Source organism: Daucus carota, chromosome 8 (genome assembly GCF_001625215.2).
Source record: "Daucus carota subsp. sativus chromosome 8, DH1 v3.0, whole genome shotgun sequence".
Classification (NCBI taxonomy): Eukaryota; Viridiplantae; Streptophyta; class Magnoliopsida; order Apiales; family Apiaceae; genus Daucus; species Daucus carota.
In genome coordinates, this window is record NC_030388.2 from 14,899,669 (window position 1) to 15,043,847 (window position 144,179).

The window sequence follows — 144,179 nt, forward strand, 5'->3', positions numbered from 1 at the left end:
ACAGAGAGACAAAGAAGGACACCGTATAAATGCAAAATATAAGCAAGGTTTTCACCACAATGGTAAATTTACAATTTTTATCCAAAGATTGTATTATTGCAATGAATATGTTAAAAGAGGTATATTTGATATATATCCTATATGTATAACCCAAGATGGATGTTGATTGAAATTATGCTAAGTCCTAAGAACCTTGCGCCTCCACTGTTATAGAGTGTCGCTTATGGCGCAAGGTGCCTCGTGTTAGTGAAAAATGTCTAAGGCACAACACCTTGCGTCTTCAGTGCATCACTGTAAAGGCGCAAGGTGGATCCACAAAGAGAAAATTTGAAGTCATGCTCACAGTATCTCCAGTTAAGCGCAGGGTCTAAAAAAGCGCAAGGTCCCCCTTGCAATAAGGTTTGACCAAGATGTGCAAGGTGCTCCGTAAGCGCAAAGTAAATTTCTCAGTCAAATCTTTTGACCTAGCCCAAGGTGAGCTTAATTGGCGCAATGGCAGAACCAGAGGGGCTAGGGGATGCTAGAGCCCCATGAACTCGAAAAAACAGTCTATACCGTTGGATTATTGATGGCGATATAATTTGTTTTAGCCTCCGCTGAATCAAAAATATTATACAGAGGGGCCTGCTTAATTTCCAAATTCCAAGATATGATATTTTGATTGATTCTTGGATAAATTGCTATTCTTTAATCTTTTTGTATCTTCTGTGATTTTGTATAAAGAGATTGGTAATTGGGGGTTCCAGATTTCTCAAGAATTAGAGTTTGAACTTTTAACATTGGTTCATTATTCCGGAAGAAAAAGAATGATGTATTGCTGTTACATTTGTTTTTGTAAATTGTGATGTTCACTTACTTGTTTTCAAAAAACTTATGCACATAAGTACATTACTCTTCTGATATATTAAAATGTGCATGTATCCTCTTCTAGCCGTTTGTATAATCTTAAGAAATTCTCATGCACTCTAGATAAAAAGCATCAATCTAAAATGTTCCTGAACACGATTCATCTTCGACCTGGATAACCAGGGATCGCGTTCGAGTTCGCTGATTTTGGCGATCCACCTTTAACTTAAGCGATATAAGAAAGGAAGATAACTTGACACTATGGTGATTGAAATTGTTTTTAAAAACGTACTTTACTAAAAGAAATAAGAAAATAAAGGAGTTGGGAAGACGATACAAATGAAAGAAAATAAATATTTTAATCATGAAAATCATAAGTAAACTATATATCGTTTAGTAAAAAATCACTAAAAGGGATCAAAATATCCAACCGCGAACCGGATTCTCGGGTCATCGTACCCGATTCACAAGAACTAGCATTTTATGTACATGATCCCGTACGTCATACCCGAACGACCCGTGAGCCCCCCCTAAAATTTATTCCTCGTTCCGCCACTGAATTGGCGCAATGAAATTTTGATCAACGTAGGGTTTCATGCAAGGGATGGAATGCAATCCTCATCATTAAATATCATTATTGACATTTATAACCATTTGATCATCTGATAATATGGTTTAATTGGTGAAGTTCAGATATTGATCATTTGAGTTGAATATTCACCCTGCTCACTTGCTTACTAATGAGAGAGTTGTCTGCTGTTTCGGTTCTTGTATAGCAGATTTAGAATCGGCTAATTAATATTTTAGTTACATGAAAAAGAAGTACATATATAGAGCACCTCTGATCTCCATTTGAATGTTAGTTCTCATATTTACAAAAAAATCGAAGAATAGCTTGCTAAATTGATCATGCAACTGTACTATAGCTCCATCAAAATAGCTTGCTGTCAAACTCTTCACAAAACTGTCTTTTATCAGATCCACCTCTTATCCTAAATTGATGAACAGTAGTTTCGGTCATAAAACTATACATTTCAAGCGTACAGATGAAATATGTGGAGTTTTTCCGATACAATAGTCCAAAACACTATACATTATAATGTTAGGGCTCCCCAGTTTTTGTCATAATACAATTCTAAGTAAATCATACATTATTCATACACAATATACAAGAAAAGAACTTTTGATTTAATTCCAAGAATTTACAAAGAAGGATGTATATCATCTTTATGTTAACGTTAGCTCCTACATATACAAAAACTAAAGCATAAAACAACACTCTTGATCACAAAATGGACTAGAGTTGCATCAAAACAGCTTGCTTCCAAACTCTTCATCAAACTGTCCTTTATCAGCTCGGTCTCTTAACCCTGATAGACTCCTTCCCAATTGCAAAGCCACTTTCATTTCAAGAATTTCTCCGTTTTCTCTCCTCTCCACGTCCTTCTCCTCCAAATTTGATGTTATGTACTCCTCCATTTCTTTAAATACGCCTGCATTACTCCTATACAATTCAAACACCATTCCCACTTGTCCACCGTGTTCTAATGTGTTTGCAACGCTAGCCATTCCTCCAGCCACAATGCCAAGAACGGATCCCACTGCACCAACAGTAGGACTTGAAGAGTTCCCCACAAGAACACTACCAACAGCAGCTAACCCTGTTAGTAAAGGACCCGAAACAGCCAACACTTTGTTTATTTTTAAAGCTTTCTTGCCCAGCCTAATGTAGTCGGCCTTATCATGTTTCCCCAGAACTCCAACTATTTCCTTCATTTCCTTTTCTAGCCTTTCACTCCATCCGTTTTTATACATACCATTTCCAAGTCCCTTTGGTTGTTTTCGCCTTTGCTGTGGCCACCACACTGCAGGTTCCACTGCACTTGGGAATTTTTCAAGCATTTTTCCAAGTAATGGAAGCGGGAAGGCTTTGTCAATAGCCAATACTTTCTCCATTGCTTCTCTAACATCTCGAGTGGTTGGATTACCGATGGCTATCGTTGTTTGAATCTGGCTGTGGAGTTGCTTACACAATCTTGTCGCGTTTCTTTGTTCCTCAGCCAATTGAGATGGTTGGATCTTGTTCATCATAACTAGCATACCTGCGGCTGCCATGAAAAGTAAAGTGGAAGTCATTTTCAAAGATAGTAAAGCTGTTCCATCTGCTGAACTTGTAGCTGCTATGCCAACCATAGTCGTGGCTGCAAGTGTAATCGTGTTGATGGATGTTAACAATAAGCTGTTCCAGTTGTTTCTCTGCTCACAAATGTTCTTATGCATCTCAATTCTGTCGGCTACAGAGTCCATGATCGCGTAAAGCTTAGCCATCACAACCGGATCAGAGGAAGTTTCTTCATAAGAACTCAGAGGAGAAGTATCTCCGGGATGAGTTTGCGTATAATTATTAGTAGCTCTTCTAAAGTCCAACTCCTCTACATTGCTCCCTCTTTGTTGAAACTTTGGAAGAGACAAAGAGCTTAAAGCATTGTTGGGAATATTTAAGGAAGCTCTTGTTGTTATGCTTCTCTGGCAATTGGTTTTAGTTGAGAAAGAAGAACAAGAAGAGGAAAACAACAAAGTTGTGGCTTGAAGACTTGCCATCAGAACCAAAAAACTACTTGCAGTTGTAGGAACTTGTCTTATTCTTACACAAATTTTTAGTTGATAAAAAGAATGTTTAAAAATCAAAGTATTGAAGGATAATTTGGGATCAAAGTTATAAGAATGTGTGTGTTCTTGAGTTTGGTTTGAGAGTAATAAAGGGGCAGCATATATATAGATAGTACAGATAGGAAAAAGTCAAATATTCAAAGTTGGACAATCCACATTATCTGTATATGGCAAGTTCTTGGGTGTTGCTTGCCACAGTCTTGTTCTGAGTCCTGACTTTACATTCAACACACATAACTTACAATGTTAGAATATATTTTTGGCACTGTCAACTCCCAATAAATTTCAATTATAAAGTGTTCCATGTCATTCATTTGGAGAAATGTGTAATTTATTATTTATAAGTTAGAATTTTTTATTGAGTTAAAATTATTTTTAATTTATGTATTGGAATGAATTTATCTTTATTTAAAATTTATTAAGTGTAATACTAATAATATATAAATTAAAATAGTTATTTACATTTTTATAAAATAAAATTTTAGAAATCAAAATAATTAAATGGGATATTATTGGTTTTTTCACATGTATCATCACATTTTTTACTACATCTATCTCTCTGATAATGGATTGAGATATATTTAAGCTAAGCTTCATACCCAAATTTTGATTATTCATTTGTATCTCACTTATTACTTTGGTTTGTAAGATTTAAAAGCCTATTCCATCATTTGTTTACAAAGATTTCAAGTATACAATTTGCTTTACAATTGAAATGGGTTATTAGAAGTGAAAAATATTATGGTATAATAGGAAAAAATATTTCTAATTTAATTAAATAAAATAGATATTATCAATTTATCGTCTATTAATTTATAATTAAAAAGTTTTCTTATGGATTTGGTTACAAGTAAACTCATTCTCGTGTAGAGAAACCCAACCAAACATCAACGTTATGTTCTTAGTTTTCAATGATTGTTTATAAAAGAAATTGGTCAATGAAAGGATTAATTTTTATGAAAAGTTGAAAATGTCAATCTACTTTATTAAAAGCCAAGATTAATTATATTATGAACAAGATTTAAATTAGAGTATTAATTATATATACATATAATCATGGCGCATGAAACATATGTTATTCTTTTATAAAACTAGTTGGAAAGCCGCGCGTTGCGGCGGGTTATAAAAATTATGTTAATGATTAAATTTTAAAATTTATACAATTAAATAAATTTGTGACAACTAGGGCTGTTTAACGAACCGAGCTGTTCGCGAACAAGCTCGAGCTCGGTAAGAGCTCGTTCGGCTCGGCTCGTTAAGTTAACGAGCTCGAGCTCGAACACAAAAAATTGTTCGTTAAGAAAAACGAGCTCGAGCCGAGCTTTTAGTATGTTCGGCTCGAGCTCGGCTCAAGTTCGGCTCGAACTCGTTCGGCTCGAGCTCGGCTCGTTAAAGCTCGAAAAAAAAGCAATATTTTCATAATAATTTCGTAATATATATATGTTATTGAACGCCGAATTCAACATATAATATATCAAATCGATCATGAGAATATCAACTATAATATGGTACCATCAAAACATACTAAAAATTTTATTTGGCTTGCTATTTTAAGAGTAAAGTAGCGGTTTGGCCTTATTTTTCTCTGGCTCGGCTCGGCTCGACTCGACTCGACTCGGCTCGTATTTGTTCGTGAACAAGCTCGTGTTCGGCTCGTTAGTTATCGAGCGCGAGCTCGAACACACTTTTTTGTTCGATAAGAAAGCTCGGCTCGGCTCGGTTCGATATGAAAAAATTTAAAGCTCGGCTCGACTCGGTCAAAACTCGGCTCGGCTCGGTTCGTGAACAGCCCTAGCGACAACCTATAAAAATTATATTAATAATTCAAAATTAATATTTATAGAATAAAATAATTTTATATTATAAACATCTCGGTGCAATACCAATATTAATATATAAAATTGCAAAATTGAACTATAATTCATGAGTGAAAAAATGAAAATAAAAATCTACATGTAATTAACGATTCAAAGCATGACAAATATTAATTTTGGTTTTGTTTAACATAGGTGCGTAAAAGTCTAAAAGATATTGAGATACAACTCTGAAATCATCCCTAAGTTTAATAGGGATAAACATTATGTTCTAGTTGTACGGACATTAATCATCTCAGACGTATGAACTCCCATCCATGCATGGGTGTATCAGTGATTCCTTCCTTTTTTTTGATTGATTGACCGCAGAAACATCAACTTATATCCATGAGATCTTGGTTTATAACTACCCTTGCAACAACCTTTATTTATGCTATATAAACAGCCTTCACTTAAAAAGTGCTTGAACTGAGCAACAGATATTGTGAAGTTGTTGCATGAAATTCTTTTCCTATATACAAAGTAAACCATATAAAAATTAACAATAACAAACATATCCGATGAACAAAACAAATATTTTAAAAAATTAAAGAACAAACATATATTCCTAACAGTTAATCTATTAACCTTTTCATCCATCAATATCATGTCAAGACTATATGGTTTTCTCGTGTTTGGGTTTGTCGACTACCAAATCCGACAAACTCTTACCCCAAATCATCTCTATCATCATTCAAAACATCTAGGGTGTAACTCATTATTGTATTAGATAGAGAAGACAAATAAGCTCAAGAAAAATTGCGTATTATAAATTTTATGAAGTCTAGCCTTAATTTATAGGGGTTGATTTCAGAAAAGACCGGCTTATTAAAAATACTTTCTGTTTTTGATATACACCTTTTCTAAAAATATGATGATAATTTCAGATTCTGATTTGATTTTGATATTTAGAAAAAGGTACTTCTGAAACTTTCTTCTAATATATTCGAAACTAAAAAAGACAATTTTTATTTTTGATATTTTTTCATCCAAAAATTCCAGAAAATTAGAAAAATTGAACAGAGCTCTCTGAGAGGCGCCACCTAAACGCCCCATGCTTCTCCTTTATATTGATATATTGATGATGTAAGATTATAAATTTATATGTCAACCTCATGAAGAATGAATTTTTTTTATACTAATAATTTTTTCTCATTCCAAATACGTAGCGTATAGAGATTTTATGATGGTTATCTGTTCATTATATATAAATCTCGGAGAAATTTAAACATATAGAAACTCTTATTTATATAATTATAATAATATTATTATAAAATTATAATGAGTTTAACAAATATATAGGAGGTACATCATATATATATATATATATATATATATATATATATATATATATATATATATATATATATATATATATATATATATATATATATATATATATATATATATAGTCAAGTTCTATGAAGTACAAAAAATATTGGAGTATTGGAGTACAAGATTCTAGTCATCCAAAATCTTCATTTTTTGTGTTTTACAATATTTGTAAACATCCGACAACCTGCAGATTATGTTCTACACCATAAACATTGTAATCAAAAGATAGAACAATTACTTTTATAAATCGTAGGACATTATGTTCTGCAATATAACTTATAAGCAAGCAGAACACCAATCTTAATGCTTCTTAAAGTTGAAAGATATTAATGATTAATTGATAATTATGTTTAATATTACTTATAAATGATAAATTATATATAAATTTGGATAATCAGAGATATTATTTATCATTAAACTAAAAAATTATAATTTGTATATATGTACTCCATAGAACTTAACTCATATATATATATATATGTTTCACAAAAAGTACGAATTTAAGTTTTCTCTAAAATAAATGTTTCGAAGTTAATTTTACTTCGATGAAAAGTATGAGTAGTAATATTTATATTTTAAAAAAAATCGTATATTGTATTGAAATTATTATTTTATGTATTTAATGGGTTTATAGAAAATTAAAATATATTTGTTCTTTGTATTTAGTGAAATATCTACTTAATTTGTAATAATAATCAAAAGTGGTCGAATACATTTATTATTATATCAAAATTATTTTATTTTTAGATATTGCTTAATAAGAAATTTGTATTAAATGGGCCGGTTCATATTGAATATACAAATATACTTGTACATCTTTCTATAATCAGCTAGAAGTTTGACCGGAACTCCATGATTTTTATATGGACAACTGGCTATATGATATGGAGAAAAACAATTGAAGAGTGTTGTAACACATACGTACATGCTTTTTATTTGTATGAAATAATTTTTTAATTCAATTGATAAAGGTTTTTTATTAGTATTTCTGGCGTTGAATTTCGCTAGCGAGAATGTCAAATCCTGACTACAGCTCCATTTGGTTTTTTATATTACAGGAGATTTAATTATACCATAATTAGATCGCATACCTTGTAAATTTGGCAAAATAATTTACAATATGCTTGAATAACAAAGATCATGTTGAATGTGTCAAATTATTGTTTCTAACAAGTTGGTTGCTCACATGAAATGTATCGACCAAATTAGTTTGACTTTAAACGGATGATATATATTTTAGAATGCCGCATAGCAATGGCAACTAATGATTTAGACGTGATGACAACTGAGGAATGAATAACATCTATAATTCTGAACGGTTAATAAATGTGATCATCAACTTGTCCTCCATGTTAGCAAGCTTATCACATTAATTTCTTAATCTCTTTAAGCCTAGTGGACGACAGCACACTTGAATGGCTTTGTGCTATCCACCTCTCGCTCTCGCCCACCACCAAATATATTACGCCTCATCGTCATACTTGCCCTCTAATAAACTTCAAACACATTACATAATATGTGTGTTACATAATTGTACTAAATACCGGAGTATATATACAAAAATTAATTAGTCGATTGACTTGTAGTTCAATATATATCATAGAATTAAGATTAACTATATAAAAATTTGATTTGTAAATTGATATAATAATATATAAACGATAGACGGCATATTTCATATATCAAATAGATAGAACTAATTTTACAAATGAGTATTTGTTCTAAAAAATACTCGGAATGAGCCAAAATCGCTCATTCTGGGGATGAGTTAGGATCAAACCCAGCAACTGGGACGAGAGAGGATATGTTAACCACTTGAGTTATCCAACAGTGTCAAATAAATTGAACTCTTAGATCTGATATTTTAAAATATTTAATACTCTGACATTTAAAATACTTTAAAAGTTTTAGAATTTGAATAGTTAATTTCTCGTATTAAAATTGATTATTAACTTAAATAGATGAAAAATCTACTCCCTCCGTCCCTTTTTAGTTGTCACATTTGGTTTTGTGTCGGTAAAATTGACTAAAGTTTGACTGAAATTTATTAATATTTTATCAGTTGACAAAATAAAAAAAAATGTCATCGGGAATAACTTTTAATCTACTTTAAAATGTAATTTTCAGATTTTTAAAATAATGAAAGAGTGATTTATAATCTTTGGTCAAAACTTAGGCCCTGTTTGGAAGTTAGAGGTTTGAGGTAAAATTAGAGGTTTAAGGTGACTTAGAGGTTAATTTGACCACTATAATCCGTTAATATAAGTGTTTGGTAGTTAGCGGATTGAAATAGAAGTTTGGACCCAAAAAACTAATTTCGAAAAAGCTACTTTGAGGAGTTTTTTGGGTTAGAGGTTTTGGTTTGTGTTAAAAACAGCTAATCAATCAGCTATTTACCAAATAGTTTTATGAGAAACAGCTAATTAGCGACGAGAAACATGTATAACACATATTAAAAATACAAGTGGGGTCAAATTACTTATGCTCTTAAATTTTACTTCATGCCTGTTTAGAAGACTATCCAAAAAGGGCAATTGGCCGACGGCTAAACAAAAATAGAGCCAAATCTTCTTTTTTCCTCGTTACAGATATTGGCACTTGAATTATTTAGAAATATCGAGATCAGATGTTATAAGAAAATATTTTTTTAGAGATAGATTTATTTTTTAGAGATATGGTGATGGAATATAAATTTTCTAATTATTGCAGGCAATTGCGGAGGCAACTAAGGATGTCACCGATGGTGAGAGTTCGGAGAATGACATTGATGGGGATGATGATGGTGATGGCGATGAGGAAGATTGAAATGAAGCTACCTAGTTAGATACATTATTGGTAGGGATGTTGATTTTGTTAAAACATTGCTTTTGGCTTTTGATTGTTCAGTTATTGCGTATATGATTGTTGGCTTTTGGCTGATTGTTCAGCTGTAACATTTATGTCGTACTAAATTTTATAACTGTTCTTGTTTAAATATATGAATGCTTGTTGGCTTTTAAATTATGTCGTACTGAATTTTGATGGATATGATTCTTGATTTTGGTTTTGAAATTGGATATTGTATGTGCATTGTTGGTTTGGTAAAATAACAGGGATATGGTATAATTTACAATGTAAATACTGCATTTTTTTGAAATTTTATCTCCAGAAAACCGACCAAATTTGCTCATTTTCTGACCAAGAATGGTAAAAAAAACCTAGAAAACCGACCAGATGTATACATTTCTGACCAAATTCATATCCTGAAACCAAGAAAAACGACCAACTCATTTCTGACCAACTCATTTTCGACCAGATGTATGTAATTTGGGTGGTCGATTTTAGCCCAGAAGCTCCCCCAATGGACCCTGAAAGCCATTTCCCACCAACTCAATTCCGACCACTGGGTGGTCGGTTTTAGCCCAGAAGCTCATCCAATGGACCCTGAAAAGGAATTTCCGACCGAATCATTTTCGACCACAATGTGGTCGTTTTTACAACTGGGCCCCACAGCTGAGCCCTGAACTTCTTTACCGACCAACACATTTCCGACCATCATTGGTCGGTTTTGAGACAATCCACGTGTATGACACGTCAACGGTGGGCCAGATTTATCTGATACAATCCACGTGTATATGGACATGGCAACACATTTCCGACCGATAGAATCGGTCGGTTTTATAACTCATTTCGGACCGATACGTCATTTCCGACTCGGTTTAAAGGGACCGACATGGTCGGTCGGTCGGTGGTCGGAAATGACCTCAAAACCGACCGATTTTGCTTATTTCCGACCGATTTTGGCGGTCGGAAATGCCCGTTTTTCTTGTAGTGTAATTCAATCCGCTAGTCAAAACATCTATTTCAATCCGCTAGTCAAAATATTCAATTCAATCCGCTAACAGTTAACTGTTAACAGCTAATTCCCAACTAGGGCATTAGTTAATTTGACCAGCAAAAATACAAATATGAGAACTAAAAAGAGACAAGGAATATTAACTATGAAAGTCAACTCAGACATGGCACTCAAGTATTAAATTCCCCGACTTAAAGGCAACCATGCCTAACAGATATTATTAGGATAGCATATATTATAAATGATTAACGTTTATCAAACATAATAATAAATAAGAAACTAAATAACACAAATAATTAATATGGAAATTTCTCAAAAAAGGGTAAAACAATAAATCTATTAAATATGAATGTATCACAAAAATAGAGTCGCTCACTCACTCAACACTCTTCAATAAAACTCTTTAATCTCTTTAATACAGCGGTAATACATTTTAAAAGCTCTGAATTTGTTTTATCAGAAATTAGAATTATCTAATGCTTATAATTAGTAAAATATGAGGAAAGGTTCCATAAAAAATTGCTAAAGTCTTAATTAATATTCAAAATACCATAACCTTTTGATCTACAGGGAACTAAATATATCCTAGCCTTGTAATCCGCCAAGGCCAGTTCAATTATATGTAGCTGTTCGGGTGATCTTAAAAAAGTGATCTCTTGCATAAAATAAAGAAGCGGATTAAAAATTAGAAGTAAATAAGCTAATAAAGTGTTTGGAAGAGAAGCTAGCATTCTCAGCTTCTTAAAAATAGTTCTACTATACACAAACGGATCAAGAAAAACAAAAGTCAGAATGTAGAAGCCGCTTCCGCTAAACAAACCGACCCTATATCCTGCTTGGAATTTTTTCAGTGTCATTATCACAAGTTTGTTAAAATTAGTTTTTTGATCCTCCAGGCCATCAAATTGTTGTTTACTCGTTACAATATTACCAAATTATTTATAACAATTTTATTGTTAATGTGATAACAGGAAAATTATCGTCGTTTATTTGATGAGCGCTATCCTGAGGACCGCGAGCGTCCTATTTTTGATCAGGAGTTGTGGGAGACGGCTTCTGTTGTGAAGAAGAATTATGTCAAAGGTCAAGGACAACGACGATACCCATCAATTAATGGCTCACTCAATGGCTCAGGTGGCAGTCAATCTTCACAGTCATCAAGTCATCTGTTTACTCATATTGCGGCTGACTGTGTGAGAACCATATGCCAAAATCAAGAACTTCTTCTTACACTAGGCGGGCATCTGGGAGCTATAGATGCCTCTTAGATCCCGAGGCATTAGCTCGTGCAGTGGAGACGGCAGCTGCATCACGTCGTCGGGATGATACTGAGGTATATTGTTTTGTAAAGCTAACTTATTTTTTGTCAAAGTAAATTATTTTTCGTAATATATACCTTGCATATGTAAATTTTTCATATTCATCTGTTAATCATAGGGGTCACATCATGATGATCAGGAAGACGAGTCTGGCGGAATTTAGTGTATTATGGTTGTATTTATTTCTAAACAGTAATTGCGTACTTCAACAAAATTGGAACATATAATGGATTTTTTTTTATTTTTCTTGGATGATGTAATAAACTTTTATATTTGAATAATTATTCAAGTTGATGATAAGAGTTTGAGAAAAATTATATGTATTGTACTATGTGAGGACAAAGGAAATGTTTGTATTCTTGTGAATGTTGTATGTTAGGATATTTTTAAAAATATTCTGAAAAATATTATCAGCGACCGAACGCAGTGGTTGAAAATAGTCGGCATTTGAATAAACATTAACTACCATATCTCGTTGCTAATACAAGGCACAAGGTTCAGTGAATGCATTTGGTCGCTAATATCGGTCGCATATATATCAAGCAAATCTGGTAACGAGTAGTGGCGTTGAATTAGCAACTATATTCGGTCGCTAAAATCCATCGCAAATATAGCGACAAAATCTGCTAACCAATATTATCAGTCGTTGAATTAGCGACAGCGATCAGTCGCGAATGTGGTCGCAGACACATGGACAACCGGCCTGACTTGGCTCGACTAGCGGTCGCAGTTTGCTATCGGTCATCGGACGGTCGCCAAACTCTTCATCAATCTCTCCCTTATATCACCTCCATCTCTTTATCCTAAATTGATGAACAGTAGTTTCGGTGATCCGTCTTCATAAAGCATGCATACAGATGAAATATTTGGAGTTCTTCCCATACAAAATATTAATACATATAATGTCAGGACTCCAGACTCCCCAGTTCTTTTTAGAATACAATTCTAAGTAAATCATATATTATTCATATATACACAATATAGAAGAAATCAAATTTTATTTGATTCCAAGAATTTACAAAGAAGGATGTATATCTTTAATCTCCATGTTAATGTTAGCTCCTACATGTACAAAGAACTAAAGAATAAACTACACTCTTGATCACAAAATGAACTAGAGTTGCATCAAAAGAGCTTGCTTCCAAACTCTTCATCAAACTGTCCTTTATCAGCTCGGTCTCTTAACCCTGATAGACTCCTTCCCAATTGCAAGGCCACTTTCATTTCCAGAACTTCTCCGTTTTCTCTCCTCTCCACATCCTTCTCCTCCAAATTTGATGTTATGTACTCCTCCATTTCTTTAAATATACCTGCATTACTCCTATACAATTCAAACACCATTCCCACTTGTCCACCGTGTTCCAATGTGTTTGCAACGCTAGCCATTCCTCCAGCCACAATGCCAAGAACAGATCCCACTGCGCCAACAGTAGGACTTGATGAGTTCCCCACAAGAACACTACCAACAGCAGCTAACCCTGTTAGTAAAGGACCCGAAACAGCCAACACTTTGTTTAGTTTTAAAGCTTTTTGGCCCAGCCTAATATAATCAGCCTTATCATGTTTCCCAAGAACTCCAACTATTTCCTTCATTTCCTTTTCTAGCCTTTCACTCCATCCGTTTTTATACATTCCATTTCCAAGTCCCTTTGCTTGTTTTCGCCTTTGTTGAGGCCACCACACTGCAGGTTCAACTGCACTTGGGAATTTCTCAAGCATTTTTCCTAGTAATGGAAGTGGGAAGGCTTTGTCAATAGCCAATACTTTCTCCATTGCTTCTGTTACATCTCGAGTCGTTGGATTACCAATGGCTATTGTCGTTTTAATCTGGCTGTGGAGTTGCTTACACAATCTTGTCGCGTTTCTTTGTTCCTCAGCTAATTGAGATGGTTGGATCTTGTTCATCATAACTAGCATTCCTGCGGCTGCCATGAATAGTAAAGTTGAAGACATTTTCAAAGATAGTAAAGCCGTTCCATCTGCTGAACTTGTCGCTGCTAGGCCAACCATAGTCGTGGCTGCAAGTGTAATCGTGTTGATTGATGTTAACAGTAAGCTGTTCCAGTTGTTTCTCTGCTCACAAATGTTCTTATGCATCTCAATTCTGTCCGCTACAGAGTCCATTATCGCGTAAAGCTTAGCCATCACAACCGGATCAGTGGAAGTTTCTTCGTAAGAACTCAGAGGAGAAGTGTCTCCAGGATGAGTTTGTGTATAATTATTAGTAGCTCTTCTAAAGTCCAACTCCTCTACATTACTCCCTCTTTGTTGAAACTTTGGAAGAGACAAAGAGCTTAATGCATTGTTGGGAATATTTAAGGAAGCCCTTGTTGTTATGCTTCTCTGGCAATTGGTTTTAGTTGAGAAAGAAGAACAAGAAGAGGCAAACAACAAAGTGGTGGCTTGAAGACTTGCCATCAAAACCGAAATACTACTTGCAGTTGTAGGAACTTATCTTGTTCTTACACAAATTTTCAGTTGATAAAAAGAATGTTTAAAAATCAAAGTATTGAAGGATAATTTTGGATCAAAGTTATAAGAATGTGTGTGTTCTTGAGTTTGATTTGAGAGTAATAAAGAGGCAGCATATATATATATAGATAGTACACAGATAGGAAAAAGTCAAATATTCAAAGTTGGACAATCCACATTATCTGTATATGGCAAGTTCTTTGTTGTTGCTTGCCACAGTCTTGTTCTGAGTCCTGACTTCACATTCAACACACATAACTTACAATGTTAGAATATATTTTTGGCACTGTTAACTCCCAATAAATTTCAATTATAAAGTGTTCCATGTGATTCGTTTGGAGAAATGTGTAATTTATTATTTTTAAGTTAGAAGTTATTTAAAATTATTTTTAATTTATGTATTGGAATGAATTTATCCATATTTAAAATTTATTAAGTGTAATACTAATAATATAAAAATTGAAATAGTTATTTACATTTCTATAAAATAAAATTTTAGAAATCAAAATAATTAAATGGGATATTCACCATAGTACACTGGTGAAATTGATTTTTTCACATGTATCATCACATTTTTTACTACTTCTATCTCTGATAATGGATTGAGATATATTTAAGCTTCATATCTAAATTTTGATCATTCATTTGTATCTCACTTATTCTGACTCTAGTTTGTAAGATTTAAAAGCCTATTTCATGATTTGTTTACAAAGATTTCAAATATATAATTTGCTTTACAATTGAAATGGGTTATTAGAAGTGAAAAATATGATGGTATAATAAGAAAAAATATTCCTAATTTAATTTAATAAAATGGATATTATCAATTTAACGGTTTTTAATTTATAATTAATAAGTTTGCTTATAGATTTGGTTACAGGTAAACTCATTCTCGTGCAGAGAAACCCAACCAAACATCAACGTTATGTTTTTAGTTTTCAATGATTGTTAATAAAAGAAATTGGTCAATGAAAGGATTAATTGTTTATGGAAAGTTGAAAATGTCAATCTATTTTATTATTTTAAGCCAAGATTAATTATATTATACATATAATCATGCCGCATGAAACATATGTTATTCTTTTATAAAATTTAAGATTATAAATTTATATGTCAACCTCATGACGAATGACTTTTTTTCATACTAATAATTTTCTCTCATTCCAAATACATACCGTATAGAGATTTTATGATAGTTATTTGTTCATTATATATAAATCTAGGAGAAACTTAAACATATAGAAACTCTTATTTATATAATTATAATAATATTACTCTAAAATTATAATGTGTTTAACAAATATATAGGACGTACATCATATATGTAAATACACCTAGAGGGGGGGGTGAATAGGTGTAAATGGCTAATTATACCAATTTTAAACTTTACCGAATATTTCAGCTTACTGTTTTCAGATCAAGTGTGATTATAGCAGGCTATTATGGAAAACAGTAAAGTGCAGAAATGTAAATCAGACACAAGCAATTTTAGCCAGGTTCGACCCCTATGTCTAATGGTCTACGTCCTGGTCCCTTACCAACTTGGTAAGAGAATATATTATTACTGAAAATCCAACAATTACAGAATAATAATATATCTCCCCTTTACCCAGTCACCTAAAGCAGCTTGCTGAAACCTTGAGCAGACAGAAAACAGCTCGACACTTTAGTCCCCTGTGCACCTGTTCTTGAACCTCTGAATTCCTTGAGCTTCCCTCCTTGAATTCACCTTGTTCCTCGAACCTTAGCACCTCAGACCTTGTGAAGACTAATTCTATCTAACTCCCCCTTTGTTCTATACTTAGAACCCCGCTAGCTTTAGTGACTAATCAAATACAACTTTGAATAACAATGAGAGATTACAACTCAAACTATATTCTCTAATAAGATATGAATCAAACACACGATATAAGCTCAGAAGAGAATTTCAGAATGTTTTCAAGATGGTGAGTTGTTAACTATACTTGAAAACAGCAAGCCGTATATATACTGAAATCTATAACGGCTATATTGAAACAAACCTCCATGAACGTTGCACAAGTGAACGTTGCAGGTTGTTAGTTCAATATTATACTCCATAGAAATAGAAGACTGAGTTTTAGAAAGACGTTTGAAGCAACAGTCCCTATTAAAATGGGATAAGGAAGTGTTTGAAAAAAGATAAGTTAAAAGCATAACCACTTCCTTGAATTTAGGAAACGTTTTCATTTAAATAATCTGAGCTTATAATATGTATATTTAACTCATATTCATATTAGAAAACGTACACCTTAAGTCCTATAAATTGTAGAAGTCAACAGCTGCAATCTTTGAAGTGTTCTGCTTCTGGTAGGACTCTATCATAGCTCGCTATTATAAAACAGCTCGCTATAATTCTGTTATAGTAAAATTCCTGCAACACAAGGTTAGAAATACAAAGCAGCAGGCTATAACAATATGTCAAGCTAAAATAGCTTGCTATCTATCTGTTACTTATAAATCCTGCAGGGTTAGATTGTCAATACAATATAGCAGGCTGTAACAGAGCAAATACATTATGTTAAGCTGAAATGAAAGTAGCTTGCTAAAGTGTGTCATCATCAAAACTTGGGATTTACAATCTCCCCCTTTTTGATGATTACACTTATTTCAGGAGACTCTCCCCCTGAATTTTATAATACCTGAACTCCCCCTGAATTTTATAATTCCTGCAATCTTGTTAGTCCAACAACAAAAATACATTCCACTAAATAACATTTACTTACTCCTGAAATATTCTCCCCCTTAATCAGCATAAAGGGTAAGCTACATACCGGTAGCAGCTTGCTGTTTTAAACAGTGCACATGCCCAATTCTCTTCGAATGATTAGAAATCTTTCTTCAGGAAGAGGCTTGGTGAATATATCAGCAAGTTGATATTCTGTAGGGACATAAACAAGATTAATTTTACCTTTAGCCACATTGTCTCGCAAGAAATGATGTCGAACGTCGATATGCTTTGTGCGAGAGTGAAGAACCGGATTCTCTGATATGTTTATTGTGCTAGTGTTGTCACAATAAATTGGAACTTTGTCACATTTGATTCCAAAATCCTTGAGAGTTTGCATCATCCAAAGTACTTGAGAACAACAGCTCCCCGCAGCTAGATATTCACCTTCAGTTGTAGAGAGAGCTACGGATGTTTGCTTCTTGCTTTGCCAACACACCAAGCTAGAACCAAGAAAATTACAAACACCACTAGTGCTTTTCCTATCCGTTTGAGAACCGGCATAGTCTGCATCACTATACCCCACAAGATCAAAAGTATTTGAAATAGGATAGAAAAGTCCAAGATTAATAGTACCACTTAAGTATCGAAAGATCCTCTTAATAGCATTTAAGTGGGACTCCTTTGGGTTAGCTTGAAACCGTGCACAAACACATACACTATACATGATATCAGGTCTAGAGGCTGTTAGATATAATAGAGATCCAATCATACCTCGATATCGTGTTATATCAACACTTTTACCTGATTCATCTGAAAACAGCTTGCTGGTTTGAGACATTGGAGTGGGTTTTGACTTGACATTTTCAATTCCAAATCTCTTCAGCAACTCTTTCACATATTTTCCTTGGTGCACATAGATACCATCAGAAGTTTGCTTGATTTGAAGACCCAAGAAATAGTTGAGCTCACCCATCATGCTCATGTCAAATTCACTATGCATACACTTTGAAAACCACTCACAAAGTTCATTATTAGTAGACCCAAAGATAATATCATCAACATAAACTTGGACTACTAAGATTTCACCATTAAGAGATTTTGTAAATAGAGTAGGATCAATCTTGCCTCGTACAAAACCATTCTTAATTAAGAACTTACTGAGCCTCTTGTACCATGATCTAGGAGCTTGTTTCAATCCATAAAGAGCTTTCTTCAACTTGTAGACGTAGTCTGGATATTGTTCATGTTCAAAACCAGGCGACTGTTTTACATAAACTTCCTCTTCCAGCAGGCCGTTTAGGAAAGCACTCTTCACATCCATCTGAAACAGCTTGATCTTTTTGTAGCATGCATAAGCCAAGAGCATTCTGATTGATTCCAAGCGAGCAACCGGAGCATATGTTTGATCAAAATCGATTCCTTCTTGCTGGTTGTATCCTTGAGCCACAAGCCTTGCTTTGTTGCGAGTGATAGTACCTTCTTCATCAAGCTTGTTCTTGAATACCCATCTAGTACCAACAACTGATGCATTCTCTGGACGCTTTACCAATTCCCAAACATCACATCTTTCGAATTGGTTGAGTTCTTCTTGCATAGCCATGATCCAGTTTTCATCTTTGAGAGCTTCTTGAACAGATTTTGGTTCTTCTTGAGCTAGAAAAGCAGCATAGGCACAAAAGTTTGCTTTTCCTTTTCTTGTCTTGATTCCTTCTGATATGTCACCAATCACCAACTCGGGAGAATGATTCTTCACTGTCCTTGTAGCTTTGGGCAGAGTTTTTTGAGATATTTCTTCATGAGATGTTCGAACCCGCTTTGTAGGAGGTACATCATCATCATAAGATCCATCAAGCTTCATTTGAGATAGAATGTTGGAGAGATTCCTGACTGCAGAGGAGAGTCCAGCTTGCTGAGATTCTTTTCCACCTTGCTGAGATGAAGATCCAGCTTGTTGTGATGTCATTCCAGTAGGCTGAGATGATGTTCCAGCTTGCTGTGATGGAGTGACAGTCTGTGAAGATGGAGTTTCAGCTTGCTTAGATTCTGGAGTAGCAGCTTCCTCTGACTTCTTCTCATCAGATTGAGGTGAAGCATTTGGATCAATACCTGCATCATCTTCCTCATCTCTTGGCAGATCATTGTTAGGTTCTTTGAAGACAATATCAATAGATTCTTCAACAGTATGTTTATCTAAATTATAATATCTATATGCACGACTAGTTGAAGAATAACCAAGAAAGATAGCTTCAAAAGATTTAGCATCAAATTTACCAACTCTATCAATCTTTTTAAGAACAAAACATTTAGAACCAAAAACTTTAAAGTACCCGATATTAGGAGTCTTATTTCTCAGCAACTCATATGGAGTCTTGTTCAAGATAGGCCTGATGATCACCCTGTTCAGAACATAGCAGGCTGTATTGACTGCTTCTGCCCAGAAACTTCTTGGCAGCTTGCTTTCTTGCAATAACGTCCTTGTTGTTTCCTGAAGTGACCTGTTTTTGCGCTCTACGACTCCATTTTGTTGAGGTGTCCTTGGAGCTGAGAATTGGTGAGTGATTCCTCTTTCTTCACAGTATGTAATAAAGTCCTTTTGGAATTCACCTCCATGATCACTCCTTATACCTATAAGCTTGGTTTTCAACTTATTCTCAAGAAGTTTGATTAGAATTTCAAATTCTTCAAATGCACAATCTTTAGTACGAAGAAATAAAGTCCATGAATATCGAGAATAATCATCAACAACAACCAAACAATATTGCTTACCTCCAATGCTTTTATAAGCTTCAGGACCAAACAAGTCTAAGTGTAAGAGTTCTAGAGGTTGAGAAGTTGATACCATATTCTTAGCCTTATGAGTGCTTCGGATTTGCTTGCCTAGCTGACATGCTGAACACACCTCGGTCTTGGCATACTTTAATTTGGGCAGACCTCTCACTAGCTCCTTGCTTGACAACTTCTTAAGCAAGTCCATGTGAGCATGACCCAATCTTCTATGCCAAATGGTTGGATCAGCATCCACAGCAGCTAAACAGCAGGCTGTTTTCTGCAACTCAAAATCTAAGATATATATTTCCTTTCCTTCTAGCAACTAGAGGAATCTGGTTAGTACCAACAGTAATAACACATTTATCCTTAGAGAATTCAACTTTATGACCATCATCATGCAATTGACTTACACTAAGCAAATTATATTTTAAGCCTTTAACAAATCTAACATTAGAAATAGAGGCAGTGTCATTACCTACTGTACCTTTACCTAGAATAGGGAGAGTCTTACTATCACCAATAGTTACTCCTCCTCCTCTTTTCAACTTAAGACTCATAAACTGAGTTTTGTCTCCACACATATGCCTTGTACAGCCACTATCAATGATCCATTGTGTAGACTTGATCTTAGCAGCAAGACACATCTGCAAAACAAAGAAAACAAAACTCAACACTTTGGTACCCAAGTTGGTTTGGGTCCACTTTGGTTAGAAGCACGAACAAATATATCATTTAAATCAGTTTTCTTGATCCACTTTTGGACCACAGTAGGATATGTATGCTGCTTAGTTCTGTAGCTTCTGTTTGGACCATTCTGGTAAGCTGTCTTCTTGTTCCAGTAGGCTGTTTTGTCTTTTGATCTGTTCTGGAAGTACTGTCTTTGAGGATGTTGCTGGGTTCTGTAGCCTCTGTTGTAGCTTCTGTTGTAGCTTCTGTTGTAGCTTCTGTTTTGACCATTGAAATTCTGGTAAGCTACTTTCCTGTTCCAGTAGGCTGTTTTGTCTTCTGGTCTGTTATGGAAATATTGTCTTTGAGGCCTGACTCTGCAATACTGAGCTAGATGTCCTTGTCCTCCACAGTTTGCACATTTCTTCCAGGGCATAGCATATTTGTATGGTTTGCCACGCCTTCCTTCATACTTGAGAGCATTTCCTTTCTTGTTGAAGTTGTGACCAACACCTTCTTTATCTAGTGGAACCTTGATGCTCTTCATCATGTATTTTAGACCTTCTTCTCCTTGAACAAAAGTTCCCATTCCTTTTCTGAGCTTCAATACTTCTGTTTCGAGAATTTTGATCTTTTCAGCTTGCTGATTTGTTGTAGCAGTGGGCACTGAAGTAGTTTCAGCAGGCTGAGATGTACTGGGAGCAGGCTGAGATGTATGCAGCTTTGTGGATTCTTTTAGTTTAAATGTCTCTAGGCATGCATCTCTGGCTTCTACTTCTTGTTTCAGCTGGGAGATCTCTTCCTTCTGAACTTCATTTCGTCTCATCAAAACTTTATGAAACCCTTCAGCTTGATCTAGCTTTTCTTGAAGTTCCTTCAGTCTGGCTTGGGTAGGCTCTTTGGAGTCAAAGAATTTATCTATCTTCTGCATAAGCTCTTGAACCATATTCTTAAGATAGTTATTCTTTTCAATCAGCTTGCTGTTTTCTGCCTTGAGGGAATTATATTCCTCATTTGGAATATGATCTTGCTCCTGCATGGTTAGTTGTTCTAGCACAAGATTATCATTGGAAATATCAAATTTGAACGAACTAACCTCACTGTTGTCATCCTCGGAGTCAGTTTCGACAAGACCATCATCGGTGAGTCCTCGAACATTGTCATCCTCCATGCCAACAAGTGCAAGGTTGATCATTTCCTCACCAGAGCCATCACTAGAAGCAGAATCTTCTTCATCATCACTCCAGGTCAGAAGTGCTTTAGATTTCTTCTTCTTGTCTCTGGAAACAGCAGGCTGTTTTGACTTGAGCTTGTAGCAGTCCTTCTTGAAGTGACCAGGCTTTCCACATTCAAAGCAGTTCTGATCCTTTGGTTCCTTGGAGGGCCTTCTGCTACTTGAGTACTTAGCCTTATCCTTGCCTTTCTCCCTTTTCAGCTGACTATGTTTGTTAATCATCCTTTGAATCTTCTTGGAAAGGAGTGCAAGATCTTCGTCTGATTCCTCATCTGATTCTGGCTTGCTCTTTTCAACAGTAAGAGCCAAGTTCTTCATTTTCTCAACTGGAGCATCATGCTTCTTGGAATGCATCTTTCTCTCAAATTGTTCCAATTCAGCAAAAAGAGCTAGATGATCCATTGTATCAATATTGTGAGCAGCTTCCAAGGCAGGTACTTTGGATTGAAAGTCGAATGGAACAGAAGCAAGAATGTTCATGTTGAGTTCTGATTGAGGAATTATCTTTCCAAGTCTCCCTAGATTATTGACAATGAGTTGAAACCTAGCTTGAGCCTCTTTGATTGTTTCTCCCTTTTGCAACCCGAAAGCACCAAGTTCCTTCATTAGTTGTCCCAATTTTACTTTCCTTAGACCCTTTGATCCTTCATGATAAGCTTCCAAAGCATCCCATATCTCCTTTGCAGATTTGAGAGATGACACCTTGTCATATTCAGCTTGATTAAGACCATTGATGAGTGTACTTCTAGCCTTTCCATTAGCAGCCATCTTTGTTAGCTCGTCGGTAGTAAGTTCATCAACATCTTTGACCTTGCCATCTTTATCTAGGAACTGATAGGGACCTCTTTCAACAACTCTTTGCATGAGAGGGTCTCTGGAGAGATGAGCTTCCATTTGTCCTTTCCACCAGTTGTAGTTGTCCGAACCAGTGAGGAGAGGAGCTCTAAAGTCTGATTTTCCCTGAAATTGGTCAGCCATAGGATCTATACTATTCCTGTTACAGAAATGTTAGTAAACACAGCTCTGATACCACGTGTAAATACACCTAGAGGGGGGGTGAATAGGTGTAAATGGCTAATTATACCAATTTTAAACTTTACCGAATATTTCAGCTTACTGTTTTCAGATCAAGTGTGATTATAGCAGGCTATTATGGAAAACAGTAAAGTGCAGAAATGTAAATCAGACACAAGCAATTTTAGCCAGGTTCGACCCCTATGTCTAATGGTCTACGTCCTGGTCCCTTACCAACTTGGTAAGAGAATATATTATTACTGAAAATCCAACAATTACAGAATAATAATATATCTCCCCTTTACCCAGTCACCTAAAGCAGCTTGCTGAAACCTTGAGCAGACAGAAAACAGCTCGACACTTTAGTCCCCTGTGCACCTGTTCTTGAACCTCTGAATTCCTTGAGCTTCCCTCCTTGAATTCACCTTGTTCCTCGAACCTTAGCACCTCAGACCTTGTGAAGACTAATTCTATCTAACTCCCCCTTTGTTCTATACTTAGAACCCCGCTAGCTTTAGTGACTAATCAAATACAACTTTGAATAACAATGAGAGATTACAACTCAAACTATATTCTCTAATAAGATATGAATCAAACACACGATATAAGCTCAGAAGAGAATTTCAGAATGTTTTCAAGATGGTGAGTTGTTAACTATACTTGAAAACAGCAAGCCGTATATATACTGAAATCTATAACGGCTATATTGAAACAAACCTCCATGAACGTTGCACAAGTGAACGTTGCAGGTTGTTAGTTCAATATTATACTCCATAGAAATAGAAGACTGAGTTTTAGAAAGACGTTTGAAGCAACAGTCCCTATTAAAATGGGATAAGGAAGTGTTTGAAAAAAGATAAGTTAAAAGCATAACCACTTCCTTGAATTTAGGAAACGTTTTCATTTAAATAATCTGAGCTTATAATATGTATATTTAACTCATATTCATATTAGAAAACGTACACCTTAAGTCCTATAAATTGTAGAAGTCAACAGCTGCAATCTTTGAAGTGTTCTGCTTCTGGTAGGACTCTATCATAGCTCGCTATTATAAAACAGCTCGCTATAATTCTGTTATAGTAAAATTCCTGCAACACAAGGTTAGAAATACAAAGCAGCAGGCTATAACAATATGTCAAGCTAAAATAGCTTGCTATCTATCTGTTACTTATAAATCCTGCAGGGTTAGATTGTCAATACAATATAGCAGGCTGTAACAGAGCAAATACATTATGTTAAGCTGAAATGAAAGTAGCTTGCTAAAGTGTGTCATCATCAAAACTTGGGATTTACAATATATGTGTGTGTGTTTCACAAAAAGTATGAATTTAAATTTTCTCTAAAATAAATGTTTCGAAATTAATTTTATTTCGATGAAAAGTATGAGTAGTAATATTTTATATTTTAAAAAGAATCGTGTATTGTATTGAAATTATTATTTTATGTATTTAATGGGTTTATAGAAAATTAAAATATATTTGTTCTTTGTATTTAGTGAAATATCTACTTTATAATAATAATCAAAAGTGGTCGAATAAATTTATTATGAAATCAAAATTATTATATTTTTAGATATTGCTTAATAAGAAATTTGTATTAAATGGGCCGGTTCATATTGAATATACAATTATACTTGTACATCTTTCTATAATCAGTTCCAGAAAGGGGACTTCGACAAGGGGACCCTCTTTCTCCGCTACTTTTCAACTTAGTTGGAGAAGTATTGCACTGCATGTTGTGTAAAGCGGAGGAAGTCGGTATTTTTCAAGGAGTAAAGTTGGGAGAAATAGGGGGGACGGTGTCTCATCTCCAATATGCTGATGACACTGTAATTTTTGTCAAAGACGATAGTGAATCTATTAGGGGGATTAAGCGAGTACTTCTTGGTTTTGAAATGCTGACAGGTCTCAGAATAAATTTTGCAAAAAGTACATTGTATGGTTTTAACAGCACGGCGGAGGAACTGACAGGATGGTCGGAGATTATAGGGTGTAAACTAGGTACTGATTCCTTTACCTACCTTGGGTTGGAACTGGCGAAATCTCCGAATAGAGTTCAGTTTTGGGATCCGCTGGTTTCTAAAGTTAAGAAAAAATTAGCTGCTTGGAAGGGAAGAAGTATATCAATGGCCGGTCGTATAATTCTGCTACAGGCTGCGCTAGATAGCCTTCCCATATATTGGTTCAACATGTTCTTAATCCCTAGGGCTGTGGAAGAACAGCTGGAAAAGATAAGGAGGAGATTCTTCTGGGGTATAAAGGAGGTAAATGGCCAGGATAGAGATAATTTGCATCTCATTGCATGGGAAAAAATCTGTCAACCTAGATACTCTGGTGGACTTGGTCTTATGAAGGTCAGGGAAAGAAACATTGCTATGCTCGGAAAATGGTGGTGGAGATGCATTAATGAAAGAACTAGGTTTTGGAATGTGACTTTACAGGGCAAATATGGTAGTGTACTTGGAATTGATCCTAGTGGTATCACTTTGGATGGGTCTTCAAGCTACACCTTAGCTAGTCTTTTAAAAATAGTCAGGAATGGATGGGACGGTGGCAAGCTTAAAAATGGTTTTATATGGAAAGTCAGAGATGGAAGAAACATCAGATTCTGGGAAGACATTTGGTATGGTCAGAAAGCATTGCAATATGAATTTCCAAGGCTATATCATTTGTCAATGATGAAGACAGCCTCTATTAGACTATTTTGGGAAATTTGGCAGAATTGCAGAGGAATACCAAGCACAATTTGGAGCAGAAGTCTGAGAGGTTGGGAGGAAGAAAATGTGGAAATTCTAAATCAGGTATTGTCGAGTGTTGTTTTCAGTGAAGGACATGACATTCTATATTGGAGCTGGTCGGGTAAAAGCTTTTCTACAAAGGATTGTTATGTAGCTCTTACCAATGTTGAATTATCGAGTCCTTCCTGTGTTTCTTTCTGGAAGTTAAAAATTCCGCCTAAAATTCATTTTTTCCTATGGAAGATAATTCACTCTGTGCTTCCAACGAAGGTTTTTTTGGCGAGAAGATTGCACAACTTACAACTGTCACCCTTTTGTAACTGGTGCACGGTGAAGGAAGAAACAGTAGAGCACTTGTTCTTTGAGTGTGAGCTAGCAGTCTGGTGTTGGACTGAGATATGTAAGTCTTGGAGTTTAAGCAGGACACGACTGAATGGCACTGAATTTTCATTAGATAAACTGCTAGGATTGGTTTCAGAACCTGAAGTTAATGAAGCATGGCAAATGGTAGTCTCTGCCACCTTGTGGACAATCTGGTTGTTCAGAAATGCGCATGTTTTTAATAAGGTTAAGACTAGCAAAGAAGGAGTGTTGTATGTGCTACGAGCCAGAATCACTAAATGGTTGGAAATCTCTGGAATGATATATGGTAAATATGGGAATCTGTTCTGGGTGAATCCATGGGGTGCAGTCAGGGTGATTTTTAAACATAAATATGATGAATTTTGGGAAGGCATTAAAAGAAGGTATGACTGGGTTGTAATGGTGGACGGGGCATTTCATAAAAGCAGCAATACGGATACAAAAGCGGGCATTGGAGGGATGATTAAGTCACGTAATGGTAATCTTGATTATATTTTTTCTGGCCCGGCTTATGTGAAGAATGCTCTAGTTGCTGAATTAGAGGCTTGCATTCATGTTCTTCGAGTTTTGAATGAAAATTTGAAGGAAAATTTGAAGGAAGAAGAAAGTATTGTAATCTGTTCGGACTCCATGGAAACAGTTAAATATATGAATAAACTCAGATGCGGTCATGACGAGAATGGTTTAGTCCCTTCATGCATTATCAACTTTCTGGTAAGAGTGGATTTTAAATATATCAATAGAAGATTTAATTTAGAGGCTGATGGGCTTGCAAAGGAGGGGTTAAATAGATTTAGGCTAGTTGAGGGGTGGATATGAGGCCCACTATTTTGGATTGATGGAAGGGCCTTAGAAGTCTCAGTCAACAAAATAAATAGGTTTGCGGGTTTCAAATTTGGCCGTTGCTGGTATGTGAGTTTCTATGAACTCTGGCATTCCCAAGCTGAGCTTTTTTCCCTCATTGGCCTTCCAGCTGCAAATCTATTGGCATGCTTTTCTTGGGAATACATTTTTGTTATTTGGCAGATGATTTCAAGGGTCAGTTGTTGAATATAAGTTCTTACCATCTACCTACTATCTCATCTGCCATCACTCCATTTCACTCTCTTCCTTTCTCCCCTTTCTATCTTTCAAAACTTCAACCTCATGGCCTCTAGCTGGGTTCCTCCTAGACGTAACTTTGTCAAGGTTAATGTGCGAGCCTCCACTATAGCAGATCCACTTCCAAACGGAAATATCAACGGGGTGGGCATTCTGGCAAGGAACAACAGGATGGAATACCTTTGGGGGCTCATGGGTCCAATGAAAGATATAGGGTTTTTGGAGCTGCAACTCTGGGCTATTCATAAGGCTATGGTGACGGCCTATGAAAAGCGAATTCCCAGGGTGATAATAGAAACCGACAATGTGCATGCGTATGATATTCTTTTGGAAGAAGATGATGACATGATTGAAGAGGAAGGTCTGGAGGAGGTTGTGAGGCAGATTAACAACCTAAGTCGTACGTACAATGGGACTAGGCAAGAGGACGGAACTAAATGGGACTGTGAATTGGTTCTGGTGAACGCAGCAAAAAACAGGGCAGCACTATGCATGGCGCAGTATGGAATGACAAACTTTGAGTCTCTGGTGGAAGTCCCTCGTCCTTTTGAAGAACTTCAAGAGCAGCTGAACATGGATATTGGACTTGGGCCAAGAGCTGATTTCTTAGAAGTGCAGCCAAATTTCGGTCGGGGTGAGATTGTGGCGGGTCGAGTTGGAGGAAATCGTGTGGTGATCGACTTAACTGGCGAAGCAGGTAGGGGTAGGGGAAGGAGGCAGTAAGGCAGGTGGTTTACGGCTGTTGCTCATTTCCCGTCCAGTTTTTCGGTTCATGGTGTTCAGCTTTAAAGGTTTCCTGCTGCGTGGCTTTGGTGGTCGTCTGGGTTTTCTGTCTCTTTTAGGTTATATGTTCTGGTTTAAGATTGTTTGTTAGTAGTATGGATTGGTATTGCTAAGCTCGGCTATTTTGATGTTCAGCCAGCTTTGGTGCTTTATTTATTATCTTCTGGTTTATCAAAAAAAAAAGCTAGAAGTTTGACCGGAACTCCATGATTTTTATATGGACAACTGGCTATATGATACGGAGAAAAACAGTTGAAGAGAGTGTAACACATACGTGCATGCTTTTTATTTGTATGAAATAATTTTTTAATTCAATTGATAAAGATTTTTTATTAGTAATTCTGGCCTTGAATTTTGCTAGCGAGAATGTCAAATCCTGACTACAGCTCCATTTGGTTTTTTATATTACAGGAGATTTAATTATACCATAATTAGATCGCATACCTTGTAAATTTGGCAAAATAATTTACAATATGCTTGAATTTCAAAGATTATGTTGAATGTGTCAAATTATTGTTTCTAACAAGTTGGTTGCTCACATGAAATGTATCGACCAAATTAGTTAGACTTTAAACGGATGATGGTTTAGAATGCCGCATAGCAATGGCAACTAATGATTTAGACGTGATGGCAACTAAAGAATGAATAACAATTTCTGAACGGTTAATAAATGTGACATGAGAATACATTTCCCCAACTTGTACTCCAGTTAGCAAGCTCATCACATTAATTTCTTAATCTCTTTAAGCCTAGTGGACGACAGCACACTTGAATGGCTTTGTGCTATCCACCTCTCGCTCTCGCCCCCCACCAAATATATTAGGCCTCATCGTCATACGATTTTTAATACATGTGTTATACGATTGTAATATCGAGTATATAAAAATTTAAGGCCCTCTTTCATAAATATCCAAGTCTAAATGATTTTTTGCAAAATTACTGTCACTTTTCAAACAAATTCTAAAATACTATATTTCAAAATATATTTGCAAAAATACGGAGATTACATATGCAACCATATCTACAACTGCTAGCAACCATTTATGCAACCACAAATGCAAATTTGAAAAAATCTTTTGAAAATTACATTTAGTTGCATAATAAGTCGCAACTAGCTAATTGCAAATGACTAAAAATAAATGCCCCTGCAGGACTGATAACAATAACACAAAAACAATCACAAAAGTAAAATTAACAAGCATTGCAACAAAAAAACCAACTAGAACAACAAACTAGAAATCAACGCAAAAACAACCAACTAGCACACTTTCTCATCTCCCTCTTCACACTTACCTCCCTCCTATATCCGTATCCGTTCTTTCCGTCACTCCCGAGTATCGGCCTCATCTTCCTTCGCTACCCACCATCATCATTAGAATCCACTTTCACTTCCCTCTGTCCAGCCCGACTCTTCCTCGAGGGTGTGGAGAGAGAAGACGAGATAGAGGGAGAAGAAGAAGAGAGCGAGGATAGAGAAGAAGAGAACGATAAAAAGGGCGAGAGGATAGTGATAAGGGAGAGGAGAGGACAATTGACCTTGATGATGAGATGAGAAGATGAAGATGGCAATCCGCGAGAACAAACCTGTATCTATGCAAATGTTTTAATTGAAATTGTGAAGGAAACGTATTTTTGCAACGATTCGAGGCATGTAGTAATTTTGAAAATAAGATGGGAAAAAGGGGCATTTTTGCCAAATTTCCAAAATGTAATCGATTGACTTATAGTGCATGTTTGACAACCAGCCACTTCACTTCTTTTCGTAAAGAAGTAACTTCTACTTTTCTTGACCTGTTTGTGTAAAAAAGCAGAAGCACTTTTAAAAGGTTGTGAATGCTAGCTTTTATCACAGAGTTTCCACTTCATTTCTAAACACTTTGGTAACGGGTTAATGCTCTATTTCGTCACTGTACTAGACCAAAACTTTCAGTTGGCCTACCGAGTCAAAAAAAATTTCATTTACATAATAAAGTATTTAAAATCTTTCAATCACGAGATTAAGCACAAAAAACATTTCAGCGCCGTTAAGTATGTGTTTAACTTTAACGGGTTCCGTTAACTTTAACGGAATTGCATGTTTTCTCTGCTGCATTGCATGTTCTAACCCAGGAGAAAAACCAAGCAGTCCACTTGCTCAATAGATCCGGTAGCAGACCTCACGAAGAGTTGCCATGTGTATATATATACGTGTTTATGTATGTACTGGACTGATTAGATTTTGTTGATGGTTTGGATGGAAAGAAAACAGAGTCGGGAGGGGGCTGTGGCGGCTATTTCGCTGCCGACGACGGTAAAAAGAAAGAGAGAAGGAGAGGCTGTGTGAGAAGAAAGGGGGGACAATGGGTGGTGGGCTCGCAAGGGGAGGAAATTGAGTGGGAAACTGGCGATGTCAGTAGGCCAACTGAAAGTTTTGATCGAGTACAATGATGAAATAGAATATTAACCCGTTAAAAACTTAACGGAGACTGACGGAATGGCCTATTTGAAAGTTTTTAATGGTACAATTAGTTGATTGAAAACTTTTTTGACTCGGTAGGCCAACTGAAAGTTTTGGTCCAGTTAAGTGACGAAATAGAGCATTAACCCTTTGGTAACTTATAGGTTTACTTCTCACTTCTAATCCACTTCTTTATTTTAAGTAAGAAGAACTTATTTTAAATTTACCCAAACAGCCACATGGTGCAATATATATATATATATATATATATATATATATATATATATATATATATATATTATAGAACGGCCACATGGTGCAATATATATATTATAGAATGAAAATTAACTATATAAGAATTTGTTTATTTGATCTGTAAACTGATATAATAATATATAAATGATAAATGTCATATATGAAATAAATAGAATTGTTTTTTTTTTTTTTGACAAATATGACTTATAGCCTCAATATATAGCATCTGTGTCCACAGTGGATAAACTAGCTCTTAACCACTTGATGAGTTATTCAACCTGCTCAAATAGATATAACTCTTAGATCTGATATTATAAAATATATAACAGTGCCCTAACATTTAAAATACTTTGAAAGTTTTAGAATTTGAATAGTCAATTCTCGTATTAAAATTAATTATTAACTTAAATAAATAAAAAATATATTAACTATGAAAGTCCACTCAGATTTAGCATATGTTAAAAAGTTACTTATTAGGTCAGTATAACTTAAATCTCCCCGAGTTAACGGCAACCATACCTAACAGATATTGTTAGGATAGATGATTAAAGTTTATCGAACACAATAAATGAGAAAATAAATAATATAAATAATTGATATGAAAATTTTCCATAAATGGTAAAATAATAAATTTATCAAATATGAATGTATCACAAAATTGAAGTCGCTCCCTCACTCAACACTCTTCAATACAAACACCTCAACCTCATGATCATAAAGGTTTTCTCTTCGCTATCTCTTACATAACTCTTTAAATTTTGCAATATATAAAACTAGTACAAATAAATATATTTACAAGCAACACTAATATTCTAATTTTAATTTCAATACCTATATATGATAATTACCATATTTTACTATCTTGGATAGAATCCTTCTACAATTAACATTTTCATCAAAATAAAATTGTCTCAATTATAATAAATAAATAAGATAACTTCTCAAATTAGGTTTTTTCTTTAAGTACTTATTTACTAATTGAGAAGGACCCCAAAAAATCCTCCCTCGACTCAAAAATCCTATAATTTCAAGTAAACCTGAGAATCTTATCTTTTTCTCATCTTCGTTGCTCCAATACCATCTAAAGAATCGAGTTTCTGCTTGTTCATCATCCCGTGTAAAATCAAGCTTTTTCATTTATACGTCTTAGAACTTCGTCCTCGTCCAACAAATCTATACTCTCTTGATGCTAACTCGCTCAAAGATATGCATGTGGTAAATTGAGAATTTTCTTCCTCGTATAATCATAGAGTTTAAGAGAAATAATTCAAATTCTTTGAACCTTCATCTTCTCATCATTCCTTATAATCATATTACCAAAATTTTCATCCGTGCACAAAGTCTCAAACATCAGTCGATCTATATATATGTGCATAGGAGTAGGAGTAGCAAAATCACCACCCATTCTAATTTATATGTTAATGTTTGAGTAACAATATTCGTACTCATCATTAAAAACTCTCTATCCTCCATCACATATGTAGAGTGCACATCATCAACTTTGTTCTTTCTCTTCATTTCTTTAAAAGATCTCAAATTCTTTTAAAGTTTTAATGTATTATAATATTGTAGTTGTTACCTCACTCAATACTCTTGATCAATACAATAGTTCAACTTGATCAAAAAAGCGTTCTCTTATTTATATCACACACAACTCTATAATTTTTGCAATACATAAAACTCTTATAAATAACTATATCTATAAGCATCACAAATATTCTAATTCTAATTTATTTCAAATTTAATTTATGATAATTGTCATCTTTTTTTATCTTGAATAAAACCTCCAAAATATTATTTAATATTAATATAAAAATATATTAAATATCACAAATAAAGTAACTTCTCAAATCAGAATTTCTAACTTGTTTACTCCTTGTGTCCCATTTCAACTGATATTTGACTTTTTGACACATATCATGAGGTGTAAAAAAATATTATCTACACTCAATAAAAAAAATTCAATTTTTATATCAAATAAAAATTTAGACTCTAAATTTTTATTTGATATAAATTTTATAAAGAATAATTATGTGTAGATGTAATTTTTTAACATCACAAAATACGTGTAAAAAAAATAAAAATCAATTAAAACGGGACAGGAGTAATAATTTAGAATCACCCTCGTAATAACAGGTCTGTATAACTTAAATTTTCCCGACTAGCGCTCCAATCTACATGGCTTTGAGGTCATAGAGGTTAGTATAGCTTACATTTCACCCACTTGCACGCCAGCAAGGCAGCAAGCTCATCAACATCGATTTCTTTCTAATTTCTATTAGCCCGGCAGATAGTACACTTGAATGGTTTTTTGCTATCCACCTCTCGCCTCTCTCTCACTACCACCAAATATACTACACCTCATCGTCATTCTTATACGGTACATCAACTAAAAATCATTTGGTTAGGGCAAACCCAGCAGTGATCCAAAGATCCAAATTTGGGGCAGATTATCCCAAATTCTTCTCGTAAATTTGGATCAGTGAATAGTACTGATCCAAATTTGGATCACCACTGTTCACTGATCCAAATTTGGATCACCTACTTTATTATAAGATAATGATTTTGTTATTTCTATATCTTTCGTTTATTGGACTTAAAATTAATTTGTGATTATTAATATTAATTAATAATAGTTTATAATTAATATTAATAAAATTAATTAATTTCAGCTTCATTTCCTTGATTTTGAGATCCTTGAGTTTCATCTTCATTTCCTTGATTTTGAAATACTTTGATTGATGTTAAAAAATAACTAAATTAATTAATTAAATATAATATAAGTAGTTATTAATGATTAAAAATCAAATTTAATATAAAATTTATGTAATATAATATACAAAAAGTAGTTTGGATCAGAATTTGGATCACGCTGCTGGAGTTGGTTAGAAATTTGGATCAGAATTTGGATCAGTTGGTGATCCAAATTTGGATTTTTGGATCACAACTGCTGGAGATGGCCTTATATATACAACTTTTTTGCTAAATTCCTAAGCGTTAATCAAGAGTAAAATAAGTACCATAATAATATATTTTCATCTCTAACCATCCTATAAAAAAATATTATGAAGAAAATAAAATGTTATTAATTTCAATAAAACATTTTTATTTATCAAAAATTAAACCAACTTGTGATGTTAGCTCTTTTCTTTTTTTTGCTATAGACCTTATTGAACATCATCACTAATCATATTAAGATTATGGGGCCGTTTGGCTGAGTTTAAAAGAATTGACTTATGACTTAAAGTAAAGAAGTGGATTATAAGTGGAAATTTAATTTAAACTTATAAGTTATTAAAAGTGTTTGGATACCGTAACTTATAAGTTAAGTATTTCAATTAGAAGAAGCTACGATCTAAAAAAAAACGCTAGATTTCCTCACTTTTTTTTGGGCTTCTTAAGCCTCAATATATAAGTACTTCTTTTGATGTGCCAAACGGTCTCAATTTATCAGAATCTCACTTTTATATAGAAAAAGTCCAGAAGTCAGCTAGCCAAACACCCGCTATATATTGTACTTATAATAATTTAAATTAATAAAAATATGTTATTTAAATATATATATATATATATATATATATATATATATATATATATATATATATATATATATATATATATATAGCCAACCATTATAAACAATACTATTGAAACATAAATCTTTGCGATGTTGAACAAATTTTACATAATCAATATTTTGCATCTTTTTAACCAACCATTTTAGCGAATACTCGATTGGAGTAAAATTTACATAATCAATGTGTTGCATCTTTTTAACCAACCGTTTTAGTGAACACCATTAAAAATGCTCCCATGATAATTGATAATTACATAGTTTAACGAGAGATGTGTGGGATTCCTCCCGATTTCTTACAGATCTGTAAATGTTCGACAAATATAATCATTCATAAGAAGTTGGCTATAATTATAAGGGGTGGGTGTGGTTGGAGTGTCAATTTTGAAAAGATTGGCTATAATTTTTATTTATGGTATGTCAACTAAGCTTTTAGCTAAGGGCTCTTCATAGTTGGAGATGCTCTAGCTCCGACAATTATTTGAGAAACATCTAAAAGAGTTATCGAAAGATCAACATTTAAACCATGACAGCATCTCGCTCAATCAATATCCTTATATAGAGGAGAAGCGAAAGGGCGTGTAGGTGGCGCCTCTCAAATATCTTCATTCTATTTTTTTAATTTTCTGAAATTTTTGGATGAAAATTATAAAAAAAAAACTACTTTTTTTAGTTTTTTTATAACGTAGGAACCCGCAGCTGCTACCCTTCGGGTGCGCACTGGGTAAACCCACGAGCTCACGTAATAGCCTGCAAAGTACGTGAACCAAGGTAAACCGCACTTACGCGACAGGGTCTGATCGAGAAGAGATAATCACAAATTCTCGATATATTGGAAGCAAGTTTTAGAACTACTTTTTTCAAAATCTGGAATTTATCAAAAATAAAATCTACCAACCTTCTTTAGTATCAAAATTATTGGAAGCAAATCTCAAATTATGATTTTAATTTCAAAAATATCAAAAATAAAAATTATCTTATGTAGTTTCGAATATATATTGAAACAAAGTTTCAAAACTACCTTTTTCAATATAACAAAAATAAAAACTACCTACCTTAATAAATATCAAATCACAATTTGAAATTTCTTTTCAATTATTTTCATACCGAAAAAGGCTTACTTTTCTTCCGAGACTATGACCATAATTTTGGAAAAGGTATATATCAAAAATAAAAAAATATTTATTTTTGATAAACCGGTCTTTTTTCAAATCAACCCCTATAAATTGAGTTCAGACATCATAAAATTTAACATAAACAGATTTTTATGCCTATTTATCTTTTCCGTCCAATACAATAATGAGTTACAATATGCTAGCTGCTTTGAATGGCGATAGAGATGATTGACTGATAAGAGTAAGAGTTTGTCGGACGTGGGAGTCGAGAAATCCAAACACGGGAGAAGAATATAGTCTTGACATAATATTGATGGATGAAAAGGTCATTAAATTAACTATTAGTGATATATGTTTGTTGGTTATTCTCTTATAATATTTATTTTGTTCATTGGAGATGTCTGTTATTGACTTATTGTTAATTTTTATATGATTTACTTTGTATATAAGAAAATATTATTCATGCAACACTTCTACAATATCTGTTTGTTCGGTTCAAGCACCTTTAAGTGAACGCTGTTTAACAGTATTAAAAAAATAAAGGAAGAATATACATTCATGTATTTTTTTTTTCCCATACTAAATATAATTTATATATGTGTGTATCTATATATATATATATACACACACACTTACGAGATCTTAAACTCCATGTTTATATATAATATTATTTTTTATTTCTATTTATATAGATGATGTTGTTTGCTTGACATACGTGGGTGGTAACAAAATTGTTAGTGGCGGGTGAAAAGAATAGAGATCTAAAAATCGTGATTGATTAGTAAGTTATTGAAAAGTTGCTTTAAATCGTTAATTACATGTAGAAATTTATTTTCATTTTTCACTCATGAATTATAGTCCAATTTTGCAATTTTATATATTAATATTGATATTGCATGCATCGAGATGTTTATAATATAAAATATATTTTATTCTACAGATATTAATTTTGAATCATTAATATAATTTTTATAGGCCGCCGCAACGCGCAGCTTCTCAATTATATACATATATATATATATATATATATATATATATATATATATATATATATATATATATATATATATATATGGTCGAGTTTGCGTTAATCAACGGTGGTTATATATATATATATATATATATGAGCGGTTTGGCGGAGCTTTTTTTAAGTGTTTTTGGCCCTTTTTTAGTATTTTTAAGTTATTTTCACTTTTTACATATTGTTTGGCAAAAGAAGCAGAAGTGCTTCTTTATTCTGTAGTTTGTAAATTTTAATATATAATAAATTTCATTTATTAATAATAAATTTTGTATTTTAATGATTTGAAATTTTTTAAATCATATTCTCGAGGTGAGGCAGAGTCGAACCCGGGGCACCCGGGACAACAGAAGATTGGGCTATCCAATTGTGCTCATAAGTAGAGTTATCTTGACACTTTTGATAACTTACAAATCAAGCTCTTTTAGCACTCATGATCATTTTCTAAATTTTCAATACAATCCTCAGCATTTTATTTCACAATTGACTTCACCTTGAGGAGAGTTGTCTGAGTTTTCAGTTCAGTATAATCAACACTGACTAGTATTTTAGTTGCATGAACAAGAAGTATATACATGTAATCTCCATGCCAATGTTAATTCTAATATTCACCAAAAACTGAAAGAATAACTTTACGTGCGTATGGTTATGGTTGATCGTGCAACTGTACTATAGCTCCATCAATAGAGCTTGCTGCAAAACTCTTGATCAATCTGTCCTTTATCACCTCCATCTCTTAATCCAAAATTGATGAACACTAGTTTCCGTCTTCATAAAACATGCATACAGATGAAATGTTTGGAGTTTTTCCCCTACAATATAGTCCAAAATATTATACATATAATGTCAGGACTCCAAGTTTTTTGTTTGAATACAATTCTAAGTAATTCATACACAATATACAAGAAATCAAATTTTGATTTAATTCCAAGAATTTACAAAGAAGGGAGTATATCTTTAATCTCCATGTTAATGTTAGCTCCTACATGTACAAAGAACAAAAGAATAAACTACACTCTTGATCACAAAATGAACTAGAGTTGCATCAAAAGAGTTTGCTTCCAAACTCTTCATCGAACTGTCCTTTATCAGCTCGGTCTCTTAACCCTGATAGACTCCTTCCCAATTGCAAGGCCACTTTCATTTCCAGAACTTCTCCGTTTTCTCTCCTCTCTACGTCCTTCTCCTCCAAATTTGATGTTATGTACTCCTCCATTTCTTTAAATATGCCTGCATTACTCCTATACAATTCAAACACCATTCCCACTTGTCCACCGTGTTCCAAAGTGTTTGCAACGCTAGCCATTCCTCCAGCCACAATGCCAAGAACAGATCCCACTGCGCCAACAGTAGGATTTGAAGAGTTGCCCACAAGAACACTACCAACAGCAGCTAACCCTGTTAGTAAAGGACCCGAAACAGCCAACACTTTGTTTAGTTTTAAAGCTTTTTTGCCCAGCCTAATATAATCGGCCTTATCATGTTTCCCCAGAACTCCTACTATTTCCTTCAGTTCCTTTTCTAGCCTTTCACTCCATCCGTTTTTATACATTCCATTTCCAAGTCCCTTTGCTTGTTTTCGCCTTTGTTGAGGCCACCACACTGCAGGTTCAACTGCACTTGGGAATTTCTCAAGCATTTTTCCTAGTAATGGAAGTGGGAAGGCTTTGTCAATAGCCAATACTTTCTCCATTGCTTCTGTTACATCTCGAGTCGTTGGATTACCAATGGCTATTGTCGTTTTAATCTGGCTGTGGAGTTGCTTACACAATCTTGTCGCGTTTCTTTGTTCCTCAGCCAATTGAGATGGTTGGATCTTGTTCATCATAACTAGCATTCCTGCAGCTGCCATGAATAATAAAGTGGAAGACATTTTCAAAGATAGTAAAGCCGTTCCATCTGCTGAACTTGTAGCTGCTATGCCAACCATAGTCGTGGCTGCAAGTGTAATCGTGTTGATCGATGTTAACAGTAAGCTGTTCCAGTTGTTTCTCTGCTCACAAATGTTCTTATGCATCTCAATTCTGTCAGCTACAGAGTCCATTATCGCATAAAGCTTAGCGATCACAACCGGATCAGAAGAAGTTTCTTCATAAGAACTCAAAGGAGAAGTGTCTCCGGGATGAGTTTGTGTGTAATTATTAGTACCTCTTCTAAAGTCGATCTCCTCCACATTAATACCTCTTTGTTGAAACTTTGGAAGAGACAAAGAGCTTAATGCGTGTTTCGGAATATTTATAGAAGCTCTTGTTGTCATGCTTCTCTGGCCATTGGTTTTCGTTGACAAAGAAGAACAAGAAGTGGAACACAATAAAGTTGTGGCTTGAAGGCTTGCCATGATGTTATGAACAAAAAAGAAAACTTTTTTTCTTGAATTTCTTTGAAGTTTATAGAAAGTTTTAGGGAAGTTTTATATGTTATTCACAGAAGTTGTTGCTAAGAAGAACTTTATGAAGAAAAGAATTGAATTGAAGAAGAGTTTTGGATGAGAGTTAGTAGAATGTTTTGTTATGATGGATTATGTGGTAGTAGGTTATAAATAGAAAAAGAAATTGTCAACTATTCAACTTTGCAAGTTTGAACAGTTCTATTATGTGATAAATGACAAGCTTCTTGGTAGTTGCATGTCTCTGTGTTAACTTGAATTGACTTTCAACGCGATAATGGAAATGGGTGACGAAGTAAAATTTTGAAGCGAACAATTCCAACTACTAACAAAGTAACAATGACTTGTAAATATAAAAATGCATACTTTCTGGCTTTTCTGCAATCCTAGCAATTGTCATCTTATCTATGCACTTCAATGATACAAGAATAGAATTGAAGGAAGTTTGAGGTGTTATTAAGTACTACATGTGCTATAATGTAATTGTAGTTTGAGGTGATAATAAATAGTATATGTTTTCTTTACAAATAAAAAGCTACAAAAATTGAATTATAGAATACATCATCACATATTAATATTATAATATATAATATATATACAGATAGGTGATAGAAATGTTATTATTTATACTATCGATTTAATATAAAATAATTCAAGACAAATAGGGAATGAGTACAAACAAAATAATTTTTCCCTAACAAACTGAAAAATATAAAATATGAATATATGACTTAAAATTTATCAAAATCACATATTAATATTAGAAAAATATTTATATATAGATAATAATGTGCCTACTGCGTCATGAGATTGAGGAAGACTGAGGGAGTATTATTGTGTAAGAAAAATCTTTAAATTTTAAATAAACTTTGAAGCTTTAAAATCCATAACTTCATTCAAAGTTTCCAAAATTTTGACAGGATCTACTTTGGCAGGAAAACATGACTATGAAAATTATTGTCGATGTACTGAGTAACTGAGATGATAATTGGTAGCATGATCATGTTTTCCTGCAACTAGTACTCGTATTATTGAACTAAACATTTACAGAAAATCAGTGAAATCAAGGGAAAATGCACTTTAGGAATTTGTAAAACAAGCTTTAATCAATAGAGTGAAACAATTTATCTTATAAGTTACACATACCTTATACATCCCAAAAAAAAAAACAAATCATAGCACCATACCTTGAATCAGAGATCTACCATTATTCAGCTTATAAATCAAGCTTACACATGTGTAACGAAATTTTCACTCTATATGCTAATTGAGCTATGGCGTCAAGAAACGCATACAACTCAATTCGCCACTTAAATAGTACATAAGACTAGCTTGAAGGTTGTCTGTTACATTATCTCCCACCCATCTGCTCAAAGCTGCTTGATTGCTGGAGTTGATGTCACAGCCTTCGCAGCTCGTACACTCAAGAAGATGCCCCTTCAAGATTTTTTGAAAGAAAAGAATGGAAAACAATCGTCAACTTCTTTACTAGAACATACAAAATTGTAAAACCCGAGAAAAATATGTCATTAGCAGAAAGAAATTGTGGTGGATACATACCAGCAACATGCGACGGCACTTTGAACAATGACACGAAACTGCAGTGGGACATGCTGGTGATTGATCCACCCTACTACCGGCCAAAACTGCATTTAACATACAGGATATTTAGTTTACAAGTTTATATGAAGTAAAGAAGATATAATACAACTCAGACAGTTACCGTCCATGCAGCATACTGGACTGTTGGATATTCTTTCTTGATTTTAGTTTTTACTTGGTTCCAGGGCCTTCCTGCAGGGCATGTATAAAATTAGACAATAACAATTACATCAACGAGATAGTTGGAGTTACCAGATTAGTCTATCTCCAATTTTCTAATGTAGATTTGGCACTAAATTCATTGATCTTTGTCAAGATGCGATAGGCACTGGGGTGACATAGCAGATAACCATACCCTAAACTGATTTTGTTTTGGAATCAAGAAATTATAAGCTGAAAAACATTTATGCTCACTTACCCTCAATGATTGATCCGTAGTATATCATAAAAAGCAAATTGTTCCAAGGAGAAGAAGTTAACTGTTCCACCAAGACCTGAAATTATCACTTAGATCACATCAGCTAAAGGATGTTATTACAGTCTGAATTGCAGTCTGAATTATTCATGTCTGTCACAGAATTATAATTAAATTTTACAGCAAACAGAAAATAAGTTAAAGTTTAATCCATGAGGTAATAAACCAAAACTGGTTTTTTATGAGGGAACTGAACAAGTGAGACCCCGTTAGTTGCCAAAATAAAAAATAAGAACAAGAGTTCAGACTTGACATTGATTACACAAAATATCTTAGAAAAACTTAAAACATTAAATACACTGATTCAGTTAAAAAAAAAATTAATAACTTACCTTTTTACCAACTGTTGAGGGGTCTTTCTTCCCCTTGAAAAGTTTGTCCAACAAAAGATGAAAATAGTGGCCAAATGGTCCAAGATAGAGAAGACCAAAGAGCTGCATTAAACTGTGTAAGTATTGGAAAATAACAATTCACAGATTTATTAAATAATCAACATATGAAATTAGGATTAAAAAACTGATCACAAAATTAGCTTTATTAGATCCAAATCCAATTTTTTTCAACTTGGTACCTTAGCTACATGGAGTACAAGGAGATAACTATAAAAAGGAGGGAAGACAAAAGATGGCAGGTCATTGTTGCATTAGTAAGGTAGTGGATGATTGCCAGACAAGATCACTAGATCAAACAGACAACGGTAGAATTTTACCACCTTTTCCTCTTCATTACTGCTATTTTTTTATTCATTTGGTTCTCTGCCCAATTTATGCATCTTGACAGATGTAGACAATTCCTACTTACATAGAATTCTAGGTAAGGATTTAGAAAGTTCAGATGACCTTTTCACTATAATTAGTATTCCCTCTGTCCCTTTTTAGTTGTCACATTTCTACTTTTGTTGGTCAAGTTGACTAACTTTTGACCAAAGATTATAATTCACCTTTAAATTATTTAAAAAACCGAAAAGTACATCTTAAAGTAGATTAAAAGTTATTTCCGGTGACATATTTTTTTTATTTTTTCAATTGATAAAATATTAATAAATTTCAGTCAAACTTTGGTCAATTTGACCGGCACAAAACCAAAGGTGACAACTAAAAAGGGATGGAGGGAGTACATGATACTGGCGCTTACTAGTATAATATAACTTGGAAAGAAACAGGTAACCATCTTGTACTACCCTTTTTCTTTAAACAGATAACCATCTTTTATTGCATGGCAAGGAGGGAAAAGAAATGCAGTGTGTTTAAATTGCTATATTTGTCATTACAGTTGATTAGCATCATAAAAGCAGCTGCAGCACTAAAGTAATCATTGGTAATCTATAACAAGGCAAACGAAAAGGTCTTATATAACTCCTACCAAAAAGGACACTTTATATACACTGTAACACAGGGTAAAAATATACGGGCAAGTCTTTGACAGCATCTCTAAAATAAGTGAAAACAAAAAGATTATTCCATAATAATATGCATTCATACTGAAATATTGTAGAGTAAAAGAATTCACGCGCAGTAAAGATGGGATTTCTAACATTATACAGCACAAGCTATCAGCTCCACCCATCCGAGATACGGACGAGCTTTTAAAACATCCTTTGTTTAGTACACTGTTGAGTGTTGTAAATAATGTTTTGTATAAGAAATGTAACACAAAGCTTTTACTACCAGGTTTTGGAATATGCATGACATATTGAGGCATTTAGAAGGCAAAAACAATTTCAAATGTCATTCTTTTGGTGGAATGCTGCAATTTGAAATATCTTTGCAACACTACCAAATGTTAAAATCACATTAACTAGAGTACAGCGAGTCTGCAAAGAAGTGAAGAAAAAAGGACAAAAATAATGGAAATGGACTTAATTGGTGAAGTATTATGGTTGTGGTTTTTCATCGACACTAATTTCAGGGGACTTGCAACAAAGGGGAGAAAAAATATTTTTAGTAAAATCTAATATTCTCAATCTTCAAACCTTTTTAAAATCCACTCCATCATATTATACCCAACACAGCAGTCATCTTATTGCATGGATTCAAGCCAGTATTAAAGATCATAAATTTACATTGAAAACCAAACTATAACATTGCTGTAGTCAATGACTAGTCTCAGCAAACAAAATATATAAACTGAAAGCATATTAAAACTTTAAAAAGTTTGTTTATTTATGCATAGTTTAAGTGTATACTAGGTCAACGGACTACATCAAGTTTACAATCAGCTGTAAATAGTGAGCAAGTCAACCCCTGTCCCCTGAACACTAAAATTTGAAAATATCATAATAACATAACCAATTTAATTTAACTGGATCATACTGGCCCTGGGATAAAACATCAAACCGAGTGTGAGCCGAAACCAATTTTTGTCTGTACAAGCTTAAATCAGAACCCGAGACCCGAATATGACACCACAACAGATGAAACTGAAGTTCACCCGCAAACACTTATTCATCATAATTCAACTCCTTTGCAATCATAGATACATATTCATTTTGATCAATCTAATCAAGTTTCGATGAACACCATGATTGACATAAAGAAAGAAAAAGCTATACCACTTTCAAGGCAAGGCGTCTCAGCTGAAGCTTCTTTATCCCAGTAATCTTCTGTGAAGTTATATCACTAATTGCCGACAACACTCCAGCAGTAATTGCCTACAAAAACAAAAATCCTTCAGAAAACTAAAACCATACACATACAAACACAATCAGACCCATTTCACAGAGATCACTAACATTTACAAAACCCCAATTAAAATCAACATAAAATAATCACAACCCAATTTTAAATATCTAAAACAACAGCAAAAAATACAAACCTTGGTTCTCAAAGGGTGCTTTTGAAGCTGTAGAAGATACTGCTTGAGTCCATTTTTAGCTACTGACCCCATTTTTGATTTCTTGTAATTTCTGTCAAGAAATCAACAAACCCCCCCAAATTGAGTATTGGAACGACTGTTGTGTGTTTTTGGTAGTACATGTGATAGTTTTTGTATGTATTTAAGAGCGGTTCATTATTGACTTTCGTTAGAGTTGGTGAGATTGTAAATAATCATATTTTACTATTGTCTCCCTCCCCCTTGATGCGTGTGAAAAATTAAAATAAAAATTATATTATTAAAAAATATATTTAGTCGGTTAATATGCAACTTTCAGATTTTAAAAATAATGAATAGATGATTTGTAATATTTAGTTAAAGACTAATTTGACTTCTAAAAAACCAAAATAAACATATAAAAGAGGACGGAGAAAGTACAACTTATAAAAAGATCAATTTTTTCATAGTGTGTTATAGGCACATGACAAATTCTAAAATATATGAGTAAAACTGATTTTGATTTATTGTTATTTTTTATTAATAATGATCAATTTCTGCATATATAACAACAATCAAAACAATTTAAATGAGTCAAATATATAAAATTTAGTGTATAACATTCTCGCCCAAACTCAACAATAGTCATGTTCCACATACAATCATTAGCCATGGAACTTTATAATCCTTATCGCATTTCTATTATTAGTTAAGGTTTTGCGGTAGAACTGTGCATAAAAAAATATCTTAATATATTATATTTTGAAATTATTTTTGAACACACACTTGCAAAAAATATAAAATATAAAATTTTGAAAATTTATATAAAATATAAAATTCTGCAAGAGAACGTTACAAGATTCTGCAGCAGCAGAACGGCAGGTGTAATTTTATTTTGGGGTTAATTATCAATTAAGTCACTTATTACACTAGAAAATATCAAGTGGATCACTCGGAAATTTTTGGTCTCATTTGAATCACTCAAGTCATAAAAAAAATATCAAATAGATAACTCTAATATCTTTTCGAGAAGTAAATTTTATTTTTCATCGAGTTCCACACATTTTTCTTGGCTGCTAGTACAATCAAATGAAAGGTTATGAATTTTAGTATTTATGATAATATATTCAGATTTTAAGAAATTTATTTAGTATTTATTTGATATAAATCAAACAAAATAATTGTAAAATCAAAAATAAATAGTAAATAAATTTCTTAAAATCTGAATATATTATTATAAATACTAGAATTCATAACATTTCATTTGATTATAATAACAGCCAAGAAAAATGTATTGAACTCAATGAAAAATAAAGTTTATTTCTCGAAAAGATATTAGAGTTATCTATTTGATATTTTTTATGACTTTAGTGATTCAAATGACACCAAAAATTTCCGAGTGATCCACTTGATATTTTTTAGTGTAATAAGTGATCTAATTGATAATTAACCCTTTTATTTTGAGCATCGCTTATTTGTTAAGCGCGTTTCACCCCAACAAACCCAAAGAAGATCGGTATACAATTGATGGGCCCAGTAATTTAGTTGGGGATCTGATATTAAACTTTGGTAGGCGGATCAATTGATTATTGGACTTTTTCGGTCTCTCCTCTATTCGGACTCTGTAGGCCTTTTCCCGTGGGAACATAACTGTTTGGTAGTTTGACTTTTTTTTTTTTTTTTGACGGAGTTTGGTAGTTTGACTTAAGTTAAAATATTATGGGGCCGTTTGGGTGAGTTTAAAATAAGCGCTTCTTGCTTAAAATAAATAAGTGGAGTAGAAGTTAGAAGCATGATAAGACTTATAAGTGATTAAAGTGTTTGGGAAATAAGTAGAAGCCCTGAAACAAAAGCTAGCATTCCTAGCTTTTTATAAGTGCTTCTTGACTTATTACACAAACGGTACGAATAAGTGCTCTTAACTTATAATCCAGAAGCTGGACTTATAAGTGCCAGCCAAACACCTACTATATTAGAATTCCAAGTTGGATCGCAGGAAATTGTTATAAATTGCAGAAGTCAATGGACCAATTGGAATGGTTAAAATATATGAAAATGTAAATATTTAAAATGACAATAGCACTGACTATTAGAAATCATAGTTTTGTATTTTAAATCTATTATCTTAAAATTATTTTCATATCGTTCACAACAAAAATAAGTTTTCAATGAAGTCAAACTACTTTTTCTATCTTTTCTTTAGAACCTAAATGTTTTAATCTTAATAGTAATTATCTTAGAGATGTTCCAATACAAAGTAAAATCTTCGATTATTAGTTTATTGACCAGAATTGCAAAAATGATAATCGTATAAAATAATATGTACACGTATGACAGATTATTTAAAACTGTCTTGAGAAGATATATATAATGGTCATGTTCCTCTTGGAACCATTAGCCTAAAAACATTCAGAACCTTCTAGTATTAACAAGGGTTATGCAGTCACTACACTTGCAAAAAGTGTCGTGTTTATATATTTTATTTTAAAATTATTTTTGAACACACATAACAATGTAAAAAAATATGTATTTAGATTTAGATCATGAAAATCTATTTAAAATTTGAGTCTTCTGACAAAGTCTGCAAGGATACCAGACTCTGCATGTTAAAAGTGTTTGTAAAGATTCAAAATTAAAAGGTGATTATGCGGAAGGGAAGATGTGCTAGAAGATGAAAAGATTGGTACTAATAAAATTATCAGCTAATGAAAAATGAGGTAGTTCGTGACTTCATGGAAATGAATAGCATTGTTGTTTTAGTTAATAGGTAACTAAGTATATAAACTATCTATCATCATTGTTATTCATGCGTGTTACAAATGGTTTTTGAGTATTACGTGAAGCTTTGTATTGACTTATAGATAGGGTTTATACAGAGTCTGTGACTGCTGTTGGAATTATGACTTAAAATTGTAATTGAAATATTAATTAGTTGATTTTGTTTTAATGTTGATTGATAATAGAATAATTTGTTATTGATTAGGCTATATAAGTGGCACTAATCACGCCTATTTGTTTGATGTAAACTCTATATAAGGAGTATTATGACGAATAGAAGAATAAGCTTCCATGTCTCTCCTATAAACTTCCACCTAATATATTATAACTCTCTCCCTCTTGTATCTTAAAAAACCAACAAATGGTATCAGAGCTTCAATGATTTTAAGGGATCTGTCAATGTGAGTTCATGACTTCCGCCATGAGAAGTTCAAGTTGGTGGTAGACTGAATCTGAGTCATAAACGTTTGTGGTGAGAAGTACACCACGTTTGTGAGAAGAAGTGCTTCACGGTTGTGGAGAGAAGTGCTCCATGCTTGGTGATGATGAGATGTACATCGTCATCTTTAAATTCTGAATAAATTTTACAATTTCGAATCAAGAGAGAGTGTTGGAATTATGATTCAAAATTGTAACTGAAATATTAATTAGTTGATTTTGTTTTAATGTTGATTGATAATAGAAATATTTGTAATTGATTAGGCTATATAAGTGGCACTAATCACACCTATTTGTTTGATGTAAACTCTCTATAAGGAGTATTATGATGAATAGAAGAATAAACTTTCATGTCTCTCCTATAAACTTCCACCTAATATATTATATCTCTCTTCCTCTTGTATCTTAAAAAACCAACAACTGCAAAGTATTTCAAGCGCATCTGCTAAGGTTTTTTATAGGCGTTGGTAGAGAAAGTTTGTAACCCTTGATCTATAATACAAACACTTATTTTCATGTGTTGTTTGGTTTATTGATACTTGAATATTTGTTTGATAAAATGGATGAAGATACATAGTTTATTGTATATGTACTCAAACCTCCCCCATCTACAAGTATTTGGTGCTCAACATCCTCATTTCTCGAGACATATAATTTGACCATAAAAAGTTATTCTCGAGATTTATTATAACTTGATTAGTTTATTTATTATGAATTTTGAGATTTTCAATAGAATCTCATTTTTTAATTTTTTTAATAAAATAGTTATCTCCAAAAGTAAAAAAAAATTCAGATTTAAACAAAATATAAATTATACTATTTTAAATAATTTTGAAATAATAAATCTTATTTTGTAAATTACTAAATTAATTATTTATATAAATTTACAATTTTGAAAATCTATTGTAACTATCAAAATATTGATGATTTAGTCAATTTAAATTTTGACCAAAATAATATCACGAGTATAATCTTAAAATCTAGAAAAACAGTTAAATGTCAATAAAACATTAAATTTGGAAATTTGTAGGGATAAACTGGTAAACTAGTAACGCACATGAAATGTCACGTAACTTATATGATACTTTTGTAATTCTAAAATGAAATGAAATGCAGGTTATTAATAATATATTTGTAAATCAATTAAATTATGTACATACACATACATGATCGTTACAAATTTGGTTATTAAAGTTATTATGATTTAAAATTATTTTATGATATCTTGGGAGATATGATAAGATCAAAGAAATCGTTGTAATCATTAATTAATATTTAATACTTATTGTATCTTCTCATATTAAATGTTATCTTGTGATATCTTAATAAATATCTAGTGGATTTTGTAAAATTTAATAAGTCTTTACGATGTTTATATATATATAGCGATGTTGTCTATTCTCATATGTCTCCATCTCTCCCCCTGGCTCCCTCCGTCCCTCCATCCCTCCGTACTACATATACAAACACATATATATTTTAAAATATGCTAGATGTATATGATTTATCTGAACACTTTTTTTTTAATCTTGTATGTGTTGGTCTAATTTAGCTACTAAAGGGTGACAACCTTCTATTTGTGGTGTATCTTAAAGAAGAGAACACCATCATGATACTCTGCATATATTATTTGCACCAATGAGAAATAAAATCTCCATGTACTTACAAGGTATTTTCATAAAAAAAAATATGATTGTTCATCAATTATTTTCTTAAGATGAAACAAAATTTGAAGATGCATGATTTTAATATAGTTTATTCTTTTTTATTGTATTTGGTATATTTTGTCACTAAGAAATAGCTTATGTTGTTGTAATAAATTATGTACTAGTTCTTTTTCAATAAATCAACTGATTTTTTAATCAAAAAAAAATAATTTAATTCACAAATATATCGAAACTAAATGAACTTTATGAATAAATAATCATTTTTTCAAGCTAATTATGTAAATCAAAAATAATTTGAAAAATTATGAATTTAAGTTGTGTATTGTATCATTCAGTTTCATCTTCTAAAATTTAATTGATAAATGATTTCATTTGATTTTAATTTTTTTAATGAATATGTAAAAATTTCTTCGGTATTTGGTGTAAAATAATACATAGAGATTGTCACAAGTAAAGTTCTCTTCTTTTCAGATACATCAAGGCGGTTGTCATTCTTTTGCAGCTAATTACGACCTTGTTTGGTACTCAATAAACTCATTTAATTTATTGGTAAAAAGAGGATGATGATCCCCATCATTGTAACTAACTGGATATTCATATATCTTGATAGTATGAGGCTAGGTGTCTCTAAACCTTCCTAGATACATTATTTTTCAGGGTCTAAAAATTGGTAAAATAAATGTTGTTGTTTCATTGTCTCTTAAAGTCTTGTATACATTTTCAATCAAAATCTTGCAAGAAGTCACCGCATTGATTTAATTATTTTGACTCAAAAGTTCTAACATGTGGATGATGTCAGCATCAGATTTATGCATATCATTAAATGTTATGACTTCGAAGCATCATTAGTTAAGAGTTCAAGTCCGTTTATGCATATTATTAGATGTTAGAAACTCGAAGCATCATTGAAAGGCATATGTTCAGCCTATTTGTATTTAAAGAGGTACAACTCAACTCAGATAAGAAAGCTCAGTAAATAGCAAGTCATCGGAATCCGTACGAAGAACGTCAAATGATTTATGGGAATTATATGTCAGATAAATTCCAGGATGCTGCTGCACACCACTGAAAGAAGTTCATTAATATGTTCAAGCCTCAGTGCACAAATAATCTTTTGTAGCACGTCCAGGAGTTCAGAAGATATAAAGTTTCTATACTTTATTTTATCAGAAGATTCCATTTAATGAAGAGATACTTACAAGACGAAGACTCGACGAACAAATCAAATTCTTAATGTTTATTTGACAAAGAATATTTGATTTAACTAGATACAGATGAACCAGACAGTGCATCTGTGTATCAGTTATTCAAATTGAATATTTGAAGTCAAGCAGAGTTGGTGGTTCGTTCGCTCGACTGATCAAGACGGAGTTTTTAATGTTTAAAGAAGACGGGAAGCAGTTCTGCTGATGAATGGGTGATTAAATATTTAATAAGATTATTATTTCACTTCTCAAATAATTAAATTAATTATGTAATTTATTTGTTAAATTAATTCACTCTCGAATTAATTTAATTTATGAATTTATATGATTAAATTAATTAAGTGGATAATTTTCTATTTAAATATAATGTACAAATCACATTCAATCATCCACTCAAGCTCAGCAAGACAATCTAGATTGTCTTACCGAATTTCCAACTGCCAAGACAATCTGAAATTGTCTGACCGAAGCTAAGCCTGCAAGACAATCCTTGATTGTCTGACCGAATGGTACTCAGCAAGACAATCCTGGATTGTCTGCCCGAGTTTGCTCTGCCAAGACAATTAGATTGTCTGACCGACTGGATACTTGCAAGACAATCTAAATTGTCTGGCCGAATGCATTCTGCCAAGACAATCAAAGATTGTCTGACCGAATGAAGATCAGCAAGACAATCCTTGATTGTCTGACCGAGTGTAAATTGTCTGACCGAGCTCTGAATTGTCTTGCGAGCCTTGAAATTGTCTTTCTGCAGTGTCTTGTGCTTGCAAGGCAATCTAAAATTGTCTTGCCCTTGCTACTTTGTCTTTGCAACTTTCAATTGTCTTGTCTTTCAATTGTCTTACAAGTACAAATGCTTTGCCTATAAATATGGCATTGCATCCTTCATTTTCAAGTGTTCATTCACTTTGTAATCAAAGCATTTGTAAAGCTTTCAAGTTGTTCGTAACTTGCTTGATCGTTATATCCACAGTTTTCTGTGCTTTGATAACCCGGTTGTTTTAATCACTAAATCTAGAATATACCCTGTCGAATTTATTCTACGAACTTTAGTGGACATTAAAACTGAACCATTTTAATTATATAACGACGTCAAACATTGTTATATTAATTAATTATAATCTGATTAACAAATCATATTCAATCAGATTCACTTCCGCGACGATTTGGTACTGATTGTATTCAACCCCCCCCTTCTACAATCATATCTGGACCTAACAATTGGCATCAGAGCGAGGTTGGTACCATTTTTCCGTATCAGATCCTATACACACTCTGTAACGTCCAAATATTTTTTATTCGAATTAATTTTATTCCAAAAATTAATTTTGATCTAAAATATTTTTCTTTCAAAAATCCAAATCTCTCCAAACACTATTCACTTTAAATTCCTAAAAAAATGAGTACGCAAAAGATCAGTAGCATTAAAATCCCACCGTTCAGCCAGGAACACTTTGGCCTATGGAAAAGGCACATGTTTCTATTCCTCCGCACTGCGAACAGAAAATACATCGGGATTTTGGACAAAGGTGTTACTACTCCGATGAAGGTCATATTAGCACACGAAGAGGATGGTGTGTTGATACCTCATCAGGTCATTCCGAAAGAACTTTCTGAGTACACTGATGAAGAGAGTGATCAGATGAACTTAGATGATGCTCTTCAACTAATCTTGGTTGAATCTCTAAATCCAGTAATGTACAATGCTGTTGTTAATTGTACAAACGCCAAGCAAATCTGGGATACATTAGAGATTATCAATGAAGGCTCAGAGGAAGTTAGGGAAAACAAGAAAGAGATACTGATGGCTCAGTATGAACAGTTTGGTTCTCATCCCGGTGAAGGGATTTCAGAAGTATTTATCAGACTTAATAACTTGATAAATAATTTAAATCTGAATGGGAAATTCTACGACAAGAAAGAGGTCAACATGAAGTTTCTCTTAACCCTTCCTGAACATCTGGAACACAGAATCACTGCCATCAGGGAAAGCAGAGACCTGAATGAGATTTCTCTGGAAAGACTCTACGGAGTTTTGAAAACTTATGAACTGGAGCAAGTTCAGAGTAAACAGAGATATGGCTGGGGTAAAACACAGAACCATTCGAGAGCTCTAGTTGTTGAGTCACCTGTACTGGAAGAAAAGAAGAAGGATGTTGTTGTTCCTTCTGAGACTACTCAGGAATTTGTTGTACCTGAGATGGGTCAGACTGCTTCTACCAGTGGTGACGAAGAGTTCTATACAATGGAAGAGCTTGAACAGTTAGAAGATCAATCTCTATCACTGTTTGCCAAGAAGTTTGGAAACATGAGATTCCGGAAGAACCCTTCCTATAAATACAAACCTACTGTTAGTAAGTTTCAGAAGGGAGGCTATTCATCTTCTACAAGCAAAGGAGGATACAAGACTGGGATGGTGGACAGAAGCAAGTTTAAATGCTTCAATTGTGGTGAACCTGGACACTTTGCAACTGAATGCAAACAGCCCAAGGTTCAAGGAAAAAGAAAAGATTCGTATGATGAGCTGAAGCAGAAGTATGATGCACTGGTTAGAAAGCATCATGGTACTTCTGGAAGTCAAGGTTTCAAAAGCAAGTCTTATCTGGCAGAAGGCAAAAGCTGGGATGATACAGATAGTGATGAAGAGGAGCAGCTAGGGAATGTGGCTTTCATGGCTAACACTGGATCATCCTCACCTCCTCCTGCTGGAAGCTTTCAGGTAGATCCTACATGCCCTAAACTTTTTATGCAATTAGGACTTGAAAGAGATGATGCTATTAAAAGGATGAAAGCTGCTAATCTTAAAATTGATACTTTAGTCTTAGAAATTCATGATTATAAAATGAATGAGATGAAAGTATTAAAACCTAAAATAGAACAATTGACTATGGACTTAGGATTACAATGTGCTAAAGTCAAAGTTCTAGAGAAAGGTGAGATTGCTTTAAGACTTCAGCTAGACGAAGAGAAAGTGAAATGTAAAGCCTTTAAGGATGCCTCCTTGATAGTCAAAGAACTTAATGATAAACAAGAGATCAAGAGAACTGTTGGAATAGGCTTTGACTATAACAAATCTGTAGGTAAGGCTAGTAACATTACTCCTTTTAGGAAGAGTGCTGAAGAGAGAGGGATTCCTTTTGTTTTGAAAGATTCCCTTAAACCTTTGTTTAAAACCTCAGTAGCTGAACCTCTTTTGGAGACTCCTGTTGTCATTAGATATGAACTAAAACAGGAGGACCTTAAAATGAAAGAGAGTAATGAGATGAGAGATGAGATTCTGACAAACCTGAAACCAATTAAAGTGAAAGGCAATGTTAGGTTGCCTAAAGCTGGTTTAGGTGTCAACTCTGAAAGAACTAAATTCAACAAGCCCAATAATTTTGTTAATAGTAAGAACAAGAATAATAGGTGTCATTCTACTGAGAACTTTAAATCTGATAACAAGGTTAGAGTAGAATCTATTGATGTTCCTACTACTATGACTGATACTTCTGATGTTCCTGCTTTTGTTGCATGTCATAAATCTTGTAGTGTTGATAATTGTATGATTTGTGCTTTCAATTTGATGTCTGCTTATTTTAAAAATTTGCATGCTAAAAATGAAAACACATCACCTAGACAACACACAAACAACAAGCATGTTAGATCAAAGACTGCTAGTCCTTCTCACAAGAGAAAGGAGACTTATGTTCCAAAGCCTAAAACCAAGGTTTATAAGGCTGTTGTTAAGGAAGTAAGTTCAGTCAAATCTGAACCAAGTATCAGTCCAAGGGGCTCTGTTGTGTTACCTAATAGAAATCAGTTCTTTAAGACTGCCGGACCCAATCAAGTGTGGGTCCTAAAGACTGTCTAATCAAGTTGTCTTTTGCAGGGTGCCAGTGGAGTTGTTCGTGTTACCTGGGTGCTTGACAGTGGAGCGTCAATGCACATGACTGGCAATAAATCCCTGCTGGAGGACATAAGAGAAGGAGCTGGCCCTACAGTCAGTTTTGCTGATAATAGCAAAGGTCGTACTGTGGGATATGGCAAGTACAAAATTGGAAGGATCATCATAGAAGATATTGCAATAGTTGAAGGACTTCAACATAATCTCCTGAGTGTCAGTCAATTCTGTGACAAAGGTTATTATGTTCATTTTGAAAAAGAGATATGTATCATTAAACATATCAAGGATAAGCGTCCTTCACTATGTGGCATAAGGAAAGGCAATATATTCGTAGCTGATTTGTCTTCAGGACCAGGAAACGAAGTTCACTGTTTCTACGCCAAAGCGTCAGCTGAAGATAGTTGGTTATGGCATAAGAAGCTCTCACATCTCAACTTCAAAACCATGAACTCTCTAGTCAAGAGAGATCTAGTGAGAGGTTTGCCTTCCCTGGAATTCTCAACTGATGATCTTTGTGAAGCTTGTCAGAAAGGAAAAGCGAAGAGAGCATCTCACAAAGGCAAAACCATCAATACCATTACAGATCCACTTCATTTGTTGCATATGGATCTGTTTGGCCCCGTGAATGTTGCATCTATTGATGGAGGAAGATATGCCTTAGTCATTGTGGATGACTTCTCTAAATTTACTTGGGTTTACTTCCTGGCTTCTAAGGATGAAACTCCCCTGACAGTAATTGATCATATCAAGTTGGTTGAGTTGGAAAAAGGTGTTCCTGTAAAAGCTGTAAGATCAGACAATGGAACTGAGTTCAAAAATCAAACTCTAATCAACTTTTACTCTGAAAAGGGAATTAGAAGGCAGTATTCAGCACCAAGGACTCCTCAGCAGAATGGAGTCGTCGAAAGAAAGAATCGTACACTGATCGAAGCTGCAAGGACTATGATTGCTGAAGCAAAGCTTCCTCTGTACTTTTGGGCTGAAGCTGTGTCTACTGCCTGCTATACCCAAAATAGAACTTTGATCAACAAGGATCATATGAAAACTCCATTTCATCTGTATAACAACAAGAAACCTTATGTCAAACATCTTCATGTCTTTGGAGCCAAGTGTTATGTTCTCAAGGATGGTGAAGAGAACTTGAACAAGTTTGAGCCAAAGGCTTCTGAAGCAATTTTTGTTGGTTATACAAATAATGCTTATAGAGTTTTTATAATTGATACTCTGTCAGTGAAAGTTAGTGTCAATGTTACATTTGATGACACTAAACTTCCAAGTATACAATCTGCTGATCCATCTGAATCTCTGAAGTTTGACAACTATCCAGATTCTGATTCAGATGATGATGTTCCACCTGAGGTTGCAACAGGAGATGACAACAATGATGATGATCCAGGCAATGGTGGAGGAAATGGCAATAATGCTGGAGATTCCACTGATGCCAGTGGTGGATCATCAAGTCAACCTGGCAACAACTCAGGGGGAGCTGATGGATCAATTAGTCACACATTTCAGCTTAATGATAATACTGCTGAATCATCAAGGACACAACTTCCAAGGGAAAGGATTTGGAGCAGAGATCATCCCTTTGATTTGATTATTGGTGATCCTGATGTTGGTGTAAGGACTAGAAGTGCTACGACAAATGAATGTCTATTCTCTGGGTTTCTATCTCAACTAGAACCAAAGAAAATAGAAGAAGCACTTGCTGATCCTGATTGGGTTCTTGCCATGCAAGAAGAACTCAATCAATTTGAGAGACAAGAAGTCTGGGCCCTGGTTCCAAGACCAAAAGGAAAATCTACCATTGGAGCTAGATGGGTCTTCCGTAACAAGTTAGATGGTGATGGCATTGTTGTGAGAAACAAAGCCAGACTGGTTGCAAAAGGTTATTCTCAGGAAGAAGGAATTGATTACGATGAAACCTATGCTCCAGTTGCTCGTCTTGAAGCCATCAGAATATTTCTTGCATTTGCTGCACACTCCAACTTCAAAGTATATCAAATGGATGTGAAAAGTGCATTTCTGAATGGAAAGCTAGAAGAAGAAGTATATCTGGAACAGCCCCCTGGCTTTGAAAATCCAGAGTTTGCTGATTTTGTATACTTTCTATTCAAAGCTGTCTATGGACTCAAGCAGTCACCAAGAACATGGTATGACACTCTCTCTGAATTTTTAATAGAAAACAACTTTACTAGAGGTGTCATAGACAAAACTCTCTTTTACAAATTGCATGATAAGGATATGATATTTGTACAAATATATGTTGATGATATTATATTTGGTTCTACTAACGATAACTTGTGCAAGAGATTTGCTAAGTTAATGCAGAGTAATTATGAAATGAGTATGATGGGTGAGCTGTCCTACTTCCTTGGTCTTCAAGTAAGCCAAAAGGAAGATGGAATATTCATTTGCCAATCCAAGTATGTCAGAGATCTTCTTCGAAAGTTCAATCTAGAAGACTCTTCACCGGCAAAGACACCCATGGCCACTGCCACAAAGCTTGACCAGGATAAATCTGGTAAGAAAGTTGATATCACAAGCTATCGAGGTATGATTGGCTCTCTACTTTATCTTACTGCAAGTAGACCAGATATCATGTTTGCAACATGTTTGTGTGCTAGGTTCCAAGCTGATCCTAAGGAATCACATCTTATAGCCGTCAAAAGAATCTTTAGATATCTTAAGGGTACACCTGGCTTAGGTATTTGGTACCCTAAGAATACTGGTTTTGACTTAACCGGCTATACAGATTCTGATTATGCAGGATGCAGGATTGATAGGAAAAGTACGTCTGGAAGCTGTCAATTTCTAGGACGTCGGTTGGTTTCCTGGTATAGCAAGAAGCAGCACTCAGTGTCTACCTCTACTGCTGAGGCTGAGTATATAGCTGCTGGTAGCTGCTGTGCTCAGATCTTGTGGATCAAGAACCAACTGAATGATTATGGTGTTGTAGTAAACAAAATTCCCATATTTTGTGATAATACAAGTGCCATAGCCATTTCCAACAATCCGGTTCAACATTCAAGAACCAAGCACATTGATATCAGGTATCATTTCATAAGAGAACATGTCATGAATGGTACAGTGGTGTTACATTTTGTACCCACGACTGAGCAAATTGCTGACATCTTCACTAAGCCACTGGATGAATCCACTTTCTCTAAGCTGGTGTGTGAGTTAGGGATGTTAAATATGACATAGTTCTCTTGTATATATTTTTCATATGCATTATATGTTTTTATATATTTTTGTGAATTTTCTGTATAATTATATCTATTTTATTAGATTTTATATGATTTTCTGTATGTTATCTGATAATATTCTTAGTAATTATGCATGTTTGTATATTAGTCTGTAATTTTCTAAGTGCTCATACACTCCCCTGTAATATTCCCCAAGCATTTAGATAATTATTTGTAATTATTTTGTATTTTTCAAAATTAATTAAGCATAAATATTTGATTCTAAGTTAATTCATCTTTTTGAATTAAAGTTAAAGTCATAAGTATTTATAGTTAATTAAAGTTGAAATTTACAAAATATTTGTGTAATTTATAGTATTGTTTTTATTATAGATTTTTGATTTTAATTGCAAAAAGTTTTATCTTTTAAATAAATCAAAATCATATTATTTTTATTATTATTATTTGTTTTTCAGTTAGACAATTACATTGTCTACTGATTGGCTCGGCAAGACAATTAAATTGTCTTGCTGAACCGGTTTTTCCGTATTAGTTTCAAACCACTCGGCAAGACAATTAGATTGTCTTACCGAGCATGCATTGTAACCTCCTCTTGTTTCAGTAAGACAATTGACTTTGTCTTACTGACATCTGGTTTGTCTGCCTGGTATCAAATCTCGGCAAGACAATTCAAAATTGTCTTACCGAGACTTTAATACTCTTGCAAGACAATTCCCGATTGTCTTTTCTTTTAAACCCACTTCAAACCCACAAGACAATTTCAGTTTGTCTTGCCTCTGCACTTCATCTTCTTCACTGCATATATACATACACGATCGCAAATATAACTCTCGGTTGCTCTGGTTTTTCAAGTTTTGTCTTTAAAAACTTGCTTTGATCTCGTTTTCAAGCTTCGTGCTTGCTCTGGTTACTCGATTTCACTCAAATACAAGTGAAACTCTGCACGATTTTCTTTATAATCGTGCCTTTGAACTCGTGTTTTTGCTGGATTTCACGACGGCTTTGAATCACCAGTTCGACCATCTCCGATTTGTGTGGATTAATTGGATTTCTGGGTTCCTGAATCAATTAGGGTTCTTGCTTGGAGTATTGGGGTTTTAAAGTTAAGGCCGCGTTTGGGTATTTTGAATTGTTTGGGACTTAAGGCCGTGTTTGGAATTCTAGTCTGTGGAGTTTAATTGATTAGTGCCATTTAAGTTAATTAACTTTTAATTCGATTTCTCTCTAATATTTCGAATTATTAATTAATTATTTAAGTTTAATTAATAGTTGAAATTTGCGAGACATTTGAGAATTCACATTTAATTTGAAAAATTCTCGCTTAATTCATTTTTTAATTATTAAAAATGGCCGGAGAGTTTGTGGTTGCTGAGACTAACTACTGTGCCAGCCTCAACCCTGATGATTGCTCTGATAGATTCCGGACTTGGGTTAGATTTCTTTCACGACAGAGTTTAGTCAGTACGGCAATGACTGCAGATATTCCGATCAAGCTGCAACCTCTGTTTGACTTCTACTCAAATGCTGTCAACTCTACAACCCTGGAGAATTACAAGATAATAGGGGATTTACCTAACCGGAAGAGGATTGTAATCACTGTCGATGATGTAAACCGGATCTTAGGACTTCCAAGGGACAATTTTGAGCCAGATCCCTCAGAGGATGAATTGAGACAGTTCTTTCAAGATATTCACTATCAGGGTCAGATTTTTCTCCCGAAGATGTCAAAGGGAAATCTAAAAGCTGAGTGGGATGTGTTCTTTGACACCCTTGCCAAGGTGTTTGCTCCCACAAATAGGAAGAATTTTGGAAATATATCTTCAATGCTGCAGATCTTTGGATTCAGCATAGCTTACAACCGACGAATCAATTTTGGGAAGATATTGCTGAGGGAGATTATCAGGAAGATGGGGTCTGTTTCACAGAGATCAATTCAGAAGAATGACAAAGTTGAATGTTTCTACCCCAGATTCCTGATGTTGTTTATGGATGATAAGATGAATGCTGATGATAGGCACATGTACATCGATTCTCCTGTTGTTCCCATTCAGAGGACATGTGCCAAGATCCAAACTAGGCTGGTCAACAAGAAAAAGCATGATAATGTACCACTAGTAGTGACTCCATTCATGCTCGAACAATTCAGTGTTCCTTTTCAGCCTGTACAAGTTCCAGAACCACTACAACAGCAACAATATCAACCACAACAACAGCAACAAGCTCAACAACAAGAACAGCCGCAACCACAATCACCTCCTCAAAACTTTCAACCACTTCAACTCCTCCAAGACTACCAATCATCCAGCCAATCCTCACATTATTCTCCCTACAACCCTCCTTACAATTCACCACAACAATCACCTCACCAATCATCATACAATTCTCCTCACCAATCTCAACAACAATCCCCTCCACAATACAACTTCTTCCCAGACCAACAAGCCTCCATTCTTCCCTCTCAATCTGAACCAACACCTTCACATACACATACCATACCTCAACCTCAATCAACCTCTCAGCCACCGCCTGCTGATTCTGCTATCAATCCTGCCCTACAGGACTTCAGGGCTGATTTACAGGTAGCTCAGGTACTTTCTAATCTAACTGATACCTTTAATATTGATATTGCAGATTTTGATTGTGATATTGGATTTGATTTCCAGCCTCCCAGCATTGAACCTGAAAACACCCAGGTTCATATCCAAGCTGATGTTTCCATTTCAACAACTGATTCTTCGTCAAACACATCAACCGACACTACTCATACACCAGTTGTTAGAAAGGTAGCCCGGAAACGGAGTGGGAGTGCACTTTTACGAGATCCCGCAGCTCTGTCTCATAAGAAGCAAAGGGTGGCAGAACCGGAGACAACTGCAGCCACATCCATTTCCTCCCAAAAGGATTTGGACACTGACATGGTAAATATACAGTCTCTAGATTCATTCTCTCTACAGAATGCATTTATTGAAATTGGCCGTCCGACCGCGGTATCCTGTAAAGAGTCAAGCACACAACTAGCACTCACGCTAGTTGAACCTTTGTCTTTTAATTCTTCACTTAGAGAGAGCACAGATATTCAAAAATTATCATATGAAAAACTCTCTGATCACTCTTTCTTTTTGGATCAGGCTATACTTGGCAACCTGCAAGTACATCTGCCCTCACAGGCATCTGAAGGACAATTTGTTCCTTCACAACCTATAGTTCCATCTCAGGGAACTATGGTTGTCTATACAGGTACTGGTGACGGTGTGAAAACTACGAGTGAAATCAGGCAAACACCGAGCGAAACACATGCACGAGAGGATAGTGACAAATCTTTGAGTGTTCGTGAGGTGAGTGCACACACCAACACAGATCTGTTACAGGAACAAATGGCTGCTCTCAGGGCTGAAATAGAAAGGTTGAATGCTGAGAACGCAAGATTCAGAAGTGGAGAGTTGGTGACTCTACAAGAAAAGGTTGTTGATCCCTCATTCTCTTCCCTCAAACAGGAATTAGATGCTCATATCAAGGGTATTCACTCTAGGATGGACACGTTTGATAAGTCTCAGGAGCTCTGTCTGACGAAGCTTGACAACTTGGAGCGAACTATGGCTCAAGTTGTTCAACACTTAAAGATCAATCCGTCAACATCTCAGTCTACTCCAGAGGATCCCTCAACTAAGGGGGAGAAGGATAAGGATGACAAAGATAAGGATGACAGCAATGCTGGTGGTGGTGGCAATGGTGGAGATACTGATAGGAGTGATAAGGGTGAAGAAGGAGCAAGTGAAAAGGATTCTTCTGCAGCTGGCAAATCTAAAGGCAAAATGCCTGAAACTGAGAACATCTTCACTAATCAGGATTATGATAACATTCCTGAAGATGTTGATGATGATGATGCATTTGATTCTGCTTACTTTGAAGCTGAGGAAGAAGGTCGTTTCGAGGAAGGCTTTCTTTTCAATGAAGATCAGTCTGTAGATCCTGAGCACATGGAAAAGGTCAAGATGTTCAAAGCTCAACATGAAGCTAGCAAAGCAAAGCTTCAGGAATTGCAGAAACTGGTAGATGAAAAGAGGACAACTGATGAGTTGGTCAAGCTGGAGAAACAGAAATTGTGGGATGCTAAGTGCAAGGAAAAGAGAGAGGATATCTCCAGGAAAGTTGGTGAAAGCTGGGATATTGCAAGGCAAATCCTCTCTGGACCTCAAAGGGAACCTTTCAATGATGGTAAATTCAAATCCTTCATTTATGACCTGAGAGAGGCTAACCCTAATGAAGATATGTTTATGCGTGCTCTTGCTCTTGAGTTAGAATATATAACTATTGGTGTCAAGAATCTTCTCAATGAATGGGAGATCATTATTTCTACTCAGAGAAACGGAACATTCAGGGTTTCAATTGATCTATTCAAGTTTCTATCTCTAACTGAAATCTGGGTGATTCGTAACAAGATTAGACGCAGCTCGAATTTGAATGAACTCCTACGTGACAGACTTATGGATTGTGCTATTCATAACAGTCCACAAGTTGTCAGAAAGCCTTACTGTGTCAAGTTCATTCACGAGAGAAAATTTGGAACCTTCTACCTGGACCACCAACATCTTATTAAGTATGATGTAAGTCAATTGGTTCTTGTATCTACTATTCTACGTACCAAGGGCTTCGCTACTAAGGCCAAAGCTGATGCTGATACTGAGATTGTGAACTACTGCACAAGAAGAAATATTCAGCAATACTTCAGGAAGATGAAGTATATCAACCAATCTCAGCCAGCAGATTTCATCGAAGACCCTGTGGATATTGAGGTTCAATATTATCTCTCTTTGGCTCGTGAAAGGAAGAAGCGTGGAGAATCCACTGCAGCTGAAGAGCCTACTCAGAATGAGCCTTCTACTCCAATTATTCACTGTTCAGATGCTGAAGAAGGAGAAGTCACTCGTTCTGAGTGAATAGATTGATTAGGATATTTTGTTAGATATGTTCAAGGAACATCCTTTTGTAATCTATTATGAATATGGTTTAATGTTCAATGCAAGCCATAAACTTTTGCTATTTACATTCCATTGTTTAAATCTTTGTCTTATCTGTTAGTTGAGTTATCCTCTAGGAAATTTGCATGTTATGTTAACAAACAAATAGGGGGAGATTGAAAGGCATATGTTCAGCCTATTTGTATTTAAAGAGGTACAACTCAACTCAGATAAGAAAGCTCACTAAATAGCAAGTCATCGGAATCCGTACGAAGAACGTCAAATGATTTATGGGAATTATATGTCAGATAAATTCCAGGATGCTGCTGCACACCACTGAAAGAAGTTCATTAATATGTTCAAGCCTCAGTGCACAAATAATCTTTTGTAGCACGTCCAGGAGTTCAGAAGATATAAAGTTTCTATACTTTATTTTATCAGAAGATTCCATTTAATGAAGAGATACTTACAAGACGAAGACTCGACGAACAAATCAAATTCTTAATGTTTATTTGACAAAGAATATTTGATTTAACTAGATACAGATGAACCAGACAGTGCATCTGTGTATCAGTTATTCAAATTGAATATTTGAAGTCAAGCAGAGTTGGTGGTTCGTTCGCTCGACTGATCAAGACGGAGTTTTTAATGTTTAAAGAAGACGGGAAGCAGTTCTGCTGATGAATGGGTGATTAAATATTTAATAAGATTATTATTTCACTTCTCAAATAATTAAATTAATTATGTAATTTATTTGTTAAATTAATTCACTCTCGAATTAATTTAATTTATGAATTTATATGATTAAATTAATTAAGTGGATAATTTTCTATTTAAATATAATGTACAAATCACATTCAATCATCCACTCAAGCTCAGCAAGACAATCTAGATTGTCTTACCGAATTTCCAACTGCCAAGACAATCTGAAATTGTCTGACCGAAGCTAAGCCTGCAAGACAATCCTTGATTGTCTGACCGAATGGTACTCAGCAAGACAATCCTGGATTGTCTGCCCGAGTTTGCTCTGCCAAGACAATTAGATTGTCTGACCGACTGGATACTTGCAAGACAATCTAAATTGTCTGGCCGAATGCATTCTGCCAAGACAATCAAAGATTGTTTGACCGAATGAAGATCAGCAAGACAATCCTTGATTGTCTGACCGAGTGTAAATTGTCTGACCGAGCTCTGAATTGTCTTGCGAGCCTTGAAATTGTCTTTCTGCAGTGTCTTGTGCTTGCAAGGCAATCTAAAATTGTCTTGCCCTTGCTACTTTGTCTTTGCAACTTTCAATTGTCTTGTCTTTCAATTGTCTTACAAGTACAAATGCTTTGCCTATAAATATGGCATTGCATCCTTCATTTTCAAGTGTTCATTCACTTTGTAATCAAAGCATTTGTAAAGCTTTCAAGTTGTTCGTAACTTGCTTGATCGTTATATCCACAGTTTTCTGTGCTTTGATAACCCGGTTGTTTTAATCACTAAATCTAGAATATACCCTGTCGAATTTATTCTACGAACTTTAGTGGACATTAAAACTGAACCATTTTAATTATATAACGACGTCAAACATTGTTATATTAATTAATTATAATCTGATTAACAAATCATATTCAATCAGATTCACTTCCGCGACGATTTGGTACTGATTGTATTCAACCCCCCCCTTCTACAATCATATCTGGACCTAACAATCATCGGTAAAGAGTTCGAGTTCATCAAAATTTGGTGATAAAAAGCCCTAATTTATTGGGAGACTGTTTGAATAAGGTTTGTTGGTCTCTACAAGTCAGGGATTTGCAACTATCAATACGAAGAGAGATAGAAATTGTACATAAATGATTTACTTCTACCTTGTGTAACACATTATGCAAATGTGTAATATATGAACACATATTATATTTTACAAGATTGTAAGTTTTACACAAGTATCAAATATGAGTAATTATTTGAGTATTCGTAATTTTTTAATTATCTTCTGTGAATTTGAATACGAATATACAAATATGAGTAATTTGATATTCGCGATGAAGCCGAATTATAATTTAATATTAATATTTGAACTTAAATCGAATTTGAATTAATTTATATAATTTTAATTCCAATTAGAACGAATCCGAACAATCAATATACTTATATAAAGTAGAAGCGAGGGGCGTCTAGGTGACGCCTCTCACATCGCTCCGTTTTATTTTTCTAATTTTCTGAAATTTTTGGGTGAAAAATACCAAAAATTTGAACTACTTTTTTTAGTTTCGGATATATTAGAAGCAAGTTTCAGAATCTGATTTTGTTTCAGATTATTTATAGAGCTTGAAAGTTTTGATTTGATTTTGTTTCTATATAATCTGATTTTGTTTCAGATTATTTATGGAATATAGTAGCTTGAAAGTTTTAATTTGATTATGTTTCTATATAAAGGAGGAGCGAGGGGGTTTTGGATGAAAAATACCAAAAATTAGGACTACTTTTTTTAGTTTCGGATATATTAGAAGTAAGTTTCAGAATCTGATTTTGTTTCAGATTATTTATGAAATATAGTAACTTGAAAGTTTTAATTTGATTTTGTTTCTATATAATCTGATTTTGTTTCAGATTATTTATGGAATATAGTAGCTTGAAAGTTTTAATTTTATTTTGTTTCTATATAAAGGAGGAGCGAGGGGCGTGTAGATGGCGCCTCTCACATCACTCCGTTTTATTTTTCTAATTTTCTGAAATTTTCAGATGAAAAATATCAAAAATTAGAACTGCTTTTTTTAGTTTCGGATATATTAGAAGCAAGTTTCAGAATCTGATTTTGTTTCAGATTATTTATGGAATATAGCAGCTTGAAAATTTTAATCTGATTTTGTTTCAGATTATTTAATTATGGGAAAGAGTAGCACACAAGTCTCTCTGCAAATACCTCTATAGGTTTTAGGGTTTTGGATCATCTTAACACAACCTTCTCTCAGAGTATCACAACCCTAGCTCTCTCTGGTGATAGTTCTATTGCTCGATTTCTAACTCGGTGTTGTCGTTCTTCTGGTGAAGGCTGTTTATACAGTATTAAAAAAAAAAATGTTGTTGTAAGCAAAGGTAGTTATAGACTGCTATGTGGGAGTCGACAAATCCAAACATTGGAGAAGAATATAGTCTTGACATGATATTGATGGATGATATCAATAAATTAACTATTAGTGATGTATGTTTGTTGGTTATTCTTTTATAAAATTTGTTTTGTTCATCGGACATGTTTGTTGTTGGTAATTTTTATATGATTTACTTTGCACACAAGAAAATATTATTCATGTATTATCTGTTTGCTCCGTTCAAACAACTTTTAAGTGAAGACTGTTCATACAGTATTAAAAAATAAAGATTGTTGCAAGTAAGGGTAGTTATGGACCGCTATCGCACGAATTTAAGTTAGATGTTTTTGTGCACAATCAATCCCAAAAAATTGGAGGAAGGTGACAATGTAAGAACATGATTACTTTTCAAAAAAAAACACAAATAAAATTAAGATTTGTCATGCTTTAAATTGTTAATTACGTGTAGAAATTTATTTTCAACATGAATTATAGTCTAATTTTGCAATTTTATATATTAGTATTGGCATTACATCTAGATTTTTATAATATAAAATTTAATTTATCCTACAAATATTAATTTTTAATCATTAATATATTTTTTATATACAGCCACAAAATTATTACATTCTACAAATATTAATATTAGATCGTTAATATAATTTTTATAGGCCGCCACAACGCGCGGCTTCTTAACTAGTTAATTATAAATTCGAGCCGAATCCAATTTTATTGTTATCCGTTTCACGCTTTTTCACCGTATTTGCTCTAGGGAGGGAGTAACGACATAGTGATTGTGAAAACCGAAATACGAAAGCTCAGTGAATGGAATTGGAAAGTCCGAAGAGGCGGAGTTAAGCTGAGAGCCAGAAGTTTATCAACTAATCAATTTCATTCGACGAAGAAGCTCCTCTGTCCATACATATATTCGTGGCTCCCTTTCTTCTCTCTCTACTTTCTACACATCACCACTCTATGTATATCATTTCACATTTCTACAATTGAATTATCTTCATATATTTCTATGTGCAGTTGATGACATCACTTTACACTTTAAGGTTTGTTTTGCCTTCTTTTCTGTAATTAATTCATTTCACTATTCATTGTTAAAAGTAGTAATTATGAGGATTAGTGATTTGGATAGTGTTGAATTATAGCCCTGTTTTATTGTATTTTGATTACTCATATAGGTGTGTGCACACTGCAGCTCAGTTGAAAATTAACACTAGAATGATAACAAAAAACATCGAGATGATCAGTGTTTCATAATCAAAACTAGTGATGATTGTTTAGCGTTTTTATCATAGTTTGATCATATGTGTAGGTTTGTAGTACAGATGACTGTCTCTGGACATATATCTATACGGGTACTGGTCCCTGGCAATCGATTGATGGTCAGGGACCTTGTTAAGTAACAAGTGGTTTTTTTGGCCATCGGATGAATATCCGGCGGCTAAGATTATAACATATTTTTTAAACATGTCCAGCGTTTTTTAACCACTGGAAGGGGTCATTTTCCCCGTTCAGCGGTTAAAAAATGCTGGACGTATTAAAATTTTGTTACAGTCCTGGTCGCCGGATATCCATCCAACGGCCAGAAATCAGTATGTTATTTCCGAGTGCCAGGGATCAGGACCCTATCTATATTCATCAGTAAAATCAGTAAAATTGTATTGTTTGTTAAATATGCTTTTTATGATAATTAGGTACAAGTTTTACGAAAGAACTGCTTTGTTATGGATTATTTTAAGAATTAGATGTGTCTTTTGGCTAAATGTATGCTACCCTTTGAAGGTAATTATATCATGGTTACACCATGTTGACAGTTCACTATTCTGGAGCTATCTGTAAGAGCCAAACATACTTGGACAATAGCACACTGCCCGAACCTTTTCATTGCAAGATTGCAAATGTTAATCTTCCGAATCATACTATAGTATCTTTGGTCAATATAAAAAGTTCTTGTACTGCTGGATTGCACACATCTTCGCTTTTTCCAAATGGATGCACTCAGCTTAAGGTGCATCATGTACCACAACATACAACTTCGAAACGGTGGCTGGTAAATGTTAGCTTCGGACTGAGCAACATATTTCATTCACTTGCCTGACAGACTCTCCTAATATAGCTCTTTTAATATTGGAATATTATAGTGTCAGTTACAAGATACGGCTTCATCAGATGATGAATATCGCTCTTCACGCAATATAGCAATCAGCTTGTTTAAGAGATACAAAAATGTCATTGACCGCGGTGGAGGTGACAACTTAAAGGTATAAATAATATTTTCAGTTTCAGCTACCTACATCTGCCAAATAATATTCAATAATGCTTACTAGGATTTCATTGGCGCTGGGGTAAATGCTTATGCATTGGGATGCACTGATGAAGGACTTAGAAAAGAACTTACAGATATGAAGGAATCTGGTTTTCAAATTGAAGCAATGCAAACTTACGGTGGAAGCACCAGTTTAAAGTCCAAGATATGCTATGAAGAGGTGAGTGCAATCTACTTTTATGAAAATTACGAGCTAGTGAATAAGCTAATACTGCATAATTTATCTCTCTTGAGTATGCCTATAAGTAAATCCCATCTAGCCACATCTGAGTTCTGACATTTTGAAGTATTATGTTGCAAGTATACCGTGTCTTGGGCTTGTTATTCAAACCCCATAGTTACCATTTCCATTATCTTTTGATATATCACCCCATAGTTACTATTTCCATTATCTTTAATCAGAGCAATCTTATGCAAGTATAAAGACAATCATATGACAGCAATGATATGAATTCCAATGTAATAATGTCAATTGAGTGTTGTATCATTTTAATTTGCAAAAAAGAACAATAAACAGAAGGCTGGAGGAATTCACTTAAAGGTAGGTCTTGTGGCACTGGATATTGCCTTAAAGATCTTCACTACTTGATGTGTTTACTTAAGGTGTAAGTTGAAGTGAATGCGCAGAACCTTTACGTTATTAATGACAACGTTGAAGCTTCTAGTGTCTCTTTGTTTGTCTAGACAAGTTAATGTTGTCATTGAGATTCTTAATTAGGATTCAAATGGAGAAGAGCTTTTCCTTGATGCATTTGTTATGTGGGGAACATAAATTTGTACCTGATTTCTTATCAGAGAAAACTGTTCTCATTTGTTGCCTTAATCTGGCAGAGATCATAGAACTTATTGTAAATACTATTTGCCTTATGTATTGCTTGGGTTATAAAAAAACCAAGGTACCATCTATTGGACACAGAGTTGTACCACTGTCAGAGGAGGCACGCTCAAGTGATTTCCTGTTATACCATTAAGCATCTGACTTACTGTTTGATGTGGTTGTCTGGGGAAAGTAAAGGATATTTTTGTTATCAAAATCCTAGTAAATGAATTTGACTTTTGTTTGGTAAGATCCTCAGAGGTACGACGTAACATCTGGTCTCCAGTAATCTCTAGACTGTTTATGTGATCTTTGATCAAGAAGTATTTTGTTTCAACTATATCTAGAAATAATCATTTTTCTGTATTTTTCATTCGATTCTCTATGCATAATTTAGTTTCATCCTAATATTTTTGAACTGTTACAATTGATATTTAAAGACAGGGTTGATATATAACAGAAAAGAACACCACGAAAAGAACAGTAGAACGCAATGATTTATAAGTGATTTTCATCTTATCAGAAAGTGAAAGTTAACACTGGGAGTGGTTGTGAAAGATCAGTAGGTCTAATAGCTCTGGAGATTAGACCTATAAAGTATCCCCCAAATGTCTCAAGGACTACATATGTGGATCTTATTGATGAAATATAAATTTATTTTTAAGCGATCAAAACCAATAATCGTTTATGGACCCAAATTTAAATTGCATAAACCTAAAAAGCCGATGCTCCTTCTCGTATGATTTTAATCTATTTAGTGAATACTAAAACAGATGTAAGGTTATACAATATTATAGAGTACTTAAATATAACTATGCTATTAATGAACGAATTATTGTAGTATCTAATGCTTATGAATGCAACTGGACTTGTCTGAAAAGTTGAACTTTAAAATCTTCAGAAGATTCTTAACTAAAGAGAAATGTGGGAAGATATTTTACTAGGCCACTGTAGTTTTTGAAAGGACTTAAAGGGCAGAGGTAAAGGTCAATTACAGAAACTTAAATACACACGCACTCTTTTCCTGCTGAGTTTGAACCCTCAACTTCTTATTACCATGGGTTATCCTTTAGGCTAAGCATTGCAGATTCCCCAAAATCCATTAGAAGGAGAAAGTGCAGAGAACGTTGCACTGGATCCTTTAAATTTATTGCGGAAATTCATAGGACTGTCTCTATATATAATTCAGTGCCACTGTCTATATACAGAAAGTTGGGGATTGGAATATCCAAGCAGAGCTTATGTTCCACTTAATGTGGCTAGTCATATCACGAAGAAGTTTCTTCTTGTGGCAATACCTGTGCATTAGCTCAGCAATCTATATTCTTAACCAAAACTTGTACATTCCCACTTAACTATTTCTTCCGCTTAAAGGACATTTTCTAACATTTTAGTGAGTAAATAATGTTGGAGTCAGTGAGCAATGATTCATTGTATACAGTATACATTGGCATAAAATATTCTGAATTTGTAACTTATTCAAAACACTGATACATGATTAAATGCGCCTTAGTTGATAAGTTTACCTGGTTATATAATTATGTTAACAGTGGTAGTTGAGTATTGAGTTAACAAGCTAGGTGCCAGCTGTAATTAGGAACTCTAGAATTCATCACTCATGATTAGGGAAGTGATTTATGTATGTGTAATTGCATATTCTTCCCCTTACATGTATCCAAAATCACAATATAGAAGCATTTTTATGAAGTTTAGATCTCAACTAAAAATTTGTAAGGCAATCATGTTTTCTGTTTGGTATATTTTTCTATTCATTAACTTATTACGGAAAATATGGATATGAAAAAAATATAATTTTTGTTGCCATTCCTAGAAAGAGCTCATTAAAGGGACGGTGCATAACTAATCTTTGAAAATTTTAGTTGCTGTCATCCTTCTCTTAAATTTTGTTAAAACTGTTTGCTTATACCTTTCTGGTTTCTAGTTTGCAAGTATTGACATAACTCACATGCACAGTAGTTTCTCTTTCTCATGAAATGTAAATAAATATATGTAACATTATGAATGTTTAAAAATTTATTAAACATGCTTCATATGTAATAATATTGTGGCATCCTGTGTTCTCTTGTAAGTGCAGATTTCTGAGTGTATCATGTGGCTGAGTATAATTTTCATCACCATCTTGTGCACACCCCAACCAACCATTGTGCGCTGGTCTTCAACATCTCCAGTATCTGATGAAATGAAGAATCAGTGGAAAGGCTTTTGTGCCATCATAGCTAATGCATATTATGTGCGAGGAATGGCATGGTTAGCTTCTGTCATTACCCTTTTAGAGTATCTTATGGTTGTAGTATTGGCATTGTGGTTACTATAATTTTTGAAAAGTCACGGTGATGCAACTATAGTTTACTCATTATCCACATTAAGAAGTTTTGACGACTGAAATATTCTTGGAATGCAATCGTTGTTTGCGAATTTTGAGGGAAGAGAGATGAAAAAGCTCTATCGCCCTTTCAGCCCTTTTTAAGAATCGCACCTAGTATATAATGTTTCCAATATCCAACAAAACATGTTTCCAATTTCAAAGGAAACATTAACTTACGTATACAGATTATACCAACCAAGCGATACTATCACTGAATCTCTAAATATATGTGAGTTTAAAATCCCAAAATTTCTATTAATATGGAAAAAATATCTATCTCTAGGTTCATGTTTGGTTGTATCACATTTCATATCCGTACATCATTATCTTATGTGTGTTTGCATCCAATTTGGACCGTGGTCTTGGCCATTGACAAGTGAACCCCGAAGTTATTCTTATTATATTAGGGTCAAAGTATGATATTGAACTAATTTTTGTTATGAAATTCAACTAAGCACAGTCCAACATTACAACACACATGACATGAATACACACATACACACATATATATGAGTTGTGTTCTATAGAGTACCCTTGTATTGAGTACTAATGGAAGACCCATATGCCTGCAACATGTTCTGCTTATATTTGTTTATGTTTCGTAATATTTTAGATGCAAAACATATTCCATGATATATATTTGTTCAATTAATACTATATTTAAAATATTTTATATGCTGAACATTTTGCTAGACATATGAGTCTCTCATTAGCCCTCTATAGAGTCAATTACTGAACTTTTGCTCTGTATGTCTGAGTTTCGTATTTGTGCTTTAATGGTTTAACTATAGGCACGTCTCTGATGCTGGGTTTTGTTGCCTTCGAAACTAAATTGAGGTGCCCTAGCACGATTTACTATTAAGGAAAATATTGTGTGTCAAATCTTCGAAATATCCCAAAATTTTATAAATTACAGTAATAAATAAGCAATATGTAAAGATAGTCAGACAGATATGTTAATCGGAAGATACAAATATATCAAGCTCTGATGGCTTCGTTACTTCTGCTTTTATCTCCATATTTTTTTATTTTTTTTTATAATTTTTTATACATATGACAATCGGTGATTATCGATTTTTTTTTTACTATTGAAGGCTTCCTGTGAAGACTCTTCAATTAGAGCAATTGGCAGTATCTGGTTGTGCTGAGGAGCCTTCAGTAGTTGCCAGCCGAATGAGATTAGTGTTCAGTACACTGGAGGTTCGTACTATACTACTATTAATTTCTTTTGACAATTTCTGGGTTTTGGTTGTGTTTGATCACACGTATTATCTGGGGACTCTTTGTATTTTCTCTCATTTAGTCATCCGATCCTTTATAATGATCTCATGGACTATTATTCGCAGTTTTCGCATTTCAAAAAAATATTGGGAGGACTGTTTGAGCTTCCTATATTATTATACTTGTTAATTTCTCGTTGAAAGTACCAAAATTGATAAAAAAAATTCCCTACTGTCGGATGAAGTGTGGTTAAATAAAAGTAGATCACAATGGTCTCCAAGTTGTAGCTCATATTTGGCACTAATTGTGCAGAGCTCGTGAGTCTAGCGAGCCCAACAACTTTTATATTATCATTATTTATATGTTAACAATATTCGAATTTATATATATATATATATATAACATATTTAATTGAGTTGAGCTTGACTTAAGCTTTTGAGTAATTTGAGAACTTTTGTCAAGTTGAGTTGTGAGCTTGAAAATTCACAGTTGGGTCGAAACTCAAGCGTGAACTTCTTTGTCGAATTTGAGCTCTAGCCTCACAGTTTTCAACTCCGCTCATGTTAGTTAGAAATCCAACACTCTCTAGAAACGTTATATATGTGCATATAAATAAAATTTAATCTTGCAAAATATTTTATTCTACTTGATAAGTTGCACTGCTTGAACGTGGCATCTGATCCCTGGTATTGTACAGGTTGTAAGCCCACAATGGCCAAGAGTATAGGAAAATAGTGAAGCAGAGGAAGATTATGCAATATTTGTTTACCGAGAGATCAATTCAAACTTCTGGTAAACAATAGTTTCAAGTTAAGAGCTTGTTCAGCTTGTCCTAGAGTCTGCTGGAGATGCTCTGATGCATATTTGCTATAAAAACTATTAAAAAATTGTTTTATATAAACACAGATGTTTTTCATTTCTAGTCTGTATTTGCAATATCATACGCTGTTAAGGAAGGGTAATTTTTTTAATTTTTTTGCAAAAACTTTTGAGATCGATCACCTTCCATCACCCACTCTATTGAATAATTGTGTGTAGAATTTCACATAAATAAATATTCTATCCAAAGAACTACTGCGACAACCCGAGTTAAATTCCGAGTCTTTTCTGAAAATCGGGTCAAGTCCCGATATCCGAATCCAAAAATAAACCCAAATATACTGGCCCAATTGCAACAACTTGGGTAATCCACAAGCCCACCATAGGCTTCAAAAGATCATGATTTATTGGTGCAATTAGTAGTAATATTTAGCCATTGTGGGATAATACCGGCTGGCTTCGTGTCCCCACCTCCAGACTCTTGCCATTGTGGTATAATACCACCAGCCTTCGTGCCCCACCTCCGGCAACTTGACAAATCAAGTTTTCGAGAGCCTGCTCTGATACCATATGAAACAACCCGGGTCAAATCCCGAGTCTTTTCTGAAAATCGGGTCAAGTCCTGAAATCCGAATCTGAAAATAAGCCCAAATATACTGGCCCAACTGCAACAACTTGGGTAATCCACAAGCCCACCACAGGCCCCAAAAAGATCATGATTTATTGGTGCAATTAGTAGTAATACTTATACTTATAAACTGAATTAAAGTCTTCACACTCCTCGATGGGGGACTGGGGTGTTACAACTACCTATATTGTACTTGATTCTGGCTGAATGAAATGAAATTCGAATTATGAAATAACTAAAAATTTAAAATTTCATACTTTCTTTTATTCTACTTATAACAATCTATCCAAGCCTATCATTGTAAAAAAGAATTGTTCCCCAGCAAACTTATAACAGTTTTATTGTCCGTTGATGTACCTGAGGCTTCTGAGCATCCTCATTTTACGACTTGGGTTGAGAAAAAAGGTACTCCTTCCATCCCAGCTATTTGTATACAAATGGTTGAGACACGGAGACCAAGAAATTGTGTAAGAAATGAGTAAAGTTATATGAAAAATGAGTATAGTGGTAGGACCCATTTATATTTAATAATAGATTTGAGATAGTGAAGGAAATTAATGAGTGTAATAGTGTTTATATCATTATAGAATGGAGATAGTGGAATAAAATAGTTGGTGTAATGATATTTTATATTATAAAAGTTTACTACTTTTGGTATGTATACAATTGATGGGACGTCCCAAAAAAGAAACTGTATACAATTTATTGGGACGGAGAGAGAGTAACTAATTGCCGTTCTCTGGTCGTAATTATAGTGCAAACATTCTTCAAAAATGTGAAGATTAGAAAGCTACCTGAGCTATTCATCTCCAACAATATTCCTATACCATTCCTTGATAATTTATTATTACAATTACTACTTTCTATCACCATAAGTACAACAATGTGTAAAGAGCGACGGAGACGATATGTTCCTTGGTAACAAGGAATTAAGTGTCCTGGTGATTTAAGGGACTGTGTTAGGACACTATTTTTACACGCATTCCTTCGAATTCAAGTTACGAGCATGAATAGCTAATCTATTTGTAAGAACAACAAAAGCATTTTAAATATATAAATGAAACTTAAAAAGAAAATATTTAAAAGAGCTCAAAATTTTGCATTTGTTTCCAGTACACTAGTACGACACTTGGAAGGGGAAGAAACTGCAAGGACACGGTCAAAACTGAGATGTGATATCATCTGCAGATGTTCATCACAAACTTTGAGAAGTTAGTAGTGCAGCATTATCTTTGAGTGTCTTCCTTGCACGCCAATGGACAGCAGCAGCAGCTTCTGAAGTCCCCATCTGCAAGAATAAAAGTTATATTTGTGAACACGTATCTATTTGTTCTAAATTTCACACAGACAATGAACAGAACTCTGCAATATATCCCTACAATATAACAGTGAAACGAGAGCCTTTTTAATAGTGTGGACTAAAGTGGATTTTTCTGAGTGATCACATAATATTATAAGCACATACACCGCAATCACACAATGTGTATGAAGTGTAAACTTACTTTAGTCTCCATATTATGATAATCTTGCCACAAGCTCACATCTTGATCATAGGTTGCTAGTGCGGTCTCAAATAACCTCTGGACTTCTACCAGACTGGGTTTACTACTTGCAGATGCAAGGTTCTGTTCCAGCTCTATGCAACTTCGATATAATGCAAGACCTGGATGAGGTAAAGCAAGATATCTGTGTGTGGAAAAAAACACAAGCTCATTAAGGTTACATGCTACAAAACCTAACTTTAAAAAAAGCCCGGTACCGAATCTAGTGCTTTAAGTGGAGATAAATGATAGTGATTTGATAATTTGTCAAAAGGAGCCTGTGCAAGTGAAAATGGTCATAACTGACAGTTGAATGAGCAAAGGTCACTTTCTTTGATTTGTGAGCTAAAAAAATTTATAAAAAAATTATTAATAAACTTCTTGAAAGAAGAAATAACTAACAGAAAAAGACAGAAGATGCCCAGCCAAAAATCTTCAAAACAATTCGATCAGAAAGACTAGATTAAAAAAAAAAATACCTAAAAAAATGAACTCTGTCATATTTAAGGCGGGAAGTTTGAAATGTGATCAAGTAGAAAGAAGTCATTGTTTCAAAAAAAAAAAAAAAGTAGAAAGAAGTCATGCCGTCAAGAGATACTTCTTGTTTAATAATCAGTCATGAAGTCAGATATGAAGCTACACTTACAAGTGACAATAATACATCACAAAGCCAAAATATTCAAAGCTTGAAAACATACCGCTTATAGATCTCTCTGGCACTCTGAATTCCATCTTTTTGAAGACATATATTAACAATTGAAGAAGAAAGGCAAAAGCCATCATCGCTACCACCATATTTAGCCAATAAACCAAGGGATATCTCCACCAGCTTGTCAAAATAACGTCTTTGATTTGCAAAGAATTTGAGAGCCTACAAGAGAGATAAAATCAATGAACCTACAACTTCACTTACCCCATTATCTATGAAATAAAGCATGAAGCTGAAGGAAATAAGAATAATGTCTGAGAAAAAATTGTAGGGATAAAGTTAACGAACCTATCGGTAATTATGAATAGATAATAAAAGCTATTCCAAGGAGATGAAATAAGGGTGTCAGCAATAAACAATTGACATATATCTGTTAAGGGTCCTTGGTTGTTTTAAAAATTCTAAGCACGAGATAAGGAGACATCAATCATCATATAAGGAATAAAGTGGTTCAACAGCTTAACATAAATCCATATTTGTTTATTCCCAACAGGAAAGCAAAGATGAGCTAAGGGATACATTATCAACATACCATAAGCCACAAGCTCTGAGCTTTTGAAACTGATATTCTCATTAGAATACTTTTGAAGAGTTCGAAGACAACTGAAAGATCAGTTTTGCTCAGAGATGGAGACTTTTCTGTTATGCATCTAATTTCCATTGATAGCCGCAAATTCCATAAATGCACTGCATCCAAGAATTTTCCACTGCAGAGCCTTACTGCCAGTTTCCTAGCTTCATCAGATTTTCCCAGTTCCATTAAAAAAGATACATACTGGCAAGCAAGATCTTCCGTAAGACAACCCATCCTCTCAGCTTTTTCATATACCATTAAGATGTGTGAGATGGAATCTACACCATTAGCCAAAGTAAAGCTACGCATTTTTCCATTTTGTTGACCAATCGCATCAACCAAAAATTTTGTATAATGTATAAACATCATATGCGAAGGCACAATTTCTACAGCTTCCTCATAAATCTGGATGTCATTAAACATAAAGTCATTCGGAGGGACTACAGGTGCCCAAGAAGTATAATCATGAAAACACTGAAGTAAATAAAGCAACCGCAAAAATAAGATTAAGAAATAAATTCACTGAAAACTATAATACGTAAAGCCTGATTGTGTTCCTGCTACAAACACTGGGCAACAATGTAATCCAGAAGTTTGTAATATTGACCACAGCTGATTAAATATTAGCATCCAGAACCTCTATATGAAACTACAAGATCCTTTCCCGTACTCATTCCGAATTTAAACAAACATATCAACTTTTAAATCTTTATTTATCCCAAAAAACAAAGATGCACTTTAATCTAATTGATGGTCTAGACTTTACATTTTTATGAAACCCTCTTATAGCATGCATATTGCAAAAATTTGTCACATTGGTGAGTAGGGTATATGTTAATACACATGCAAACTAGTTAGAAGTGTGGTTTTCATACTAATTGAAGATACCAAACCTGAATTGCTTTCTCCAACTTATGTAAGCTAATATCTTCACTCATTCCATGGGTTTTTAGAAGTTGACCTGCTTCACTTCTCGCAAGCCAGTCCCAATACTCGGATTCTTTCAAAAAATCTCTTTTCATGTCATTAAGTATCTTCTTCTTCATTTCTTCTGAATGTGCTAACTCTGTCGCTTCAAGTATCTCCAACATTCGAGTTCTCAAACTAAAATCTGAAGGGAGGGCTTTCACTGCATTGCTGTAAACGGTTTGAAGAATGCTCAGACCTTGCTCCCCAAACAGATCAGATTTTTTCTCAACCTCGCCATTTGTAATATTTGATGCCTCATCCTTTTCCTTATGGTCATTAAGAGCCATAAACAACTCTTTATTTTCATCTCGCCACTGCTCATCTGCAGGATCAAGATGCTCTCGAGACAGTGTTCCCTCGTCTTCCCCAAGAGCAACTTTTCGAGCTTTCAACTTATTAAGATAAGTCAGCTCCATACGAATATACTCTACCCATAGATCAACTGAAGTTGGGCACGCTCTTAATCCAGCATGCATTAGAGCACGAGCAGCTGCTACATTCAAGTTGGTGTCAAATTCCCAAGCAGCAGCATATATCCAAACCCCTGGTACTTTGGGATGAAACCTAACTACCTGAGCAAGGGCCTGCATGATAAAGCAGTTCATTACACGGTTAAAAGCTAAAGTCACCATCGTAAAGCTAGCTTCTATTAGATTACACATGAATTTAACAAGTCTTCATCAAAGAAGATATAATCCACCAAAATTAACAATCACAAGAAACATATCATGACAACATCATCACAAAGCACCGTCTTTACTTACCACACACAAACCTTGAAATAACAATTGCATTTTACAAAATCTAATTATCCGACAGACAAACATATAACATATCAGACATACTCCCACCGCAAGCCAAACTCGAAAAAAACCACACATTGTACCTTTTTCAAATGCCCATTCTTTTTTATCCTACAAAACTCGAGAAACTGAAACCAAATCTCCAAATCACCCTTAAACCTATTCGTAACCAGCTTATAAATCTCGATAATTCTCGATACCCCCGAATAGTCAGAAACCGATTTCTTCATCCTCTGATTGCCATTTTTCTTGAGCTCTCTCGACACCGCCTTGCGTCGTAAGAACCTAAGCTTATCCAAATTCTTCTCATACTCAATGTAATTCAGGTAGTCTTGTTTGAGTGGGCTGGGGCGCTTGAGTCTGTACTCGAACTTGCGGCGCTGTTTGACGATCTCGGAGATTTCGGACTTGGTGAAGAGGTTGCGGCGCTCGAGGTCGTCGAGCTCTCGGACCATGCGCTCTAGCTTGTATTGGACTACGTCCGCCATTTTCGGAGATTTCACACAGTTAGGGTTTAGTGTGTGGGGGATATGAAGAAGAAGAGAGGTTTTAGGTTTAAGCGATTGGGGTTTTGGTTTGTTGGGCTTTGAATTTAAACCGGACCTAATTGGAGCTCGTGTAATTTAAACAAACAATGTATAATATTATTTCTCTCAAAATATTGTTAAGATTAACAATATTTGTATTTGTGGTCGATAGCTCAAACGGAGTTTTTGGAAAAGATGGTGAACACAGAGCAAGGATCTATACATGTACCATCGTCAATTTCAACATCGCTTATTTGTCTCATCTTGGGTATGAAGACAGGCATGTTAATTTTTTCTATGTTTGTTCGACTCGATCATTCTTGTAGATGCCGTATGGCCATTATTTATTGAATTATCTCCTTTTTTTCAAAAAAAAAAAAAAAAAAACAATATTTGTATTAGTACTTACCTAGAAATGTTTTCCAAATGATTTCATTTTTTTAGTATTTAAAATTTCAAACTTCACATACTCGTTATCCATACGTATCGAAATCTTCTTATAATATGCTTTGAATGAAAACTTAAACATTTAATATTAAATTTGTATCAATATTTTAATTTAATCAATATTTTAGTTTATACATCTTATATTTAAATAAAAAGAATACAAACTATAATTTATTAATGTATGCCGTGTATAACAAATTCATTTAATTTATCATAGCAATCTTTCTCATTATAAAATATTGTTTTTCTTTTTTTTTTTTTTTTTTTTTTTTTTTTGTCACAATAAACGGTTGTATTAAACCAAGAAAAATTACAATCCGGATGGACAGAGTTTCCTTCATTCAAGAAGGTATATCATCTAACCGAAAGTATGTAAATACTCCGGACGCTTAGATAACATAACCTTTCAAGTCCGAAGAGAAAACCCACAAAAAAAGGGCCTCGTTAAAACCCCTCAAGAGCAAAATCCTGTGGGAAAAAAACTCAAGGGGGAAAAAGAGTACCCTACAAAAAATACATCGATTACAAAATAGACTAAAAATGAAGTCTTCTTTATTCCTTTCTATCTTTGTTTGTAGCTCAACTGTCTTGTCCACCAAAATTCGCGTCTTCTCGGAAGACGCCTTAATAGATAAATTCTTAAATGCTTTTTCAAACATCCTGAAAATAAGACAAAACAGAATGAACGAATGTGAGCAAATTTAAAATTAAAATAAAAGACATAAACGAGCCAACATTATGGCACTTAAATGCCTCTTATGGGCCAATAATGCCCCAATAATGGTCGCCATAAATGGTCGCCATAAACGGTACTAAAACCTTAATTAAGAATAATTAGTATCCTTAATTAAGGCACAATTATCGCCAAAAATAGCTCTTCTTCTCCACCCTTTCTGGACCTATCCATCACCACCATGGATATGGCCTTGTGAGGCAAGAAGTTCCTACATCCATAAAATTAGCAATACCAGAACAACACAATATATAAAATGGATGAATATCAAAATATAAAAAAACGACGACAAATAAAATTAAATCAAATAACTCGAATTCAACAAACTTGGGATCAATCCTAGATTCAATCGAATTAATAATGTAACAAACCACTTAGGGTTATTGGAACCCCTCACCTGAGCCATGGTCGGGTCTCACATGAACTTACCCAGCTACAGAACCCAATTAAGCCATAACTATCTAGGGTTTGATCATCCTTTAAGATCCGTCCCTTGTAAATCAGCCGCTGCTGCACAGCTGGAACATCGCAATTCTCCGCGACGATTTGTTTGAACTGCGACACAGTGGATCCCACACTCGCTCGGACACTAAACTTGGAGCCGTTGGAACAGCGGACGTTGATGGAGACGGCGTCGTCAGCTGCGGCGGCGCCGAGGGGAAGCGACTTATTGGTGTTGTCGGGGCGTTGATCGTTGTAAGATTGAGTAACCATTGTTGCAGGAACAGAGATACTGGGGGTGCGTTATAAAACAACGCAGAGGAATCAAATATTGTTTTTCTTTAAATAAGCATTATCTAAATATGACATATTATTTTAGATAAAAAAAATATGATGAGTTTCAAATTTTTATCAGGAAAATAGGTTTCTATTCTAAAAGTCGGTTATTAATGACCGATTAATCTTTGCTATGTAACTCGTCCAACTAATTAAACTGTACCGAAATTTTCAGAATTTTGTCTGCTTGCGGTTGTAGCCAGTGAAGCTATAGTCAAGGAGGCCAACCAAATGGACAACCACAAAATGTGATACACAGTGTCCACTCAGACAAGGAATCAACAGTCCAGGGGTTAGCAATCACCACCCTCTCAACTGTATTTTCTCACTACATATGACAAGTGTTCACAAGAAATCCCAGTAGCTTCACTGCTAATTTTTACTTTAATAGCATTGAAGCTTTGGTTTAGTGACCCCTGGATTATGGCCAACATGGCAACATGGTATACCGCATAAGTCTCACGCATGATACTCGAATTCCTGATGATCTCCTTTGTAAAATGTTAAGGGACAAACTAGTCTAAGAAGGTCTTTCAGCAAATAAAAAGATGTCACCAATAATCTTTGCATGAACAGATGCCATTGGTAAAGTGGTGGAATCGGCTTCCATCTCTCAGGACTATTTCCCTCCCAACAAGTTTGGAAACATACTTGCCAAACTCATGGCAATCACCGCAAACTCTTAAATTTTTGTTAATTTGTATTGGACTACCATTACCAATACTAATCAGCCCAAATGCTATAGCGAGTTTCTCACTATGGCTTGAAATCCTCCTCACTTTTCTCTCCTCATCTTCATCATGGAGAACCCAACGAAGATCAGGAACATACCCAATTTCCTTCACCGAAGCCAACAAGGAATTCAGTTTCAAATATATCTTGTCAGATTGAGGATGCGACTTGTCTCCGGCTGTAAAATAGTGTAGTTTGCTTCTAACTGCTATCCAGCTTTTTCCCGGAGGCTTTGTTAGGCCTTTTTCTTCCAGCAGGCTTCTCAACTTGTTCACCTCAGACCAAAGGCCTGCTGCAGCATAAATATTGGATAACAATATATAGTTTCCTGCATTTGTCGGTTCCAGCTCCAAAAGTTTGGTAGAGATTGTTTTAGCTAGTTTTGTATCAGTATAGACTCGACAGCCACTGAGCAGTGCTCTCCAGACAGACGCGTCTGGTGAAATAGGCATCGTATCAATGAACTTCTTGGCTTCAGTTAAAGACCCTCCACGACAAAGAAGATCTACTACACAAGCATAGTGGACAACTTCTGGTGTAATATAGTATTCCTGAACCATGGAGTCGTAAAGCTGCAATCCCTGCTCAATCAAACCAGAGTGACTACAGGCAGACAAAGTCGATACAAATGTTATGCTGTTTGGTTTACAGCCATCTTGTAGCATTTTTGAGAAGGCGAGCAAAGCATTGGGGCCACGTCCATGCATACCGTAACCAGCAATCATTGCATTCCATGAGACAACATTTTTTCTTGGTAAACTTTCAAATATTTTTTCAGCAGAATGCATATCACCACATCTGGCATACATAGTTATGAATGCATTGGCAAGAGATAAATCGTATTCAAATGAGAATTGTCTTCTCAATGCATAAGCATGTAATCTTTGGCCTAGAGGAAGATTGGCTAATTTGGTGCAACCTGAGAGTAAATTTATGATTGTAACTGAATTGGGATCAACTTTTGACATCATACTATCGAAAAGAAACAGAGCCTTTTGTGCTTGATCGGTTTTTATGTAACAACCAATCATAGAATTCCATGATACAATATCATTATCTTGAAACCTCTCAAACAAATTTGTAGCTGTTGCTTCATCATTGCAGTTCATATACATCTCAGTGAGTGCCGTGTTCAGTAAGGGGTCTACTTCAGCACGGTGTTTTATTGCATAACCATGTATCGACTTGCCCAAACTCAGAGACATTTCATCTTTACAAGAAGCTAAAATAGAAATTATTGTGTGAGTATTAGGGCTGACCTCTGATTCTAGCATTTTCCCAAAAATCTCCCATGCTTGACCCTTTAAGCCGTTTCTAGTCAATGCACTGATCAAAGTGTGCCACGATACCACATCTCCTGCATCTGTCAGTTCCTGAAAGACCTTCAATGCATCATCGATACAATTAAAGTCTGCATACATACTTAACAATGCATTCCCAATATGCATGTTCCTCTGGATTCCATTCTTAATGGCCGAAGCTTGTAAGCATTTACCATCTCTTAAACCAGTAGGCAACTCAACACATAAACGCAAGCCAGAAACAATCGTTCTGACATCACCTGTAAAACCTGTCAATTGCATTTTGTTGAACAAAGCCAGTGTTTCCACAACTGAGCCCTCCTTAAGATATACAGAAAGCATTGAGTTCCATAACGCAACATCTTTTGTCGATGCAGATTCAAATAGATCACAAGAAGATCTTAACATTCCATTATTTCCATACATATTTATCAAAGCATTGATGATGTACATATCTTTGCTAATTCCAGACTTTATAATAAGCTGATGAATTTGACGTCCCAAATGAAGAGAGCCATATTCTGTACATGCCTGTAGAACAATTAGCATTGTGACAGCATCACTCTCAAATCCAGCCATGACCATTTTAACGAAGAGTTGAAGAGCTTTCAAGTAATCCTCAACCTCAAAATAAGCAGTAATCATAGCATTCCAGCTTACAGTGTTCTTTGAAGGCATTAAAGCAAAAACACGAGTTGCACTTGTCACATCGAATTTCAAATAGAATCCTATCAATGCAGTAGCAACATGGTGATTAAAATCAGACAAACCATTCCTTAAACAGTACCCATGAACCTCCTTCCCAGTTCCTAAATCCAAGAGCTCTCCACACGCCAAAAGCAATGCCACGACAGTAACTGAATTACACCTAAACCCTTGATTTTGCATCCGAGTAAACAAGAGCATCGCCTCCTCATACTCACAACACCTCACACAACCAGAAATCATAGCATTCCAGGCAACCACATCAATTTCATTCATTTCAGCAAAAACAAGACTAGCATCATCAGGAAACCCACACTTGCAATAAAAATCAACAAGAGCTGTCCCAACCCGAACATCATCAATCAAATCTGTATTCACAATCTGTGCATGTAACAATTTCCCTTTTTCGACAGCTCCAAGTCTAGCACAAGCCTTGAGAACTAGAGGCAGAGTGGTGTGATCTGGCAAAATGCCAATGCTTTCCATTTGTGTATAAGTAGCAAGTATAGCACTGTCATTCTTTAATCTAGTATGCTGTTTTATTAATGAATTCCAGTGTTTCGAGTCATGTCCTGCTGCAGCTGAGACTCTACTGGCCAATAAAAGAGGCTGCTGATATAGGCTACTTGACACTACAGAGATTTCCATATTGAAAGACGAATTAAACATATCCAGTGCATCCCACTCGTCGTAAAAGATGATTCTTTAGTCTATAATACAATAGGCCAACATTCAAGAACAAATTGCAGAGCCTGGAATTAAAACTAGCAAGTCAAAAAACCAAAGATACTAACTTTTAAGCAGCAGGCAGATTGAAGTGATCAGTGGTGCTGTAGCTGAGAACTCAAACTTAACCACTCTTTTTCAAGATAATATCGCCTTCTCCACACAAAATAGTCTAGGTAGCACTTTAGACTATTGCAAAGATAAAAGTCCATATGAGAACCATAATTTTTTTTTCAATATAAGAAATTAATTAATTTTTTCTAAAGTTTTATAATTACAATATTAATTTATCTTTGCATACTTGTCTGAGATTTGAGAAGAGTTATAGATCCAGAAATTGTACTAATTTATATATTAAATTTTATCCGAAAAAATTAGAAACGGGACGGGAGGAATATAAAGAATTGGTCTGACAAATTTATTTGAATTTTTCGCTGGGTATTCCAGCCACACTGCCACAGGGAGGCAAGTGAAATTCAGCCAGCTTTAAAACAATTTGTATAAAAGAAATTTGAAAAAATCCCAGTGTAAAATTTATGGATGCCCTGCAATCTCATCCATTGAACTTGATATATAACAGGATCTGACAAAGTCATGAGCCAGTTTGGCCACCAGCCCCACATGCATTTGTTAGTGCAATATGTACTCCAATACAATAGTCAGACAGACGCATTATAATCTGAAAGGTAGCTGGTCCTAAACATACTACTGATAGTAGCATACGTCCAGCAGAAAAAAAAACGCTAAATGTGAAAAATCCTAAAAACAGGTAATTTTCTGTTGGATGATACTATAACAGTACATCAAAAAAATTTAGGATTTGGCGTCCAGTGCTTTTCTCTGCCGCTGAACACATCCTACTAACATACGTATACCAGGGATCCGAACCTAATCTGAAAATGATATAAAGTGTGGGATAAGCTTGATGCTTCATATATCTTTCCAATACTTGGTGGTTGGATTCAAACGTATTTAAATTCATTCCATAGTTGATACAGTTTAGCAAAGTCCAAATTTTACAAGCAGAAGCTGAGATGACTATTACCCCATATATCAGATAAAAAAAGGTGCAAAATACTGTGCATAAGTAATTCATAAGGTGAAAGAAAAACAGAAGGAATATGTTATTAAACAGAATTGGTAATCTATAGGTAATGTGTTCAACTTGTATATGCAAGTTGTAAAGAATGAAACGAGAAACAACAATAGCCTGCAGCATCTGTAATGTCATTTCTTTGTAGTGGAAAGTGGAACTAGTTGTTCCAAAGCATTAGATTTCCGAACATGTTACAAATTGTTCTATATAGCCGGGAAAAAAACAATAGTGAAACTTTATATTAGCGAAAGAAATAGGATGAACTTGACTTATATGTGTCATAGTTCTTGTTTAGGAAGATCTGGTCACCCTCTCGTGACAGAACTCCTCAAAATGGGCGAGTGTGACGCCCTCTTGCACGACCACAAAGAAGAGCATTCTTAGGGATTGGATACTCGTCTCGCCATGAATGAGCAGGGGAGTATACCCTCAAATAGAACTGCTGTCCTAAGTACTGTCTTGCCCAGTTTTCGGATCTTATGTTCCACATTCCTACATTGTCCAAAGCCATGTAGATTGCAGTCCATGACTTTGGATAAACCTGTTATACATAAAAACAATTATAAAAAAATTAGCAAAAGAAAAATCACATTTTTAAAGATCATTTCTTGATTTTCATTTCACTTGCAAGAAAAAGATTTGGGAATTAAAAAATGTTAGTGGTTCGGACGAACCTGTGTTGTGCTTCGAGCAACTGTATCTCTTAGATTGTATCGTGATCTACTACCTGGCGTCCATTGTCCACCATCCATCCTTTTGATTTCAAAAAGAGCACAGATTAGATGATGAAGACAAGTACAAAAAGGTTCTTTGAAAATTTAATTAGGTAAACTATATTTTACTTACCCGACAACAAAGAAAGCATGACCATCGATATGATATGACTGCACTGTGTCCTCCCAATTTTGAAACACGATTTCAACAAAAGATCGAAAATCAGCAGCCATGACAGAGGTTGTAAGATAAGCACCTCCGTAGCTTGGCCTGTCAGGCATGCTACCAAGGTTATAAACTCCTCCAATGTTAAAGTAGTCTGCTAGTTTTAGTGGCGTGTCTCCAGGAACAAATGAGACACTGTTGATTGCATATCTTTGCTTGCCATTAATCCATGGAGCAGAATTCACAAGCATAATTGTTCGTGTAGTTTTAATTAGTCCGTAGTGGTACGACCCTTGTGGATTTGGCCTCGGTCCACTTGCAGTTAAATTCCAACTGTAATCAAACATTAAAATTTTAACACAAACCTACTACAATCAAAAAGATACTGTACCATGCTACACATAATAAAACTATGCATTTACCGAATTGATCTGGCCTGAGCCAGGGACGAATAGACCTGGCTGGTAGGTCCCCTTGGAGGAGGCCCCCAAACCTGGGTCCGAGAGTTACTATAGTGAAGAATTGCTGTGGTGGTGCGTACTGGAGATGCAAGGCGTGAAGAAACAACTATGTAGTAGTCCTTTGGTGCCTGATTTGCTGTAACCAAGACAGAATAGGATTGTCCTAAATGGACATCTAGGGAACCATAGGAGTTTTGAAGTGTATGTGATCCTTCTGTTTCGACTAGTTTCATAGTATGTCCCTGAATTCTAAAGTTGATTGATGTTGTGAGTCCAACATTTGATATCCTAAATCTATATGTTTTTCCTGTAAAGATATACAAACATAAATTAGTTAAATTGCAGTGAAAATCATCAGGATCAGTAAGAACATCATCTAGACTGCATATAACTATATTATCTGTAACCGCACCTTGATCAACTGCAAATGTGTATCCATTCCAGCCTTGACCATTAATAAGAATACCATCCGGAGCAGGGAGAGCATGACCGGCATCTAAGATCATTTTCAGTTGCTATAGAAGAAAACAAAATATATTCTAGTTATATATTATAATTAATAAACACATACCGCAATGGAATTAGTTAATGTTTGGTTGATATAATATACCCTATGGCTTCGTTTGTACCAATCTCCAGCTAGCACAGTGTGGTCACCAGCAGGTTGAGCGAAAGGTACAGGAATCCGGTAGCGACTGAAGATTTTGATGGCACCAAAACCTCCAGAAGCTTTATGCATTGCAAGTGAAGGGAAGTAAAAAAAACTCCCAATCTGATCTTTAGCTTGGAGCATATATGTAAAGTTACGTCGTGGGGGGATTGGGCAGTTGGTTCCGGGAACACCATCTTGCCATGAGTTCCTTCTGTGCTGCAAGCCATTCCTGCAGAGAAATGATAATTATACTTAAAATTTGGCCACTGCTTAAAGCTTAGTAGGGCAAGCTGATTTAAAGATCTCTATTCAGTCAGAATAATCCACTAATTAACAACACTATATAGTAGTAAATTTGAGTTTTTAACCATGGAAAGTACAATGTTTTAAATGCAATCGACAGCCACTTAAATGAAATATGGTACTATATATCATCAAAATATGGGACATGATGGAACAGAAGGTTTTTAATTTATTGTGACAAAAGTAAATAAGAAACAAAACAAAAATTGAAGTCAATAAAACATGGTCATTAATTACAAATTTCTACTTCATTCTAAGATTCATAACAATGTCAGAGATCTAGCATGTGTTAGATGAGATCCCAAACTTCTGGACCAGCATATAATTACTGCATTTGTTTATACATGCCACTGCTCAATAATTCATCAAGAACTAGGTGTATGTGCACCAGTGTAGCCAGATTCCAGCAAAATAATAAACAATTTCAAAAATTTAAAATATTATCAAACACATAATTTCAAGTTGCACAAGTTGACTTACATGTGAAAACCTACAAACTTAAAATAGTTTTGTCAATTGTATAAAACTTTACATAGACCTGGATCCCATAACAAGATGGATACACTACAAAGGGAAACAAAGTGGAATCTTTATACTTTTCTGTATAATTCTGTTTTTCACTTTAAAACTACTTTAAAACTTTTATCAGTTAGCAATGATTTTTATTCCCAAATGTTTGGTTACTTACCAAGATTGGAGCAAAGATAATGTTAACTATAGTAATTCACATGACTAAACATTTATTATCGAGTTCGGGTCAGAATTAGAGCCAAACAAGTCAAGTTGAAGTCGAGGCAAATTCTACAATAACTCAAGTAGACCAAGAATCTTACAGGGCATAGTTGTCACTATGAAAAATCTTGGAAGAAGGAATCTAGATCTGGAGAATGCATTGTATAATAACCAAGAAATAGAAAAACAAGAATTTACGCAATCTACATTATATATTCATGAAAGACTGTAAAACATCAGGGTACAATTTGAAGCTTACCAAGAAAGTAGAAATGGTTCGCCTAGAGCATTATAAACACTAATAATTAAGTTGTCATTAGTAACAGCATTAATCTGTGGCCCTGGAAACTGCCCATTTATCATAATCACCTGCAATAAATCCCATCAATAAAAACATAAGAACACACAAACATCTGAACTAGTATCCAGCAGTAAAACCAAGAAACAAGAAAAAGAAAAAAGAACATGTTTTTAGCCTCGACTGTCTCGAAATCCTGGTTCCGTCACTATTTCGAACAACGGAAAGCAAGAAAGAAAGAAAAGAACCTGTTGTTTGACACCAAGTGGATAAACGAAGCCATAATGGATCCTCCATGAGTAAAACCTGTAAGGGTCTTCAGCATTCACAGCACATTGTTGAAGAACAACAAAGAAAAGTAGAACCAAGCAAGAAACTACACTTTTTACATCTCTCATTTTCTCTCTGCAAACCCTTTGTTTTGTTTTATGTTCAACACTTGCTCTGTCTCTCAAAGTGTATTATTACATGAATGTATGAATGTAAAATGTAGGGGGAAAAGAGAGAAGGAGAGAGATTTATATGGGCTCGTGAATTATTTTGTCAGTGGAACTAGAAGACAGGAGAGTTGTGTTCTGTATCCAGCGAGATAGACATATTATATAGAAATTAATTATGTACACATTCGAATACAGTATTTGTGAGGCAGTCACCGCGTAAAATTAAGAGCCAAATTATTTTCGAGTTGAGAAAAAAATTACAGGCTTGGCCCTATCACGTGCACATGAAACATTGCAGCTTACAGAGTAGATCCGAATAGTGTATATAGATCAATATGCCATTAACACGACAGTATATTCTTGTGCAATCATTTTTATATTTTACAACTAGAGAAATTAGTACTACGGTTTATGGTAAATATATTGGCATTTGAATACTATCTGACACTTATACGAGGAGTCTGGCGGAGCCAGCCACAAATGATATTGGGGTAAAATTTTTTAGTAAAACATTACTTCTTCCGTCTCATATAATAGATCCGTTTTGAAAAAATTATGAATATTAAGATTTTTTTTTGAAACAAAAGTATTAATCTAATAATAAAAAGCCATATAGCATCTACACGAATGATCGAGTCGAACAAACAGTAAATTGCAATCGGTTGTTCTCATAAAGAGACAGTTAAACAATATTTTGAAGAAAATGTATATACGAATACAAGTACCCGCTTCATGCATCCTCGTTGAATTACTGGTACCGAGAGAGCTATCATTTAAGCTATCGACCAAAACGGCGACTCCATAAAAACTTTCATCATCAAATCAAGACCCCGTTTACAATTAAGAAGCGAAAAACAAAACTCTCACCATGAAGAGAAAACAACCTTAGATCTGATGCAGAACCACGGAAACAAGAGAAATCGGACTGAAAATTCACCCGCTAGAAACAGAGAAGAAAGACAACGAAATCTCTGATGGTTTTGGATCTAATAATTCTCTCGAGAATAGATCCGGAGCAGAACCACAAAAACAAGAGAAATCAGACTGAAACTCATCACCCGCTTGGAAGAGAGACAACGAAATCTCCGATGGTTTTAGATCTAAGTTTCTCGAAAAGATGTATCATTCAAAAACTGGAAGAAAAACAAAGCAATTAAGTGATTCGGGGTTTTCCATCGGTGAAAATCGATGGAAGCCCTATGACAAAAGAGAGGCTAGAGAGAATTAGGGTTAAGAGAGAGGCTGTGTTTATCAGAATACGAATATTAAGATTTTAAAACATTACTCTTAAATTTGTATATAAATAAGAAATGAACAAATAATGTAGGAAAAATTTGTTTTTTAAAAAAGACATGTATGTAGAGGAAGCATAATCAATTATAATTTATAACCAAAGTAGATGAACGAATGAAAAGATTAATATCCTTACTAATCAAAACAAATACCCTTTTAACAAAATCAATCAACCAAATTTTATACATACATACATGTCATATATAAATATATCAAAGTATTAAAAAGTCTAGTTGGGGTTCGGTGACCCCCACCAGCCTCAATCTCCCTCCACCCCCTCGAAGTAAACTCAATTATGATGTAAATTTTACTTTATAGTTATATTATACAATCAAAAGTAAATATTCGACTGTAATCGTGATATATATACCTTATTTAGAATAATATTATATTTTTATTCTAAATTTAGAATATAATATAAAACACCCTATCGTCACCATATTATCAAAAAAATAAAAAAGGAACAAAAATGTTAAAAAGAGATTGAGATGAATTAAAGAGGAAAATACTTTTATATAATTACAAAAATAACGTTGTTAGGTAAATATAGAACGATATTGTGTTACGTTAGGTAAATATTTTGACCTTGTACTAATGCAGTTATCGAGATTCATGGAGACCGTTATAATCTGAGTACAACTTGTTGAACTTATTTAATGAGTCATAATCCATAATAATATTTTATTGTGTGTTTTATCTCCAGATTGTCTCACATTGATGTAGTTTTATTCTAATTTTCGCCCCAACAGATGTGAGATAAATCCAAATAATCTCGGCGTGTCACTTATTTGGTGATAAATATTATCACATGTCATATATTTTGTATCTGTATATCTAAGGAGAAAAGAAACTTGATTAAAATAAGATTGTAAGAGGAAGTCTATATGCTGAATATCTGTTGTTATTATAATATAGTATCAAAAAGTATTTATTAATGCTAAAATAAAAATGACATGGAGGAAGCTAGTTTTATAAGAATTTTATAACATTTATCATGTTCAATATATTTTTGACATTGAGTGATGTATAATATTACAAATGAATAAGTAGTACTCTCTGTATAAAGTTATTGATGATTTGGCAAGGTTGGATGTGTTTATTCTGGGTTTCAAATATAAAACTCGAGAATGAATTTATGTATGGTTGTATCCAATTGTGAAACTCTTTGCGGTTGAGGTTTAGATATTGGTATCAAATACTCCCTCTGTCCCATTGTCCCATTTTAACTGATGTTTGACTTTCTAACACGTATATTGAGGTGTGAAAAAATAATATCTATACTCAATAAAAAAATTCAATTCTTATATCAAATAAAAGTTTAGATTATAAATTTTTATTTGATATAAATTTTATAAAGAATAATTATGTCTAGATGTGATTTTTTTAGCATCTTAAAATACGTGTAAAAAAGTCAAAAGCAGTTAAAATGGGACGGAGGGAGTATTGTTATTTCAGTGTTTGAATTATAAAATTATTACTATGATCGGTGCTTGATTCTATTATGATACTTCGCATTTTAGTTCTTTCTGAGTTCATTATTTCTCCATTTTTCTCTATCTTTGACAAACCTTACAATTCTGGAAAGGTCTCGAATCCTCTACAAGTTCCATGTTATACGTTTTCATTTGGGTTAGTATTTATAGAGTAATTGCTGATTTTGAGGACTGGTCAAGCATAAATCATGGTTGGAAGATATCATTTACTATAATTTTTGAGTTATTTTTTCAGGATAAATTATATGTAAGTTTATAAGAATTTGAGTAACATATTTTATATTACCTACGATATATCCATAATTTGATAGATTTAGTAAGACCTCCATCATGAGTGGAGTGAATCTCGTGCTTGGCACCAGGGACGTATCTACACTAGGGGCGGTGGGGGTACTTGCTCCTAGTGCCATGCATAGATCTTATTAATTAGCACTACAATATTTTCAGCAATTAAGGATTGCCCCCATGGTTTTAGTGTTGCTAAGTTAATGCATTGGTCAGGGTTCGACCCCCTTCACAAGCTCGTAAACAGTGTGTCGCTAGAATGATGGGGCATGTATAGTTATGACTAGTGTTTTGTTTTGGTCATTTGGATAGCATTTGCTTTATGTTATGAAAGTTCATGTAAATTTTGATTTTGATGACTACAGAGTTCTAAATGACTGATCGAAAATGTAGCACATCTTGAAAGTGTAAAGTTCTCTCTTATGTTCATAAGTAAGTTACATTTTCGATTATATTATTTGTGATTACTAATAAGTTTAATTAAGTATTAATTATAAGTTTAAGAGCATGTGTAAGAATAAAATTATAAGTTATTAGTCATGTTTTCATTATAGTAAGTATGATTATTATGTTTAAGTGTTAAGAATATTTGTAAGAGTGTGAGTTAGTGTTGCGTTTTTTGGCATTTCATTTAATATGTCTTATCATTCTTCATTTTTGTTAGATATTTGATGATATCAAACTAAATGCTTTGATGAGTTTGCGAGAAAATCAAATGATACGTCCCTCAACTATTCCGATTTTATGCGATAGGTCCCCCTGAACAAAAGATTCCGCAAATCAGGTCCTTTAACTTTCAAATTTTTTGGATCAGGTCTTTTCGTTAAAAAGATTTTGACGACGTCAAAATCTTGCTTACGTGACGGTTAACATTCGAACCTCGTTAGCTGATGTATAAATTGAATTAAACAAAACAAAGACATACTAGCTCATTTATAAATAACCTCTCCCAAATTTGAATACTCATACGTCCTCTTTTACATGTTAATTTTGATTTTCAAAAAGTCAAATTGACCAATTTTCAACTAAATATTACAAATTATCTATTCTTTATTTTTTTAAACTGAAAGTTGCATATTAAAATAGACTAAATATGATTTTCGAATATATAATTTTTATTATTTTTTCAATTATAGTGTACATTTAAATTCCGATCAAAATATAATCAATTTCATTTGTCAAAATTCAGAATGAACATGTAAAAGGGGCCGATGGGTAGTTTATTGCAGAATTTTCTCTTCCCGTTACAAAAACAGTTGGATTGCATTGGATGTTGCCGTGTTAACAATAATATATATTTCCATTTATTAGTCTTGTAAATTTAGAATATAAATCCAGCCAAACCGCCTCGTAATTTATTTGTCTTGGGTGGGTCGGAATCGGAACCGCATAAATTTATTTTTATAGTACTTCTTTCATGAAGTTTCAACTTTCAAGTAGTAATTTAGCAACAAAAAAAAACTTTCAAGTAGTAATAAACTGGTATCCTTTTCTCTGCATGCACGTTCTAAGATTTAAATATAGTACACAATAGTTTTTTATTGGGTTAATTACTTTTCTGCTTTTCTTGACCCGTTTGTGTAAAGAAGCAGAAGCACTTTTAAGAAGCTGAGAATTCTAACTTGAATTCTCTTCTCTCTCACAGTTTCTGCTTCTTCTCCAAACACTTTATTCACTTATTTACTTCTCACTTCTGCTTCACTTTTCTAGTTTAAGGAAGAAGTCACTTCTTTTAAGTTTGCCCAAACGGCCTCGTAATCTAACTAGTTGGAAGCACAAAAACTCAAAAATAGGTAGATCACAACAAAGTTTTAGAAAAACTCCAGGTAGGCTACCATTTTAAAAGGTCAACTGTACATGTGTTGTAATAAAAACATTAGTTATGTTAGTAACTGGGTGTTATTCCACAGCACAGATAGACTACTCCTCTTAACAAGGTCAACTTCATCAATGTGTATGTATATATGAGGTTTGAACCGCCCAGGTTATGATTATATGAAAGCTCAAGTAACATAACTATTGCCTGCGGTTTGCACGTTAATAGCTTTCATGTTTCAACTGCTCCAATATTCTTTTCCCCTCTAACATTATTAACTTCACATGTAGCCACACCATGTGTTATCCCACCTGTCTTCAACTATGACCATAAGATTAATCGAGACATTTTCGGTCTGAACAACAATTAATTGGCGATTAATCCCCGACTTTCAGAATACTGATCATAAAATAGATATAAGCACATCAATGTGTGAAGATTAACATAACAGGTAACTGAAGACCTTAATTGTTTTCGTAATGATTGCGCAAACAATTGCTCATATAGACAACAAAGATTCACCAAAGTCGCGTAATTTCTTATCTGTTTGTCTGTCATCGGCATAAACATGATACTCCCTCCGTTCCAAAATGTTAGTCTTGTTTGTCATTTTCACACATATTAAGATATTTTGAATGTGTATGTTTTTCTTTTTATTTTTAGTGCTATTTAATGATTGTGACCTTGAAAGCTAGCTAACTGCATTTAATAAGATTAAAAACTGCATGAGACTTTCACCAGATAGGTGTATCCACTACATCTAGTCAATTTTGGAAAGATAAATTCAAAGTTAAGTCTTGAAAAAATGTATTGAAAAAAGAGTAGGACACATATTATGAAATATTTTTTTTTAGCAAACAAGACTAACATTTTGGAACGGAGGGAGTATTTCAGAATCCAAAAGACAATAGTAGATGAAACAGCCTGAGATTGTTTCTTTTTTAACTTGATAAAACCTATTTGGAGCTAATTGTTAAAAGCAAGCCATAATGGTCACTAGGCAAGACAGGAAGAATGATATTTTTCACCTCTTTTTTGACCTTCTTTTCTTTGCTATAGGATAAGCCTGGTATTGCTTCCATCCCAATCATTTCGATTCCATCTATCTTGTAATCATGCAAAGAGCACAAAAACCGATCCAATCGCTTTTGCAGTGTCCGGTTACCAGACAGCATCTTGTTGGTCTTTGTGTCATATGTATATCCTAGCTCTCCTGGTCTATGCTCTGTCCAAGCATCAATCCAGCCATCAGGCAGAGGAACTTGACCGTCCAATTTGTCATCCCAGTTCATGTCACCACAAAATATCACATTTTTGTTTTTGTTAAGTGAATCGATAGCCTCCCTAGCCTGACTAACCCGTTCTTTGCTATACATCTGATCCCATTTAGGTGGCGCCGGACATGGGCTTTCAAGGTGACTTGTGGCTATAATCAACGGCTTATCTTTCTCAGCTACAACTTCTGCAACACAGAGCTCTCTTCCCATAATAGAGTTTTGAAAGGGTTTGCAGCTGAATAATTTAACTGGCACTTTGCTTAGCTGAAAAAATTTGATAAATACGTTACTGATAATTAATAAAGTGCTTATTAAATCACCCAAATTTCAATTAGATGAAACAATACCGAAATGGTACATGTAGAACATACAAAACTGCAATTTTTTCCCTAGACGATAAAAGATGAGCACTAACAGTACTGAACTCCATAAACACATTAACCACAAGTACAATGATTGTAACAGTAATAATTAACTGTCACCAATTATCTACCGCCGCGCCTTGTCAACATAAGTGCATGACAGATAATGGCAAAGCTTGTCTGAATGACTTCAACACAGTTGTAGAAAAAAAATGTCAGAGCTAATACAACGACTAGATGTAACTTAATAAAAAATAACCTGCATGCAGAAGTATGGTCTTGTGAATGCCATTTCACTAGAAATTGAGCATTTATATAACTTCCACCAGCTTGACCTCTGAAAGATGTCATATATATTTGGAGTTACCTCCTGCATATCAAGTTGCCATAATTAGAATCATGCTAAAATACGGACAAATATATTTACATGAAATCATTTTTTGAGGCTCGAGGAAGACAAAGAAGTGACCTGCAAACAGATAAGCTCTGGTGAGTGCATTTGGATCAGGTCTCCCAGGGATTTCATTCTCTTATGCATCTCTAGGTCCTCTCGGAACCAAACATTATAGCTCAATATCTTCAATGTTTTCAGATCTTCGTTCGTGGAAGTCTCATCTGAAATACATAGTAAGCTTATGCATTTTCAGATAGAAATATCACTGTGAATACCGGGAGCCATTTGAAAGTGATAGTAATATTACTAAGCTGAAACATGATAAACTACCTACTATACTGAAACTTATACAATATATTTCTCTGGCTTCCTTATATTAATATCATAAGGTGGATGACTGGATGGTACCGTGTAGTCAGACCAAGAGATTTCTTTAGAGAATTCAAAGTAACTGACCGTATTAAAAACTTACAAACCAAAGATATAGTAATTCCATGAATTTGAACCTGTATCCATATATCTATTTTGTATTAAATTCAAATTAACAGCGGAGTAGTATTTGTCACCTCACCTTGTGAACCCATTATACAGAATCATGTCTATGAACATGTAACTTCCAAAATAATTTTCTTTACACAATGGATCATCATTACTAATTACTAATTACTAATAATCTAAACAACTAAAGATGACTAAAGAAGTATCTATTTCCTAGATATCCTAGATTTTAAAAAAGATCTAGTCCCCTCCAAGGCTCCAACAAGTCTAACATAGTAGGTTAAGTCAGTATATGGTTGGGAGGATTCTTAAGGTGAATAGGATAAATATACTATCTTCTGGATGCCCAGATTTCACAATGTAAGCACATATTTAGGAATGTGAAAGTCTTATGATAATTTTCAGATTCTCAATACTAAACACGGGTACATGAAAACCTTGTAGTAACTGAAACAACCATGCTAAGAAAAGATCTATACATTTCTCTTTCCTGAAACAGGGAAGCAAATGTTAAGCATACTGCTGGACTACGAACTATTTCTTAAGGACTGGAAGTATGTGTAACTAATTCGAGTTGGTCAAGGTCAAAAGAGTTACGAACTACGATATCATGCTAAGTATGTGTAAGTGTGCAACCTTGAATTATTAGAATGATGCCTATTGCAGGTATAAACTGTATATCAGTACATGCAAATACTAACAAAATACATATATGCGAGAAAATTTGACAATCTAGACCAAGCCCAAAACACCAAGTTTTTGTCAGTAAGTATCACCATATTGGCTATAATTTGTGCACTTGGTTCCACCTGACACTAAAAGACATCAAATATAACAACAAAGAGTGCAAATGATACAATCAAACACTACTATTAGCATTAACCCTGCAAATCTTAGATGCCACTTGGTTCATGATGTTAGCTGCTTTAATAGAATAATATGTGAAACTCACTCTCATCAACACAGCAAGTCAATCCTGATACCCCCCCCCCCCCCCCCCACACACACACACACACTAATGATTACCATTTCCCATTCCAATTCTCATTTCATAAATTTCCATGCTAATTGATGAAATATAAAGCAAAAAAAGAAAAAGCAATATAAAATATGTCAGGAATTAAAAAAGACCCAAATCAATGTCTTTCTTGGCAAGCTGTACACCGTTAAATCCATGATCATCATCCAAACCCTTAACTAAAATTTCTCCAAATTTCTTTCTACTGCCCACATTAGCTTCCATTGTCATCGTCAGAGGCTCTAGTCCCATAAATAACACAAACATGAGTCAAGAAGAGTTGAGATGCGTAAAATATTAGCAAGACCATGTGGGTTTCAATGGTGAAAAATGGGAATTGTTTTGTTGGGTTAAGCAGATTTGACAAATGGGTTATTTTGACATGTAACGTAAACGAATTTCTCGTCACAAAGTATCAGCACATTTACTATAATTTAGGCACTTGGCTGCTGCACTTGACAATACAAGGGTTTTATATCATAACCAAACATTATAGCTCAAAATCTTCAATGTTTTCAAGAATTTCGTTCGTGCAAGTTTCATCTGGAATACATAGAATTTCTATCGTAAGGTTTTTTAAGTTCATAGAGTTAGAGTGTAACATATCACGTTAGAATTTGAAAATTGGGCTTTTGAATAATTAAAGAAAAAGGCCACTGATCCACTAGGAGCCATTCAGAAGTGAAAAAAAATTTATGTGGTAAACTACTTAGTATACCGAAACTTTCAGGATATGTCCCTCTGGTTTCCTTATGTTTATATCAGAAATTGGAATGTGGATGGCATCATTGCTTAGTAATTTCAGTGGAATGCAAACGGACCAAGAGATTTATTCAGAGAATTCAAAAGAAACTGATCATATAAAGTACTTACAAACCTAAGTGTTAGAAATACCATGTACAAACTTTCATCTATTTTTCTGTTATGTCATCATCACCTATAAATTAAACAACTAAAGAAGAATAAGAGAGTATCTACTTCTAGAAGTTATAGAAAGAGCCTGTACTCCTACAACTGCAACATTGTATTCTGGAGAATTCCCACGGTAAATAGGATAAATTTTACAATTTTCTGAAGAACAATATTTCACAATCTAAGCATATTATAAGGGATCCAAAAGTTTAATGATATCTGCCGGATGCTCAATACTATAAACAAAAGAGATGAAAACCTTGTTGTAACCGGAACAAACAACTAATTTCCTGGTACAGGGCAACAATTTCTCTTCTCTGAGATTAAAAAAGGGAATCAAATTTCAAACTACGAACTATTCCTAGGACCTGAAAGAATGAGGCTTATAGCATAATAATGCTAAGTTATAAACTCTATCAAAATCATGGATTCTTAAAATGAGGCTTATTGCCTATATAATCAGTAATTACTTAGTACAAATACAATGAGCATGCAACTTGAAATTCTCAACTGAGCCGAACACGATGGAAGTAAATGTTAATCCTAATCATAAACTAAGTTCTTTTCACAAAGTATCACCACATTGACTATCAATTAGGCAGTTGGCTCCACCTGAAACTACCATACATGCCCTCAATCTCATCTATAACACAAATCAATCTCATCTATAACACAAACGCTTAACTGACAACTAAAACATTACACAATTTCATAAATTCACATGTTAATTGATCAAAAAAGCACCCAAAAACAAAAACCAAAATAAAAAGAATACGTCAAGAATCGAAAGTTACCCAAATGAACAACATCCAGTTTAGCAAGCTTTGTGGCGTTTGATCCACCATCATCACCCAAACCCTTATCCAAAAGATCTTCAAATGTCCTCTTACTACCCGCAGAAGCTTCCGCCAGAAGAGAATCCAAGGCTCTGGCCCCACAAATCTCACAAACATCGACGCCAGGAGAGTTGAGAAAGGTACATAATTTGCAAGACCATTTGGGTTGTGATTGTGATTGTGATCGTGAAGAATGGGAATCTGGGTTTTGTGGGGTTAAGCAGATTTGACAAATGGGTGGTTGTGAGATTGGGTTGATGAAAGTGCACTTTGAGCAACTCCAAGAATTTGAAGAATACATTGGTATGAACGGGGGAGTGTAAGGGTTTTGAATTTGATTTAGTGTTACCAGGTAATTTTATTTATGCAGAACAAGGCCGTTAGTTTAGGCGATTTGAAATATACTTTGGCAATATTTCAAACTGGGTTCTGGTACAAATTTGATGCATTCAACACATGAATTTGAATTCAAATTTTTTTAACATATTCTGTTGAACATCGATTAAAATTGTGTTGAAAATGTAAAAAGTTTAAAAAAATTTTATTTGTTTCTGTCCCTATTTCAAACTTGTCACTTATAATAAAATCAGAAATTGGCAAATTTAAATTAGTTACTATTTAAATATATCACAAAAAATTAGTAATTTTCAAATTTATCACAAAAAAATCTCAAATTTATCACAAAAAATTAGTAATTTTCTATGTAAAGTGATTAATACAAAATCCGAATTTATGGCTGATTAATTTGAATTTTTGGTAATTATATTGTGATCGTTTTGATACTTAATTCCTATTGAAAACATGATAAGTAAATATTCGAAATTTATAATTAACATTGAATTATATAAATTTAAAATATCAAAATTTTATGAAATAAAGATGGATTTCATTTTTTTATTAAATTAGTTAATAATATATATATATATATATATATATATATATATTATAAACTGGTCGAACTTTTTTCCATGTAAATTAAAAAAGTAACTTTAAATTCATGATTAAAGGTTCACCTCTAATAAAAGGATAATAATGTTATTCACAAATATAAATTTTTGAAAAAGACGTATATTTATATGATATTTATAAATAGAAATTTATAAGATAGTTGACACGTAACTCTCCCCAAACCCTCCCAAACCCTAAAACGCCTCTTTGTTTTCTTGCTTGGCAGCAAGGGGCTTCCACCGGATCTCAACCGGTGGAAAGCCCCAAAATCTTTTATTTTTTTTATTTGTTCTTCCTTCTTTCAATAAAATTTGTTTTAAAGTTTTTTTCTTAAGTTTTGGTATTAGTTTGTGTTTTGAGATCTAAGGATTCAAAACTTTTTCTGATTTGACCTTTTTTCTCTTAGATCTCAATTTCACGGAGTTACGGATTCCTCATTCTTCCCGGTGATTTTGTTCTCGACAGTGGTCGGAGTTATCTTTGGTTTGTTGGCTTGTTCCCCAGATCTAAGGATTGTTTTGGTTTAGCTAATATTTTATTTACACATTTGCAAATTTAAGGTTGCTAGGTTGTGATTTTGGTTTTTATTGTCTCACCGTTTGTGTGAATTTTGTTATTTTCTCATCATTTGTGTGAGTAATGAAAGTTGTTCGGAATTGCATTCTCAGTCGATAGCTCAAATTGGTTATGGCGGAAGCGAAAGTGACGAAGCATGTGTATATATCATGTTCAACAAATCATGTGATTTTATCTCCAATAAGAATGGATTGATCAGTGATTGTTTCTGTATTTTGTTTGTTCGACGTGACTGTTTATGTAGATGCCGTATGGTCTTTTATTATTGAATGAACTCATTTATTCAAAAAAAAAGATAGTTTGACAAATTTTTTAAGAAAATGTATTGGTTTAAGAAAATACTTGTGAAAATTATACTTTTTCATAAAAAAATTTATTTTACAAATATAAGTAAGATAAACAGCCTTTTCATTGATTCTGTTATGCTTATTACTTTTCTCAATCATTCTACATTTTCAAAATTAAATTCAAATAATTATGAATTACGGAGTATTTTTTTTTGAAAATTGAATTATGGAGTCTTGACCCTCTTCAATGCTGAAAATATATTGACCAATCTGGGCCAAGCCCATTACAGATACTTCGGCCGAATTGAACAACCCAATTGCTTACTAAACCAAAAAACTTAAACATGGAACAAAACGTTTTAGTTTTGTCCTACCACCAAGCATCATAAATCAACTCTTTAACTAGTTTTGATCCTTAAAACATGAATTAACAACATGAATTCACAGGAAAAAGAATGCACCATTTCACCATGGTTTAAATTCTCGATTAATGTTGATAATTAACTGTACGATTCACAAGCCATACTAACTCATGCTTCAGCCTCAAGATCCTAATATGTAATGCTAATGAATATACTAATAGCTTGAAATAAGCAACTCAATTTAACTACTCGACATCTGAAATCATTTGGAGCTAAATAATTCTTGCCAAAGGCAATAGAGACAACTCCTTACAAGAACTGAGTAAAATATGATTACTGATTCTACTGCAACTCCAGGGAACCAAACGTGCTCTCACCGCTGTATGTCATGTAAAGGAATCCGTCTTCATCCTTGTTTTCCTCATAGATTTTAGACATCAATGCAGCTGTAGTAACATAATCATTGAGGAATCAGATTCAGCGATGTAATCTTATTTTTCTCTTGCTAGAATTATTAACATGCAAAAGTTGTTAAGAACTAACCATTTGGTGGTAGCAAATTCTTGACAAAAATAAAAATGGCCTTCTCAGATCCAAGTTTGATCCTTTTTCGTATAACATAAACGAATTGCCCAACTGTCAAATCCCCTGGTACTAGGTATCTGCATTGCACCAAAAAAGGGAGGTGAGAAATAACAATTGCACTAAAAGGGCCACTTCCCTTCAGAGACACATCCACCTTGTGGTAAAAATTTCAGGCCAAACACGAGTGATCAATTTCAAAATTTGTTTCAAGTGATACTTTCAGTATCATTATAATTATCATTCTAAGAGAAACCATGAACTTTTGTTCAAGGCAGATTAGACTCTTTCTGTAATTTACAAGGCAGGAAAACAGAGATAGAAATCTAATGATCTATTCAGATTTATAAAACCTTCGACCTAAACGAAAAATATATATTCTTAAGTTATGAAATAGAGGGTCCATATCTAACTCTGTTCTGGTTCTGGAAATCTATTCGTAAAAGAGATATATAGAATAAGATCACCTAACCTTACTATTGCAATAAATTATACCATGTCAATCAATGGGATTTATCCACAACCTAAATTTAATTTTAGTTATTTTAGATGTAATATGAGAAAATAATTTACAACAGCAAAAATGTCCTGATCAGGTAGGTGCATTGACTCTAACTTCTCCACGACCAACATCAAACAAAGGCAACTTTATAAAAGTACACTAATTGTTATATTTGGAGAACAGTTTTGTATGTTAACACACAAAGTACAAATTAAATGTTACTGGCATAAGCGTTTTCAATATAATAACACATTTTTAGCTGAGACATGCTTAGACCCAAGTGAACTGAAACTTTAAGTTCTATACAATTAACTAAGCAATGCATTAAGAAGAACTTAAAAATGTATTACAAGAAAATATGAGAGAAGGGCAAATGAAACCTACTTCTTCTTGTCAATGTCAGGGATTTCACTTTTTCCCGCCTTCTCTACAACCACCTGAGCCAGAACTAATGTCAAACACCGAACACCTGAATAAGCCAGAAAAAAGGAGAAAAAAACTATAAATGTTCTTACAGGTATTCTATCAGAATACTTCTCCCTTATCCTAGTGGCTTCAGCATGTCTCTTTTCTGAAAATATAAAATCAGAAATTCATAAGAAGAACATATGAAAACAGATTCCTCTTTATTCAGATGCGAATATATATGATCATAAAGCACATCTTTTAATTAGGTAACATGCCTAAGAACGGAGTAATAAGTAACCCAAAACTTTACTCAACTATAAGAAAACAAAAGGCACCCATATACCAGAAAGAATAATCAACTGAAGCATCACAAGTTATATATGAATTATTCGTGATTTAACAATCTATAAGGGCAAACTATTGGAATGGAAAGATGGTTCGTCTAAATTTGGACCAAGATTTAGGCTAAAAACTTGTTCTACTGTCGGAGATGGCCTAAGTAATCTGTCTATGCCATGACCACTAATTATATAACGTAAACTCTTGCATACCCCTCTAATATCTTGTTACATTTTTTAAACTGATATCTAATTTGTAAATTGTAATGCAATATTTATGGCAATAAAGGCTTAATAGACATGCAACAAACACAAACACAGACGAAAACTCAAAAACATACCAAACGGGTGTTCCTTTTTGTAAGCGGACTTGGCCATCAATCTCTGCAAATTCAAGAAAACAACACAAACTTGTTCAACACAACCATGTGTAATAATTCCATACAATATCGATCCATTCAAGCAATAACAAAGTCATAGATTATCACAAATTAAATGGCATGCATCTTTTATTCACCTGCTAAAGATACCAAAGTAAAATTTGTGTTTGGCGAAAACACAATCAAATTTGCGTGGAGGAAGAAACTGATCAACGAAAGGGTTGTGAATATATACAAATATATGTGTATATATACAGAATAAAACAAAAAAGTAGAGTTCTGTTAGGATATAAATAAAGATTACTGTTTACAACTCTTACATGAATTTATTTTTTGTTAAATATGTTTTAACGTTTAATTTCATTTTTAAAATAATTAGTATAACAACTGCAAGGCATGACTCATATTTTTAAAATTTATTTTAATTTGTTTGTTTTTTTTGATATTTGCACAAAAAGAATCATAATATTTTTATTCAGGACAATCATGGTGATGTTCTTTTTTTTTGAGTGTGTATAACTTTGTATGAGAATATTTATTGATATAGAATACTTTATTATTGTGTGTTTAGTGTATGGGAATGAAAGTATTATTTTGTTCAGTAAAGTATGACACTATACATGTTCAAATATATGGACATTTAGTAAGTTGTTAATAAAATTATAGGAGTTTCGCTGAGTAAAGATTGTTATGTGTCAAGATTTATTAAAAATATAATTTGTGAAAAACTATTATTGTCCAAAAGATTTTAAGTTATTATGAAGGCTAAATATTCAGACTCGTAGTTGGCCATGTATAAAAAATTTGAAATAAGATGTTGTGGGCTTTTATAAGAGATCTACGGGTGCATAATATTTTTTGAGAGTTACTAAATAGTAAATACGACACACTTTCTGGTAACAGTCAAGTCGACCGATTTCTCGCACCGATTTGTCTGATATAATTTGTGGCTGTTTTTGAAGTAAAAACTTTATAAATAAGAAGATAGATTGTTTATATAATTATGCATATTTAATTTTTAAGAGAATAGAGAAAAGGATAATTAGGAATTATGACAAAAATATGTAATCATTTCAAGTCAAATTTTACACCTTGACTTTTTATACAAGGCTTAAACCTATGGAAAATACGGGCGACTATATACTTCAAATTTTATTATTTATAATTTAATGTTTAAAATAATTTTATTATTTATTTAGTATTATTATTGGATGCTATAAACTTTTTACATGAATAGTTGTATTATAAGGGATTTAAGTATGATCAAATCATATAAAACAACTGATTATATTTTTCTACAAATTTAGCTTTTACAATATATCTTTTAATTGTAAAACGGTAATATAAACAATTTTATAATCATTCTAATTTTTTTTAAAGTAGTACGTGATTTATGTGTTTTCTGATTAATTTAACACGGTTCATTTTGTATCTGAGTAAAACACGTTAGAGTTAGAGTTTAAGTTTTTTTTTTACCCAAACACGTTATAAATAAGAATAGATATCGTTTATGTTTATTTATTTTAAAATAGAAAGACTTGTTTAGGAATAACAAAAAAATGTGATAAAAAATTTGTGACCAAATTATACCGTTTATTATAGTATAGTATAGATAGATAATAGCATAGTATAAATAGATGTTTAAAAGCTTATCAAATTTTATATTAGATTATCATAATATTTAGATACCTAAAAATATTTTTATTTACTCAAAATTTTTACCTATCAACATCCGAACGCTATTTTACAAAAATATAGAGATAAAGATAGAATTTTTGTGAATTTAGGAGACTTGTATTTTCCATCAGATATCTATATAAACACTCAAAAATTCAAATAAGCGTCTACTGTCTACACAATCTACCGACGCAGAGGTAATTGAGAGTTCCAGTAATCCAGTACTGTTAATTAATCATGGCAGAAGCAAGGCCCTTTTCTTTTACTGCATGTGCTTAGTATGTTTCTTTTGTTTTTAAACCTACACAATCTTTTTTACATTATGTTTCTCATCTCTATCCACGAATCGCTTCTATCGATTTATGATACAACAAACAAATATGATCTTCGATTATGACAACAAATAAATATGACTTTTGCAGCTTTTAGTGAATTTGTGACTTTGGTAGCACCAACTAATTGCAACTTTGTAGCAGAGAAATATGCAAAAGGCATGGACTTTTTTTCCTGAATTAGGGTCCGTTTAAATTAATGCTTTTGGTGAGTTTTATGGTGAAATGTGTAATAGCTTCCTGAGGACCTGCTTTTCTAAAAGCAGATTTCCAGCTAAAAACTCATGTTCGGAAAAACTGCTTTTAAATTTACCGAACAATTTTTGACATGCTTTTCACCAAAAAGCTGCACAACAACAACCTCAAACAGTACCTTAATATTATCTGTCCTGTACAGGCTATTGCTTTCTAACTCTACCGATTGCCATTCATATATATGGTTTTAGTGAATTTGAATCAAATCGTGTTAATCACGGAAACTGATATATTTGCAGATTTCCGAAAATATACGGATTTGCCACCAGCTTTCTGGAAATTCGATTCAGAGAAATATTGTTCCGGTATGGATTGTTTTCTCCTGCACAATTTGTACAGATCATTCCTTTCTGTATATTTCAGTGAAATTCGTATATTAACAAATTGAAGTACGATTGTGAAGTTTAAGTATGTTCTTATTTTCGGTCCCATGACATGGTGAATGTTATTCGTACTGGTATTTAGCAAATTCTTGGAGGCTTATGATATTGATGGACCTATGTTTGATCAAATTCCCAGTGATTTACTGTTTTGTTTTCTTTCTCTTGGGGCACGTCATTCACGTAAGTTACTGCATTCTCTGCAGCATTTCGAGAATTTGTGACCTTGTCCGCAACTACTAGCAACATCAAATCAGAGAAATTGTGAGGTATGGATTAATTATTCTTCAGATTTTTATTTTCAATTCGCATCCTTCTTCTATATTTTCTCTTCTCTCTAATAATCATATCTTGGCGTCGTGAAAAGTTTGTGTTAATTAGTTTGATCATGAGCCGGTACATACACTTGAAACTCTGAATGCAATTAGCAAGTGCTTGCATAAAATAAATTCTAATGCTATTATTTTGGGTAAATAAATAAGGTGATTTTTTTTAATAAGATTAATATATGCAGTGTTAGTTTGATTTCATGCATGCCTAATATATCAAAGTGTTTCTCTTTTTTATTTCAGAAGAGAGGAAAGCAGACATAGCGCGCGTTAGAGAGAAGAATCCTGATTCCATACCTGTAAGATATTTATCATTTATTACTCTTGTTATGGCTATGTCGATTACGGTTTAATTGCAGCTGCTTTCTTAAACTTATCTTACATCCGAGTTTCCTTTGCAGGTGATTCTACAACGGGATGAAGGGAGTCCATTGAAGTCTAAATATCCCAAAAAGAAGAAGTAAATTGTTTATGCCTTTGCCTTTTATCTTGGATAAATTCAGATTATAAGAGTAAGTCCAATATTTTACCCAAATGAGCTCCTAAACTCATATTTAGGTAATGTATCAAAAAAGGGTACTCCAACACTATCTTAGTGATTACCTAAATCACTAGCACATTCTCAAATCTTCTAGTGATTACCTATTTTTAAGTAAACTCTAGCCATTACTTATTAAATATTCATGAATAATCTTTACCTTTTTCCTCCGTTTCCCCCTTCTCTCTCTCAAATTTATTATTAAAATAATAATAGGGGAACAAATATAGAAATTGTTATTGGAGTTGACACTCAAAATAGATTACCTAAATCAGTAAGACTCACTAGGATTTATTATTTTATATTATTAATAGGTAATGAGATAGCTAACCTATTGTACTTGCTCGCAGACTGCCTACTAACACGAATACACAATACTGCATTTGTATGTTGTAATTAATGTGTGATAAATTTGGGTTTGATGCTTTACTGTACTCTGTTTTGTGACTTTGTAGAACTCTTATCCCAGCTAACAAGAGCCTTGAAGAATTCTTTATTGCGATTATTCAAATCTATGTCGAGGACATATTCCTTATGTAGCATTGTGGAGCATAAGGATCCTATCTGTAAGTACATTATATTTTATTTTTATCAAATGAATTATCTAGGTAAATTTTAGGTCTTATGAATCTATTTATTTGGGTATTGTACGTAGTTGATAAACTGATGTCATCAGTTTACGAAGAATACAAAGATGAAGATGGCTGCTTTTACATCACCATAAGTGGCGAGAAGAAAGATTTGCTCCCAGAGCCTATCCCTAGTAACATCATGACATGGACATTCTATGCACAAGATATTTGAAGTAGCCTTCCTTGATTATCATTTTCTCAATACATGTGCATATTAAATTTCTAACAACTTTTTTTAAAAACTTTCTGTCTTAATATTCGTTCATATTAAGTTTCAATAAAATTGTAGTAATAAGTTTTCACTACTTTATTATTATTTGCATATTTCAACAAGTGTGATTTTTTTAATCAAATTTTGTATTTAACATGTTCGCAAATATTATATTAATCCTAACATATCAATTAATTATATAAAAATTTATTTAATTAACAGATTTGTATATTTTTTGAATTTAATATTAAAATTTATACAATAAAATAATAAATATTACGAGTCGTCACACAACAAACTAGTATATACATATAATAATAGAATATCAAATTATGATAATAAACTTTTCCAAGGTTAAATAAATTATAGTAGCAAAATAATCCGTGCAAGACACGTGTTTTTGCATAGGATCGGACCATCTTGTGTGATTGATATTGCTATGAGAAATTATTGATATTTGTTGATAAAAGTTTAATGTTAATTATAATGTGTTCTTGAATCTAAGATGACCAAATATAAAGTCAGTTTTAAACTTGTTGTACAACAGTCATAAATGTAAACCATCTTGAGTTTCAGAAAGTAATGTGATTCCTGTTAGCTGATCGCATGTCTTAAAAACCCTCAATGCCTTTGTAGCACCCGGTTGGATATTTTGCAAACCAAATTTTAGTTTAAAATCCTTTGTTGGTATTATTTACGCAACAAGTTATTTTTGGATAATTAATATAGTGCATAAATAGCTTCACATATATGTTTTAGAGTATGATAGTATGGTCAGATGAGTAACTGAAAGAAGCCGATTAAAAAGAAAAGTAACGTCTCACAAGGACTTGTAAATTCATTTGCCTCTCACGAAATATGCTGGATGCACCTTCTTAACATAGTTCATAAGAACAGGTTTGTCCGTGGCAAGCAGAAAAGATTTAGTAAATTAAATGGATGCAATCAAGTGTATAAACTACTAGTGGCACATCATAAAATTGTTGTACTTCGCATAGTATAAATTATAAGCATTGCCTGCACGAGGCCGTAGTTTGCGTTTTACATTAACGATAAAAATCTTATACAGTTAAATTTAACTTGTAAGTTTGCCTACAAATCTATTCTAACATTCTTATACAATATTTGACAAGTACGTGTAATTAAACGTACCTAAAATTTTTTGAATATCTTTGCGCAAAATGTGTAGCAGTAAATTGTGAAATTGTAGTCATATACCCTTACGTAACCGGGATGGCCTCCTCGGCAGCCTGCACAGTTAATTTTCCATTTTGTTCAGGAACAGTCCGTGCACATTTTGGACAACACATATAGTACTAGTCATTTCCATTGAGGATGTCAATTACTGTTCCTTTGCATACAAAGTTCATTAGTTGAACAAATGATTGCATAACATAGAATTGTGTTAGTGTATTTTTGGTAGACTTTGAGATAAATCACTAATAAAAACTTCAAATTTATTTATAAAATATTACATTCTTATTGGTTGTTTACATCCGGTCCTTATGGAATATATGCCTCCAAGATTATCTTAATAGGAAACTCTTTTGCATAGGTCTCATTAGCAGGGACAAATTGCTTTGCAATAGTAGCGGTAAGAGGAGTCTAGTGGCTTGCCATTTGATATAGACAGCTTTTCCATCAGGGCGTTCGAAGTTGTGTAGTCAACATTAAAATATGACATTGTTGCATTTGTGCTTGATAGTATGGGTCCATCTACAATATCATATCTTAGAGATACATATATTTAAAGTACTCGTTTGAGGGGTTTTATGTAAAAATTCATATATTTGTTGATCTATGACGCAGAAGATATGTTGCAACATACATGTTTAAAGGACATATCTGAGGTTGTTTTCTAAAATATATTTTTTTGTTGATTTATGGAGGCCTATCTGATTCTAATATAATTTTTATTTATTTTAGAATGTCAACATAGCAGGTACTTGAGCATAGATGGGAAACTCCTGATTCTTGCTAGTATCTTTGTAAATGATGATAGATATTGTTATATACCCAAAATTCACTATGGGCTAATTTACATGGGATATATGTACATAAAGGGTTAAAGAAGTGTTTGTGGGTCATAATCTGAGCCAAGCATGGTTGGATTGAAGGCGGACGTGCTTTCCACTGATAGTGAGCGCGTTTAAAGAAGAAAAGCATTGCGTAGCAAGCATCCAAGATATAATGAGTCACATATAGGTTCGATGTGCGAAAGAAAACATATTGTGCTTGGGGGGACGCCCTTGGGTATGGATGAGATCTATCATTGATGAATGAAGACCCTTCTTTGTATTCTAATGAGTCATCCCTTTCATCTATTCATTATAGTCAGGACCTCCAACCATGGCTCTTACGATCTGATTTGGATTTGGTTCTTTGGCATTCAACCATTTTATCACGTTCTGCACAAGGATGAGTTTTGTGATCCCATAGTATCGATGCACCAGTAGCACCACTATGATAAATGTGTGTTGGCCTTCAGAGTACTTATGTGATAATAGGCTCCACATATGACAAATACTTGTATAAGAATATTTCGGGTTTCGGGTTAACCAGGATCCGAATAAAACCCGATGAGTTCGGGTTCACAACATAAAATTGGGTTCGGGTTTAGTTTTTACAAAACCCGTTTGGACCGACCCGTTTGCCATCTCTGGTTATGATGAGTCTGGGAAAATCCCGAATCTGAGTGAGATTCAAAAAGTCATAGGTCGACTGTCATGTTTCGAGGCCCATGATTAGGCCTCATCGTATTGGGACCCTGAAGAAGGTTGAAGGGGAAACCGAATCCTAGTAGGTTTCTTAAGCGATTAGAACTACGTATGCCTTGATCTCTTATAAATAGAGGTATGCATGTAGGCAAATTGTAGGTGTTGACAATTATTGAAAGCAAGAGACTTGTGGAGAAAATCCTATTTTCTTTGTAATCATGAACTCTGTCCTACAATTTCATGCACCTCTATATCAATCACCATCCTAAATTTCGATGAACACCCGTCGCCACAAATCTTGATTCCGATTACAACTTTAATCTGGTTAACTTCCGGATTTCTTCATTAACAAATTATTGCTAGAAGGATTGGGGGGGGGGGGGACAAAGATCACCATATAAGAGGAAAGGATGTCGAACAGTGGTGTAGCAAATTAGGCCGGAAGCGGACAGCCCAACAACAACACTGACAATACCAATATCAACTCCAATAATCAGGGCCTTGAAAAAGAAGTACTCCATGGAGATAATGTGAATCCCCGTCGTCCCTTAGGGCAAAAACCACCTACTATGGTAAGAAATGATGACTTGTTGAGGGAGTTGATAGAGATGAGGAAGGAACTCAGGGACATACAAGATCTAAAAGGATGGGTGATAGTAGTTGAGCCCGTGATACCTAAGAGTCATCATTCAGGAAAGCGACCTATAGATGAAGGAAACCCATCAAGCAACAAGGACCAGAAGTTTCAGTTAGTCACCCCACGCAATGTGTTTGGGTATGGTGATCAAGTTATAATAGGAGGAAACTTCAAATGACTAGAGGGATGCTCGAGACACGTACATGACCCAACATCGTGATGATAGACAACCATTACTTTTGGCCAAGAGATCTACGAGGATGATAGACATATTGTGTTAGGCCTAAAATCATTATAGAAGGGCTGTTGAATATAGTCGATACAATCAATTCAAACTTGAGAACACAGTAAAAACTAACTTCAGCTTTTATTCAAATGATATAATCTGATACAGTAGTGGAACAACTACTCTCTTACTGATCTATAGTTTATCACTAAGAGCTGCTAGGTTACAAGAATGATATTGTTCCGATTCGATAACACCTATAGTGTAAATCTATGTTGTGTTTATATAGCACGCGGTTACAAGATATTTACTAATTGATATGATACAAATCTTCTTCCTAAAACATATCAATCACTGATTCTATATTGATCTTCTCTAAAGTCTCAGGTTGTCATCTTTCCTTGATATATATCCTCTTTAATTAGTTTAGATCTTCTCCTTTTGTAAATAAGGGTGTGCATGGTGCGGTTTGGTGCGGTTCCTGACATTAACCGTAACCAAACCGTTGAATGAGGTTCGGTTCGGTTAATTATCATTAACTGTAACCACACGAATTAAAACGGTTTATCGGTTGCGGTTAACCATTAGTCGGTTACGGTTTTTTTTCCAATTTTTCTACTATTATTTGTTACTTTTGTCCATAATAATTTTTTAAAAAATAAAAAATTACCATGAACATGTACAATATGTTCGGTTGCTCCTCTTTCCATATATGAGGATATAGGAAACATTACATACTTTCATCCGATTTTTTTTAATACACAATAAAAACTAAAACATACATATTCCGACAAGAAATTAGATGATGTCAAGTCAATAAAATTATCCAAAATTAACTAATCATGAAATTCAAATAAAAAGTCTTCAAAAAGTACATAAATAAAAAGAGTAGAATATGTTTCATAATAAAATCTTATATTAATAACAAGCAGATTAACAACAGAAATATTTCTGCTGTGTGCTAAATTACAATAGTCCTAGTGTTCGATCAAGTGCTCCTCCAAATATTTGGGTGTCCTTTCACTTATTTAAGTGACTCAGCAAGTGAAGGTCTCTGGGAGAAGCAAGCAAGACTCGATATAAAAAAAAATGTGTAGTGTAAAAATGACTGAGGTGCTTTATTACTATTATTTATTTATTTATTTCCGTTCGGTTAATTTCAGTGCGGTTTAAACATAAAACCGAAAATTAAACTGCACCATTAATTTCGGTTTTTTTTTGCGGTTTGGTTTTTTTTCGGTGTGGTTTTTTGGTTTTTTAAGGTTTTTTTGCGGTTTCGGTTTTTTCTGCTCGCCCCTATATAATATAATGATGTTCTATTTATGTGTAACATAAATTAATTCTTTAGATTGTAGTGTATTATGATTGTAGTGTTTTATGATATGCATATGTTGTGATCACTTGTATAACTGCATACTAGATTAAGTTGCAAGTGATTTTGATTCTCCATCTCCTGAGTTATTTTATTGCTGGCCACCAAATACAAATATATGTTACACTAAATTCTATTTTATGATTAACCTGATCAACCCGACCAATCCGATCAAGCCGAACTAACCCAACTCGACTTTAATAAAATTTACAATAGGTTCAAATTATACAAAACCAACCTAATTGGGTCGGGTTACTAATTTGCTTGTAACCCGCCCAAACCAACCCGCGGTCACCCTTACTCACACCTTGGACTTCACATGTCCTTGTTTTTTTTAATAATATATGTAAGAAGAGTGGTAGATAAGTAGATATATAAAATAAAGTAGATAATTACCTATTATAAAAAAATAAATACATAACTCATAAAAAATTTTCCAAGAAAAAATTAGACAGATGAGGTCTTTACAAAAGTACATCGGGTACATGTATCAATTTCAAGAAATCGCTTAATTATTTGAATTAATCGATTATATTATATTTGTTCGACTCGATTATTTTGTAGATATGACTTTTCATTATTTAATCAATTCTCGTTCAAAAAGAAAAAGAATGTAAAAAAAATGGGCGGAGCAGAAAGCTATTTATTTATTTTCCAAAATCTTGGGTCAGTTTTCTCTTATATCAAAATTTTTTTAAAACAAATATTATTGAGTATTATTAGATTTAAATTTGAAATATAAAAGGCAATTTATAATTCAGTTATCTATATCAATAATAAAAACACAAGAGTAGAGATACATAGAGTAAAATTAAACATGGAAATTCCTTACATAGTTTACACTACTAATCTATTATTGATCCTCGAATCATTTCATATTTTAACACACTTTTTCATACGGGCCAACTGCAATGGGCCGAAAGACAGCCCATGCTTACAACCATCGATGCACGCTACGGTAAGTACAGAAAAGGAGGGAAATTGAAGAACTGGGACCCAACTAACAAACTCCAGTTACTCCACCCCCTCTCTCTCATCTCTAAAACGCAAAACTCTCTCTCTTTCCCTCAAAAAAACCCTCCCCGGCCCTCTCCATTTGTCTCTAAACACGCACCCTCCCTTTCTCTCCCTTTGTATTTCTTGAAACAATAATGGCATCGCCCAGTCAAGAAATCAGTCTCAGACGCAAAAAACATCACCTGTTCAACCTTATAAAGGAACAAGCCAAGATTTTGATGCCAATCATTTACTCTGCCACTACAGGAAAAATTGATGTTAACTTGATAAACTAATACGGGTGATAAAGACCATGTGGCAGCACTGGTTTGCCTAAAACCACAGCACAAGGCTAAAGTGATGTTAGCCTTAAAGCACCAGAGCATGGAGGCATTGCAGGCTAGTGTGTGGAAGTGACAGCTGGAGTTAGTTACAAATAGTTACAGCTGGAAATAGTTAACTATAGTTGACTGGTTGTAATAGTATACAAACAGAACTAGTTTGTATCTTCTATTCATTCTGAGAAATATAGTTTCATTTCCTTTTCTTCTCTGCATACACCATAGATATACATTTCTATAGCTCAGTTTATAAATCTATCATGGTATAAGAGCTTGACATGACTGTTGAAGATCCTACTTGATGCTGTTGATCGATGTTTCATAGCAGATTCGCATCTCGCTTTCCTTGCTGTTTCAAGCCCTAAGTTTCAGATTTCGCATCTCGATTTCTTCGCTGTTTCGAGCCCTAATTTTCAGGTTTCATCTCTTTTGTACAGATTTGAGCACTGTTCTTCATCGTTCGCGTTTCGTTAACGATTTTGATCTTTGTGCTAGACGTCAATTGTTAGTTGAGACTAAAATTGATCTAAAATTGTTGTTTCAGTCATGTCGAACTCGTCTTTTGCACGATTAGGTGACGATTTTGTAGAAAACGATGCTTGTTTTAATCAGGATATTCCTAAAAGAATTACTCCTGATCCAGAAAAGACAGCATTATACAATACTGTTATAGTTGATAGCAATGCTCATCCTTTGTTCATTCACAATAATGATCATCCTGGATTGTTGTTGATTGCTAAGAAGCTAACTGGAGCAGATAACTATGCTCCATGGTCTAGATCTATGCGGATAGCTTTGAATGCTAGAAATAAGTTTGTTCTTATTAACGATGTCTATCCTAAACCAGACACTAGCTCTCCTTTGTTTTCTCAATGGGAGAGAACTAATGATTTAGTCATTACTTGGATCCTAAACTCCGTAACTGAAGAAATTTCAGATGGTTTGAACTTTGTTGCTACTGCTAGTGAAGTTTGGCAGGAGTTGAAAGAAAGATTTTCAGGAGTTAGTGGACACAGAGTATTTCAAGTAATGAAGGATATTCACAGTTTGGAACAGGGTAATAAATCTGTGGAGGTTTATTTTCACAAATTGAAAGGTTTGTGGGATGAATATACAGTTCTGGAGCCTACTGTACCTTGTAGTTGTGGTTCTCAGAAAACTCAAGTAGATAGGGAGCAGAAAAGAAAGCTTCTACAATTTCTTATGGGACTACATGAGAGTAATGCTACAGTGCGTGGACAGATTCTTATGATGAATCCTTTGCCTAGCTTATCTCAAGCTTATGCCTACGTTAAACAGGATGAAAAGGCACGTCAAGGATACCAGAGTTTGGTACCAGCTGCTAGTCCTGTTTCTAATGCTTTACTTCGAAGTTCTGCTTCTCCAGATGTTACCACAAACAACAAGAAATTACCTCCGACCAATCCTGCAAAATCAGTCATCAAGTGTTCTCATTGTAATTACAATGGTCACACCAAAGAGCAATGTTTTAAATTGATTGGTTATCCACCAAATTGGAAGAAAAAGAAAGAAATTTCTGGTGTTGCTTCTAGTCCAGCTGGTCAGTTTCGTCCCTTGCCTAAAGCTAATCAAGCTAATGTGGCACAGTCGACTACAGAGGGAACTGATCAAATACAACAGATGCAAAGTCAAATTAATCAAATGAGCCAGATGATGTCATTTTTTATGGGCAATACAAAGAGCTCTAGCAGTCCTGAGGATCACTTTGCCAGTATGGTAACTTCTAGAGCCAGTTTGATCATGTCACAATCTACTGGTCGTATTTGGTTGATTGATACGGGAGCCACGGATCACATGTGTTGCTCATTGAATCTGTTGACAGATGTGAAGAATTTGTCTACTCCTGTTAACCTTGCCTTGCCAAATGGTACAATAATTTTGGTGCATCAAACTGGTAGCTTCATTGTTCACTCTAATCTGATTCTACGTGATGTACTATTTGTTCCCACGTTTGCATATAATTTGCTTTCTGTGTCAAAATGGTCCAGTGACAGTGATGGATCAGTTGTGTTTTTACCTAAGTCTTGCACCTTTTACACTGCTGACAACACTCAGGTTGTAGCTACAGGAAAATTATTGGATGGTCTCTATCATTTAGAGCTCCAGTCTGGTTCCTCTGGTACTTCTGATTTTGTTTCACTAAACAATGTGGTCAGTAAACGCCAACTCAGTGTCTTATGGCATCTACGGCTAGGCCATGTGTCCAATGAGGTCCTGCACAAGATTTCTGTTGTTAAGGACCATGTGAATGATATGTGCAACAAAGAGTGTCCAGTTTGTCCAATTTCAAAACAGACCAAACTGCCATTTTCATTAAGTGACAGTCGTGCTCCTCGAGCTTTTGCACTGGTTCATGTCGATTTGTGGGGGCCGTATGCTCATGAAACACATTCAGGTTGCAAGTTCTTTCTCACGATTGTGGATGATCACACTCGAAACATTTGGACATTCTTGTTGCCTACCAAACAACATGTCTTTCCACAGCTACGTGCCTTTATGCTTTCTGTGGAAAATCAGTTTGAGGGTGTTACAATTCAGCAGATCCGTAGTGATCATGGGACTGAATTTTTCAATAGTGCCATGAATTCTTTTCTGGCAGATAAAGGTGTGCTTCATCAAGCCTCTTGTGTTGGTACACCTGCTCAGAATGGTCGTGTAGAACGAAGGCATCGCCATTTGCTTTCTATTGCTCGCTCATTGCGTTTTCAGTCCGGGTTACCAATCAAATATTGGGGGGATTGTATTCTTACTGCTACCTACATTATTAATCGGTTGCCCACACCGATTTTGGACTATAAAACTCCTTATGAGTGTTTGAATCACTCGGTTCCTGATTATGACTTGTTCAAGGTTTTCGGCTGCCTTTGTTACTCTTCTGTCCATTCCCTTGACAAGTTCAGTCCTAGAGCTATCCGATCTGTTTTTCTGGGTTATGCACCAGGGCACAAAGGTTACAAATTGCTTAATTTGGCTGACAACAGTATATTTGTTTCTCGTCACGTGGTGTTCCATGAAACTCAGTTTCCTTTCCTTGATAATACTAGTGAAGCTAAGCCTCATGATCCTTATGCTCTTAAACATTGGATTTCTACTAATGAGGATGCTCCTTCACCTATTTCTGGGGACAGCACTGGTGAACTTGTTGAGCCTAGTAATTCCCCAACTTTTGAATGGGTTGATCAGCCACCAGACAATGATACACTGGTTAATCTTCATCCTGACACGGACTTATTTCAAGAATCTAATCAGCATTTGCTTCGCAAGTCCACTCGAGATCGTAAACGACCTGCTTGGTGGTCTGATTATCAGGTCAATCTCAGTACTGTATATTCTCCAGTTGCTCCCAATGTCAAGTATCCTATGTCTGATTTCGTTTCTTCCCAGTCTTCTAGTGATCATGTGGTTTTTCTGGCTAAGATTACTAAGATTGTTGAGCCCCGTACTTTTGCTCAAGCAGTTCGTGACCCCCAGTGGGTGGAGGCCATGAATAAAGAGCTAGCTGCTCTTGAAGCTAATAATACCTGGGTTTTAGTTCCTCTTCCAGATGGCAAACAAACCATAGGGTGTAAGTGGGTCTTTAAGATCAAATACTTGGCCAATGGTGACATCGATCGTTATAAAGCCCGCTTGGTAGCCAAAGGATATACTCAAGAACCCGGGGTTGATTTTCATGACACTTTTGCTCCAGTAGCGAAGGGTGTTACTGTCAAGTCTGTCATGGCGGTTGCTGCTTCCAAAAACTGGCCATTGTTTCAATTGGACATTAATAACGCATTTTTGCATGGTGATCTAGTTGAGGAGGTGTACATGGACATTCCATTGGGTTATGTTCTTGATTCTGTTAGCTCCAAACTGGTTTGCAGGCTAATCAAATCTATTTACGGGCTCCGTCAGGCGTCACGACAATGGAACAAGAAGCTTTCTGATTTCTTATTAATGTCTCTTGATTTTCAGCAGTCTATGGCTGATTATGCCATGTTTACACATCAGCAAGACTCCTTGTTTACTGTCAGCGTGGTTTATGTGGACGACATCCTTCTTACTGGTAACAATCTTGCCTTCATGGATTATGTCAAGAAAGCATTGCATGATAAATTCAGCATTAAGGATTTGGGTTTGGCAAAGTATTATCTGGGTTTGGAGATTTCTCGTACTGATCAAGGTTTGTTGCTCCGTCAACAAAAGTTTGTTTTGGACATGCTTTCTGCTACTAACCTTCTGAATTCCAAACCTCTTTCCATTCCTCTAGACCAGAATCTTAAGCTGTATGATAATGATAAATCTGGTGATTTGGTTGAGAGTCCTTCCTTGTATCGTAGTCTTGTGGGCAAACTACTTTACTTGACTTTCACTAGACCGGACATCAATTACTCAGTACATTTGCTTAGTCAATTCATGCACGCACCTCGTGTTAAGCATTTGGATGTTTTGTTTCGAGTGCTTCGTTACCTCAAATGCACTGCTGGTCTTGGTTTGTTCTTTCCTGCCAACAATGACCTGGTGTTGAAAGGCTTTTGTGACAGCGATTGGGGTGGTTGCACCATTTCTGGCAGGTCTGTTACTGGGTTTTGCCTTCAACTCGGTGCTTCTCTCATTTCTTGGCAAGCCAAGAAACAAACTGTTACTTCTCAGAGCACTGCTGAGGCAGAGTATCGAGCTCTTGCTTCCATCACAACTGAGATTATGTGGCTCAAATATTTGCTAGCTGATCTCTTGATTCCTGTGTTATGTGCTGTGCCGGTGTATTGTGATAATCAGGCTGCTGTGGATATTGCTAACAATCCAGTTCAACATGCTCGCACTAAGCATATTGAACTCGATTGTCACTTCATACGTGAGAAGGTTCAAGCTGGGATTATTCTTCCTTTGAAGATTTCCACCAAAGATTAGTTGGCGGACATATTTACCAAGGCGCTTGGTGGTTCGTCTCATTGGTTTATCTGTTCCAAGCTTGGTCTTCACAATCCTTGTGTGTCTCAAGCTTGTGGGGGGAGTAATACGGGTGATAAAGACCATGTGGCAGCACTGGTTTGCCTAAAACCACAGCACAAGGCTAAAGTGATGTTAGCCTTAAAGCACCAGAGCATGGAGGCATTGCAGGCTAGTGTGTGGAAGTGACAGCTGGAGTTAGTTACAAATAGTTACAGCTGGAAATAGTCAACTATAGTTGACTGGTTGTAATAGTATAAAAACAGAACTAGTTTGTATCTTCTATTCATTCTGAGAAATATAGTTTCATTTCCTTTTCTTCTCTGCATACACCATAGATATACATTTCTATAGCTCAGTTTATAAATCTATCATAAACTATCAGGAAACTTCCCTCCTCAAGATAAAATTCACTGGGACGGTTGAGACGCGGCTTCCAAACATGTTCTTCAAGGCTGTTATGAGAAGAGTCAAGAAGTGGAATTCAAAAAAAAGAAAGAACATCAAGACAAGGAGTAGAAGACCAAGAAGAAGAAAAAGATGATGAAGAAGATGGATGGGTTAATGTGAGTTTCAACTAAGCTTTAAAAGCACAATGGCAAATGTTCCAGGCTTTGAGTCAGCAAATGACTGATTTAATTGTGGAGGAAGAGAACGTGAATGTGTGGGACTCTGACTCACAGGCACCTATATTTGAACACCATGCGGATCTTTTATTCCGTGAGCTGGCCTTAGACGAAGTAGAAATTTATGAAGAGACCAAGGGCTCTGACCAAGATACCGGATCTGCAGAAACCACAAGGTTAGAACTCCAACTTGTTTAATATAATACTACTTAATGTCTGTAAATCAATATTAGATGAAGCCTTTATATATTGTCTTATCCCTCTCTGTCTCTCTAAACTTAGGCCCATGCTAGTTAGAACTATATACTGATACTAGAATGAAATATTTAGGATCCGCTACAAACACTATTAAATAACAAAATGTCAATTTACACCCAATTATGTATATGAATCGGCAATAGTCACTAACAGTTGCTAATCTGCTGGTAAGTTTAGACAAGTCCTCGAATAACCACATTTGGCCATCAAAACTAAGTATGTGGTATTCATTATTGTATCTGCGTTAATGCTACCTCGATATGTTTTCCTCAAAACCATATTTCACTGTGTATTCTTGGGATGCACTTTAAAACATGTGGCCAACTGCTAGAACATGCTGTGTGCTAGTTATATGTCTAAAAGTATTTGCTTATCTATTATACCTTATGTTTATACCTTCCCAATGTCTTTGTTTTGGGTCCTTGAAATAGGATTGAAAAGGAACCTGCATTGACATTGTCTCAGCAAAAAGCGATGGACCACTTCGCTAAAGAAAGAGAAATGATACTTATAAATATGGAAGAGAGGAAGGCTGAACTGCAGAGGCAGCGCTTTGAGGAGGACTTACAACTCAAACAAGAGGTTGAGACAAATCTGGCTCATCTCAAGGCGAAATACAGCCATGTCAATGTCAGGAAACTACAGTAGTAGTGTTAGTAGGATATGGGAGTATAAGTAGCAGAGTATGAGTCCAGTGTGTTGGTGAATTGTTAAGTGTCTATATGTCTTGGAAGGGTACTTTTGTCTTTACTATTGGAGTACGCTGGTCTATATAAACCAGTCTGTTGTTACATTTCGGTTATGAATAGAAAATTGGCTTTTGCCTCCAAAATCTCTCTCTCTCTCTTTCTCTAGGTTTTCTTGCTCTTCTCATCTAAATCTCTGTTTCTCATCCCTAATTCTACCTGTTCTCATCTCAATTCTCTGTTATTACTCTAGAATTACTCTTGTTTTGCACTTACACAAACAGAAAACTCCAAAAACAGTCCTAAACTAGGTCAGAAACTCACCAGTTACCAAGTCTCAGAAAGTCCATGGGAGAATAATTACCTATTTTTTTTTCTATTTTTTTTTCTATTTTTTTTAACGAAAGTAATTACCTATGTTACTTGTGCTATCTGGTTACCTAATTGAATAATACAGTATGTCAATCTCGCCAAATAAATGCACCTCACTATGCCAAAGTCATTAAATGTTTCATTTTTAGTGAGATAAAACCACATATCCAGACATAAATAAATTTCTTATGTTATGTAAACAAGGAAAGACCAAAGGAAAGAAAGAGGATGAAAGTTAACTTACTACTGTACAAGTAAAAATAAAAAAATGTAACATGACTTGTCAAAAAATTGCAAAGTGGAGGAAGAATTATAATTTATATAAAAAAAAAACAGAAGTAGGATAAAAAGAGAGATCTTTCAAGATTAGGACGGACTGATATTTAACCAATATGCTATTAAAGAATTAAAATATGCCAATAGAATTTACCAATTCCATACTCATTAGTCGCGACTCAAGGTGATACTAGTTGACATAACGTGTTCTGAAGGTAAAAAAATTGACTTCCCACTTTCCTAGATGATAATTACAGTATACTTTCAGGTGACATAAGCATGCTTTTTAGGAATTTTCAGTCAGTGAAGAACTCCGGAAAAAAGGCATTACAGGCCAAAAGAACCTGCAACGGTACAGATATAAAATCATGTACAAGAAAACAAAATTTACTAGCTTCTGTCAGGAACTATCACTACAAGAAAATTGGTTAAAAGCGACCAAATAAAAGCGACCACAAATAAAAGCCACCGAAACATGTAGCTTTTGATATAAGTTCAAACTTTCATTTTCTGACTAATAAAAGCGACCGTTAACGGTGGCTTTTAAAGACGGTCGCTTTTGTTTGGTGGCTTTTGCATGTGGTGGCTTTTATTTGGTCGCTTTTAAATACAAAAGCGACCAACAGTGTCCTGCGGTCGCTTTTGTTTTTTTTAATATACTGTCCCTTTTATCTTTAGTTAAATAGTCTATTTGTGATAGTTTTTGGCAGTAGCGGCAGTATGTGTAGGCTGCTAAAATAATATTTTGGTACATGATATGGTATTGTAACCGGAAGAAAGATCAGAACTTAACTAGATTATGTGTATTATCGTGAATTTTTAACGGATCTATGAAAGATTCTGTGCATGTTATTAATTTGTATTTTGTTCACACCCCTTCCCCAATAATTAGATAGTGTTGAGTATTTGAATGGTTGAATGGTCTATTTAGTTATGCAATAAACAGGGGGTAGCAACAAAAAGGGTCTGATTTTTTTTTTGAGAAATAGCCATACAAAAGCGACCGAAGAGAAATATGGTTGCTTTTCAGATTCCACCAATGTTGGTGGCTTTTATTTTGCAAGGGCGGGAAATTCAAATTTTGGTCAAAAATTTGAAGTGGTATAAAGAAATTTAATTTTTAACAAAAGCGACCGTAAAAGCGGTGGCTTTTATATAAAAGCGACCGGAATAAGTAAAAGCGACCCTCTTCAAAGCTACCAACTCTTTGCGGTCGCTTTTAATTAAAAGCTACCACATACGGTCGCTTTTAGTTAAAAGCCACCAAATTTTGACGGTCGCTTTTAGCCCATTTTCTTGTAGGGTATGGTTTGCAAATGCAAATTTAAGTGTTTGTTGGTATACGAGGGTTTAGATGTAGAGAACTAAATAAAAGTGTAGAGATTTTAACCGGGAAACTGACAAATAAATAGAAATGTGCTAGCCAAGAGATAGAACACACCGATACATTAGACAATAGACACACACACACACACACACACACACACACACACACACACACACACACACACATATATATATATATATATATATATATATATATATATATATATATATATATAATCGCAAATTCCTATTACAAGAAAAAAAGTTGATAGGCCCAGATGCAATTGCTTAATTATATAACTAGCAGTTGCAATCTGTACTGGCCTATAATATCCAAGGACCATATTACCATCGAAATCTAATAAACAAAAAGAAATTGCAAATAGAGTCCGGAAATTACCTTCCACACAGTAGCTCTGGTGAAATTGCTAATTCCACTGAAGTGGAAGATTCTCCATACAGTAGCTCTGGTTCCCCTGAAAGATGCGATGAAAAGAAACAGAAGCAGTCATAAATATAACCACAAAAATATAAGCTATGGGAAAAAACAAACAAAACCAGATTTTACAAGATAATCATAACATAAGGCGACAAAGTAAGGTGGTAAGATATCTCACAAGTAAATCATATGTCAATTTTAAGAAAGATGCAAAGAAAGCATGAAAACTAGATATAGAACAACATTGGAGTAGTGGTGAATTTTAGTTCTTGTTCTATAATATAAAGATATAAAAAGATATAGCACACCATTGCAGTTCAACAAAACATAAACTTTCTACCTAACTTTACATCAAGTACCCCTCTATTTTCACTTTTAGATGAAGTGGCAATTATATATAAAGCGAGGCAAAAACGAAGTAATTACTAATATTGAGTTCATTATTAGTTTACTTAAAAAAAACACGAGAGGAGGAAATTATCACATGACAAGAAGAAGCAGTGTATGTATCCAACCATGTCCATCAATTCAAGCACGAGACAGATAACAAAATGGCATATATTAGTTAACAACAATTATGCGGGACTTGAATTGACACTATCTCTACATAACTTTCATTTAATTAAAAGATAAAGGAGATAGTACTAGATAATGCTGCAGGGCATATATCAAAAGAATGTTGATGAGAAATATAATTAAAACTAATTCTCATTGTAAAATGATTCAGACAAAATCAAGATAATTACTTCCTTCGATTAACATGCCACTTCACACTACACCGGACAAGAGGGCAACACAAGAGTATTCGTGTCATAAGCATATATGCTACATGTCCAAAACATGACAACATATCGCCATAGATACAAATCTCAAAACTCGACTAATCACAGCAGATTCAAGCCTCGTGCCAATTTACAACATCATTACTGATAACTCCATTTCTCGTCGATGGTTCCAATACACTGTTCCGGGAAGCTCAGGTCAAGACCTAACCTGCAAAACAATGCAGCACGGGGGATGTGTCCCGTGAAGCGTCTCCGGCGTGATAATCAGTGATCGGAATGCTTGACAAGTTAGGGTGATCAGAGAGTTTTCATTCTATATATATGTTGTGATATGTTTTTGTAGGGAGAGTTTTGTGGGAAAAAATTGCACTTACCTTCTATTTTGGCTGGGGAGTCCTTTATATAGGCCTTTGTCCGCCACTGTAGCTACAGTGGCGGGCGCGGGTCCATACCTGCTCCCCAGCATGGTTGTCTGTTTGGTGCAACAACTGTCCTTTTCTGTGTCCTTTAGGGATTTGTGCATGCCTTTTATCCAGTCTGCCTTGTACTTTGTAATGATGAGATTTGCTTTGGGATGTCCGCGCACTGTATTGGGGGCGGAAACTGTAGTGGGGACTATAGCGGTCGCTGTAGCATTGTACCATATCATTGCCCCCTACTCCTTCCATTTGCTTTAGCGGATGGGAGGAGTAAGTTAGAACCCGCATGTAGGAGGTCTTACCCAAGGGAATAGCTGGGACGCGTTTAAGGGTCGGAGGCGGTAGTCATGGGTGAACACAGGTTGCCGCGGATGAAAGTTGTCGCGGATGAATGCCGGCTTTCGGGACGCGGTCCATAGTGGGCATGGTAGAAGCGAACGATGGTTGGAGGCGGGATGCGAGATGTTTTTTTCAAAATTCAAACTTTTGGGTCTAATTGCCGCTTGGTCATGTCATTCAGTCTTGGAAATGTGCTGATTGCCACGTGGCTCATTGTGGATGGTCGGTATCGAGATTACATGCAGAGTTATGCTGACTGATGATGGATTATGCGGATATCTGTGCCATTTAATATTTGGCACAAATATGTGGGTTAGTCTTTGACTGTAGATAGGTGGGGTGGCGAATTTTTGGCGCTTTGATTGCCTGAGGAAGTAACGGCTGAATGCCAAGAGGTGCGTCTGTCAGCTATATAAAGAGGGAGACGTTGCAGAGTGGGAGTATCCTTCTTCAGCTTTCTTCTTCGTCTTTCTTCATTTTTGCTTCGATTTGTCTTTACATGTCTACAAGTTCCGGTGAGTTTGTTTAGTGATCGTTTCTTTTTCTGGTTTTGATCTAAATTCTGACTGTCCATTGTATATTGTGTTTGTTTTGCAGGAAAGATGTCGTCTGGTAGTTCTGGTGCGAGCTCAAGCCTTCACTATGGCCGGCCGGGCGATAGATTGGCGCCGCCGGTAGGATTTAATCAAACGGATTCATCGGCTTCCAGCGGAAGCTATCACTGTGCGTATCGCAGAGGCTTTGGTGGAGGAAGAAAACTCCTATGAAGAGGCTTTGACAGTTGTTTATCATGAACTGCTTCTGCCGGGCCGTGCTCGCGATGCGGAGGAGATAAATGGGCGGTTGATGGTGCCGATTGACAACCCTCCAATTCCGCCCGGGCAGACAGTTCGTGAGCGGTTGCGGGATGCCCGGGTTGAGAGAGAGGGCTTGCTGGAGAGGCTGGCGGAGGTGGATGAGCGCATTGCTGATTTGACGGCGCAGTTGAAGTGATGTTGCTTTGATAACCTTGTCGCGGACTGAGTCCGCATTTGCTATGTATTTATGATATATAATGAAAATTCTTCTTTTGTTTCCCTTTGTCTTGTCTTTTCTTTGACTGCATTGAGATGAATCTAAGAGTTAAATCTGAATATGTGGTAAATGTGATAAAATTGGGAATGTGCCCCCCAAGTATTGGGCGCGACCAATAATGAGGGAGATAAAAAATATTTGAATAAAATTGAAAATGTGCCACCCAAGTATTGGATGCGGCCAATAATGAGGGAGATGGAAAAAATTTGAATAAAACTGAAAATGTGCCCCCCAAGTATTAGACGTGGCCAATAATGAGGGAGACGGAAAAAATTTGAATAAAATTGAAATTGTGCCCCCAAGTATTGGACGCGGCCAATAATGAGGGAGTTGGAAAAAAAATGAATAAAATTGAAAATATGCCCCCCAAGTATTGGACGCGGCCAATAATGAGGGAGTTGAGAAAAACTTTGAATAAAATTGAAAATATGCCGCCCAAGTATTGGACGCGGCCAATAATGAGGGAGTTGAGAAAAAATTTGAATAAAATTGAAAATATGCCGCCAAAGTATTGGACGCGTCCAATAATGAGGGAGTTGAGAAATTTTTTGAAAAAAATTGAAAATATGCCCCTCAAGTATTGGACGCGGCCAATAATGAGGGAGTTGAGAAAAATTTGAATAAAATTGAAAATATGCTCCCCAAGTATTGGACGCGGCCAATAATGAGGGAGTTAAAAAAATTTGAATAAAATTGAAAGTATACCCCCCAAGTATTGGACGCGGCCAATAATGAGGGAGTTGGAAAAATTTTGAATAAAATTTAAAATATGCCCCCCAAGTATTGGACGCGGCCAATAATGAGAGAGTTGAGAAAAAATTTGAATAAAATTGAAAATATGCCCCCCAAGTATTGGGTGCGGCCAATAATGAGGGAGTTGAAAAAATTTGAATAAAATTGAAAGTATGCCCCCCAAGTATTGGACACGACCAATAATGAGGGAGTTGGAAAATTTTTGAATAAAATTGAAAATATGTTAGATAAAAATAAAATGGCATTGTGTGTTATTGAGAACCTGGGTGCGTGTTTATTCGTGTGCATTTAATGCAAAGCACAGACATTCACTAAGAGCCGTTTGACTGCTGGTTTTCTAGGAGTGTGTGAAACGGGGTTTCTCATGGGGAATATCCAAAGGGAGCTTAACCGTCTTGGGAACGGCTGTGTGCTATAACTGGAGGGGATGTAGCTTGGGCTATATAAACCCGAGGGTATTCATTTCTCTTTCATCTCTTGTGCGTGTTTTCTCTCCTTCTTCTTAAGCTGTATCACTTGTGTGTGTATTTTAATCAAGAATCATGTCGGACAATTCTTCCTCTTCTGTAAGTAATGGAAGCTCTATGTCCAGTGAGAGTTACAGGACGCAGATGAGGTGGAAGCTCATTGCACAATGCTAATTTAAATAGAAAGGTACACCCGTTATATATGTATATAATATATAAATACATTGTCGAGCGAAAAGGGGAGTGAGGGGTGGGATTGAGAGGGAGAGAGGGAGAGGGATGGAGAGAGGAAGGGAGAGAGAGGGAGAGAGAGAGACCATGCTGCATGTGATGGCATATTGGTTTTGGGCTCTTGACATTTGTAGGCATCCCCAATTTCTTACTTTGCTTATGGCCTTACAGAAGGGGAAGACAATTTGTAGAATAATTTCAGCCGTCTGGGGCGAAGATCACAAACATTTTACCATGTAAGGGACGATGACAATTGATTAAAAACAACCCTTGTACGGGACGAGGGGATAGACAGTGCAACAATATCAAATCTTACTCAGAAAACACAAACCCCGCAACTACGAGCTCCCGGTGCGCCTTTTGTCACCATAAAACAAACACAAAAACCAGTAAGTGGTCTTTGGTTCGAGGGGTGGGACGAATCAGAAATCGGGTTAAGCTGGTAAGAGTTTGGTTGAGTGCTGGAATTAATATATATATATATATATATATATATATATATATATATATATATATTGTAAAAAATAAATTATTAATTTATATTCATTAAAAATTTTAATAAAATTATTATACTTATATATTTTTGCATCATTGATTTAATTTTGTAACAAACATTAATATTTCATTACTTAAATAGTGACATAAAAAATTAAACATGAATATATCTGATACCTCCATCTCATACCCCCACCTCCCCATTTGGGTATCAAGACCCATACCTAGGGGGTTTTCAAATATTAATATTTCAAAATACTCATGAAAAAAAGTTAGAATTATAGGGTGCAAAGTGTAAACTCCACACCTGTTAACTTTAATGGTCAATTAAACGGAGAGTGGTCAAAATGGTGTAAAGCGAAGTGCTTTTCAAACTTTAGGGTGCATACTGCCAAAATAAATTGTTTGAGACCAAATCGAAAAAACGCCTAAACATAAGGGGTGCAAAGTGCCAATTTCTCTTTATATTATATTTGTCAATAGTTATTTGTTGTACTTGTTAAAAATGTAATAATAAGATATCTTTTATACCATGTTGGAATCATAAAACTTGAATTGAGGTCATAATGACTTTATTGCATTCATAATAATTTCATACTATTAATACTTTCATTTTGATGAATATTTTTATATTTCTAAGAGAATAGTCATTCCTCTTTAATCATCCTTATTTAACAATCTTTTTAGCTTGTTTAATTGGTAGTTTACCCATTTTATGATCCAAATTTTACGGAAAAAAATCAAATCGAGATAGTCCATGATCGTGAATATGAGAACTCATAAGTATTCATATATATATATATATATATATATATATATATATATATATATATATATATATATATATATATATATATATATATATACATATATTGAGTCAAGTTCTACGGAGTACAAAAAATATTGGAGTATTGGAGTACAAGATTGATACAATATAATCTAGTCATTTAAATCTTAATTTTTTTGTTGAACAATATTTGTAAACATCCGACAACCTACAGATTATGTTCTACAACATAAACATTGTAATGAAAAGATAGAACAATTACTTTTATAAATTGTAGGACATTATGTTCTGCAATAAACTTTTAACCAGAACAATAATCTTAATGCTCTTTAAAGTTGAAAAATATTAATGATTATTTGATTATTATGTTTAATACTACTTATAAATGATAAATTATATATAAATTTGGATAATCAGAGATATTATTTATGATTAAACTAAAAAAGTTATGATTTGTACTCCAATACTCCAATGTTTTTATGTACTCCATAGAACTTAATTCATATTATATATATATATATATATATATATATATATGGGCCGTTTGGGTGAGATTAAAATAAGTGCTTCTTACTTAAAGTAAAAAAAGTGAAGTAGCAGTTAAAAATTAATTAAGACTTATAAGTGATTAAAATGTTTGAGAAAAAAGTAGAAGTCATGAAACAAAAGCTAGGAATCCTAACTTTTTATAAGTGCTTCTCGACTTTTTACACAAACGTTATGAATAAGTGCTTCTAACTTAAAACTCCAGAAGCGGGGCTTAAAAGCCCCACCCAAAACACCCACAAAGTGATGTCGACTATAAGGTTTGCTTCTAAATCGAATACGAGTCAGCATTACATTTTATATTTTCTATATAGATATATGATCCACCAAATTTAAGTCAAATATTATCAACTAATATTAAATAATGGGTTAAATATATATACTTTTTGTATATATTTTTGGATCTTACACGAATCATTGATCATAAATTGGTAGGACCAATTTATGAAATATATATATATATATATATATATATATATATATATATATATATATATGAGTTGAGTTCTGTGTAGTACTAATTTATTTGTAGTCTTTGTAGACCACACAATCTACCATTGGTTCAACACATTAATCAATGGCTGAGATTTAATTTAATAACTAATTAGTTTTATATTAATTAGAAGAATCATATACGGATGATTTAATTTAATAAACTAATTAGTTTTATATTAATTAGAAGAATCATATACGGATTTGCAGGACCGTATATCTTGCAAACGTTATCCCATATACATCGCAATCTCGTACATCTCTTCCCAAAATCTCCAGTTACCAAAGGAGCGCTCCACGTTTACTAAACCTGCCGCACTCTTGTGATTTCAAATCCGTGTTACATGTCCGAGCACTTCATCGCTGCCAGGATGCCATCTCCGAGTTGAATTATGTTGAGAGGTCAGTTTGCAGAACAACCCTCTCAAATAATGCCAATGTATTCTTCCACTTTCGTGGTATGCATATGTTGTACATAATGTTCTATGTATAACCTGTTTAATTATTTCTGATTTTGTAGAATCGGCCTTGAATGATAATGGGTGTTAATTGAAGAACAATTGAATGTTCACTTTTTGTTTGTGGGATAATATTGTTTTTGGAGATGCATGTGATTTGTGTCTTCAGTTACCAAACGAACACAACACGGTTACTAAACCTGCAGCACCCTTGCAATTTCAAATCCGTGTTACGTGTCCGAGCACTTCACCGCCGTCGGGTTGCCATCTCCGAGTTGAATTATGTTTAGAGGTCAGTTTGCAGAACAACCCTCTCAACTAATGTTAATGTTTTCTGCCACTTTCATTGTATGCATATGTTGTACATAATGTTCTGTGTATAACTTATTTAATTAGTTCTGATTTTGTGGAACCGGCCTTTGGGTGTTAATTGAAGAACAACTGAATGTTCACTTGTTGTTTTTGAGATACATTGTTTTTGGAGAAGCATATGATCTGTTTTAGACAAATGCATCTTATTTTGGTAACTTCGAACAAGTTTCTTGTTTTTTTATGCAGATCTGTAATGTAGTGGCATCGGCATTATGAATTTTTGTGCAAACAAAGGAGGGAACATGTTCTGCGCTAAATAAAAATCCAATTCTTTATTCTGGTATTTTTTATTGCTTAGAACCTGACAAGTGTTTTTGTGGAGTTGCTTATTTGTTGTCCTTGTGCCGTTCATGACAACTAGAAAGTTGACTTGTTTGAGATGGTCTTGTATGTCGTGCTTCGGAAAAAATATATAAATAAACAAGTTAAAAGTTATTGTGCTTCTTGTGGTTTGTAGAACAGTTGTACAAACAATGTTCCATTTGGTTTTATTAGTTTGTCTAGTTGATACTAATTATTCGAGGGTGTGTTTTATGATTATGCAAATTAGTAATCCTAATATTGTTTGTGCAGGGCTGAGATGAAGTAACCGACTTGTGGAAAGCCCCTAGCTTTATAACTGGACAAAAAAACCACCTGGTTATGTAACTTTAGAGGACAAGGACTAACCAAAACAAATCTTGTAGTGGAGATCAGGATGATTTCATTACGCCTGCCGAATGCTTCTCAAAAAGGGTTAGAGACAACAATAAAGAAGTGTCAGGGGGTGATGTAATTGAACATGGAACTAAAGCTGGTTCGGGGAAAAACCTGTTCTCCTCCGGAAAGAAAGATCGACACAGCACCATAGAAACGATTTCCACAAGTAGAAAGAGAGCACGAGATAGTGTGGTACGTTTCTTACATTTTAATTAGTAAAATTTGTGTTTATTCGTATTATCATACTCATTAGAACACAAAGATATTGTAGTATTGATGACCCTCAACCTAGACATTAATCATGTTTGTTCATACGGCCATCAACATCAGTTTATTAAAAAATATTGTTGGTTAAAGAATCTGGTCACACGTATATGTTTGGATACACGTCTGTTACTAGAGCAGCAGTTACAACCACAAACAAAAATCAGGTCTCTTTGTCGTACATGTAAATAGGAGCTACTAATTAGTGACAACTATCTGTAATACAATTGCGTCCAATAGTGAACATATAAGTTTGTGTTCTGCAACTTACTCTAAGACATAATAAAGGAACTTGACAAATAAAGAGGTGGTGCCATACGGTCTCTAAATCCCTATGTCTGATGTGCGGGATTATTGTGCCGCACTCCACTTTAAATGATTGAATTTGCTAAGGTATTGTGCTTCATACCTCAAAATTTGTCAATAGATCGAGAAAAAACAACGTTAAACTGATTCAATCGATGCGTTATATAATACTGTTAACAAATTAATTGTTTTGAAACTATACTATACATCTCCTTAAAACACACTCAGTCCAACTCTATGATACTAATAATCTTCTAAACAGGGAGGCCTGCCAGACAAAGATATGTTGGTAAGTGCAAGCAATGTGGAAAAGAAAAAAGTTACTATTAAAAAATCAAGGTAGAAGAACGGAAAACAAGGAATTTAAAGTAACCAAAGAAGAAGCCTCAAAGTAAAATGATAGGGCTAGAGGTAAGTTTTAGTACTGCAAAAAAAAAAAGCAAAGGTGAAGTAGCAGAGGACGTATAGCTGATTATGTAGAATGTTGCAGAATACATCAAAGGGAAGAAGTTGGTGACATAAAGCGGAAAGTTGTGGAATTCTATCAGTTTGAAATTACATGTTTATTGTCGGAAGGAACGCAAGAACCTTGTATCACTGTTTATACATGTGGCATTTGACTAGCAGTTTGATTATTAGAGTCCACGTCAAAGAACCCGTTTGATTGAATTTAAAATTATGACTTACTCCCTCCGTCCCATCAAGTTCTTTACGCTACTTTTTGGCACGTATTTTGAGATTCTTATAAAATATAGTTCCACTATGGTTTTTTTTCTTAAAAACAATCCTAAAAAAAGTTTGTCGTTTAAATTTTTATTCAAAAAAAATAAATTAAAAAAAGGTTATTGAACTATACTTTAAAACAGTTTCAAAATGCGTGTAAACAGTGAACGTAAACATCCACGGAGGGAGTATGACTTAACATGATTTAATTTGAGAAGTTGGAAGTTTAAAATGTATGTTTAGGTAATTTTCAATTATTAATGATTTATGGGTTATTAAAAATATAATAATTAAAATAAAAATAACTGATGTGTAACTTATCACTTATGGGTAATACGGTAGTCATTTCTGTTAGGAACAAGATCCAACTAAATTTACAAGTTAAGATTTTTAATTACCATAAAGAACCAAACTAGGTCAAAGAAATATCTTGGAATATCGAAAAATAAGAGTAAGAAAGAGGAAAATTAAACTTGAATCTTTTAAACACTAAAAAAAAGGACAAAATCATGGTGTGGTTTATTCCAGAAGAAGTTATGACCTGTCTTAACCGACCACTTATAACCGACCAGTTTTGGTTATCGGTTTAAATTAGCTAGTCGATTTATAAAAGAAGATGAGTTTATTGGGTTAAAACCGACCACCCTTAACCGACCTAATGCGGTGGTCGGTTTTCTCACCTTGGTCGAGTTTATCTTAGGAGCCGCTGCAGTTTTCTAAATCTGACCAACCATAACCGACCGGCTCCCATCGATTCCGGTTGTTTTCTGCGAAGTCAAATGGTAACGGTCGTTTATGTAGTCGTCGGTCGGTTTTATGGCTTGTGTTATGGTAACCATGGTCGGTTATGAATTATGTCGGTCGATCATCCGGAATGTGAAATGGTATTTACGGTCGGTTTTTTGGTGATTTCTCTAAAAAAACGTGTTCACATGTTTCTATTTATTACCATTATCTGCGACCAACAACTAACTCACCAAGAAAATTACCTAAAACCATAAAAAGCACAAGATCAGTAACAATTATCATAAACATTAATATTATCAAAAATAATAATCGAATCCATTCACACAAATATAAAATTATCTAGGGCTGTGCAAACGGTCGGTTCGGTCGAAAACCGAACCGAACCGAAATAACCGAAAATAGGGATGGGCATTGGGCCCCTTCGGGTCGGGGATTGCTATACCCGGCCCCGATCTCCGAATCCAAACTCAATCCCCATCCCCGGCCCGATCCCCATCGGGGATTATTTTTCCATCCCCATCCCCGGCCCGATCGGGATTCGGGGATACCCGCGGTGATTCGGAGATTTTTAATTTAAGCTAAAATTTCTATTTAAATACTTAAATTCATAATTACGATTAGTTTCTAATATGTCTAATTAATACCTAATCATTTTAATAAACAGATCTTTAATGATTTAATTATGACCATTTTAGTTTTAAGACTTATATTAATAGGAATAAATATTAAAATTTATTTCAATAAATTTAATTATATTAAAGAGGTATTTAAATATGTTAATAAATGATTATAAACATGTGAAAATCCATGACTGAAGTTGACCTAGAGAGGTATATAAACATGTTAATAAATGATTATAATATATATGTATATATTTATATTATATATAACATATAATCTATGATATAATAATCGGGCCGGGGATCGGGTCGACAATCGGGGAAAATCGGGTCGGGGTTCGGGGATCGGGCCGGGGGAATGTGAAAAACCGTACCCGACCCGATCCCCGATTTTTTTTCAAAGTCATCCCCGTTCCCCGGCCCGTACCCGAAAAAATCCCCGAATCCCCACACCATTCGGTGTGGGGATCGGGTCGGGATCGGGCGGGTCGGGATTAATGCCCATCCCTAACCGAAAACCTAACTTTCATATTTTTTGAAACCGAACCGAACCATACTTGTCATTCAAACCGAACCAAACTGAAATTACTTCGATTTTTTTGGTTCAGTTCGGTTAAAACCGAACTTTATATATATATAAAAAAACAAATAAAAAGAATACACAAAAAAACATATGATCCAGTGGGAGGTTAAATCTGGTCCCTCAAGGCTCAATGTAAACTCTGGCAACCCTATGCAAATAGCATGGCATCAAGCATACAGCAGCCATACACATCAGTTTTAGACTCAAGTCTTTTACCGCTAAATGTTAAATACTTAATGAAAGAAACTGAAAACATCAATACAGCTGCAACTCCTCTGGTCCTCTTCACCAATCCATGACATTTAATAGGTTTGAATAAACTTAAATTTGATTTAGAAAATGAATTTACGTGATAAACTGAGAATTTAAAATATATATTTTATGTAATTTTAACTTATTAATGATCTATGAATTAATAAAAATATAATAATAAAAATAAAAATGATTTATAGGTGACTTATGACTTATGAGGGTAATTTTTATAAATAGAAATTAAAAAAACAAATTAAGTCTACAGAAAAATTGACTCAAACTAACTTCTGTCTTTAAGTTATTCATGACTTTAAACCAACCTTGCCTTATTATACAAACAAATATTTTTCAGTTGAAATTTAAAATAATTTAAAAGTCGAGATTTAATCTGAGAAAAAGAGACTCCTAATCTCCCTAGTACTAAAATATATTAAATTTAGTTTTGTCCATTTTTTGAAGTTAAAAAGAAGGTAAGTCTCTCTGATACCATTTGTAGGGCCGCTCAACACCCATTAACTCCGCATTAGTATGATATTGGCCGTGGCCAAGCCCGCACGAATTTGTTTTCGGGCTCCTCCCAAAAGGTTTGGCTGCTTATATTCAAGATAAATCTTTTTTATCTTTCCAATGTGGGACTTGGGTTGAACCAACTCAACAAAATACACTAAATTGGTTTTGTTCAGTTTTTCAATTTAAAAAAAAATGTAATATATACATAGAGAAAACTATATATGAAATGATTTCACCCATAAGTTCTATATGAAATGAATTCACCAGCCATTTCTGACTTTTATTGAGAAGAGCTTATTAAACTTTAACTATGTTTTTGTTAGATCACACATTTTGGTTTTATATTATTTCTGATGATGTATATCAAATGAATATCATTTATTTAATTATAATTGTTTAGCACGAATTCCATATAACTAATTTTAAGTCGGTGAAACATTATTAAAGAGAATATAACAATTTCTGTTAAGAAAATGATGCAATAGGCATGTTTGATGAATTCAACTTTCAAAAATAGGCCCTTATTTAAAAAAAAAATACATCTTTTTATAATTTTTTAGGATATTATGTTAAATAGATGTTTCATATTGGTTATTTGAGAAAAAAATACGATTTTATATACTATTATTCAGAAATAAGTTCTTTTTTTTAAAAAAGAAATTAATTCAAGAATGAAAAGCCATACAACATCTAACAAAAAGTCTCTTCTCAAAAAATACGCTGCTTGATCTAAGCTATTTGTTGAAGTTGATAAATGGTCATATCACACTAAATCTTTATTAGTGAATCTAATTCTTGAATGAATCACACCATAACACATAAAAAAAACATCAAATTGATGTCGTGACTCGAAAATAAAGTTAGTCAACAACCCCAACCAGACGGAGTCTGTTTCATGAAATGAAATTGAGTAAATGATAATGACCGTGATTCCGGGAATTTGTGATGGCAATTTGCAACCAGCTGGGTACTCTTGTTATACTACTTCCACAGCTTAGTCATGTAAATTGTAGCTTTCAACACTCTGTTTGAGCTGTTATTCTATATTATATCATGAACATTTCATGTCTTATTCATTTTGTACTCAAAATTTTATTTTGTTTGTCCCAAGACTAGTGTCTGAGTTTAATTAATATGATATATTATGTATTGATTAGGTTAATTTATATAAAAAGTATAAATTTTTGTAACTATTAGTTTACTTATTTTGTTCGAACAAAATATGGATTTCTAATACCGGATAGAATGAGTGAAACGGACATGATTTCATATTTAGAAAGGCAAACCATGGATCTAATACCTGGCCTGCAATTCACACAAATAAGACGTGAAATTGTTTGATCATCATCAGGCTCTCAACGGCAATGCTCATTGTGTAGTTTAACATGATTGAACAAAGCAGGCAAAATTGCACGCCCCACCTGTGGATTTTTGACTTTATTTAGTTATGGAATACAAGGAAGCAGTATAAATGGAAAAAAAATTACTTCATATAGAATGCAAAGAGAAGTTAACAGTCAAAACTTAGTCTTTACATACAAGGAAGATAGACAAAGAAAATACAAAAAGCAATCGAGCAGAATGATAAATTGACAGATTTTTCCCTAGTAGGGAGCTTATTGTATCTGGCAATACAAATCAAACTTTCATCGCTTGGACGTGAAAGAAACCAGACTGAAGTATCAGCAGCCCAAGATAGAAAATGTTACCCTCCTAGTAGAAGCAAAAAGTTTGTATTCTTCAAAGGAAACCCCCTTATTGCGATCTCCAACAACATCCTCATCAGATGGTAGAGAATCTGATCTATATGGATCAGCAAGAGCCAGTGGACCCCCGAAATGGAAGAATGAAAAACCCTTATTTTCTGCTTCTGAGAAATCAGGGTTGCATTGATATCTTCTTGTGATACTTTTGCTGGGGTGTGATTTCTTTTCTTGTCGAACCAGCAGCTTCTGATACACTCACCCAGTTGCTATTTGCTTTATATTTAGAGTGATTGACATTTCGCACCCTTTATGTTTAGGCGCTTTTTCGATTTGGTCTCAAACAATTTTTTTTGGCAGTATGCACTCTAAAGTTTAGAAAGCGCTTCACTTTGCACCCATTTGACCACTCTCCGTTTAATTGACCGTTAAAGTTAACAGATGTCGGGTTTACACTTTGCACCCCACACTTTGCACTTTGCACCCCACATCTGTTGATTTTTTTCATGAGTATTTTGTATCGGCTAATAGGAAAAGGGTGACAATTGAAGGACCTATATGCAACTTTGCTGAAGTTATAAAATATTAGGGAAGATATAAATTTAGCAGAATGTATAGAATTCCGATGCCGACCAACCTTATATTTGACTTTTTTGGAACTGTAAGCTAGATATGTAATTGTTAGAGATTGTATTGTGAAATTTATTTGGGTCCACTTAGGCATCTCCAAAAATTCAAATTTGAGGTTGTTTTGTCCCGAACCACTCCAACCGTGGACTAAAACGTGATCCAAATTTGGATCAGTTAATAGTAGCGGTCCAAATTTAAATCATTCCTATTCACTGATTCAAATCTTTTTAACATTAAAATATTATTACTTTTATTATTTGAAAATTTTATTAATGTTATTAAAGATAGATTAATTAAGATCTGAATATAATTAAAATGGTGATTAATTATAAATTAAAATTTCAAAATACATAAAATTTCGAAATACGTAAAATTTCAACAATTTATCAATCGCTACTGAAAAATCAAAGATAATGATGTCCATCTTAAACTTCAAAATGCACTAATTGAGCATTTGCGGGAAGAATTTAAAAATTTCGAGAATTAGTATTTTAATGTAATAATTTAATGTTTTCAATTAATTTTATGTACTATTTTATCTTTTTAGAATTATTTTGTAATATTTTATCTTTGTATGGTCGTTGATTGTATTATTATAATTAATGATGAAATTAGTTAATCATTTTTTAAAATATTTAAAATCAAAGTATATGAATATTTTAAAGATGAATGATTTTGGATCAATATTTGAATCACATGGTTGGAATGAGATTTGGATTCCACCCTAAATTTGGATCATTTGGTGATCCAAATTTAGATCTATGGTTGGAGTTGGCCTTAAACTACAAAACTTGGTCCGCCTCTGCGCATAGATATCGGAATTATTTGATTGTGTGAGTTTACATTCTTTTTTTTAGTGATTGAAATTCAAGCAGACCAATCTGTTGGTGAGGCAATTAAGATTCTATCAGATGCCAATATCTTGTCAGAACCTGTAAAAGTGACTGATGAAGTTAAAACCATAGACTGGAGAGAGAGGTATCTGGGAATTTTAGTTTACTCTTCAATTGTTTTCTGGGTATTAGAGGGTGCGGAATTTGCTGCAGTTGTCTTAGCAACCGGTTCAGCCACAGCTGCTGGAGTAGGTGCATGTGGTGCTGGTGCTCTCGGAGCATTAGAAGTGGGTGCAACAAGTCTTGTGGCAGCTGCAGGAATAACTGTTGCTGCAGTTGGGGCTGTTGTCGTTAGTGGAGTTGCTGCGGACAAAGGGATGTCAATAAGAGTGGGGTGCAAAATACTCACGAAATAATTTAACAGATGTAGGTTGTAAAGTGCAAAATGTGGGGTGCAAAGTGTAAACCCCACATTTGTTAACTTTAACGGTCAATTAAACAGAGAATGGTCAAAGGGGTGCAAAGCGAAGCGCTTTTTAAACTTTAGGGTGCATACTGCCAAAAAAAATTGTTTGAGACCAAATCGAAAAAGCGCCTAAACATAAGAGGCGCAAAGTGTCAATCACTCTTATATTTATTACTCTTGTTATGTCTATGTTGATTACGGTTTAATTGCAGCTGCTTTCTTAAACTTATCTTACATCCGAGTTTCCTTTGCAGGTGATTCTACAACGGGATGAAGGGAGTCCATTGAAGTCTAAACATCCCAAAAAGAAGAAGTAAATTGCTTATGCCTTTGCCTTTTATCTTGGCTAAATTCAGATTTTAAGAGCAAGTCCAATATGTTACCTAAATGAGCTCCTAAACTCATATTGAGGTAATGTATCAAAAGGGTACTCCAACCACTACAAGAAAACTGGTCAAAACCGACCACCTAAAACCGACCGTCAAGGATAAAAGCGACCGACGGTCGCGTGGTCGGTTTTACTTCGTCAAAACCATAAAACGACGACGGACTATGTGACGTGGTAACACAAAAAACCGATCGTTGTCGCTGGTCGGTTATGTGTATGACATGGCACACGCATAACCGATGGTTCCATGTGGTCGGTTATGTGTTCTGCAAAAAAATAATAAAAAAACAATTTAAATAAAAATATCTATGGGACATGAGTGCCTTAAAACGACGTCGTTTTTTTGTTTAGTACTAAAACCGACCGACCAGTCGGTCGATTTTAACCTGGAGCTTTTATATCACTTTTAGGTAGTAGTGAGCTCCCATTCACTTCAAATAAAAATCAAAGGAGAACAAAGGAACTAAATTGGGGAAGAAATATTGCTTGAAAACATTTCATGTAAGTGATTTTCATTTCTTTGCATTAAATGTGTGTGTGTGGTGGGTGTGTTAAATGTGTATGTTATATTAAATGTGTGTATATGTATTTACATTGAATGCATTTGTATTAAATGTATGAAATTCATGTGAAATTATTTGTTAAATGTATGTGTTATTAAATGTGTGTATTGAATGTATGTGTATTTACATGTGTGTGTTAAATGTGTTATTAAATGTGTTTGTGTGTGTTAAATGTGTGTGTAGATGACAAACTTGGATCGAAGTTGGATTAGTAATCAAGTGCAAAGTGATAAAATTTCGTTAACTCCGGAATATAGGAATGGTGTAGAAACTTTTTTAAAATTTGCAAGTGAAAATGGAATGGGAGAAGATGGTACAATGAAGTGTCCTTGTAAATGTTGTAGGAATTTGAATTGATTAAATATCGATGATGTTAGATTTCATTTACTTGCTAACGGGATGCTTGTACTTAACCATAAGTGGCGAGAAGAAAGATTTGCTCCCGGAGCCTATCCCCAGTTACATCATGACATGGACATTCTATGCATAGATATTTGAAGTAGCAAGGGATTATCATTTTCACAATACTCGTGCGTATTAAGTTTTAACAACTTTTTTTAAAAGATTTTCTGTTGTAATATTCGTTCATATTAAGTTTCAATAAAATTTTAATGACAAGTTTTCACTACTTTATTTTTATTTGCATATTTCACCAAGTGTGATTTTTTTTTATATCAAATTTTGTATCTAACATGTTCTCAAATAATATATTAATCTAAAAATATCTATTAATTATCTAAAAATCTATTTAATTAAAAGATGTGTATATCATAAGAATTTAATATTAAAATTCGTACAATAAAATAATAAATATTACGAGTAGTCACACAACTATAAACTAATATATACATATAATAATAGAATATCAAATTATGATAATAAACTTGTCCAATGTTACATAAATAAATTATAGGCATAATAATCCGTGCAAGACGTGAATTTTTTCCTAGTATGGCATCTAATCTTGTGTGATTGATATTAATATGAGAAATTACTGGTATTTATTGAATAAAAGTTTAATGTCAGTTATAATGGATGCTTGAATTTATGATGACCAAATATAAAGTCAGCTTTAAGCTTGTTGTACAGGGGTCACAAATGCAAACCATCTGAGTTTGTTGTTGCAGCATGAAGTTGACAACCCTCATAATAATGTGATTCATGTTAACTGATCGCATGTCTTGAAAATCCTCGCTGTCTTTGTAGCACCAGGTTGGATATACCGTAAACCAATTTTAGTTTAAAATCCCTTGTTGGTATTATTTACGCAACAAGTATTTAAGAGTATGATAGTATGGTTAGATGAGTAATTGAAATAAGCCGGTTAAAAGGTTAAAAGAAAAATTAACGTTTCACAAGGACTTGTAAATGCATTTACCTCTCACGAAATAAGACCTTTTAAACATTATTCATAGGAAGAGGCTTTTTCGTGGCAAGCAGAAAAGATTTAGTATATTAACTAGATGCAATCAAGGGTATAAACTGCTAGTGGCACATCATAAAATTGCTTCACTTCGTATAGTATGAATTATGAACATTGCCTACACGAGGTCATAATTTGACCTCGTTACATTGATGATAAGAATCTTATACAGTCCAATAAAATTGCAAGTTTGCCTAAAAATCTATTCCAACATTCTTATACAATATTTGACAAGTACGTGTCGTTAAACGTACTTAAAATGAAAGTGTAGGAGTAAATTGTGAAATTTTAAATGTGTAGGAGTAAATTGTGAAATTGTAATCATATACTCTCATGAGGGTTCGATAAGCCAACTTGACTTGTCTTTATTTACCATAATGGACTTCTCAAACATCTTTCTTTCTTTGAATAATTTTAACTCCACAGATAGTTAACTTCAAATTTACTCTTCATTCTCTCACGGTGTGATCCTGACGATCTTTATCTCTAGATTTCTTTATTGTAGCTGAACCAGTGATATGGAGTGAAATATGCTAGAGTTGTATTTTACATGTTCTAATACAAAATCTATCACATAATTTTTTTTGTACAAATTAAGAACAGACCTTTATTATCAGGGTTTTTAATTTGCCTTACTCTTCTTAATTTACATTCATGCCTTGTTCAACAATATACTATGGCGTTTTTGGATTTATATTAATGAAAAATCAGTTCTTGTAAAAGACTAAATTAAGAAATTAACGTAGGTTATCACATTAAGAGCATGAAGTAGAAGACCGATTAACATTGTATTTATCAAACCTAACATATATATGAATTAAAATATGCATTTCACTTAAATGTTTTTTCTTTGAGACTTGATTTTAACTAGTTTCGCAAGTCCATGTTAGCAAAATTGATCTTCTTGTTGGTTAGATGCCCTAAAGCTTATTTTTCTAAGGTATTAATGGAAAATCATCAAGTCGATATGGCAATACGAATATATAAACTAATAAAATTGCATATCTCGAGCTTATATAAGCGGCAAACATACTATTCATGGTTCAATTTCTCTACTATTTGTCAAAATTGATAATGAGCCCTGTAGTAGAGATAAAAATACAACATAACAAATTACATGTAATTCTTTCTTTCCTACAAGACTTGAAGTTATGGATACATGTTTAGTGCCTGTTTGCCGGGGCTTAGTCCGAAGTTGAAACCATTTTCGATTTTAACGTGATAAATGTTTATTTTTTATAATAAGTCAGATGTCGCTTTAAAGTAGAGATAAACGAGAAATTGACTTAATTAAAAAAGTTAGTTTGAATAACTTTTTTCATCAGTGACTTAATTTATTTTGATAAAAAGTACCTATAAATCATAACTTATCCGTAAGTCACTTTTAATCTTATTATTATATTTTTGATAAATCATAAGTGATTAATAAACCAAAATTAATCTAAATAGACATTTTAGGCTCCTAATTCATTGCATTAAATCATGTTAAATTACAATCACAAATTTAAACTCAGCCAAGTAAGCTCTGACTGCGAAAGCAAGTACTATGATTTAAAAAAAGGAAAATTATGAATGGTACCATTGTGTAATTGGCTTTTAGAAGTGGTACCACTTCGAGTTTTTGACTTACAAGTGGTACCATCGTGTATTTGACAACCTGTTAAAAATAACATTCTGGGAAGCAAACGTTTAAAAAGCCGTTAAGTTATAAAAATAGATATGTTAAGTACAGAAAACTTCAGATTTCCCGGGCTTTTAACCTCTGTAACAGTACAATTCAACAAAACATATATGAAGACAGTCTCCAACAAAAACCAAGCATGCAATAGTTTCAAACAATATATGTATATATATGTGCATGCATCTTTTTTCAAACAATCACTACGGCTAGTCACATACGCATTACACGAGCAAGAAGAGAGCAACAATCAATACCAGTGAATTTGTGATCGAGATTGAAAGGATAGAAGATGCAAGCAATGAAAAAGCACACACTGCTCCGCTCCGCTTAAACCCTATGTTCAATTAGAGAAGAAGAAGAGTTTTGTCCGTTGCATTCTTTCTGAATTTGGGCCTTTTATATTTTGCCGTTGCTCAACACGTGTCACTGTATTTTAACCGTATTCTTTATTTACTTTCAACTGCTAATACACGCTTAAATACACTCGTACAAACGTTTGCTTAACGGTTGCTCGACGGGGTGGTTTCGTAGCTTCAAAGTTTAAACACGATGGTACCACTTTTAAGTCAAAAACTCGAAGTGGTATCACTTGTAAAAGCCAATTACACAATGGTACCATTCATTATAATTTCCCTAAAAAAAATATGAATGTACCTTATGGTCATAAAAATATCTATCAATGTATCAAGACAAGTTGTATTCCTATGGTAAGAAAAAAGAAAACAATCACAGGGATGATGAAAAAAAGCTTAAATAACTATATACCATCTACATTTGTAGTAAATACGTACACCGGCCATATTGGATTACAAATATTCCGTTCAATCATCAAGTAAAGCCATTTTTTATAGTTTCACCACAAAATGACCAAGCAATGTTAAAAGCCAAGAGAATGTTTTTTACTCTCTCGAGAAACTACTTATCCTTTACTTAGCCATTGGATCATACTTCCACCTCCACCATCCTCTGTTACGCAAAATATGACCATGACTACAATTTTATGTTATTATAAAGAAATGAAAGCACAAAATATATATGACATGAAGCCATATGATATGAATAAGTACGTAGTACATCCAAGTCCTAACAACAAGTATTACGAGTTACCAGTTAAATCAAATACCATTATGTCTTTCCATACAAGGAAGATAGTTAAAGAAAATTCAAAATGCAATCGAGCCTGATGATAAATTGACAGATTTTTCTCTAATCAGGAGCATATTCCTTATTATATATATCTGGCAATACAACAATATACTTATATTTTTAGTAAACTCAATAATGTCAATTTAAACTTGTTTATCATTAGAGTTGTTTTGTATAGAGTTAAATTCATAAATCTCAATAACAAATATATCAACAAAAAAACAACATGCTTTTAGACTAGAAAATAATCCATAGAAATTGATTGTCACTAAAATAACAATATATTGAAAAAGCAAATCGAATAAAATTCAGAGTATAACTAGAACTTTAAAACAAAGTTCTCCCACCTTTAATTTTATTCTTTTTTATTTAATGAAAATGTAAACGACGAGAACGTATACAATTTCTAGTTAAAAATAGCTGGGCTACCGCATTGCGGATTCGTTATGCGAAAATAAAAAATTCCCTCAAGTGCAAGCCTTGGGGATCTTCAATCTTCATGAAAGACCTCCCTTTTCTGAGAAAGAAGCGCAGTCAAAAGCACAGAGTCCATGGCAACCAAATTTAAAATCCTCCCGCCAAAGACGCTTCCATTCAAGCTGCTCAATGCAGCAGTGAAAGAGGCAGAGCCTGGTTCTGAAGGATCAGTCACTAGGCCAACAAGAGAAACCAAGTTGAGCGGCTCAGAAAGGATTATCGAATGTGGCGACGACAAGCGGCAATAAGCCACCTGTGAAACCATTCCAGAGCCACCAAGCACATACACAGACGCATTCCTCGCCTGCGCCAACTGTTTCACCCATGAAACCACGTCAATCCCTGGCGAACAACCTGTGTTACTGGCAGAGCCGTGTTGCTTCCCCAAGGAGGAGCAGCGTTACTGCCACCTGCCACGTCTGCACTAGCAATATTAGTAGGGTTCGACATTGCTAGTCTATTGTTTGAGAATGAATAGAGGGGAGTTTCTTATTTTTGATGGTTATAGAGCTGTGGGATTAGAGCCCTTTTTATAGATGAAGCCGGATGCATTTGCAAAAAGCATTCAATTTGCTGCATTGAATCATAAATTTCAGAAAGTATCTCTGAT

At 34.3% G+C, this 144,179-nt stretch overlaps 12 protein-coding genes across 13 annotated transcripts; 1 reads left to right on the forward strand and 11 right to left on the reverse strand.

Moving 5' to 3' along the window:
• Nucleotides 1–2,013: 2,013 nt before the first annotated feature.
• On the reverse strand, nt 2,014–3,646 carry LOC108197500 (probable F-box protein At4g22030). The gene has a single exon (XM_017365139.2). The coding sequence runs from the start codon at nt 3,445–3,447 to the stop codon at nt 2,155–2,157; it is 1,293 nt and encodes a 430-aa protein (XP_017220628.1). The 5' UTR covers nt 3,448–3,646; the 3' UTR covers nt 2,014–2,154.
• A 9,191-nt stretch (nt 3,647–12,837) lies between these two features.
• LOC108197660 (probable F-box protein At4g22030) lies at nt 12,838–14,439 on the reverse strand. The gene has a single exon (XM_017365336.2). The coding sequence runs from the start codon at nt 14,274–14,276 to the stop codon at nt 12,984–12,986; it is 1,293 nt and encodes a 430-aa protein (XP_017220825.2). The 5' UTR covers nt 14,277–14,439; the 3' UTR covers nt 12,838–12,983.
• Nucleotides 14,440–36,988: 22,549 nt separating this feature from the next.
• Nucleotides 36,989–38,608, reverse strand: LOC108197647 (probable F-box protein At4g22030). Its single transcript, XM_017365321.2, has one exon. It carries the CDS (start codon nt 38,424–38,426, stop codon nt 37,134–37,136), a length of 1,293 nt encoding a protein of 430 aa, XP_017220810.1. The 5' UTR covers nt 38,427–38,608; the 3' UTR covers nt 36,989–37,133.
• Nucleotides 38,609–39,561: 953 nt separating this feature from the next.
• LOC108197145 (peroxisomal membrane protein PMP22) lies at nt 39,562–43,560 on the reverse strand. Its single transcript, XM_017364661.2, has 7 exons — nt 43,366–43,560; nt 43,103–43,201; nt 40,884–40,985; nt 40,495–40,570; nt 40,198–40,268; nt 40,035–40,120; nt 39,562–39,911 (listed from the first exon to the last, which is right to left on the reverse strand). Exons 1-7 carry the CDS (start codon nt 43,435–43,437, stop codon nt 39,845–39,847), a joined length of 573 nt encoding a protein of 190 aa, XP_017220150.1. The 5' UTR covers nt 43,438–43,560; the 3' UTR covers nt 39,562–39,844.
• A 21,757-nt stretch (nt 43,561–65,317) lies between these two features.
• LOC108197168 (uncharacterized) lies at nt 65,318–72,313 on the forward strand. 2 transcript variants are annotated; one of them, XM_017364703.2, is made up of 7 exons: nt 65,318–65,638; nt 66,375–66,642; nt 66,734–66,853; nt 66,920–67,078; nt 69,831–70,003; nt 71,216–71,321; nt 72,040–72,313. In XM_017364703.2, exons 2-7 carry the CDS (start codon nt 66,397–66,399, stop codon nt 72,067–72,069), a joined length of 834 nt encoding a protein of 277 aa, XP_017220192.1. In that variant the 5' UTR covers nt 65,318–65,638; nt 66,375–66,396; the 3' UTR covers nt 72,070–72,313. The 2 variants fall into 2 exon arrangements, with proteins under 2 accessions (XP_017220192.1, XP_017220190.1); XM_017364701.2 differs by having other exon boundaries at nt 65,362–65,638; nt 66,375–66,648.
• A 1,391-nt stretch (nt 72,314–73,704) lies between these two features.
• LOC108197050 (uncharacterized) lies at nt 73,705–77,982 on the reverse strand. Its single transcript, XM_017364528.2, has 6 exons — nt 77,469–77,982; nt 76,507–77,166; nt 75,572–76,018; nt 75,029–75,201; nt 74,292–74,475; nt 73,705–74,077 (listed from the first exon to the last, which is right to left on the reverse strand). Exons 1-6 carry the CDS (start codon nt 77,871–77,873, stop codon nt 73,985–73,987), a joined length of 1,962 nt encoding a protein of 653 aa, XP_017220017.1. The 5' UTR covers nt 77,874–77,982; the 3' UTR covers nt 73,705–73,984.
• A 1,224-nt stretch (nt 77,983–79,206) lies between these two features.
• On the reverse strand, nt 79,207–79,806 carry LOC135148485 (uncharacterized). The gene is made up of 2 exons (XM_064083723.1): nt 79,490–79,806; nt 79,207–79,303 (listed from the first exon to the last, which is right to left on the reverse strand). Exons 1-2 carry the CDS (start codon nt 79,804–79,806, stop codon nt 79,207–79,209), a joined length of 414 nt encoding a protein of 137 aa, XP_063939793.1.
• A 295-nt stretch (nt 79,807–80,101) lies between these two features.
• Nucleotides 80,102–83,489, reverse strand: LOC108197130 (putative pentatricopeptide repeat-containing protein At3g13770, mitochondrial). The gene is made up of 2 exons (XM_017364641.2): nt 83,402–83,489; nt 80,102–83,317 (listed from the first exon to the last, which is right to left on the reverse strand). The coding sequence occupies exon 2, from the start codon at nt 83,274–83,276 to the stop codon at nt 80,421–80,423; it is 2,856 nt and encodes a 951-aa protein (XP_017220130.1). The 5' UTR covers nt 83,277–83,317; nt 83,402–83,489; the 3' UTR covers nt 80,102–80,420.
• Nucleotides 83,490–84,528: 1,039 nt separating this feature from the next.
• LOC108199976 (L-ascorbate oxidase homolog) lies at nt 84,529–119,247 on the reverse strand. The gene is made up of 9 exons (XM_017368012.2): nt 119,244–119,247; nt 88,003–88,174; nt 87,716–87,825; nt 86,380–86,650; nt 86,182–86,284; nt 85,731–86,076; nt 85,276–85,641; nt 85,104–85,182; nt 84,529–84,970 (listed from the first exon to the last, which is right to left on the reverse strand). The coding sequence occupies exons 2-9, from the start codon at nt 88,150–88,152 to the stop codon at nt 84,758–84,760; spliced, it is 1,638 nt and encodes a 545-aa protein (XP_017223501.1). The 5' UTR covers nt 88,153–88,174; nt 119,244–119,247; the 3' UTR covers nt 84,529–84,757.
• On the reverse strand, nt 93,141–98,776 carry LOC108197620 (uncharacterized). The gene is made up of 4 exons (XM_017365286.2): nt 98,337–98,776; nt 95,190–95,335; nt 94,980–95,090; nt 93,141–94,622 (listed from the first exon to the last, which is right to left on the reverse strand). Exons 1-4 carry the CDS (start codon nt 98,677–98,679, stop codon nt 94,038–94,040), a joined length of 1,185 nt encoding a protein of 394 aa, XP_017220775.1. The 5' UTR covers nt 98,680–98,776; the 3' UTR covers nt 93,141–94,037.
• Nucleotides 100,830–102,992, reverse strand: LOC108198978 (autophagy-related protein 8C-like). The gene is made up of 6 exons (XM_017366750.2): nt 102,899–102,992; nt 102,723–102,765; nt 102,151–102,206; nt 102,020–102,072; nt 101,095–101,213; nt 100,830–100,997 (listed from the first exon to the last, which is right to left on the reverse strand). Exons 2-6 carry the CDS (start codon nt 102,757–102,759, stop codon nt 100,894–100,896), a joined length of 369 nt encoding a protein of 122 aa, XP_017222239.1. The 5' UTR covers nt 102,760–102,765; nt 102,899–102,992; the 3' UTR covers nt 100,830–100,893.
• Nucleotides 119,248–143,582: 24,335 nt separating the features above from the next.
• LOC108198176 (AT-hook motif nuclear-localized protein 20-like) lies at nt 143,583–144,019 on the reverse strand. Its single transcript, XM_017365945.1, has 2 exons — nt 143,924–144,019; nt 143,583–143,882 (listed from the first exon to the last, which is right to left on the reverse strand). Exons 1-2 carry the CDS (start codon nt 144,017–144,019, stop codon nt 143,583–143,585), a joined length of 396 nt encoding a protein of 131 aa, XP_017221434.1.
• Nucleotides 144,020–144,179: the final 160 nt, after the last annotated feature.

Bases quoted from the DNA above. Each gene is read 5' to 3' on its own strand.
- LOC108197145 (XM_017364661.2), bottom strand. From the start codon at position 43,437: ATGGGGTCAGTAGCTAAAAATGGACTCAAGCAGTATCTTCTACAGCTT. The intron at 40,986-43,102 runs GTATAGCTTTTT...AGTTTAATGCAG, and splicing joins GACGCCTTGCCTTGAAAGTG to CTCTTTGGTCTTCTCTATCT. The intron at 40,121-40,197 runs GTAACTGTCTGA...TGTTAAATGCAG, and splicing joins TCCAGTATGCTGCATGGACG to TTTTGGCCGGTAGTAGGGTG.
- LOC108197620 (XM_017365286.2), bottom strand. From the start codon at position 98,679: ATGTATTCTTCAAATTCTTGGAGTTGCTCAAAGTGCACTTTCATCAAC. The intron at 95,336-98,336 runs GTAACTTTCGAT...TATGTATTTCAG, and splicing joins ACTGGATGTTGTTCATTTGG to ATGAGACTTCCACGAACGAA. The intron at 95,091-95,189 runs GTCACTTCTTTG...CTTGATATGCAG, and splicing joins CAGAGCTTATCTGTTTGCAG to GAGGTAACTCCAAATATATA.
- LOC108199976 (XM_017368012.2), bottom strand. From the start codon at position 88,152: ATGAGAGATGTAAAAAGTGTAGTTTCTTGCTTGGTTCTACTTTTCTTT. The intron at 85,183-85,275 runs GTAAGTAAAATA...TGAAATCAAAAG, and splicing joins CATGCTTTCTTTGTTGTCGG to GATGGATGGTGGACAATGGA. The intron at 84,971-85,103 runs GTTCGTCCGAAC...TATGTATAACAG, and splicing joins TTGCTCGAAGCACAACACAG to GTTTATCCAAAGTCATGGAC.
- LOC108198176 (XM_017365945.1), bottom strand. From the start codon at position 144,019: ATGTCGAACCCTACTAATATTGCTAGTGCAGACGTGGCAGGTGGCAGT. The intron at 143,883-143,923 runs GTTGTTCGCCAG...TGGGTGAAACAG, and splicing joins CGGCTCTGCCAGTAACACAG to TTGGCGCAGGCGAGGAATGC.
- LOC108197660 (XM_017365336.2), bottom strand. From the start codon at position 14,276: ATGGCAAGTCTTCAAGCCACCACTTTGTTGTTTGCCTCTTCTTGTTCT.
- LOC108197647 (XM_017365321.2), bottom strand. From the start codon at position 38,426: ATGGCAAGCCTTCAAGCCACAACTTTATTGTGTTCCACTTCTTGTTCT.
- LOC108197500 (XM_017365139.2), bottom strand. From the start codon at position 3,447: ATGGCAAGTCTTCAAGCCACAACTTTGTTGTTTTCCTCTTCTTGTTCT.
- LOC135148485 (XM_064083723.1), bottom strand. From the start codon at position 79,806: ATGGTTACTCAATCTTACAACGATCAACGCCCCGACAACACCAATAAG. The intron at 79,304-79,489 runs GTGAGGGGTTCC...TTATGGATGTAG, and splicing joins GAGACCCGACCATGGCTCAG to GAACTTCTTGCCTCACAAGG.
- LOC108198978 (XM_017366750.2), bottom strand. From the start codon at position 102,759: ATGGCCAAGTCCGCTTACAAAAAGGAACACCCGTTTG. The intron at 102,073-102,150 runs GTAAGAACATTT...GTTCTGGCTCAG, and splicing joins AGTATTCTGATAGAATACCT to GTGGTTGTAGAGAAGGCGGG. The intron at 101,214-102,019 runs GTAGGTTTCATT...GGTGCAATGCAG, and splicing joins CCTGACATTGACAAGAAGAA to ATACCTAGTACCAGGGGATT.
- LOC108197168 (XM_017364701.2), top strand. From the start codon at position 66,397: ATGTTGACAGTTCACTATTCTGGAGCTATCTGTAAGAGCCAAACATAC. The intron at 66,649-66,733 runs GTTAGCTTCGGA...GGAATATTATAG, and splicing joins CGAAACGGTGGCTGGTAAAT to TGTCAGTTACAAGATACGGC. The intron at 71,322-72,039 runs GTTCGTACTATA...GGTATTGTACAG, and splicing joins TAGTGTTCAGTACACTGGAG to GTTGTAAGCCCACAATGGCC.
- LOC108197130 (XM_017364641.2), bottom strand. From the start codon at position 83,276: ATGTTTAATTCGTCTTTCAATATGGAAATCTCTGTAGTGTCAAGTAGC.
- LOC108197050 (XM_017364528.2), bottom strand. From the start codon at position 77,873: ATGGCGGACGTAGTCCAATACAAGCTAGAGCGCATGGTCCGAGAGCTC. The intron at 77,167-77,468 runs GTACAATGTGTG...TTTATCATGCAG, and splicing joins AGAATGGGCATTTGAAAAAG to GCCCTTGCTCAGGTAGTTAG. The intron at 74,476-75,028 runs GTATGTTTTCAA...TTCCACACACAG, and splicing joins GCCAGAGAGATCTATAAGCG to ATATCTTGCTTTACCTCATC.